Source organism: Chlamydotis macqueenii, chromosome 1 (genome assembly GCF_036417535.1).
Source record: "Chlamydotis macqueenii isolate bChlMac1 chromosome 1, bChlMac1.mat, whole genome shotgun sequence".
NCBI classification, from domain to species: domain Eukaryota; kingdom Metazoa; phylum Chordata; class Aves; order Otidiformes; family Otididae; genus Chlamydotis; species Chlamydotis macqueenii.
In genome coordinates, this window is record NC_141556.1 from 192,071,679 (window position 1) to 192,193,862 (window position 122,184).

At 40.5% G+C, this 122,184-nt stretch overlaps 1 protein-coding gene across 2 annotated transcripts; it reads right to left on the reverse strand.

The window, feature by feature from the left end:
* Window positions 1-42,051: 42,051 nt before the first annotated feature.
* On the reverse strand, window positions 42,052-105,322 carry B3GLCT (beta 3-glucosyltransferase). Of its 2 annotated transcripts, XM_086742160.1 has the most exons (16): window positions 105,106-105,322; window positions 96,629-96,690; window positions 93,819-93,858; window positions 86,271-86,380; window positions 71,080-71,156; window positions 68,290-68,401; window positions 63,145-63,281; window positions 61,740-61,803; window positions 57,355-57,486; window positions 56,344-56,413; window positions 52,520-52,633; window positions 50,420-50,519; window positions 49,334-49,453; window positions 46,882-47,026; window positions 43,559-43,739; window positions 42,052-42,411 (listed from the first exon to the last, which is right to left on the reverse strand). In XM_086742160.1, exons 1-15 carry the CDS (start codon window positions 105,188-105,190, stop codon window positions 43,572-43,574), a joined length of 1,536 nt encoding a protein of 511 aa, XP_086598286.1. In that variant the 5' UTR covers window positions 105,191-105,322; the 3' UTR covers window positions 42,052-42,411; window positions 43,559-43,571. The 2 variants fall into 2 exon arrangements, with proteins under 2 accessions (XP_086598286.1, XP_086598279.1); XM_086742153.1 differs by having other exon boundaries at window positions 42,052-43,739.
* Window positions 105,323-122,184: the final 16,862 nt, after the last annotated feature.

Genomic DNA, 122,184 nt, shown 5'->3' on the forward strand with positions numbered 1-122,184 from the left:
AAGTAGATGTTTTGAGGACACCACTTGCTGACAGTCTTCCACTTGTTTTTATACTTTCTTAAAGGTTACATTTTGCCTGGGATTTGTGAGCTCCCTTTGTTTTGTTGCTATCAAAAGCAGACTTGGCATTCAAGAGTAAGGTTTTCTCTGCATTTAAACAAGTTTGTGGGTGTATTTTGTACTACAACTTTGATGCCTATTTTTCTGACAGTATATTGACTGCATCTAATGTTGAAAACCTCATGTGTAATCCTCTCAAATGTTGGGGAAAAAAAGGAAATCTAGTTTCAGCTTAGCAGAACAAAAATATTGCTAAAGAGAAAATGACTGCTATTAAGAAAACTATTACTTCACTGCATATTTTTATTTCCATCTCCCCCTTTGCAGACATGCCTGCACAGGGAGCAGGAATGGGCACAGCCCCACTTTGGCTGTTGGGGAGCCCAGTGTGTGGCTCATGATGCAGAAGTGCGTGGGGCACCAGGAAGGTCTAACGGAAAGTAAGAAAGCGGACTGGCTCATCACCTGGGCTGCCCCAGAAACCTCATGCTTTCCACTGACAGTCACATCTGAACCTGTGCCCCAAGATTAAGAGGTTGTATGGGCTGCCACCAAACACCTGCTGCCTAAACATTGCTTTTCTGCCCCCTTTTTCTTTGAGCCAGCACCATCAGAGGAGCACAGAAATGTTGTCCAGATTATGAATTTCACTAGTCTAGTTGATATGGCAGGCAGATGAGTGATTCTGAGATTGCTGTCTAAGCAGAGGCCGGACTATGGCAGTTTGCAATGCTGGCATTTCGTAAAAAAGAATAAAAGGTGGTGGCAACATGAGCACTGAGATAGCCCAGAGGAACGGGCAGCCCTGCCAACAGGAAATACGGCAGGTCTGTAAAACCGGGGGAAATAAAGAAGCTTGGAAACAAGAAATGTCTGAAGGAAAGTACAAGTAAGGCTTTGTTTCAATTAGTGATTACTTCCTTATTTTTGATCATGTGGATTATTCTGTATTACGCTTGTATTAAAATCTTGTAGAAAGTGCTGAAAATAGAATTTTTAAATTGCTATTTGAATATAACCTAGCTAAATCAAGAACAAGGTAAAAAATTGGACATTTTGCCATTAACAAAATTTGAAATTGAAAATTTTTACTTCTAAAATACCATTGCAATGTGTATTGACAAAAGAGTTTAAAACTTTTTGTAAAAAATGAAATTTTAAAGGAAAGCTGTTCTGGTCATTTCTTGAATCTCTTGTTCCAACTACAAAATGCATTTATAAATTGCTCTGAGTTACTGTACAAAATGCAACATACATGTGTATATGTGTAACATGAATACATACATTTACATGACGTATGTGTGTGTGCATATATATATATATATGCACATGTATGTCAGTCAAAATAAGACTGAACACAACTTTCCTCTGGGAATGTGATGAGTAAAACCAAACTTTGTGATAGACACAAGTGATTACTTTGAGAAGGAAAATATTGCTTTCCACTAATAACTTAAAGATCACATCATGGGTTGCCTAAAACCTCCTTAAATTGGATTTTGGTGCCTCAGTTCCACACACAGACTCAGTGGTGATCAATATTCTATCATGCTAAAATCAATAGTTACTCCTACGAATAGCGCAAAAGGTCCCATGGCAGCTGGAGCAAAGCTGCAGACGTGCTCATTGCCGTGAAAAGCCGAGCAGAAGGAAGAAACAGAAAGGAGAACAGGAGTGGTTTGTGTGGTCTGCATCTTGCTCTAGTAATTAATTCCTTATGGTCAAAGAGATTGTACCATTAATCCTATTTTCTTACATGTCATAATAATGTCAGTTAAACAAGCATTACTAGGGTAATGTTGGTCTCTGTGTATTTTAATATATGGTCATAAATTGAAAACACAGTACTGGTCCATGTCCACAAGAAGTGTGATTCTTGAATCCAGCTGAGCAGCTGAAAAAATGACATTTTAATATAGATGGTAGAGCCAATTTAGAATTGAATGTGGAAATAAACACAGAGCTGCAATTGAAAACATAATTAGAACACGCCCTAAGTGAGGAATCAAAGTTACACATTGTCATAAACTGAGTTTGCTTTCATCACATTGTTATAAACTCCAACCATCTGTTCCTTGATGGAGATGGGAATGCTCTGCCATTAACAAGAGAGTCATTCACAGGAGCAAATGGGCTGAAACAGGGTCTGAGGAGAGGAGGAGGGTTTCCTCTCAGGTTACGGATCACTAAAAAGAGGTTGCCAAGGACACGTGCATGTAGTGCAAAGAGAAGGGATGAGCACACTTACAAGAGCACAAACTGAACATATATTGTTTTTCACCTTTAGGGCAAGAATATGCAAACCAGAAAATCCCCTTTGCAACTGAGAAGACAATTTCCAGATTTGAAAAAGAATAAGGAGGAGGAGGGGAGGAGCATCTCACGTTTGGGGGAATAACTGGCAAAATTCAATGCAGAAATAGGATTTTTCTGAGCTATTTCTGAGACAGGCATCAGACTGGATTTATCAGTGTAAATAAGACAATGCAGATGCGCAGGGGGTTCTTCCTGCTTCGACGCATCCTAAAGATGAGGCTGAGGATCTGGCAGGAAAACCTTCCTGTCGTCAATTACAACGTGAAGCAAGCTTGCAGACTGCAGCACGATAAAGGTCGCTTCCAACCCAGACTATTCTATGATTCTGTGATAAACCTCAACTGTGCAATAAATATATGATGTACCTCAGTGAGTCCATTATACAAATAAATTCATATTTGATGTTTTTGCAATAGAATTGTAAAAGCTTATAGAGTGGAACATTTTTAACAGCATAAAAGGTGTTTGTTGGTGTGTTTTTCTGTGCTGGATCTAGTAAGCAGATTCAGCAGCTGTCCTCATTTCCTTCTCATTGCTTTTTTCTCCAGTGGCAAATTCAATCTGCTCTGTGGCACCACAGTTGCCATATGGTCCGTGGCCCAACACTCATACATCCTTTGAGATACCGGCAGGACTCCCAGAATTATGCCCCTCCTCCTCAATCTGATTTTTATTCCTTCCTCAGATTTCTCTTTCCATCCCCTGACCATCCACCCTGCCTTTGTCATCATCCCCCAAAACTATCCCACTAAAACCAAAGTCATCTTACACATTTAGTTAGGGACCATGCCTAGCATGTTTTCCCCTCACCGCCCCCCCCCCACCTCTTACCTGTGACCCTGTATCTTTTATTTTCCTCTTTCAACTCATATGGCTTAAGAAGGGCTTTCTATTCATTGAAATGTAAACAAAATGCAAGGTAATTGTGGGGTATAATTTAGCTTGCCTTTTGGTAGCTTTCACCTTATCCCAATGCTTCCTGACCTCAGAGGCCGAAGACAATTTGAGTAAATTTATGGTTACTTTGCTGTGAAGCATCCTGGAGTGCTCACACAACCAGTTTTGATGTTTTCAGTGCCAGAGGAAAGGGCCTCCAGGTGACAATAACCATGTGAACCACATTTGGTAGAGCTACATGAGCATGGTTGTTAACACCATCTAGCATCTCGCAGCGTTTAATGACTTGGTAAATCAAAGAGGAGTACCATGAGACTGGCACCCTGCAAACATAGATGGGAAGCAGTACTTTATCTAAATAAAGTCCTCACTATTTATGTGCCTAAAAATCTAAGCAAAGAAAATCAGAACTGAAACTCCCTTGTGATGCTGGTAAATACATATTATCTGCATTTTTGAACTGTAATGAAAACTGTAAAAAGCATGAAGACAACTGATATCTTCTGATAATAATCCTGTATTTCTACCAAATAATTATTTTTCTTCCTTTAATATCATACAGTGAACGCTGGAGGAAGTTGCAACAATAAGGAAGACAGAAAGACATATTCTTCTGATTTAATGAAAAATTATTTTTAAAAATTGTTTTATCAATGTCAATACAAACACAATATGTCCTGGAGGAAAAATCCTATATCTGTCATTTATGAAGAAAGACAGACACAAGGGGAAAAAAAAGTATTAAATTAGAGCTAAGGATTTTTAAAGTGGGTAGCTTGTCTTACTTCAAATTAAAAAGTGATGTTAAATAATTTCTATTTTTATTTCCAAAACTCTCTGAGTAGCTGAATTATTTATATGCTGTACTCCTGCAGAATGCTAGCCAGCCCTTTTGCACAGATGAAAATAAAGCTCATGCTACACTGTTGTATCTGAAATCTGAACACTGTGACAGCTGTGTAACTGTGACAGTATTTTTTTTGCATGTTCATGTAATAAAGAACATCTCTGCCAATACAGCTAGAAAAATACCTGTTCCCATAAGAAAATATTCTCCCAACCAAAAGAACTCTCATCTATGTTTCTTTTCAACGCTTCTTCAGCCAAGAAATCTTATGGTTGTGGTGTTTCTTGTTTGCATTATTACTCCCCAGGCTGTAAATCACCGTAAAACCGCATGACCCACCCAGCCCTTGGAGGACACTGGAAGAGCCTGCAGGTACATGGAATGTGCCTGCCACTGCCTTTCGCCATGGGAGAAAAATCCATACTTGGAAAAACATCTGTAAACGTACAGCTGTGAGCTGTCGTATGGTAGCAAGAGGGGATACAGTTTTCTGCTGAGGTATACAAGGCATGCCAGCCTCCACCCCAGAGAATAACCTAGAAGCTGTAAATAAGCCTCCATTCTTAGTATCCCTGGAAGGAATAAAGCAGAGATGCATGGACCTGGCTGCTGTCCCCTGGCCACCCAGCAGTACGCACAGGCATTCGAACCTCCTGGTCTTCTCCCTCCTCTCTCCAGGGGTATTCTTAATATCGTGATAAAAACAGAAGTCACTTACCTGTAACCGTAGCTCTGTAAGGCATCTGTTGATATATATTTTGAGGAAGATGGGTATACACTCCATAAACAGGGACTGCGACAGAGAGCACATCTGTGGCAGAATGTCCATGAGCATGTCCTGGGGAAACAACCTCCCAGGAACTCCTGGACACTGGCTGTGGCTGCCACTGGGGCTGGACCTGGCTCTGCTGGAGTCCTTGGTGCTCACAGCCTCTTCCGTTGACTGGGCAGAAGGTTTTTCCTCAGTGTGACAGTTATGAGCTCTCTAACTTCTGTGGTGGGATATTTGAGTATTTAGGGTAGAAGCCTCTACATGCATATTTTCCTGCTTTATCTTTTTCAGTGCTTGAAGTTTAGTATAACAGTTACTACTCCTTACATGGCTGAGTGTCAAAGGTAAATTAATGTGTATAATAAGGTCCATCCTACAGCAAAGGCATGGACAACTCCTGATATGGAAGACTGTTGGTCCTGTTATTTCAGTATTTTGTGCTGATGCATGTGATGTGTGAGAGTAAGTTCTGAGTTCCCAGGGTATTTGACTGGGGTGTTTTATTGTTGGAGCGAGTCCAGAAGAGGGCCAAGAGGATGATCAGAGGGCTGGAGCACCTCTCCTATGAGGACAGATTGAGAGAGCTGGGGCTGTTCAGCCTGGAGAACAGAAGGCTCCGGGGAGACCTTACAGCGGCCTTCCAGTACCTCAAGGGGGCTTATAGGAAAGTCAGGGAGAAACCTTTTAGCAGGGTCTGTTGTGACAGGATGAGGAGTCACGGTTTTAAAATAGAAGGAAGCAGATTCAGACTGGATATAAGGAAAACATTTTTGACAATGAGGGTTGTGGAACACTGGAACAGGTGGCCCAGAGAGGTGGTGGATGCCCCATCCCTGTAAATATTCAAGGCTCTGAGCAATCTGATGTAGTTGGAGATGTCCCTGCTCCTTGCAGGGGGGGTTGGACTAGATGGCCTTTAAAAGTCCCTTCCAACCCTAACCACTCTATGATTCTGTGCTGAAGCCCCTGCCTCCCATTTCCCCTCTATGTCTCTGCCAATCCTATCCCTACGGTGCAACACTGCAGCTTCTCTGCAGCCCTATGAAGGTTTAAAAGGAGCAGCAGAGCCATGGAGGCAGCAGCTCGTATGTGGGCTCCTCTCCTTTCCTTCCCTCTTGCAGTTTTGGTCAGCATGGATTTGGCATGGGAGTATGGCTCAGTTTGGACCGTGGAAGGTACTCCACTGCACTGAGGCAGGAGAGATGAGAATTGCTCATAGTCAAAACTGATTCTGGGATTTTCTGTAGTGATTTTATAGTCTGTCCCTTGTTTTATCAGGACAGCATCTCTCTTAAGGAATAGAGTGCTCTCCAGGGCAGCACTGAAGCTGTCAAGAAAACTGCCAAGCAAATGTTAGAAAAGAAGTGAGGAGATAGTTGGGTGCCATTTTGCCATAGGAACTGTTCATTGCACTTCCTTGGAAAATAACAAAATGATAATTCTGGAATTTGCTGAGTTCAACTTGTTCTTTACGTTCTTGTTAATAGCTGACTGTTTAGTAAGATTGTAAAACAGAACAATAGTTTTCCAGTCCACAATGACATAGAAAGCAGTTTTCCTGGAGGCCATCAATACAGCAAAAGTAAAATGAGTGAGATAAGAGCTTTGGTGGTTTTAGCAGGGATAGAACCATTTTCTTTTTTTTTTTTTTTTTTGCTCCAAATCTGTGAATCTTTTACCTTAGTTTATTTTATGTAGCATCCTTGAAGACGTGCATTTGCATAATATCTTCCTTAGTAATAAAATGCTGCCATGTAATTAGCAATGCTAAATGCATCAGCATGATGGAGAGCCATAGAACTTTGTTTGGGAGTGATCACGCAAATTAGACACTGCTGGCTGCGGTCGGTCAGAGGGAAAGAGATGGGGAGAAATGAAAACAGAGGTAATGGATGACTATGGAAGAGCGTATGAGGATATGAATTAAGTAAAAATGTAACAAGACACACTGTGAGGAGATGTGACATGCTGATTTATCTTCAGAGAAAATTATGCTCTTTACTAAGCATAAAACTGTGACAAAAATGAGGATACAAGAAAACAAACAAACAAACAAACAAACAAAAAAACCAGAAAAAAAAAGGCCAAGACTTGTAAGGTATCTCGTTTTATCAACTTTGGAGATGTGAAGTGAGGCACTTCCCCACTTGATGGTTCTGTCCCCATCCAGAATTTTGCAGAGTCCTAAGGTGCTTGCCAGTTTCCACTAGATATTTCCCTAGATTAGATAAGACTGTCCTGCTGCTTTCCCATTTTGATTTCAGGAAAACAAATCTGTTTGGTGAATGCCAATAAATTGCTGACATTCAAGAAACAATAGGCACTTACACCAGGTAAGAAATATAAAAGTTTTCATTTGCACAGAGAAACACAGGATACCTTGGCATTGCTGGTGTCTTCAGTCATCAACTTGTACAGTGACATTTTCTATCTTTAGGTAGCTTTATAAATGCAACATATTTCTTTTTTTTTTCTCTCTGCACAGGAGAGTTTGAGGTAGTTTTACTCAATTCAACAGTATGTGACTGTATTAGCATAAAGCTAAAGCAGTTGAGTATCCCACACGGGCAGATAACAAGGGCCCACCCCATCACTCAAGTTATTCCTCGTTTAAAGGAGGCATCTTAACAAGATCATGCCCATTAGTGGCGTACTGGGGGGCAGCAGCATTTATGTATATGTCCCCCAGCTGTCTGGACACGTCCTCTCCTGCTTTGCAGTTCTTCACCCTGCTCTGCAGATGAGTCTGGGAACTGGCTGTGCACAGGAGAAAGGTACCTATGAAGAAACTTTTTGGCTAACACATAGCTGAAAGAAACAGTGGAAAAAAATATTCTTTCCACTCTCAGCACTAAAAGTTAAGTCCTCTCAATCTTCATATTTCCTTTGGTTTATCACAGCTGCTACCTTGAAAATAAGTGATATAGGAAAGCTGCGATGAGAAAAAGAGCAGTTGATCTTACCCAGATAATGTCAAATTTATTTAAGGCAATATAAAATCATAAAATCTTTATCTGAAAGGAGAACTTAAGTTTGATGGCGTCGGACTTATTATCTAGATGATGTTTAACTAGATTTAATTGTCATTTTTAAACCAGTTCATTCAAAACAAAAGAAGACTTACATAGGTGACTGTCAGTAAATGTTACAATGTCTGTAGAAGTAAATCCTAAAGAGACTTGAAGTCACTGGATGTAATAGACATTAATGATCTGGTAGGCAGATGTTCAGGGAGACTTGGCATGGTTAAAGTGGGATGCTTCAAAATTATTTTTAGCAGCAGTCTTTGTGGCTATGAAAATGGTAAAAAAAAAAAAAATTGTCAGGGTCTGAGCAAGAGCACTGCAAGACAGCACGGCAGACACACATTCAGTTTGAACCTGAGCAGAAGTCAAGATGGTGCTCTTATTCGAAGGAGCTGAGAGAGGAGGTTGGAGAAGACTGGACAGAGCACTAAACCTCCATGAATTGTGCCAGAAAGGAGGACGACAGCTTTATTTTCAACAGGCACCTAGAAAATACATTTAACTCTGCAGGTAACCACAGAAATGTTCATTGAAGCTGTGTTACTAATGAGGTTCCTTAGAACGGATGTGCCAACAAAAGGGGCCACCAGCATTCCAAGAGGATTTGACCTCCAAAGGACGACCTGGGAGGCAACCACAGAATCACAGAATTATCAAGATTGGAAAAGACCTAAAAGATCATCCAGTCCAACCATCACCAATACTTCTCAGCTAAATCATATCCCTCAACACAACATCCAAACGTTTCTTGAACACCCCCATGGTCGGTGACTCCACCACCTCCCTGGGCAGTGCATTCCAGTGCCTGACTACCCTTTCCGAGAAGTAATATTTCCTAATGTCCAGCCTGAATCTCCCCTGGCGCAGCTTGAAACCATTGCCTCTAGTTCTATCACTGTCTACACGAGAGAAAAGGCCGACCCCTAGCTCACTACAACCTCCCTTCAGGAAGTTATAGAGAGCTAGAAGGTCTCCCCTGAGCCTCCTCTTCTCCAGACTGAACAATCCCAGCTCCCTCAGCCGCTCCTCATAAGGCCTGTGCTCCAGACCCCTCACCAGCTTCGTAGCCCTCCTCTGAACGCGTTCCAGGGCCTCAATGTCTTTCTTGCAGTGAGGGGCCCAAAACTGAACACAGTACTCGAGGTGCGGCCTCACCAGTGCCGAGTACAGGGGGACAATTACCTCCCTGTTCCTGCTAGTAACACTGTTTTTGATGCAAGCCAGGATGCCGTTGGCCTTCTTGGCCACCTGGGCACACTGTCGGCTCATGTTCAGCCGAGCATCAATCAGTACCCCCAGGTCCGTTTCCTCCACACAGTCCTCCAGCCCCTCCGCCCCAAGCCTATAGCGCTGCCTGGGGTTGTTGTGGCCGAAGTGCAGGACTCGGCATTTGGTCTTGTTGAACCTCATCCCATTGGCTTCAGCCCAGCTCTCCAGCCTGTCCAGATCAAACCAGCAGACCAAGAGGATGTCAGGGGAGTAACAGCATTGCAGGCAGTGAGAAAACCACTGTTCCAAGATGAGCACAGGCCAAGTTTTATGATATGGTTGAGAGAAGTAATTTCAAACAGGCACAGTGAAAACACTAGGTGAATTTGGGGGAAATTAGGTAGACAGCTATAGACAGCACAGTCTTAGAGATGAATAAGTTAGCTTGGAGGTGAATATGAGAAAACCTATGGATCAGTCATTAGGTGAAGTTGTGCCCTGATCCACAGGCAGAGCACAGAAAAATGACCCACTTGACTGGAGCAGACAGACAGTCTTCACAAAAGGCATTTTACACCCAGAGCAGGTTTTACTCAGCCAGCCCTGATAGACTGTGATAGTGGGGACAGAATGAGGGACTCATAAGCTCACGCTTATATTGGATGTACAGCTAAACTTAGGGGGTCAGTGTCCCTCATTCTGCCTTTCTGTGGATGGGAAGGTGAAAAACTTGTTCTGGCTCATCCCCAAAGTCCTAGATAATTTCCCCTATAGCAGCCTCACCTATAGATCTTCCAATTCATTGAGTTTCCAGCTGTCCTGGAAGCCATAGTTAATTTCTATCTATATCTACTCTGTTACCTAGGAAAACTACTGTGTTAAAGAAGTTTTGATGCTCTGCTTGGTCAACACAGGCATGCCTCTGACATTCCCTCACTCTCACCTATTGTTTATGTTTTGCTGTAGGTGAAATAACTTAATCCGTGGAGATCAAGCAGCAAAGAGATAAAGAACAACTCCCGTGCCCCAGTTCTTCCCTATCCTTCTCTTTTGCTACTCACTCATTCACAGGCAGACTGAATACTGAGCTCCTTCTTGTCCATAATTTAGTAATCTGACATGTTGTAAATGCCTCTCGTTCTTCAAGACTGGATCAGCAGACAATGTCCTGAGAAATGAAAGGACCTGCTTAGTTCAGCAAAGTGTGCAGATGGGCTCAAGGTCTTCAATGTGGAGCGAACTTGACATTTCTTCGGGTCAAAAATAACAATAAGGTTTGGAACATGCATCTCAAGGAAGGATAAATTTGTAAGAACAGAGCTGCAGTTGTTGACTGTAGGTGAATATTACAGAATCAGGTGGATGTTCACTTCAAAAATAACAGAATATGAAGTGAGTCTGTGCACCTTCAATTCAGAAAGTATCAGCATTAAGTAAAAAACTTCTAAAATTGAGTTAAATCAGGCCTTGCAGTAGAGATTTAAATAAAAAGTAAGAGGTTTTTTATCACATAAATGAAATAAATCTGTGGGCTGCTTTGTAGTGAGGTGAGGTTTATGGGAAATCCTGGACTGTCCCAAAGTGAAGGGAGTGCCCTGTTCCATGTGGACTCCCAGGAAGCCAAAGCAGCCACTTCGTGAAACAGACTCTTCCAGCTTTGCTTCAGAGCTGTTACAGATATCTGGTTCACAGCTGCAGTACTAAATTTCAGAAATCATGTCTGTGTTCCCAGGAAAAATTAAATGTCAGTGGTTTTTGTTTCAACCTTTTTTGGATCCATAACCTTTCTAAACTGCCATGAAGCAGATTTGAGGGACAACCGACTGACCCATGTTCCTGTGAGATGGCTGGCTGGGGAGGCATCTGGGCCAGGCTGGGGAAGATGGTGCCTTTTCCTGGAGCACTGTTCCTCCTGCTTCAGGAGAGATTTCAAAGACCAAAGGATGGAGTAAGTAGCAGATGGCAGCATGAAGCTGAGGATCTCTGGCTTGTGCAGAGGGGCCAAAAGATTGTGCTGAGGATCAGATAGAGGTAGGCTTCCCAAGGAAAGAGGGCTTGCCTAGGGATCAGAGGGGATTAGGCAGGTTATGTTGCATTTCAGACACGGAGTTAGCTGGAAACAAGAACTTGCTCTTGAGCGTAACTTTGAGGATGGGCAGGGGGAGATTATGTATTATGTACATATACATATATATGTAGGAAAAAAAAGAAATATTTTTATTTCTATCTATCTGGCCTAGCCACTGTTTTTATTTAAAAATATTCAGGTTTTTATTTGAATTATACTTACTTTTTTAGATTTTAAAAGCTTTCAGTCTTCTGTGGGGACCTTACTGTATGAGGCAGTTTAGACAAAACCACCATGGAGTGCCCGTGTAGGGTGAGGCATAAATAAATCTGTAATACCCAGTACTGTTGTAGACCTCACTATCTAGGAGTAGAAGGGAGCCAAATTTTTGTAGGAAAGGATTACTGTCTTCCAGGAGACCAGCTGGTAGAACTGGAAAACTAAGAAGATTTTGAGCACAGAAACTCTGATTTAGGTTCTGAAGTGGCTTTTGCTCTTATCCCTTTATGGTTTCAGGAACTAGTGTACCTGAAAACATGTTTGATTTTTGCAGTTTTGCCCGCTGGACTAACACAAATGTGTTATTAACTTTTACCTCAGTCAGATAAGTAGGTCTTTGCTCTGTGACTGACTCAGAATTACATCTCATACAAGATACAAACATGCACTTGAATGAAACCATGTGGCTTTTTTACACAATAGCCACACTGGTACAAATGAGATGCTGCCGGTTCAGTTGATGCTGTCTAACGCAACGATGTGGCCTGTACTGGCGGGGAGAGCTGTGCTGGCCAGCAGCCACACTAAGCTCTTTTTCCAGCATGAGTTTTCATCACCTCAGTGAGCCCACAAAGCTGTTGAAAGACCCTGTTGAACTGACACGGATTCAATTAAAGCTGTGACATATACCTACTGAAAGGTTTGGGGTTTTGTGTTGTTTTGTGTTTTTTTTTTTTCTGAGTGCTCTGTTGCCCTTCTTTGAGGTAAAAGGTTTGCACTTCCTGAGGACAGATGCAGAACAGCTCTTAACATAAGTGAAATCCTGTATGAGCTGAACCTTTGCCTCAAGCCTGCTAATGGGAAGGAAAGAAAGAAAGAAAGAAAGGAGAGAAATGTGCTGAGCCTGTTTGCATCTGACAAACCCAGCCGGGAGCAGCTAAGCATGAAAGGCAAGGATTAGGCTGAAAGTAGAGACACTGAGAGTCCAGGGAGGAGCAGGGTGACTGTGCGCATCACCACCAAACTGTTCTGCAGCTCCTTCGAGGTGGTAGCCCCCACATTTGGCATCTGTTGCAATGGCAGCGCCGACGCAGATGAAAGTGCAGAGAGAGAGGCAGCCTGCAACCAGCGGTGGGGGGAAGCTTCCTAGAGAACAAAAAAAGCTAACGGGAAACAGCACTGACATCATTCCTTGAAAGTATATTATATTTATTGCATTGCTTAACAAATACAGTCCCATTAATAGAATGGATTTAATTGGCTTTTTTACTTAAAAAGAATAATGGACATGAATTGTGAATGTTAAATGGCAAGGAGTTTATTTCTGGGCTTCAAGTAATTCCTAAGAGCAGGGTGCAGGTTTACGTTTGTTTTGATTTATCTATAGAAATGAGGAGTCAACTTCAACACTGGCGTCTGTCACTGTGCAGTGGAAATGGCGTTATCATACTCAAAGGTTGCACAGGACATAAACCAGGAAATAGTTTAAACTCAAGTTAATGGCAACTCAAACAAAGGGCTTTACACAGTTCTGCAGGATCAGAAAATGTAATTGGATAAAGCAAAACATTGGGCTAGCAGATTATAAACAGTCCCTTAGCAATGCTATTTTTCAAATTTCCAGACTGTTTATGTAATACAGGAGCTGCATCCATTAACAGAGGGTGAGTCAGCTTCTCCTCTCAGCTCATGGCCTGTGCTGGGGCATGGAAGGGTTGGGGCGATAATTCGTTTCATTTCTGTGGTATATTTTAAGATCTTCACCAGCAAAAATTGCTAAGTAGAATTAGCAATTTCAAAAGGAAAGAGAGAGGTGAAAATGGAGGGAAGGAAGGATCCCAAATGCCTTAATTGCAGTATGAGAAGTTTAAGAAAACAAGCTCAGGGCCTGCTCTCCTTGCAGTGGCTGGGTTCACACTGGTGGGGGCCTGTGCTGGGTGGCTTCCCCAGGCATCGGGGGCTGGATGTTCACAGCTCGGTGGGACGCTTACAGAGAAGCCAACACAAGCCTGATTAACAAGATTGTTAGCAAACAGTGCTCTATATTAAATTTATTTTCGTAGAATTTTTGTTATTATTAGCTTTAGGTGAAATTGGGCAACTGAGCTACTGGGAAAGAGTTTGGAGAAGTCCTATGCTTGAGTGGAGCTTTGACTCAGCCAAGATTTAAACCAAATGGAAGGGATGATCATGCCCTGCCTGTTTTTACGCTCAGCAGTAAAGGCAGGGAAATGTGACGGGTAAACAGCCTAAATAGACTATTGGTTATGTTCACCTGCAATAATTTTGTGTAGTCCTCTAATAGGACTATCAGAAGCTATTCAAATGGCTTAGGGTTGTGTTGGATTTAGTTGATCTCAACAGTTACATTAGTCTTCAGACAGTTTATACCAGACATTTTGAAAGGTTAGATGTAATTGCTTGTTTATGCAAAGCCATAAATAGTTGAAGAACATAACCAAACCATTTTAACAGTTTGCTATATATATTTTTTCTGAAGTAAAATAATTCTTTGCAGCAATTTTAGCAAAATAGAGTCAAATGCAGATGATGGAAAATTGTTCAGAAGAGGATGTAACTAGTGATGTGTAAGATTTGGATTTGTGGGATACCTGTTATAATTCTGGGTCTGTTCTACCTGATATTGTGCCTTTGTAGCATAGCTGCTGAGACTGCTTAAAAAGGACATATTCTTCATGACGTGTTCAGTGACATTTCCCCTTTGCCTAATTAGCAGTGAGTGTTAATTCTTTTGGTAGTACATAGCCAAGCTGCTCTGGGAAAGCAAGCTGATTTTGATCCTGCTTCATATCAAACATTACTCTTCATTTGAACTCTAGCTGAAGAACCCCAGGCCAAGTTCTTATGGCAGCTTAAATAAGAAAAACCCAATGAAGAACCAATTATATAGACTTGTAGGAACATTTTTGATCTGATATTCTTAAAGATGCGATCTTGAAAGTTGTTCAGCATGTGCACCTCCCACTGACATCCTGAAACCTCCAAGTGATTGCTTTGCCATGGGACCATTGGAGCTGACAAGGCTTAACACTCTTTTTTTTTTTTTGCAAGAAATAGGAGGTCTTTTGCTTTCTAGAGCCTTTCTTATGGTTAGACTCTTGCTTTCAAGCATTAACTCATGATTTCACTTACCTATGGATAAATTTATTGTGAGGCTATATTCCTGTGGTCAAAGCCCTATAGGTCTTACACCTATTAAAAGAGCTCTGCAGTAAGTGATCTCATACATTTAGGGAAGGGAAAAAATATAAAAATGATGAGGCTAGAAACCTAGATTAGGCTATGGAAAAGAGAGGGTTTTAGAAGGGAGAGGAAGCTTTTCTTATTGTCTCCACAACCAGATCCCCACTCCACTATTTTGGAGTGCTGCATCACATCTGAAGATGGGATGGGAGATGTTTTGAATCCTGAAAAATCTGCAGTTCATTCTACTGTTTGACTTACCTGGCAGAAACCTGCAAAATCAGCTGTTGTGTTGGATGAGCGGTTCTGACTTCTGCCAGGAACCAAAATTAATGTGTCTTCACTCCTGGCTCCCTTCCTCTGCCCCTTCTCCATCTCACCAGTCACTTCACAACAAGCAGGTTCCCCTTCACTTCCACACCAACCACATTGGTGTCTTCACCTCTTATATTAACCTAGTCCCAGCGTAACTTTTCCATTCATTATTTCTTCCTCTTTCCCTTCTCCAACCTTGTCTCAGCACATTTCTGTATTTTGTGTTGCTGAGGAAGCTCTGCCCTTTTCCTCAGACAGAGGGAAAACAGCTCCAGTGCTCTTTTCCTGATCTTTCTCCCTTGTATCATTCAACCTCTTTTCCCTTTTACTGGGATGCTGTTTCAGGATTAGAGAGGAAGGTGATAAATGAAATTAGGACATGAGAAAAATAATGAAGCACATAAGACCTTCTTCGAGCAATTGAATGTGTTCATCTCCCTTTTCCCAGTCAGATCCTATGAAAATGGTACCATCAGTCCCCTGGCCTTCTGCTGAGATGGGAGAGCAGCCAGCCTTGCTCCCCTCGCCAGAAGGCAGGAAAAGTGCTAATTGTTCTGAAATGGCAGCATGGTCAGACTCATCCTGTCAAAAGGTCAAACCCCTGCTATAGGCTGTTATCTGGACATGAATAAGATCACAGGTTACGGCAAATAAGCATCTTTTCCCTGATACAGCTCATCCTAATTTGAGTAACTGAGTACAAGGATAATTAGCAATCATGCCAGTGATAGTACATTTATTCAAATTAAGTCAAATGTGAGAAATCTGTGGATTTTTTTTTTTTAGCCAGCACAGATGAGAAACAATTAGCAGCTAATTTTAGACTTCTCTAAAAGAGAAAAACAAATTATAGAGGATATTCCTGCTTTACATGTTAAGACAGCCCTGGACTTCCATGAATAATATTTTAACATGATTCAGGAAACTTATTTCCTCCTTTTGCTGCCCATTTGTGGAAGAAAATGTTTTGATCTAATTGCTTTCTTACCTTCTTTTTCTCTCCACTCATCCTGTGCCTGTATGAACATGAGGTAGGATCCTTTCCAAATCAGGTTTCAGTTTGCAACAGGACTATGTGATGGTGACCTCCCTCATCTCAAATGAGACCTTTGTATGTGATTTTTGACCACCTCCATCTGGGTGTATAGCCCATAAGCCCTGGGTTTTCTGTACTGTGCTGATTGGCGGTGTCCACGTGGACCAACAGCCTTGTACTGGGGGCTGCATAGCATAGTTTGGAGGGGTCTTTGAGAGTAGCACCTCATACTTTCCAGGCATCGCACAGGGCAAGAAGCTCTGGTCCCTGGGTGCATTTGCCATGGGAGGGTGCATGCAGTGGTCAGTGCCAACCTTGAACACTAATCTGCTCTCTCCTAAAGGTCTCCCTTCTGCTTTCTTTATACTCTCCCCTGTCAGATTCACCTGCTTTGCTGAGGGCTTGGGAGGCACAGGGCTTCCCAGGGCTCTGGGCAGGCTGTGTCTGCTGTTTGCATCCCCAGGGTGACCATGGTGTAAGGCCAAAGTGCTCTGTGCCTCTCCAGAGTAGCAGGGACCAAAGACACACTTTCACCCTCCCATTGGCCCCCTGACTCCGATCTCTTTGTCCTGAAAGCCACCTCCTGCCCTGCAGGGATCCCTCCTGAGACACCAGGAAGAAGTTGTGTCTGGGATGGGCTGCCCTGAAGCTTTGCCTAGCTTTGAGGCAGAAACAGGACTGGTATCTCCTTCACTTAGAGTTTCATGCATGTGCCAAGGAATGCCCCAGGAATCAAACCAAATAACATAAATAAAATAGAAAAATCCCAGAGCAAGTATGTTAGAGTTTAGTGAGTCCTATTGATTTATTACTTTATAATATGAAGCTACAACATAATGATAATATGAAGTTAACACACTAAAACCATCCTTTTCTAAGCAATGTTTCCAAGATGAGATTTTTCAGAAAGTTCTTCCCACCCAATCCTTGGTGAAAACCCATGTGTGCCAATGGTACTAACACCAGCAAAGAGAGGACATAGCAAGCTGGGGACAGTGTTCGGTATTTCTCTGATTCAGATGAAGGACAGTGTGCCTTCTGTATCATGGTCGCCTCTGCTTGGTGCTCCCTTCCAGTGCCCAGCTCGCCTCGAGGGAACAAACTCTGACCTTGCAGGTCGCAAAGAGTTTTTGGCCTTTTCCTTGATTTTTCTTAGAGGGAAACAGAGTCAAACTCTGTTCTGCATACCTCTATCAACTGCTTTAAGAGACATCCACATCTTCAAAAGAAACTCATAAAACATGCAAACAAACATGTATTATTTAAAAGCAGCTGTTGCTGTAGTGATTATGTGCAAAGAATAACAGCCCCACATCCCAAGCACCACATCCTGCCAAAAAGTCTGTGTGGATATAACCCTAGGATCTCATAGGCTAACGGGAATGAGTACAGCTAAGCATCATGCTGAAAAGGGCCAATGGCTTTAACATTTTTCAGTTCAAAACTTAGTTTTCCCCATACTTCCATCTGTTTGGTCCAGCGCTGGGAGTTTTGCCACTGAGAGCCAGACTGGCTCGTAATATTTGAATCAGCAAAATTTTCTGGGTGCTTGAGAAAACTGTTAACACATGCCCTGAGTCCCAGTCAGTAGACAATGACAATTTTGGATATATTTGGCCTGGAAAAACACAGTATCAGTGATGGCTTGTACTAATTAAATCTGCCTCCCTAGAATTAGGCCATATGCGACATTGATTCATTCAGTCACAGTGTTTCCCACTGCAGATAACGATAATGCAGAGACAGTGAGCTGAGTGGCTCTCAGCAGCATATCAGAGCAAAATACGTAGCAGACACACAGCACTAAGGGTCAGAAAATAGTAAAAAAAAGCACTAGGCAAAGCTCTAGAAGGACTAGTTACCTGATTCTTATGAAAGCTCCAGAAGGGAGCTTTTTGGGTGGTTTCAAAATAACTCCAGGGAGTTAAATAAAGGTGGCGTGCAGAGGTACCCACAGGCATGGAGGAGGTTTCAAGAGGGCTTCCTCAAGGGGTTCTGATCCTGCGCTCGTTCCTGTTACCTCACTAAGGGTGACAGGCGGTTGTTCAAATATGACATTCACAGAAATTTCTATTTGGGCAAAAGCTTACTTTACATGGCCTCTAAGAGGTGAACCAAACAGATGATACCTCTCTATCTTCCTTTTTTTTTCCTTTGAAAACAAACAATTCACCTCGCCTTTGAATCTTGACTTTAAATCAAGAGAAACATCTATCATTTTTAGCCTTTAAAAATATTTTAATCTGTTCTTTTCTGACAGCCAGACATAGCTGGAATTACCACTAATGGCTTTCAATACTTTAGGTTTTATGACTCGGTGGCTGACACTGTTTATATCACGTAGGTTTTGTTTTACATACATTCTGTTCGTCTCGATTCCCAAACCTCAGATTTCTTAGCAAAGAAGAGCTGGCAGAGCTGATGTAAGGAGTAGCATGTAAAATGTATTTGTCAGCCAAAATGAATCTGTGATATAAAGTGCCTCTTTGCGGGTTTCATTAAAAAAAAAAAAAGCCTTATTGAAAACCTTTTTTTTGCAGGAGTTATGCAATTACTCTGCTCATGTATATGTACACAAACATACACGTGTACCAAACAAGTACTGAGGACTCATCTAGCACAAATAATACATGAGTGGAAATAAAATTGGCTTTAATCAAACATATAGTTTTCCAAAGCTACAGATTATTCCAGTGGCCAGAAAACTGAGGTAAAATAAAATGGAGACGTTTCACTAAAGTTTTTTTTGTTCCAGGTGTCTAGTTTTAAATATCTCTGGCTTTACATTCAAATGTGTTGCAATCCACAAATTTCCATGGACTTTCCTATATTTTAACAGCCATGAAACCGTGGTACTGGTTGACATCTGAAGCTATCACATCTCACCAGGCATAAAGTAACTTGTCCAAGGTCACGCAGGGTTTTTCAAAAAACCCCAGAACTTATTTTTCCTGTCTTGTTGTTCCCACTTCAACCAATATGTGCCCTACACCCATCGTCTTGCTAGTAGACTGCTGCCGCTTCTGCAGCACCACTGCTCCAGCTTCTCCTTCAGATACTCACAAAGAAGGGTTTCAGTGGAAAATGGCATGATGAAAAATAACTGAGATGCCATCAGTCTTTGAATACTTGGGTTTATGCAACAATTACGTATTTTGACTTTCTTTAAAATGAAATAAATTGGTCCCTTCAGCAAGGTCCCATCTTGACCACCTCACTCTTCCCCTAAATTGTGCATCCAGTAGGCCATACGGCTTCCATTCTGCAGCACATTGGACTAGACGGTAACGAAATCCTTCCAAACTTAAAACCTGTGGCTGAATACACTGATGTCCATAATGAGAAGAGAATGGGACCCTGTAACTTCAGGTACCTTTGAGTGCCTGTTAATTCTCAGGAGACCCTCTCTAGCAGTGGTGAGAAGTCCCCAAATGCACCAGTTTACAATGGGTACACACCCCAGAGGAATCTGCAGGACCACCTTTACGCCTTTATTGGTTAAGCAGATAGATGCAAATGAAGTTGTGGAAATGAAATTCTTCCCATGTCCAAAATGTGAACCTCCCAGTAGGGGAACTGTAAGTTCCAGTTAAACTTGGAAGTACAAATACACAGAGCTTGAAAGTAAATTTTATGCAGGAAAGAGAATGCTTCTGGAAAGGAGTTATTGAACACTTCACATTCAAAAACAAAGATGAAGCATCTTTCTTTTACTCTTAATGTAGGGAACGAGGCTTTCCATGTGCGGGGGAACAGGGTCTCTCTGTGCCTAAGGCTGCTCTGGCATCTCCCACCTGAAGTACTGTGTCCAGGTCTGGAGTGTCCAGTACAGGAAAGACATGGATCAGTTGGAGAGAGTCCAGAGGAGGGCCACAGAAATGGTCAGAGGGCTGGAGCACCTCTCCTATGAGGACAGGCTGAGTTGGGGCTGTTCAGCCTGGAGAAGAGAAGGCTCCAGGGAGACCTTATAGCAGCCTTCCAATATCTAAAGGGGGTCTACAGGAAAGATGGGGAAAAACTTTTCAGCAGGGCCTGTTGTGATAGGATGATGGTTAATGGTTTTAAAACAGAGGGAGGTAGATTCAGACTGGACATAAGGAAAAAAATTTTTACACTGAGGGTGGTGGAACACTGGAACAGGTTGCCCAGAGAGGTGGCAGATGCCCCATCCCTGGAAATATTCAAGGTCAGGTTGGACAGGGCTCTGAGCAACCTGATCTGGTTGGAGATGTCACTGCTCCTTGCAGGGGGGTTGGACTAGGTGACCTTTAAAGGTCCCTTCCAACCTGTCGTAGTTCAGCCCCGATCAGGACCAGACTACGCAGTCTCTCTCTTGCTCCCCCCACCCTCCGAGAGAATAGGAGGAGATGATATAAGAAAAACAGCTCAAGGTTTGAGATAAGGACGGGGAGAAATCCTTAAAGTTACCGTCACGGGCAAAACAGACTCGACTTGGGGAAAACTATTCATTTATTTCTATAACTAGCAGGAGAATGAGACAGAGAACAAGATAACCTCCCCCCACCCCTCCCTCTTCCCGGGCTTAACATTATCTCTACTACCTCCCCTCCCGAGCGGCACGGGGTGGGGGGGGGAAAAGGGAATGGGGGTCACGGTCAGTTCATCATGTGTTGTTTTACGCCACTGTATCATGGTCGGGGGAAGAATTCCTCGCATTCCTCCTCTGCTCCAGTGTGGGGTCCCTCCCACGGGCCACAGTCCTTCATGAAACTGCTCCGGCGTGGGTCATCTCTTCCACGGGGTGCAGTCCCTCTAGAACAGCTGTCCCAGCGGGCCCTCCACGGGCCACAGCCTCCTTCAGGCCTCCACCTGCTCCGGCGTGGGGTCTTCCACGGGCTGCAGGTGGATCTCTGCTCCTCCGTGGACCTCCATGGGCTGCAGGGGGACAACCTGCTCCACCATGGTCTTCACCATGAGTTGCAGAGGAATCTTGGCCAGGAGTCGCATTACTCCTCCCCCTCCTTCTTCACTGACCTTGGCGTCTGCAGCCGTTCCTCACAACAGGCTGGCAGACACCTCTCAGGATACTTTTTACATCTTATTCACTTCAACTTGTCATCTCTTCTCCACTTCTTGCAGCCGGGCTGGCCGAGTTGGGCCCAATCGGCTGCCTGGCGGGAGGCCAGAGGGTGAGGCCTGCAAGGCCCACAAGGCTCGCGCCTCCCCCTCTCTGCCCCCCGCTCAGCTACTTCACATCTCTCTCGGTTTTTTTTTTCTGTTTTCCCCTACTTAAATACGTTATCGCAGAGGCGTTATCACGGGACACTCTGCTACCAATTGGCTTGGCCTTGGCCAGCAGCGGGTCCGCCCTAGGCCCGGCCGAATCCACTGAACAAAGGGGAGCGACTTCTAGCAGTTTCCTACAGAAGCTACCACCTTAGGCCCCCCCTCACTAACAAAACCAGAACACAACCCAAACCCTTCTATGATTCTATTACTTGCTGACTGAATCTGTGCAGACCCAAACCTATGCTTCAGGACTGCCCTGAGAAACAGTGTATGAGGCTCATTAAGTTTTTGTGAGTAACAAATTGTTTAATTTCACCTTTAGGAAGCACGACATGCAAGTGCAGGACCGGTTCGTGGCTGTTGTTCATCTCAGCACTAGCCTGAGCTGCTGGAGGTGTTGTTTTGATGCAGTTCCCGAGGACAAAAAGAACCAGAAAGCTTTTCTCACTGTGAACATTATTAAGAAGCACTTTGAAGTTGTTTGATTACTCCCTTAGTATAATACTGCCTCTTACTAAACACAGTTTGAAATCCCATTGTCAAGTCCTCTAAGAGCTCCTTGACATGTTAAGGGGTTGCCTCCAGCTGTTTCCTAGCCTGTGTGACACCTGCTGAAGGCCATGGGGGTTTAACCTGTGCAGCCGAGAGTGGTATGTAAGGAAGGCATAATGCTGGATGGCATTTGTAGAAATTACAGGATTGAGGGAAAAAAAGTCAAAGGCTGTCCAAAATACACCTGATGCTGCTTGGGTTGTGCAGCAAAAGGAGAGAACCGAAAAGGAGGTATGAAATATCAAGCAATGAATGGCAATGCCTCATACACTGAAGACATCATGGGCAGCACTGTCACTGTGAGCACAGGAGAGGGAATGGGTCAATATTCTCCCATACCCAGCTCTGTGGGGCTGATGGGGGACATAGGGGTCCTGCCACTGAACGTTGTATGTGCATACAGAGCCCTGGCTGGGTATGGGACCCACCTGCTCTGGTGAGACACAGATTGCTCCTGTACCGATCGCAGGTGCCAGAGGAGGTGGCAGGTAGGTGGTATTGGCATGTGGAGAGGCTTGGGGATGAAAGACAGTGGGGAGTCAGCCCCCAGCTTTGTCGCTGCTGAGCCTCAAGGCTGCTGCTGCAGGCACCAGGTAATGGCTTTAGAAATAAAATAAAACCAGAATGGCCATAGGTTTATCCAGTCCTTTCGGCACTCCTCAGCGAAGACAGCCACTCGGCGCAAACAGCCTGATTTCCTGGGAAAGGGATGTCAAAAGGAATCCCACTGTCTGTGGAGAATTTCCTCCCAGTTTTGTAGAGAAATGATACCACTGCAGTATTCTCAGGTACTTGGTGCAGAGGAGCTGATTACAAACAAAGTAGTAACGGTGCATTGGTCACTACAGGCTGCAAATCTCACCCCTTTCATTGTGTTTTATAGCACTGAGCTCTGCTTCCTCCTATAAAGCTATTCTGCTTTGAGTGTGTTCACCAGGCGTTTATAATTCTTCCTTCCTAATTTGTTAGGCCAAATCCTAAATGCATTCGGCATTTACATACAGGGACCTTAAGATCCGGTAAGGGACTGGCTATTAAAAATACAGAAGGCAGATTTGCAAAGGTGCTGCCAAGTGCCTAAGATGGCTGAGAGATATTTTACTCCCTGGGAGTAAAATGTAGCCAAATATGCTGGTATGTGAGTGCATAGAATAGAGTGGCAAAAATCATAGAATCATAGAATGGTTTGGGTTGGAGGGGACCTTCAAAGGTCATCTAGTCCAGCCCCCCTGCAAGGAGCAGGGACATCTCCAACCAGACCAGGTTGCTCAGAGCTCCCGTCCAACCTGGCCTTGAATGTTTCCAGGGATGGGGCATCCACCACCTCTCTGGGCAACCTGTTCCAGTGTTCTACCACCCTCAGCGTAAAATTTTTTTTCCTTATGTCCAGTCTGAATCTACTTCCCTCTGTTTTAAAACCATGACCCCTTATCCTATCACAGCAGGCCCTATTAAAGAGTTTCTCCTCATCTTTGCTATAAGCCCCCTTTAAGTACTGGAAGGATGCTATAAGGTCTCCCCAGAGCCTTTTCTTCTTCAGGCTGAACAGCCCCAACTCTCTCAGCCTGTCCTCATAGGAGAGGTGCTCCAGCCCTCTGATCATCTTCGTGGCCCTCTTCTGGACTCTCTCCAACTGGTCCATGTCTGTCTTATACTGGGGGCTCCAGAGCTGGATGCAGGAGTAGCAGGAGAATAAATCTGAGGTGCTCTGGGCATTTTCAGTCTTTAAACAAGACAACTGTGCCAATGTCAAGGGCACACCAGCCTAGTTGGAATGTGGGGATGACTGCTAGATCTGTGTTTGGATGTTAGGTTCATAAGGCAAAAAACCAAGCTGTGGGGGGAAGAAGAGCATTGAGAAAGAAAGGAAGAAATAGAGAAGACTATTTTGGCAGGGAAGTCAGATTTAAGACTATATGAAAAAGAGCTGCTAAGAGTCTTATATGTCATGAGATTTGTTATGCAACACTGGTTCTGAGAGCCAAGTGGTCTGAAAGTTTAAAGTGTTTGAGGAGGAGCCAACAGACTTGCAATTATCCCTGCAGGACTGGTGAAATGTCTCGAGCTTTGCAGCACACCTGCCCACCAGGTTAATCCACCCCTGTTGTTTTTACAGAGCATTTCCCCGTGCCTGTCTGGCAGGCCTGATCTACAACTCTGACAAGTAATTAGAGAAATAAAAAATTGTTATGTTATTCAGCTTGTGAGTAAATCTCCTTTTTTATCTCCCTTATTTGAGACACTTGCCCAGTAGAGATGATAATGCTTATCATTCAGTAGCTTATTGCTTAAAATTCCTGCTTCTGGCTGCTAGGAAAAAAACAACCTGTCATATTTTTCTATTCAATAACCTCTTCTAGTAAGTGATTTAAACTTAGGCTTTACTCTGGTTTTGTTTTAAATCAGACCACAGTTTCAGATCAGCTGCGGACTAATGCTGCCTGGGAAGGATGCTGCTGGGGAACGGAGGCGACGTGGAGAGGTCCGAGGCATGAGCCTTGCTGTAGGAAGGGATGCTGCAGGCAGGGTGTACCAGGGAGTCAGGATGTCTTGCTATGACTGTTGGTGATCTCAGGGGCAGCTCTGCTCCCAGAGAAGTCACCAGCTTCAGCTCTCACTGTGAGGGCAGCGATATAGTGTTGAATAATAAAGGAACTGGGGATTATGGCACGATTTTGTCCAGGGAGCTCTACGTGCCCCTGAGCACATAGCTTGCAGCAGTATGCTGAGTTATGCATGGATGTTTTATACTGGCTTTGAACCTATCTTGAAAATAATTAGAAGTTCACAAAGTTATTTGAAGCTATTTGTCTCCTCCTTAGTAAATTTTTAAACATATTTGATCATTTCTGTAGGAAGAGAGCTCTTACGCAACATTTGTATGTGTACTTCTTGAATAATTAATTGTACCCTGAAGAGCATGACTCAGGCAACTCAAACTTGATTTGTATTTGCCTAATGCAGGCTACTTCTGTTTGTGCAATTGTTATTCCATGAGATATATTAAAAAGAATGCATTTAAAAATAAATGTCTTGCAACATTACTCACAGTGCCTGAGATGTATAAGCCCAATCCTCACTAACAAATACCAGATTTCTTTTTTTAATTGGTCTCGCAGGTACTGTAACAGGGGATGCAGATGAACCTCTGCTGCAGAGATGCTCCACGTTCGCAGTGCACCAGCCAGAACTTTGCTAAACATTTCTTAGTAGGAGACATGGGCAACTGCAGCCTCGTCATCTGCATGTGGGCCTTGTACATTTATTTACCTCAACAGATCCAGCAGCTAAGGAGCCGGCGCAGAGGCAGACTCGGGATTTATACTGCTCCTCTGGGTGTGTAAGCATCAGGAGATGCTGCTCCTCTGGGTGTGTAAGTGCTCTGTGCAAAATGGAACATCTTCAACAGCAACCTGCTGCCACCGCTGCTCCGTGTGGTCCAGCGGCTCCAGGCAGCACTGAGGGTTTCCGCTTAAAGCTGAGAGAGGGGTCTTCAGGCTCCTTCTCAGAGAACTTCACATCTTGTAGGTAATGCTGTCACCGCTGTGTCCCTGGGTGATGCAAAGCTTTGTGTTCTGGATGGGATAAACATATCCTATTGCCATCAGTAGATGCAGAGACATCTTGTCTGCAAACTATCATGACTGAGGATGCTCTGGCTGCTCTCACTAGAGGGTACCTGGGTGTCTGAAGAGTTTAGGCAGAAAGAGTTGCAGTTGTGGGGTCTAAGCCTTGACCTTTCATGCTTGGATCCCTTTGGGATATTTCAGCCCAGGTGAAGAGGTGAAGATTTGACCAAGCAAGGCATTAGGAACACCTGAGAAAATTACGTAGGACAGTATAAATCATTAACCGTATGCTCCCCTATATTGTACCATTATTTCCCAGGCCAGTGACAGTGAGATGTAAATACAGGACTGTAATGGTGGTCACTGTGTATGATCAGTTCCTCGGAGGTTTGACAGAATCATGGGTCTTTGAAATAGGTCTTTGTCGTAGTTCAGCCCCGATCGGGACCAGACTACACAGTCTCTCTCTCACTGCCCCCACCTTCTGAGAGAACAGGGAGAGAAAATATAAGGAAAAACGGCTCGAGGTTTGAGATAAGGACAGGGAGAAATCCTTAAAGTTACCGTCACGGGCAAAACAGACTCGACTTGGGGAAAACTATTCATTTATTACTACAAACAGCAGGATAATGAGACAGAGAACAAGATAACCTCCCCCCACCCCTCCCTCTTCCCAAGCTTAACATTCTCTCTACTACCTTCCCCCCGCCGAGCGGCACAGTGGGGAAGAGGGAATGGGGGTTGCAGTCAGTTCATCATATGTTGTTCTACGCCGCTGCTTCATGGTCGGGGGAAGAACTCCTCACATTCCTCCCCTGCTCCAGCGTGGGGTCCCTCCCACGGTCCACAGTCCTTTGTGGAACTGCTCCGGCGTGGGTCATCTCTTCCACGGGTGCAGTCTCTCCAGAACAGCTGTCCCAGCGGGCCCTCCACGGGCCACAGCTGCCTTCAGGCCTCCACCTCCCCCGGTATGGGGTCCTTCACGGGCTCCAAGTGGATCTCTGCTCCTCCGTGGACCTCCATGGGCTGCAGGGGGACAACCTGCTCCACCATGGTCGTCACCACAGGCTGCAGGGGAATCTTGGCCAGGAGCCACATTACTCCTCCCCCTCCTTCTGAACTGACCTTGGCGTCTGCAGCCGTTCCTCACAACAGGCTGGTAGATGTCTCTCAGGATCTTTTTTTACATCTTATTCACTTCTCATCTCCTTTCCACTTCTTGCAGCTGGGCTGGACTGAGTCGGGCCCAGTCGGCTGCCTGGCGAGAGGCCAGAGGGTGAGGCCTGCAAGGCCCATGAGGCCTGCACCTCCCCCTCTGCGCCTCTGCCCCCGCTCAGCTTCTTCACATCTTCTCTCCTCTTTTTTTTTTTCTGTTTTCCCCTACTTAAATACGTTATCGCAGAGGCGTTATCACGGGACATTCTGCTACCAATCGGCTTAGCCTTGGCCAGCAGCAGGTCCGCCCTAGGCCCGGCCGAGTCCACTGAACAAAGGGGAACGACTTCTAGCAGTTTCCTACAGAAGCTACCACCTTAGGCCCCCCCTTACTAACAAAACCACGACAGTCTTATAAATGTACATATGTAATGTAGAAGAACATAGATCTATAAATTCTCTTTGAGCATATGCTCCACAGAGATTGCTACTGAAATTTGAGGGTTTTTTTATTTGCAGATGGGAGAGGAGAATATGTCACGGTTTTCTGGAAATCTGCAATTAATAACTTTTTTTTCCCTATTCAGGAGGATTTAATGGAGAAAAGAACACTTTTTGGAGGGTCAGGGACATTACAGAAAACAATATTCTTATCTCACAAATTTAAATAGCTTATATTTGTCTTCTCCAAGCTATCAGCCACAGGTCAGCTGCCTGAGAATCGATTAAAAAGCATAGTTATATTGCCTCTTTAAATGATTCCAGTGAAAAACGTTGCTCTGCTCAGCCCAGCCCTTGCAACCAGGGATTCCTCCGGAGGCTGACACAGAGACATGGGCAACCAACACCAGCGAGCGGCTCCTTGCAAGAGGGCAGCAACGCGGAGCTCGCCTGGCACACTCTGCACACGCAGTGGGGCTACAATTGAGCTAACTGGCTGCTCTTGATGAGCTTTGAAGACAAAGACTGTTCTTCAGTCTTATTGGGGCAATCACTGGAAAAATACATTAAGTTTTCTTCTCATGGAAGCCATTTCTTGTGAACATTATGGGAAGTATCTGCCTGTACCAATCCCTTGGATGCTTTGAACCCTCTGCTCAACCTCAGTAGCAAACACTTTTCTTCCATTCTTTGCACCAGTGGAGAAGCTTTGGCATGGAGAAGCTTTAATCTCACCAGCATATAACCAATGCAACGAAGCATGCACTCTTACAAGCAGATCACCTGTGTGCTGGCTGGAAGAGGGCACTTCCATGCCGGAGTGTCAGGGACACTGCAGAGCAAGTGGGGAGGTGGAGGATATCACCAGTCCCTCCCCCAATGCCTCCGCTGTCCAAGCAATCTAATCCCTAAGAAAAGTCCTTATGCTAGATGCTGGTCATGAACCCTGCCAGAGGGCAAAGTGTTAATTGAAAACAGACTTTCCCACACAAGCAAAAGATTTAAAACCTGTAGATCACAGCGGTAACCACCCAATTAATTTCCAGCAGGGTGAGGGCAGCACGAGGAATGCGCTGCGTAACTCATGGCTGGTACTGGCGGACTGATGTGCAGATCTGGAGAGCTGGGTACAGTGGCGGGGTGACTGGAGGCACAACCCAGCAGGGATGCGAGGCAATAGGAGAGACGGGCTGAGCTGTGATGTGAGGTAGACATCCTGAGCATCCTCCTACGGAGGCGTGAGCTGCAGGTAATCCATCCTGTAGAAAGGTGCCACGTGTGGGGTGCCGCAGCATTGAGGAGCTCACGTGGCTCTCAAGGAGCTCGTGCGGCGCTGCCAGCAGCGGCCTCACAGGGAAGAGGGCTCTGGGTGAAGGACTCGCTTTGCATAGCGGTGTAGGTGGGATGAACCCAGGGGGGCTGTGGACTCAGAGGTTTTGTGCTGTCGCTGACAAGAGCTTTAAAAAGCAGCAGCATTTCATATAAATGTTACGTTTGAATCTCTTTGACATTTTCCCCTCGGTGCTAATTATTCCCAGCAGCTTCTCACCGTGCAGCAAATGCCTGGCACTGTGACAGTTATTAAAAACCTGTAAACAGGCTCCGGAGGGAAGTGCCTGGAGTCACTTTGCCAGGTTAAAGATAACCTGTCAAATAAGTAAAAATAAATTGGATCTGAGCCCCTGGTAGGCAGCTTTAGAGACTTCTCAGAGGCAGAGGCTGAGGGAGGATCTTATCAATAAGTATCTGATGGGAGGGTGTAGATTAGACACAGTTGAAGTCCAGTGATGCCCAGTGACAGGACAAGAGGCAATGGGCACAAACTGAAGCACAGGTAAGTCCAATGAAACATAAGAAAACCCTTTTACACTGCGAGGATGGTAAAACACTGGCAGAGGTTGCCTAGAGAGGTGGTGCGGTCTCCAGCCTTAGAGATATCCAAGAGCCATCTGGACAGGATCCTGGGCAGCCTGCTCTAGGTGGGCCTGTGTGAGCAGGGGGGCTGGGCCAGGTGACCTGCAGAGGTGCTGGGATATTCTGCGAGTTTCTGTGCAAATGTGCCATTCTCTTGAGAAACGGCTCTGACCGGCGCTCCCCGAGAGGAGTAAAGTACAAGGGATCTGCTCACCCAGAAGCAGCTGATACAGCATTGGCTCCAATCCTCTCAGGGACTGAGTGGGATTAATACTGACCAGAGTCAATGTCATACTCACCTGGAGTATTTCAGCCCAGCTGGGCTCCGTCTTCTTCCTCCTCTCAAGCCAGAAGAAACGGCATGGCTCTGTTCACAGGTCCAGCATTAAAGGGGCTTTGCGGGATGTACAAAGTCTGAGTTTCTGCCATGCACAAGTGAAAATTATAGACAAGACCAAGAAACTTCCCTGCTTGGAGCTTTGGCTTTCAAGCAGCAAGTCCCTGAGAGCAGGGTTTGGATGATGGTGGCACTGCACTGGCTCAAGGCCATGTTTCCACACAGCTACCTCCCTCATCTCTTGGCCAGTTTGCTGTGGTTTCAGTAATTACTAACTTTAGAGGCAAGGGGCAGCAGGAATTGCAGTATGTCAGAGGACACCACAAACCCTGGGGGAGAAGATACCACTTTTGAATTACTGGAGTTGTCTGAATGATAATTTACACTGGACCTGTTGGTCACCAGTGCAAGTGAGCTAATTGGTGACCTCAAGGTTGAAGGCAGCGTGGGCTGCAGTGATCGTGCACTGGTGGAGTTTGCAGTCCTGAGGGAAATGAGTCAGGCAAAGAGTAAAGTCAGGACCCTGAATTTTAGGAAAGCAAACTTCCAGCCCTGGAAATGTTCAAGGTCAGGTTGGACAGGGCTCTGAGCAACGTGATCTGGTTGGAGATGTCCCTGCTCCTTGCAGGGGGGTTGGACTAGATGACCTTTAAAGGTCCCTTCCAACCCAAACCATTCTATGAATCCATGAAATTTAGGTTTTATAGGCCTATGTGCTGTCCAAACCAGGAACTGGTGGAAGTATTGCTCCACAGGTTATCTGTAGTAGGTGCACAGGTCCCTCAATGCCGCATTTGCCAGAGCTGTGCTGTGGTTGCTGTTTGCATAAAGGTGTTCAAGAACATTTGGTCTCAAACAGATGTGTAACCTAAAATGCCCATTCCTTTCAACCTGCAAAGCTAGAAAACCATGGTGTAGCAAAGCAGAGGGAAGAAAAAGCAGGAGATGGGAAAGGTGGAATGTGGATGTCTAAGCCTTTGAGAACTTTCAAAGAACTGGTAAATCACTGCTTCTTTAGTTCTCAGATGGCAATCCAAACAATCTGAGTGATGCCAGGCAGCGCTTACCAGAGTATCAGCAACCTGAAAGGAGACTTATCCAGTGCTGTAGGGATGCTCAGCACAGCTTTGCCGAGCCCAACCCGATTCCTCTGGGCTGGCAAAGTGTCTGAGGAAGGAGCAGTCCCTGCTAGCTCATCTAAGGATGTCTGGAATTAAGATGTGGCCTAGCAGGGCTATCCAAGTGACTGTTGGAGCAGGTCCAAGAGGTTTGGCCCTTGGATCAAAAAGGACTGTTTTGTCCAGGTGGAGGCATGCTGAGTTATTGTGCTCTGTCTGAGGACCCTGGAAGTCAGCCAAATGAGGGAAAGGCATAAATTATTCCTCTGAAACGCAGGATTTGTAAAGAACTCAGGTTTAACTCTGCCTTCCACAGAATAGCTGGCATTTCTAGTCAGACTTTGGAGCAGATTGACCTCAAATCACTTTTTCCTCAAATATTTCGGAGATCAAACCTAACTCCTATTTGTAATGCAGGGCTTAGAAGTGGTGGAGACCATCTCTCAAAGTGATCAGCCTTCTTGGTAGGGAGACTACTGACAGACAGGACTGATGCCATTGACATATCAATTCCAAAGCTTGCTCACTTTCCAATAGGAAAAGTTGCTCAGTTTCTCTGGGATCCTAAAACCCTATTCAGCAAAGAGAGCTTAGCTGGCTGCCTCGCAGAGACCAAGCTTTGGGGCCTTTGACTTTGGCATGTTTCTTGGCCCATAGGTTGTGGTGAACCAGCACATAAAGTTGCCTGCATGCGTGGCCCATCATCCAAGCCTTGACGACCATTTTCTTGTCTGGGGTCCTCAGACATTGTCACAGCAAAGGAAAAGAGGGGTTTGACAGATCCTCTCTTTAGATCCATTATCTCTGAGGTGGCTCTGGTCTTGTACAACCACAGGATACTCTGATACTGTACAGGCATAGGAACTGAAGCACTATAACCACCACCATAACCACCATCAGTAGAAATCAAAACCCCTAAGTCTTCCCTTTGAACTGAACTTTGTCCATACCAGTATTAGGTAGGAAGAGTCATAGCGAGTCAGGGCAAAGGTCCGTTTAGCCCAGTGTACCTGCCCAGTGTCAGGTAGTAATTCAGAGGCCTAGCTTGAAGATGTTTCTTGAACACCATTGTGTTTATCAGCCATTTATGGACCTTGTACAATCTGTTTTTAAGCCCTTTTGCATTTTCCAGCCTCTGCACAGCCCGTGCCATCAGGTTCTGCAGTTCAGTTTTGTGCTACAGAAACACACTTGCCTGTATGGAAACCACCCTGACAAGTTTGTTGTGTACCTCTCGGCACCTGGATTATGAGAGAGAGAAAAATCACTCCCTGTTCACCTTCCCCATATCATTTGTTAGATGGATTCTGCCCCACTCAGGCCTTTTCAAATGGATACTTCTAGCCTATTTAGTTTTTCACCCAACAAAAACCTCTTCATATTTTTGCAGATACTTATCACCCTTTGTATTGTTTCTCACTGTCTTTAGAAATAAAACTGAGCAAGTTCTGGAATATGTTACTTTTTAATCTGAAAGGAAGATATTTTCTACTGAAATGAGTGTTGACAAGCAAACAGCTCCAGGGGCCGTAAGAATCTGACTCATCTCACTGCATTTAATGCTTCTGTTCAGTATCTCTTCACATGTGACGCAGGCAATGACAAAGCAACGAGCCAGGCCACATCAGCACTTCTTGGGGTCTCTTCAGTGCCACAGCTAAGAGTCTTCTGCACTACAGTCTTGCCTTTTCAGCACATGGAGAGTTGTGGTGCTTGAACAGAGCTTTCCAGGAAGACCAGCGGTTTAATTATGTTTGACACATTAGCTGTGTTGTTTAAAACTGGCTGTAATTTCAGCTATTTTGGGATCTTGCCTGTAGGCAGGTGGACGTAAGGGTGGGAGTTAACTCACTCACCCTGAGTCCCAGTTCTGCAGAGGCTGGAGAGCAACCACAAATTTATGCACAAGAAACGAAAGCAATGAATTGCAGCATGAGCTTCTCCATCGTTAAGGTAAATCCACAATCCTTTGTCCTAGCAGTGATGAGTACGATGATAGAAACTTCTCAGAAAGGTCTGCTAAGACTGATTCCAACATGGAGATCACTGTTTAAATCTATGAGCATACGGCTGCATGCACTAAGGTGGAGATATAAAAGCTACACAGACTTTGGTATGTTTTCACAGCTTAACTTCAGCATCTCGTTCCTTTGCTTTCTACATTTCTACAGCCTCTACTTGTTGGATACCTGGAGTACCAGGGGCACTTAGTGAACAATCCAGACCGAATGGAATTGTTATGCTTGTGAGGAGCAGGCCTCAAGGACATCACTGAAGCCGCTTGTGAGAAAGTACTGAAGCTGCCTGTAAGAAAGTACTGAAGCCACCTGTGAGAAAATAATGAGGCCGCCTGTGAGAAAGTAATGAAGCTTCCTGTGAGAAAGTAAACGAAGCAACCTTGAGAAGAAGGAAAACAGCTGGCATATGTGACTGGGGGCTGAACGTGAAGCAGGGTGCAGGTGGAGAGAGCCGTGCGCGTGAACATAGAGACTTAACGAATCATATTTTAGCTAGGAGCGCGTGCATGATATAGTTAACCAATTAGTAGAGAGCTTGTGCATGATACGGAATTAGAAGGGCTATATTAACCGGGATGTATCAACAATAAATTGGCATTTGCTTGATCATATTGGTCGTCAGCAGTGTCCGTTACTTCCGCGTCAACAGGTGGCGCCCGAACAGGGACCCTCAGATCGGCGTTGGACATCCCGACAGAACCGAAACAGGAAAAGAAGAGGGGGCGGAAGCCGGTCGAAGGCAAGTGCTGCCCCGGCACTCGGGAAGTCGCTATAGCGCAAAAAGGTACAAAAGGTACGGAGGGAATCTCGTCTTGGCCAGGCAAGTGGCCGGGGAGGAGATGGGGTCCACACTGACCAAAGAGGAGTCAGCAGTGGTTAAACTCCTCCAACATATGCTCTCTATGAGAGGACCGAGGTATGACTCGGCCGTCCTAGAAGCTTTGCTGCAGTGGGCAAAGAAAAGGGAATTAATCTCCACAGTTGATGATGCTTTTGAACTCCCGACATGGGAAAAGATAGGAAAAGAGCTGTGGGATGAAATAAGTAAAGGATCAAAGGAGGCGAGCAAACTCTCCACTGTGTGGAGGGTAATTAACGAAACATTGATAAGCATGAAAGCCGAACGTTCAGTTGCCACATCTGCTTTTGCGGCCTTAACTCCAGCCGGCGGGTCCACCTCCGCTACTAGCATGCTGTTCTTGGGTTTAACAAGCCCTGCCGCCGCCCCGGCTGGTGCTGAGGGTGGGGGGGTTCGAGCCCCAGCAAGGACTCCAGGAAATGCAGCCACAGCCCCTATAACTATAGATATGTGGGCTCCAGAGGGAAAAACTGCCAAAGGCTTTTCACCACCACCAGATGTACCACTGCCAGGCACCCCGCCACGCTGCGCCAGTGCAGGCTCAGAGTCACGAGCCTTTTCGCTGGCGCCAACAGCTCCGGTTTATCCCCTATTACCACCTTCTTCCCTGCCACCATGGCATGAGGAAGAGGGGGATGAACATTCATCCGGCTTGAAGGATGCACAGCTGCAAGAGACGCTAAAAAGGCTGGAAGCCCTAGAGGTTCGCCTAGAAGCATCGCTGGGAAACTTGTCAACTCCTTCGCCTGTGCCACATCGAGACCTGTCAGCATCCAACCTATTCGTTCCGAACGGAGCATCGGGTGAGATCAGTCTTTTTGCACCTTTACAAGGGACGCCGTGGGAGGGGCTGGGGATTTGAATCCGATAGTGCGGTGGAAAGAGGTGATTCGAGATGCTTTGATAGAAGGAGAGCCTTTGCCCATGGCATTTCCAGTTGTGACTAATAATACTGGGAGAAGTGTGTGGCAAGCATTAGACTGGAAAATATTGAAGGAAGCTAAAAGTGCAGTTACTCAGTATGGGCTAAAATCATCATATACTCAATCTGTGTTGCAGCGTATTTTTTTGTCACAGTTGTTAACTCCTTATGATATTAGAATGATTGTCCCGATGCTTTTGCTACCGTCGCAGCAGCTGCAGCTTTTTCAGTACTGGCAGGCTGCTTGTGATAGGGCAGCTGCATCGCCTCGACAACAGGGTGATCCATTATTCGGGGTGCAAACTCAAATGCTGATGGGAGCGGGACCCTACACACGATCTGATTGGCAAGCGCAATTTGCTACCGAAGTGTTACAACTGGGCCAAGATTTGGCTTATAGAGCGCTTGCTAGGGTGTATGATGAAAAGTCCGGACCTGCCGTTACGTCAGTAAGGCAAGGTCCCACAGAACCATAAGGGAAATTTATTGATCGGTTGCACACCGCAATTATGGCTCACCCTGATTTGGATGATGACATGAAAGCAAAGTTCTTAGATATGCTTGCCTTTAATAATGCTAATGAAAAAAAAAACAAAAAAAAAACCACCCTAAGAGAGCCCTTAAGAGCCCTTAGTGTGCTGCCAAAAGGATCTAGTACAGGGCAACTGCTGGAAGCTGCCGAGCGAATGTTAGAACAAGAAAAGGCTACAGTCATGGCTGCTGCTGTAGGTGCAGCAGTTAAACCGTTGATATCAATAAAGCGGTGCGTGATTAACTGTCTGTAACCCCCATTCCCTCTTCCCGCCCCCCATCCCTGTCCCGCTCAGGGGGCAGGGGAGGGAGGTAGAGATGGTGTTAAGCCCGGGAAGAGGGAGGGGTGGGGGGAGGTTGTCTTGTTCCTTTTTTCATTATCCTGCTTTGGTTTTAGTGATGGTCTGTTTTGCTTGTAGCGGTGGCTTTAAGGATCCCTCCCTGTTTTTGTCTTAAACCTTGGGTTTTAGTTTTCTTTTCTCCTATATGCCTGGGGCCACAGCCGCCGCCAGGCGCCCCCACCCCCCCGCGCCTGACATGGTTAACAGATACTCCTGTCGAGCTTTGTATAAGTGGAAGGACCGTTCTCTCTTATAGCATGGGGGAAGGGATACGCTCATGTCTTTACAGGAGCTGTAAACAAGTGGATCCCTGTCTGTATCATCTGCGGGTATTTCAGAACATGTTTGGTTGACCTGCCAGATACCGGTAGGACGGCAACTCTGTGTAAAACAGCAGCAACCACGAGTGCTGAGTGCTAAAACTACAAAAGATGGAACTTTTTGGGATCAGTAAAGATGGACTTCTGTCTATTTTTTAACTGTTCAAGAGCTAATGTTTCTAGAGGGGTAATGATTGTAAATGCTTTAAGATCTATACATTGCAACGACACAGCATGACGTAATCATGCGAGCACATATCAAAATCCAGACAGCATAAAAGACTTAAACAAAGCATACATAGCATTGAATCTGATTGCCAAGACAATACAGAGATTTGGAAACTAAGTAAAATTATTGCTGCTTCAGTCTTTACACCTGGTGTGGCAAGTGCCTAGGCGTTAACTACGCTAAATAAATTGGACTGTTGGCTTGCTAAGCAAACAAATACAACTGCATCGGCACTATTAACGCTGTTAATTGATGTAGATTCTATATACTATGCTACTTTACAAAACAGAACCGCTGTTAGCCTGCAGAGCACATATTTGGCAGGCCTTGTTGTATGCACTGGCCATGCATGCAGCAACACCGAGTCAGTACTCTTTCACTGAATCTGCTGAGGGTATAAACAGAGGTGGCTCGGAGCGGGGGGGAGAGGACGGGCCCAGAGCATACTTTATTTACAACAGGGGACACCCTGAAGGTGCTGCGCCTGCCTCCCTTCTCTGCTCTGACCCGGCTGATAATCATCCTCTTGCTCAGCGGTGTCTTTGGCGTAGTTGGGTTAGTAACAGAATAGATCAGCAATAGATTTTTTTTTTATTATTAGCACAAAATCATGATTGTCAGGATTTTGATGGGCTTTGCTGCATGAATCTGTCTGATCATTCGGAATCTATTCACAAAAGTATTCAAAACTTGCAAAAAGGAGTACAAAAACAGCAACAAAGTGATGGTTTTGATATATTCAGAAATCTTTTCGTGACTTGATATAAGCTTGTTACTAATAGCTGTAGGATGCTTATTCATTCCTTTTATATATGTATTTTGATCTATATTCTGTGTCTTAAAATTTGTGCAGACTTTAACAGATAAAGCATTGAAACAAGCCTCTTCTCATAAACAAAGAAGGGGGAGATGTGGTATTTCGCTGAGCCAGTATGGTATCAGTGAAAGCACACCGACCTTGGGGAAGGAATGCAATCATGCTCTCAGGAAGAAAAGCATTGGAATGAGAAGGGAAGCTTTAAGATACAAAACATTGTTAGCAGAATTTATGGCTTGTTTCAACAGAGGCCTGCAGAAAACTAGTCATTGCTCTTATAGATAAGAAAGTTACTGGAGTTGTTATATCTATAATAGTAGAAGAATGTTATAGTAGAAAATTACTAGAAGGTAGTGAAACTTAGCTTTGCTTCGTAATCATGAATATGTATAAAGTGTGATCAGTAATTTTATTAACTAAGCTTGTGTGTGGCATAACTGGGTGGTTGCTGTCCTTGGTTAAAATCGGAATTGTGATACTAGGCATCATACTAGGCATAATCATTAACATACCATGCTTGCAAAAAATGATTAACAACTCAATACAGACAATCTGGCTACAAAAAAAAAAAAAACAAAAAAAAAAAACCAAACCCCAAACAACCATGAACCTAGTTGATATTGTAGTAAAATAAGGTCAGGAGTACCAAAAAGGGCTATAGGAGGACCATGTTATTTGGGAAAATTGATAGTGTTTACTCCATCTATGAGAACATTATGGAATCATACGCGAGCAAGAAGATCGCTAAAAGTATTGACTCCCCATTGTGACAGCAATTTAACCCTGTTGGGTACGCTCAGCAGATAGCATTATCTTTATTTGTTCCTTGGGCAGCAACTGCAAAAACTTTAGCTAACAAATAAATTAGCTTGTTGGGCACAAAAGCAAACGAATTTAACCTCTAGCATGTTATCAGGATTATTAGAAGACATGGATAGCATGCGTCATGGTATTTTTGCAGAATCTAGCAGCTATTGATTTTTTGTTATTAGCGCATGGACATGGATGTGAAAATTTTGAAGGTATGTGTTGCATGAATGTTTCTGATCACTCTAAGTCGATACACTATCAGTTGGCAGAGTTACGATGCAACATGCATGCAATACAAGTGGAAAGCAGGTTAACAGACTGGTTGAAATCCTTGGGGGGTCACAGGCTGGCTAAAAGATTTGATAGTTTATGGGTTGGTATTACTGACGGGTTTGCTGTTGACACTGATGATTTTGGGGTATATTTTAAAATGCTTTGTGAAAGCTATGGAACGTATGATGAAAGTGGGTCTGGATTGTTCAAAACAAAAAGGGGGATTTGTTGGATACCTGGAGTACCAGGGGCACTTAGTGAACAATGCAGACCGAATGGAATTGTTATGCTTGTGAGGAGCAGGCCTCAAGGACATCACTGAAGCCGCTTGTGAGAAAGTACTGAAGCTGCCTGTAAGAAAGTACTGAAGCCACCTGTGAGAAAATAATGAGGCCGCCTGTGAGAAAGTAATGAAGCTTCCTGTGAGAAAGTAAACGAAGCAACCTTGAGAAGAAGGAAAACAGCTGGCATATGTGACTGGGGGCTGAACGTGAAGCAGGGTGCAGGTGGAGAGAGCCGTGCGCGTGAACATAGAGACTTAACAAATCATATTTTAGCTAGGAGCGCATGCATGATATAGTTAACCAATTAGTAGAGAGCTTGCGCATGATACAGAATTAGAAGGGCTATATTAACCGGGATGTATCAACAATAAATTGGCATTTGCTTGATCATATTGGTCATCAGCAGTGTCCGTTACTTCCGCGTCAACATATACTCTCTTCACCGTAACCCATCCGACCTTCCAGGACGTTCATTCAAGAAACCAGAAAGATTTTTAACAAGTGGCTGAATTGTTAACAAAGGTCATGAAAACACTCATTATAAGCAGCACCTAAGATGATGCTGGAAGGACAGCAAATATTTTATCAGGTTTTGAAAGACTGGCAGGACAATTACAGGCTTCTAAAGCAAGCATTTGTTGAAGTGTTAATTATACCACTTAAGTGAATAAGTGGCAAACCACGATAAAGGTAAGCCAGCTCCTGTAAAACAAAATTGTGCTTTAATCTAATAGGATTTTTAATCTTTTTGAGACATGCAAACTGCATTTGACAGAGTTCTGCACAAGAAGATAACAACCTGGTAATTATGGGATGATTATTCACATTTTATTTGGTTAAAGAAATATATTTCACTGTTTATTAAGTGTAAAGTCATTCTAGAATTAGCATTGGCAAGATCAGAAGCATTTTGGTTAACACATAATCCAGCAGCAGGAAAATTCTAGCCTGAACAAACTGTACTGATAAGAGAAAGAACAAATTCTTAACTTGGTTTCTCAGGTCAAGAGAACTTCTCAGCAGAGCTATGTGAACGGGCAGAATGAGGCCATGGGATCACAGTGTAGGCTGAGTCAAAGCTCTGCGCCTGGAGCTGAGCTCCTGATCTGCTCCGTGTGAAGGGCTGCCTCAAGGAAATATTCCTGAAGAACACAGCTGTACTTGTTTCCAAATGAAGCAAAGGGAGCTTGCAAGTAGAACATCAGTGAGATGAGTAGTCTTACAAAGTCTTTGGAAAAAAAAGGCTGGTGAATTGGCGAACATTGCCCATCCCATCAACACTTGTGATTGACTGTCCTTCATAAGCACAGAGCTACTAACACCTCCTGAGATATAACTGAGTTTGACCTGACATGGGCTATTATTTCTTGTGTTTCCTTCACCTCACGTTCTGTATCACTTCTGCTACCTTGCTAGCTAGGGAACAGTTAACTTGAAGCAGGACCAGCGAGAGCTTTCCTTAAGACAACCAAGGAACTCACTAGGTCTTCAGTCATACAATGTTTCCCTCCTTCCTGAGGGATAAGTGCTCTATTTTTCACTATTCTCCCAGGCTTTTGGGGAGCAGGTACCAGAGACTATCACACAGCACCCCTGTGAAGATGAGGTGCAGTGCTTGCCGGCCTGTAGAACTAGGGCCAACACATGAGCTCCTGCTATGGGGACTTGAATGAGCTTCAGTATAAACAGACTGATCAGGCCCTGATCGGGAGGCTGTCCCAGCTAGTCCCAACGTATCGTCCAAAGCTCACATGGGTCCATCCCCTTCATCTCTGACCATGGTCCACAACCGCTACATTTCAAAAGGAATTTCAAGGGTAAATGGCAAGGACGGCTGAGAACCTGAGTTGTAACACTGGCTGTGGTTGGTTGTGGCTTCTTCTTTCAGCATCTTTTCTTTACATTACTGAAGTGCTTTGAGTCAGATCTGAGTACATAGCATACGTACCAGCCCACTTCAATTACTGCTTCAACGTGTAGAGAAGGCACCTTAACACTTTGTCCCGTGGCATCAATGAGCAACAGATGTTCCTAGGAAGTCACAGTTGTTTGAAATACACACTAGAGAAGTGGGCACAAACTAGTTGATGATGCACAATAATTTTCTCAGCTGAAAATTTTCTTGATTGGCTTTTTATTTTGACAATTAACAAACCGCTTAAACTCTAGATTTTATCTTTTTTTTTTTTGTAAGTAAAGTCTGTAAAATATTAACAACCTAGTGCTTTTTACTTTTTAGGAGTTGTTCTTTGTAACATCTAGGCTCTTAAGTCTTCTGACTTACAAAAACATTGCTTTAAAAATTTATTTCTCACAGGAATAGCTTAGCATTATATTTTTTTAGCTTACAGGTACTCCACCAAAGCTGCTTCATTCTGGCCATACAAATGCAGGTCCTAGTTAAATCTCATGAGATTTCTTCTGCTGATTTGAGTGCTGCTTCCTGCCTAAAAGGGGCACAGATAAACAAGTATGAGTCAAGGGAATCAGGAAAAGCAGCTGAATGCAAACGGACAGCTCACCTCTCTCTGCTTCCTCTTGTCCCACAAGTCATTAGGCCCACAGGTCTCTTCCTGTAAACCACAGACTGAGATTTGAAAAGGGCGAGGAATTTTCTTTTCGGGACAGAATTTAAACAATCAAGTCATTAGTAACACACTGGCTTCCACTATAAGACTGGTGTTAACAAAGTTAGTCTTTATACACGCACATAACATGAAACAAATTGAAGTACAAAAATTAACTACCTACAAATCAATGTCACATCTATTTTTTTGCTGAATGAAATGATTACTTAAGGACATAATCCTCAGTGTGACTGGGGAGGTGAATTTATTCCATACTGACAAGGTAGGTGCGTGCACCTGCGTAGCGGGGAGGGTGAAGCAACCATGCTGCTGTGGCGTAGGACCCGAGAGCTAGAGCTACAGCAGGCAGCACGAATGGCAGCTGCCTCAGACTCTTGCCCATTTTCCTTCCCACAGAGGAAAAGACAAAGGTCAGTTCCTTTTGGGTTTCTCCATGCCCGGGCCATCTGCAGATGCAGGGAAGTACAAATAGATTCACAGTCCTCATTCTCACTTGTGATCAAATGTGGGACTCAAATACTTCATCACTCATCATTTACATATCCTGCTGTATTGAAGGCACCAGTATTTCAAGATTTATTTTGTTTCCTGAAAGCAGATTAACCAACTAACCAAATTATCAAGAGAATTCCATAACAGAACTATCTTAATACATGGTAATTTTCTATGTTATAAACATTAAAAACAGTCAATAATGATTCCTAGACTTTGTTTTTCACACTACAATTCTGGAATGTCTCAGAAAACTTCAAGCAGTTAATCAACTTGGCAATCTTGTTTTAATCTGCCTGTTACGCAAGTGAATTGTGAATTTCCCTTCTCTTGCTTTGCTTCAACGTTAAACCATTTATAATCCCTTTGATTTTCCTTAGAAGCATTAGTACAGTTCAGGCTCATTAATGTGCAATTTTGTCTTTAGATTTCAGATAGTAACAGCCTTGCTGAGTTCTCTAAGACTAAATTGAATATAGAAGGCTTTACATCTTTTTTTTTCAGAAACTCTCTGATCTTAAATTTTTTAGTTCATGGAATAAAAGGTCACTTTTGTCATGCTGCTGCTAGGGTTGCATATCATTAGTTATGTCTCAAAAGTCAAGAGATTTAGGGGCAGAATATTTGAGTAAATCACTGCTTCATTGCTTTCAAAGCTATGAAGATGGGAATCAGAAGTCTAATGCTTCCTACTACCTGCAGAATCCTTGCGGTAAAACCCAGAGCTAGTGGCAAGAGAAAAGATGGGCGTTAAGACAGCGACTATTACATCTGTCAGACCAGAAGTGAAAGTTCAAGGAAGCAGGCAATGAATGAGTCAGTGGCTCCCAATCTCTAAATAAGACAGAGGCCTATCAGTGCAACACAGTGTGGACCCAAAGCTGATCATCTTTGCCTGACCTACTCTGCCTCCACAGAGCCCAAGGAGTTGTGAAATATCACCAGTTTGGAGGTGGAAGTGATTGGATTACACTGCCAGACCTCTGGGGAATTTGATAATGACACATATTTCGTGATAGCATCAAGATTCCTAATCACATGAGGTGTCCATTGCAAAAGCATTTTTGATTTGCACAAAACCAGAGCCTTGAAAATTAACTTCATCTAGGGAAGCATGTCAGGATAGAATTAAAAAAAAAAAAAAAGTTTAAGTTGCCTTTTAATACAACTGACCACAGAATACTACTCAGTGAATAAAATTATAACACAGGTGCTTAAATAATCCCGTACTTGGTTTGCAAAGAGGAAGAAGGCACAAAAGGTTAAAGAAGAATGCTTTTATTCAGCTTTCAGCTCTCACAGTTCTAAACAGTAAACATTATTAACAATTCACCCATGCTACCGGAGAACACAGTCCTGGTGTCAGTAAAATGTCTACTGTTTAAGGCACTGATAGTGGGAAGAAAAAAGAAAAAAGACATAACGTGGATTGCTCCTGTTTAATCAGAATTGCAATCTGTTATGAATATGTGCTTGCTATTCAAATGCTTAAAATTCCACAAGCTACACTCACAACCAAATGTTTATACAATTTTGGTAATTACTGAAACAGGAATCAGCAGCTCCCCTACTTTGACTTAAGAGCAAGTATTGCATTAATTTGAAGTGGAATCAATTTCAACCTAGTAAAAGAAAAAAGACCACAAATTACTTCAGCAATATGGCTTTTAAACCCTGTATTTGGTTACAATATAGCAAGCAAAGTTAAATAACAGCATACAAGTGCCATATACTGTCATCTTAAAAGGAGCAGTTTTACAATATAAAAATTAGTTTAGAACATACTAAAGACAGTTTTTGTACAAACATGTTTACAAAACCAAATTACTGAAAAAAAAAAATCAAGAACATTTTAAATATGAATCACTCTTTACATGTTGTACGCATAAAATTACATATCTTGATGATATAAATTAGGAATACTACAAACTTTTTAAAGCTGGCATCCATATACTATTGAAATGCACACATCAGAAATCCTGAAGTGTTAGTTCGGCAGAAATTCTTAAGAGTCACATTTATACTTGCCAAACAGATGCACAGTGACTTAGGTTTCTAAAGAAGCTACAGTGACATCCCGTGGCCACTTAAGAAATTCCTGTCCTTAACTTTTTTTTTTTTTTCAATTCTGAGCATGACATTCCTCACAAATGCTGATAAACTTAAAAGGTACAACAGTGGTTGATGCTTAGTCCATCTGTCCCAGGAAACCACAATATTTCTATTTGAAATGAGTATAAAGGAACATAGCCTTTACACAATCTAGCTCCTGGTCACAGAAACTAAGTCATGTCTCTTCTCTGATTTATCAAGAACCTCTTCCAGAACAGTTTAGAGAACCGTTTTTCTGCAGGCCAATGAGAAAGGATGTTCAATAGATGTTCAACCCATGTTCAATATTAGGCTCCCAAATACGTAACTTCAGCTTTTGAGAGAACAAAGGAATGAAACGTAAATTGATGCTGTCTGACTCAAAGTCCAACTAGATCACAGATCTAGTCCAAACGAGATCACAGATAAAGTCGTATGACACTTTAAATGTGCATCAAGTTCATTGGTATACAAAGCCGCAAAACATTTTTAAAAGAAACCAAGTGTAACAAAAGAATCCAGAAGTCAATTAGGTGCCTTCTTCCATGGCTCTGAAGGAATGTAACAAATGGGAACAAAACATTGTCTTCTATGTCATGAACAGATGAACAACGTGAGAACAACACAGAAATCACAGTAGTGACTGTCTCTCATCTGCAGTATAGTAATCACACTTACATTCTTCTACTGCTTATAAATCCTCTCTGTTATATCCAACTTTCTTCCCATCAAGTTGTTCTTCTGTGTTTGGTGCCAGCCACGCGAAATACACCTTCACTGGATCAATATTCCAATGCTTGTGAAATGATACTGGAATTTGGTGAGAAAGGTAGTCTTTTGGGTAGTCCATTGGCCTTGCCTAAGATGGAATAAACCAAAACCACTAGTGCTCAGTGACGAAAGTAATTTTAGAACAAGAAAGTATCACTGTTCAATGGCCTCTATCATAACGGAACAATGTGGCAGTGACAAAATACACCAAACAGTTCTGGTTCAATAATGACAAAATTATTTTAAGTAATACTCTCTTGCTCCTCCTCTTAATGAGAGTTGCCGGCACTGCCCAGGTGATTGCAGGATCCTAATAAGGCCGTAAGCAGCTGAAATACATGAAGTTTTATGGTGGGGAGAAGTTACCAGGAAATATTATGGTGCTGGAAAACTGTACTGGTAGTCTTTATCAGGTTGTACAAAAGAGACAGAATTACATCACAGCCACATGATGCATCTGACTTCTTAATGCACCAAGCATGTTTCATTTCCTCTGACAGTTTAACGGCATGTAAGTGCATCATTATATAAAAAAACCCCACCTGTAGTGGTTCCTGGTAAAATAACTAGATTTTTCCATTGTAAATAGAGTTTTTGTGAAGAGAAATGCATGAAAGGCAAATATTTTTTTCTAGATGTAAAAGACAGGAAGAAAATTCAGTGATTTGCATACTGAATCACTGATTTGATGCCTAAGCTTTTAACTGATTTAATACTGCACACTTCACAAACTTATGGTGGTATTAATGAATTCTACCTGCTGCGTTCTTCATGCAGTTCCATATACACTCCAGTCATAACATCAGGCAACAGAATTTGACATTAAGAAATCTGGATACATGTTGTTGCTTAGTTTTGGTTGTTTGTTTTTTTATATATTTAAACCACAGGGTGCTTACTTTTTAAAAATTCACTAGCAAAATAAACAGGGAGCCTACCTCCTGCAAGACTTTTGAAAAATATCTTTAATGAACATTTAGGTTTCAAAAACCTGAAGAATTTAATCTGAGACCAAAGGTTTGTGCTGTTTGAAAATCAATTAGCTTTTATTGAGCTAAAGACAAAATTTTGGTGTTTTGGTAATTTTAAAAGAATAAGATCTGCTCCAATAACTATCATTCTTACTACATTACTCTTTTAATAATCATACTGCTTTATAGGTGGTTGACCTTAAGATATAAATTCCATTAATTTCTTCTTCCTTACATTTTGTGCAATCAATTATTGTAATATTTGCCCTTTTTTTTGGTGCTAGAATTTGTATTTGGTATTCTACAAAAGCCAAATATGTTGCTTTTGCTGAGATTTTGTATTTGAAAACCACAATCTTGGCTGCTACTCAGCATGGGAAGGTTCTTGTTCTCTTTAAGAGTCTCACCATGTTAAAAGCCTCTGGAACAAGTTACAAAACATATACCTACCTTAGCATGTAGCAAACAAGAAACTAGTAAGAGCGAGCAAACTATTACATCATAGACATTCTAAGGATGAAGATATCTTTGCCTCTGTTTCATAATATATACCTAGTCCAATCTTGGAATCATACTTCAAGGAACATTGTACATCACAATATTTCAGTCAACTTTTTAAAAAACATTTTTCTGGTTGACAGAAAATCCAATTTTGGTTTTCTTATTGTTAAAGTATTTGTTGCGTAACAGCGGAATTCGTAGAATAAGAACACTCCAATTTCAGTAGTTTTACCCCCAGGGTTAATTTCTGTTCAAGGTATGTTAAATTAGAAATTGTTATAAGTGGCAGTAAAGATTAATTACAATTCAGGTGTAGTTTTCATGTGGAAAATCAACCTCCTAGGATTTAGCTTTCAAAGTGATTCAGTATCAAATGCACACCATTAAGGACCACAAGGAAGTGCTTTCTTTTACTGTATAACGGTCGTTCCTACAAATCTGTAAAATGTGTTCTGTTCTTTCCAACTCTCCTTTAATTAGGTGGGTTGGGTTTTTTTTAAATGCCTGTGCAAGCACAAATTATTCAATAGTTCTGTTGATTTTATAAGATGCATTACTTTCTTTCTATACTGAAAGGAGTAAGCAATGATAAACAAAATAGGAAAGTAAACAGGTATGATTTTTTTATATGGACAAGGAATTAAAATATTGAATAGTGCATTCTCAGTCTTCCCATTTCTCTAAATAGTAATCAAAAATAAAATCTTAACAGATGAAAAACTGGTAAGTTAAATAGCAATCTTCCCCCCCTCCCACTGACAGCTGCTTTGAATTACACGGCAATTTACTGATTTTCAAGTAGCCTATTATCTTAATTGCAGTTCATATCAGCTACACACATCTTCCCAGTTTTTGAACTAGATTAACACCTGAAAAACCTCAAACACTACACTGATTTAAATGCTGATTTTTAAAATGTTGTGCACTGTTCGGGAAAAATCCTAAGTGCTTCTTCTCTTTAATGCCATGGGAAGAAGGTAAAGTGTTCATGTGGTTTACAATGCAACAAATCTCTCAGAGACTCAATGCATCGTGTTTTCCGCTGTGACACAAAAGTTAGATTGTTAAATATTCTGGAAAACAGAAAGAAGATTAAAATCTATTCCAACACACTTCCCCCAGACTGGAAAATATACTCACAAGAAAACTGTGTTTTGTGACCTCTTTTTCCCTTGTGCTAGCTTAGGGCAATTTATCCTATTTATACCATTCTTCAGAATCCACAGCAAAACCAACGGTTCTGGGAATAGTTTTACATTTTATAGCTTCACTAATGAGATATTTCAGAATTGTTAACATGGAATCAATAGAAAAATTGGATAAGTAGCAAAGACAAACTTACTGAAAAAATTCACAGTCAGTTCTCCATTACCTGAAGAAAAAAGTATTGTGGTGTGTTTTTTTTTTTCTTTTCTTAGAGGACCTATCACAAGTATTTAAGACATGTGGTTCCTAATTCTATTTATTTTTCAAAGTTCCCATCTCTGACTGCATTTTTTACAAAACGTAGTCATAAAGTCACTAAAATACCTTACAAACTATTAAAGCACTGTAGTAATCCATGCTTTGAGAATATTCTTATTTGCTTGATCAGACTTGTTCTGGAGAGAAATAACATATAGCAGCAGCATCTTGGTTATCATTACTACACATTGATCAAGTTTGCAATATCAGTAAGTTCGCAATATTTACAAGTCCTGTTTTATGTGTATACTGCATGAAATGTATTTTAAATTCTAGTAAAAATAACTCTCTGACCTGATGGAAAAGTGGACTATGTGTTACAGGGATTCCTAAGCCACTGAAACACATCCCAAGGACCATATCATCAGGCGCATCCATGCTGTAACACCGGCATTTACTAGCAAGTAGGTTCTCAACAGCTACTTTGCTGAAAATCATCCTGAATTAAAAAAAAAAGCAACCACATAAAACATATAAGACAATAACTACGAGAGAAGCCAAATGACTGTAACTAATAAATACTGCTAAATAATATAAAACTGCAAGACAAAATGTAGCTCTCTGGTACAACATATCTGAAATTTCAAAATTTGAGAAGTCAGTACTGACAAGTAGTGCAAGAGGCATTTTCTGAAAGATTCTTACTTTATATAACAAAAATTAATTATACCAATTAGGCCAATTGTTGTTATTCCAATAATTACTTAGCTAGGCCCCATTTTTACCATAGCTGATAATTCCTCCTAAATTTGGTCAGGACTTTAAAAGGATATTCTCCTCTTAATCAAATGTATTGTCCAGTTAGCAGGCAGCAATTAAATGAAAAGAACTCTAAACCTGAACTGTTATTCCTTGAATCCTCAGTTATACAGAGTTCTCTCCATAAGTTAAAAATGTTCCTTGGAGCCACTGCAAGGCTCTTCTATTCACCTTAACTTTCTTGCTCATCTAAATACCAACCAGAGCCTGGAGCTATCAGATCATTATCACTAAAATAAGGCTTCAATAGACCAGAAACATGATGGTATCTTAAATTCAACAGCTGAGAGAATATACTCGTGTCTACTTCTTTTCTGAAGTTACATCATCCACTCAGTCCGATCAGAATACAGGGTACTCTGGCTACTAAAAAGATTCACACTCTGAAATTGCTACCTGGCTTTATGTGTTCAGTCACTACAGGACAACCCTTCGCTTGACACTGGGACGTTGCAAAAGTTCTACAAATACTGAATGCTGAGGCAAAAAGACTGACCTGAGAATACTGGCAGATTAAAGTTGTAAAAGACTCCATCACTAACATTGCGACTTTGAAGACTGCATGTATCAGTAAAAAAAAAAAATGGAGAGCACAATAGGAAGTCGTATCTCAGTACTCAGATGAAATAGAGAAGGAATAATAAGCTAGAGTCTTGTAAAAATTAAAAGGAAAAAAAAAGTAAAAAAAAAGTTGGGACTTGTGGCCAGTGTGTGTTGCTACACAGAAGGTCTAAATCGCACACATTTGGGGAATATACTTGGCTAGTTGATTATCTGGGCTGTGTCCCTTCAGTTATACAGAATTCTTCATTTACAATGAACCTTTTCAAAATGAGGGTACGGAGCAAGGTATACGATCTATGCCTCTATCTGCTCAAACTTGAGAATGAAAATAACCCCCAGATTTCCACATCTAGATGACAGAATAGAAACTGAGATAAACACTAGAAAGACACAGAAGTATAGGACTGGTAAGCACAAGTATATGAGCATCAGCAGAAAGTTTTGTTTCTTAACTCAAGCATAAATCCTACTTAAGTAAGACCTTTTGCAACTATGCAAAACAATGAGGCAGCCAGTCAATTGATTTTTACTTACTCATGGATGGATAAGGGTCTAGGCAGTTATTATAGCCATTACTTTTCACAGAGAAAGACACTAAGGACATTCAGACATCCACACTACTTTAGACAAACAAGATGGACAGATCAGTCTTAAGGTCGTTCTTATTGCAATATGAGCTAACCTGAAAGCTCACATGTTAATTTAAACCAAATTTTGCATACAATCACTGGGACTCATGTGTCTCATGCATGAGATCAATCCACAATGATCTCTTTCTATGAGAAACTGTTTTCCAGGATGTCAATGTCAAACTCCTTGCTCAACCACTTCTCCATAAATCATGGCATGAATTGCAAAAACAGGAGAATCACTATCACTTTTTTGCTTGGACAAAGAAAGAGAACAGGAACAAATACTTCCATTGTGGCAATTTGTATCCCCAGCTGTGCTGCTTTGGGTTCTCCTGCAAGCTCCACAACAGTTCAGATCATCAGTGTGGTTTTTTAAGCAACTACTCCAATTGTCTCTGCTTACTACACTTTGAATCACATTGTAGGACAGTCTCTGAGCATGCAGAATGAACTCTTATCAGAAGAAACAAGGCTGCATGATGTGTATCAGAAGAACGTGTGGTGCAGATAACTGATAATAGGCACTCAGCTCACAGGACCAGTCAAGCTAAAATGACACCCCTGAAACACGCGTGGTCCTCAGCACCAACTGCTTTGCTCTACAAATCTGTTCTCAATGGGCAGCACAATTTCTTACTGGTTAGGACATCTGGGTCTTTGAGCATCATTACATTTTAATCATACCAGGAAACATCACTGTTTCTGTTGAAACTGATTTGTGTTGCAGTTCAAAACATTTGCACCCAAAGCAAGGACTGATGTAGATTTCAGTAGGAGTTTAAATAAATTACCCTCCTCCGCCAGTGATATAACTGTATCCACCTGTTCCCAAACCGTAACCGTAACGTTCTCCAAGGAATATTGGTTCATTTGGGTCATAGCAGCTGAGCAGTTTTCGGAGTCTGAAGATACTATAATATAAAAATCCATTAAAAAAAGTCATGTAGGCATTCATTTTGAAACAGACACTGCTAGTCTAAATGGCATTCTAGTAAATAGCACAAAATGACAAGAGAAATTACAGAATTCTACAAAACTCAGAGATATAAACTTTTAAACAGAAATTTATGATGGGTTATTTACTATTGAGATACGACTGCTGAATTTGGTCAAATGATGAATCAATTAACTTAAAATATTTTGCTGAAGCAGGCAAAGTTTCTCAGTAAAACTGAGTCTCATCTCAGAGAAAACATTAAATGATTTTCTCCAAGCCACGGTAAGATCTTTGCAAATGATCTTTTCTCTTTCTTTTGAAAACCAAAAAAGTAGATTTAGTTATACAAGTACTGTTATCCACAGTTATAGCCTCTTCCAAATTCTTCTTCTCTCACATGATTTAATGTAAAGCATTGTCTTGAACCACTTATTCTCCCGTTCATGATTGTGTGATCCTGCTGGTTGATCACTGTGCCTTATTTCACTTACACTGTAGTGTCAGTTTTCATGCGAACGCGATCGAATTTCCTAACAAAAGAAAGTCCCCGGACACAGTTCTGGGTGGCTCTGACAACTGACTCCGGCTCACAGAACCTTTCTTCTGGCACATTTATGTGAGGAAAACATCTTAGAAAGTGTATTAGCAATTGACTGAAATCAATCAGCTCAGACACACCTACACTGAAGAATCACAATGTGTAATCACATTCAGATTACATGATTACATAATAACACTAATATGCATCGTTTTTATCAAGTTACAAGATAACATTGTTTTTAATATCAGTCAAGGAATGCTGAAGAAAAGTGACTTTTTTTTTTCCTTAAAGGAATATAAACTACAGAACTAATAGAACAGCTATATCTCTTCAATACAGAAGAAGAGATTAATACCGCTAAAAGTCCTATGGACATGAACAGCGGTCATTCCTGCCTACCTTATCAGCGTGTCATCATCCACTATGACTAACCAAGGTGTTCTGGCAGAGCTATGATTCAAAAACCTTTCCAAAATAGCAAAAGTTTTTCCACAGTGACCTAAAGGAATAGAAATAACAGAATATACAAATTTAAGTAAACTGAGATTTTGGTAATAAACAATTATTAATGAATTAAATCAATATTTTACTGCATCCTTTGTTGTGCTGAATGGTATTTGTACAAATTGTTCCAATACAATTATTGCTTTCTATGCAGGAACAGACTTTTGAAGGATGTTGAAGTATGGAAATTCTTTGAATTACGGAAACCTGAAAAACAAGCTATATTCCAGGTATCCTGTTAAGATGTTGGACAATACTGGGGTAAACTGCTACTCTTAATTTCTAAAACTGTAAAATGAGGAGACTGTGATAGAAACATCTTCTCCAAAACGGTCCAAGATATTTCCATAGTATTTCATGATGGATCAAGCAGGTCCATTGCTTTTACATAATATTTATTTTTAAGTTTACATTATTTAAGTTTACATTAATCTACTGTACTCATCACTGGCAACTCTGGTCCTGATAACTTCCTCCAAGGAAAGGTCTTAACATTTATGACAAGATTATAATGAAGCTGAGAGGTAAAACACCCTTTACCAGGAGTTGAGAAGTGAAACACCCTTGTTCCAAATGGGCAGGACAAGAGAAACAAGAAGTTTCAGACTTCTACTGAATCTTCTCTAGATTTTGGAAAAATCTAATCGCAAAAAGTCTTTAATAACCTAGATTACAGTTGATTGTCTAAAGCATTTATGTCTATCAATACTACAATTACTAAACAACCATTGAAAAACAAGGATAGGATACTATATTTGAAGCTACCCTACCTCCAGTTAAAATGTTTTTTGAGAAAATGCAGGAACTCTGTGCTTAAGAAATGAAGGAAGTCCTGGCTTTGCTGATTTTGTGAAACTATGAACTTAATGCACACTGATATATGAACATCTACAAAATTAAAAGCAAGACTTCTATATTATAGTCCATCACAAAAGATTGACAAAAGTAATATTAGAGCAAACTCAGCACAATTTGTTTAGTTTAGAAGACCAGTAGTCCATAGGTCTCACTGTTCCCCACAGCAATGCTCAAAAGCCAAACGTGGAAGCTCCCTTCCCCCTGGAGTGCCTAGAACTACTGGACACTGCTTCTACAGATGATCCACACACACCCAGCAGGTCTGCTGTCTCTTGAAAACACTCACTGGTTGCACATGTCACAATACTCTTGTGCAAATGGAAATCCCTGCCTGTTCTCTCTCTGCCTCTAATAGACCCCGTGGAGGACAAAAAAAAGGGGCAGCTGAAAAGCTGGAAATAATCCAGAGATTGGAACAACTGACCCAGTGGGCCAGATAAACCTAACAGGCCACAGCTTGGACACCTGTAATTCAGAAGGTGAGAGCCTCTAGCAGAGACTGCAAGCCTAAAAACAATAGATCAAATGGAAGAAAAAACCCTAAAATTAATAAACTCATGGAAGCCATCCTGTCCATAGATATTTTTCTATTCAAAGATAAAGTAAATTAATTTAAAACCACATTATTTGTCATAAAAAGATTTTCCAATCTTAACATTTAATTTTTGTGTATCAAGATGTACTAGGCACCAGCATATGCTATGCGAATGCCATATGGCAAGTAGCTTGTGCTCAGTAACCAGCTGGAACTGCCTGAGGTCTTTTGACATAAATCTATGTCTTCTGCTACTATCAATGATCTTATCTTATTCAAGATCATCAATAACTCATGAGCTATTACTCTTACCTAGAGTAGTAACACCAATTTTTATTTCTTGGAGTATATCAGTGTACCGTGCTTTCATACTTACAGTATTTAGGTTTCTACTAAAAAGAACATTCCACCTACACAGGTGAACTGTACTCTCCATCCATTTCCTGTGTGGCAAAAGCATTCTTTTAGTTTAGGCTAACGTGCTACAGAAATACAGAATTTATAAATTATACACTTTACATGAAATACACATATCATCCATAAAACTTACCATCTTCAGACAGTTATTTGCACAGAACAGACACCACCAGTCAATAGCTCACCTCTCTCAGTATTAGGTACGCCTAAATCTATAGTAGGAATGGAGATGTCTGCAAAATCACTGTAGTATTCAATAAGGGCAGCTTCTCTTTCCCAAGTCTGCTTTACAACCGGTACTGCAAAATAATCGTTGACATTGAAACATCAGTAACTTGACTAAGATACGTACTTGATCAAAACATTTGTGCACCTTGTTAACGGACATATTCCTTCACTTATGTAATATACATCATTTTTGTCAGCAACGTCATGTGAATGTTCAAAAGCACCCCTCTCTGGGGACACACTCACAGAAGGACATTTCTAAATATCATACAATCAATTTTTATCCCATGGAGATTCTTTTCAAAGGAGCACTGCTTAATGCTTCTCTACAAGAGCAATCCTTCTCTTATTAGTTTGCCATTTGACATAACCATTTAAAATTAATCATACAGAATTCTAAACATGATGCTATAAATGTTTAAATTATATCCAGAAGTGAAAAAATTATGAGTAACACCCATTATGCCGAACACCTGCAGGATGTTTGGAAGAGAATGATCAAATTAAAGTAAATATTTTTTTTCTTTTTTTAAAAATTAAATTGTCAGGACTTAAGATGAGCAACTGCTCTGGAATATTGTCCATTCTGCTGTCATTGTTTGTCAACTTCATGTTCTTTGACACCATCTCTTGAGTAGTAGCTGGGTCTTTAAATGGAGGAAATATTTACATAACTTCCCATTGTTGCTGTATAACTCTGATGCTTGTGAACTACTCATTTTAGCCACTTGCTGGAATCACCCATCACCTAATTTGTTGTTTGCTGCCTACCTACTTGCTCACTTTCCTCTACTCCGATCACACAGAGACTTGTAGCATTTGTTATTTTTGATTGACCAAAAGTCAGTCTGACGAGACTAAAAATTGAAAGATGACTGTTAGGATACAGTAATAAGAACTCAATGCACTAATGGAAAGGCTTTAATATTTGGAAAAAATACAATTCCACTTCCATAGCATTGTGCAGTAGATGATACTGTTTTTAAAGATTTTAGACACTCAAAACTCAAATTTTTGCATTAAAAAATCCGAAGGGAATTATGTACAAAAAATATGCTCATACAACATGACAATGGAGTTTTGAAATGCAAAGCCAAGAATTTCACAATAAATTAACTCTGCCTCTTATGTACTAAAGTCACATTACATCATAAACAACTGCAGAATCATGCATTAATTGACAGAGAACGCCATGTAAACTTTTTTTTTTTCCCCAAACAGAATAAAAAACCAAGTAGGCAGGAAATTTTTTTCTTATTTTGTGGAAATGCTCTATTTCAAAAGTGTTTCCCAGAAGAACAAAATCAGAAAGCTTTCAGAAAGGCTCCAATACAGAAATGTCAGAAATACACAAAATTCTTCCGACCTTCACCTGGCAGAAGAGATGCACCTGTAAAGGCTGTTTCACCTTGCTCCAACCAAGGACCTCAACCTCAGTAGGGTGCTTTAACCTACAGAACTATTTGCTATTATGGACCGAGCCTCTCAGTTTCTTCAGTGGAGTCTCCCTTTTTTGTACAAATGAAAAAGTTTAACTGAAGCAAGGACCCGAGTCTCACCTCAGTTCAGTGGTCTAACAAGGAGGCTACTAGCTAAAGTGTCTTTCTCTTTTCCTTGCTTAATTTGACGCAAGTGTCACCATCCAGACTAATGTCTATTGCAAATTAAATCCTGCAATACTTTGTAATTTCAAACAAGTTCTATGTTCCAAAGAAAATACAACTATTTGAATTTTTGTACTAGCTGTTGATGCAAATATTTATCAATAAGTATTAATACTTGTGAACACATGGAAGTTTTAATACTGCACTACAGAGATACTTACAGAAGGGCAGCTCTAAGCTCTTAATTATATTTTATTTGTGCTACTTGTAGCACCTTGCCAAGTTTGCAGTCCTGAAATTTTCTTATATAACCATATATGGGATGTGTAATAAGGAGAGTTGTAGCTGAAGTAAATTCTGAAGTAAAATTTGGCTGCTTTTGCACATCGAATTACAAGCTTTAATGCTGCACTAATGTAGTTTTTGGGCATACAATAGAAAATGACTTACCAGGTAAAAGGAGCTCTCTGAAGCTGGCATTCATTAATCTTTCAAAATCTTGAGTAAGATTATTCTCTATTGCATAACACTGGAAGCTGTGAGGAAAGTTCAAGAATTTTCCTCAGTCTTCAACAGGTGTTTCTTGAAGGATGTTTACACTATCTTTTTGAAGCCTTATGTTCTTTTCTCACTTTCCAGGTTTGCGTTTTTTTTTTTTTTTGTTTCAATTTTGATATAAGAACATAAATATGGATCCAGAAAGGAGAACTCTTCAGTGAACTCCAATTACAGGACAGTCAATTTTGTTTTGTCAAAAGCTACTTTAAAGATAGCCTAATGATTAGGTGATTAAAATACTAGAAAGTAACATTAAGAAAAAAATTACATACATCTTATTTTCAAGAAAAAACCCAGCAACTGGCAAATACTCTAAATTTAGAACTTACAGTTTTTGATGCATTAGCAAAGGGGGACTTAAGAAAAGAGCTTTTATCTTCACTCTGTCCTCTAACAATAAGTGTGGCAAAACGGCCAAAAAATGATACAACTATTAGCCATTACTTCATTTTCATTTTTTTTCTGCCAATAATAATAACTTTAAATTAAGCTTATGATGAAACTAAGCCTAATGGTGAAAATATTACGCACCTGGAGTATTCAAGGGCACACAAAATTCAAGTAAATTCCTGGAAACAAATCCATTCCTGAATTTCTTTATGAACAAAATATCTAGAAGTAAACTCAAATGGACTGGTAGGTGGAGTGTCTTCTGTTAAATCAGTGGATTTGGAATTTTTCCTTCCAAGTTTTGCAGACACTGGATCTACCTCAACTTAGCTGAGCCTTACTTGTGTATTAGCTGAAGCTGGGGGTCTCTCTGTGTCTTTATTTCTGTCCCTCTAAGAAGGAAGTTAATACTCATTGGATGTATCTTGTTGGGCTGCGCTAGATCTTTTTGCTTGTTACTTTACCATGGATATCATGGTCATATTTTCATGGTGACTATCATTACTTGCGTAACACTACAATTTTCTGATGAAACATGCTATAGTGTTGCACGCTTGATCTGGGCCATGGCTTGGACAAAGTACTACAGATGACCAGATTTCTACAAGAGACAAGATTTTCCATTCCAAGCATTATAAAACACCTGTGCACATCCAATTGCATAGGGTGACAATAGATAGAAGCAATACGACAGCGTGGGCTGCTCAATCTTTTACTAAAGGGGAGGGCAAGAAAAAGGGAAGGAGGAGAGGAGAGAGCTTTCAGCTTGTTCAGATTTCCAAATCTGCTACCATACAGCTGCACAATTGCCACTGCTTGTACAAGGAATTGAACTGAACCAATTATGTGGGAAAACACACTGAAGGATATTAATAGCTGCTATATAAATCAATATTGCAACAGCTCCAATTTACAACAATATAAGCTAACTTTATGGATATTTTTAATTTAGATATTCAATTTCGAGATTTTTGCCAACCAATCACTAATGATGAAACATCAAACAACCATAACTTCTCATCTTAAACATTTCACAGCACTCCTGAAGAACTTCGAATAGCAAATAAAACTCTACCTAAAGAATAAGCTGTTCACAATTCTAAATCTTTCATGTTTCCCAGTGGATTTTGCGAGCATTTAGTCACAGTGTATATCAGCTTGTTTTTCAAAATATTGATTTCATAAACTATATTGCATAGAACTACTACCTTGACCAACCAACAACTTACTTCTGTCTCCATGAAATTTCTGACATGTTTTTACAGCAACAAAGACATCTTCCTTTTTCACTGGCTCTCCCTATACAAACAGAACAAAAAATAATTTTGTAACTGCAGGCTCCATGTGTAACATGTTACAGGATATATATGTATATATGTACATCCGTGCACAGAATAAAACAGAAAATACCTTTTCATTGTATAGCATATTAAGTAGAATAGTGTACTAGTAATACAATAGAAAGTACATTTTCGACTCTTGAAAAAAGGCCTCTAGCAGTTTAAAATTCCTGAAATAGTATTATTGAAATACTTTTTCCACTGATGTAGTATTCTAACATGAACTAAAACACATATCGTTAAGAAAAGAGAATGAGTAATAGAACTTGATGAACTAAGAATGATTCATCTAAAAAATTATGTTTTCTTAATTTCTTTGAAATTAATCACTATGTTGAACTGTATCATACTTGGAAAACGAAGCTTAAATACTACATACTAGAAATCTTTGAATTTTCTCAACTGTAATAAAATCATTTAACCTTTCTTTTTTGTTTGTTTTCCTGGAAGCATGGAACACTTCTTGGCCTCTAGCAACAGCTAACCCGTAATATCATAAACGTATTGTCCTAGAGATGAAAGATAAGTGTTGTACTTAAATGCACCAAATACTGTATTATGTATTTAACCTCAACAAGTTACAGATTCCCATCTGTGAAAAAATATTATCTATACTTCAGTATCGCACAGAAATGTAAGGAGAAATACTTTACAGATCATAGGCTGCTCAAACATTGTGACAGAAAGACTCAGTAAAGCATACACGATATTTGTTTGCCAGGAAATATCCTGTGCCATGGAAGGCTGAAAGCATATCCAAAACCAGATCATCAGAATAAACTTTTTTTTCCAACTTATTGAAAAATACTTTCTTAAGGTCTGAGATTTTTAAAGTCAAGTATTATTCATTTTAGTAGGAGTTTTACTTTTACTAAATGGTACTCAAAATATGTTACTTACACAAAGTGGCAGAAAATTACTGAATGTTGTTGCACAATGATCAACCTTATGTGAGCTCACATTATCTGTACAGAACTCAGGCACTGGAGTAAGATGTGGTCCTTCCCCTTTCTGCCAAATATACAGGGCAATCTATCAAAACAGAAAACATTTATATGAGCAATGAAACAGGATAAAAAGTCTCAAAGCATACAAAGAAATCATACTAAAGGAAAAATATAACAGGAAAATTGAAAAATACGGGATGCTGTAGAAGATTCGTCCCTTAGTTGGTTAACTAGCTGTGTACCTTACTTCTTGCTCATGTTTCTAGAGCCAACATATAATCTTTTCGCTATATTCTGCTATGTTTTCTTTCATAAAATTACAACTAGTTTCATATATTTAAGCATGTCAAAACAACTAATCTTTAACTTTTATAAGAAGTGGTACAGTGAATATTTACATCTTCTTTTAAAGTAAACAAAAATCCTTATTGTGTTGCTCTTTTAAAATTATTTTGATAATTTAGAATAGCTAGGCCTGTTTCTTCCTATGCGGCAATTTTCAGCTTTTCAAAATAGACCCATTCTCTGGTGACAATTTAAAATGCTCAAATCACTAATGAAACTCTGAGAAGCTATAAAATACACTGAAGGATAATGTAATAGATATGCTATCCTATAGTAGACTCTTGTCCATTTTAAATGCAACAACAACAACAAAAAGCTAGCCAAAATTTACAGAGAAAAAGGAAGAAGAAAACCAGTGATGTCTGAAGAAGATTAAAAAACCCCAACTCTTTGTATTTACATTAAATTAATAACAAAAATGATAATATATCAATCTGTACTTCACGACTTATCCAAAACACTTAGACTTGCCTAATACTTCCACTGCAATAGTTTTACACTGCTTATGACTTTGCCAGACTAAGTACTCTGGCAGGAAAGTTCTATGCTGGGTGCCTATGTCAGACCACTTAAAAGATTCACTTCATTTCATGTAAAACTGTTCAGAAATTTCTAAGAACAAAAGGAAGTTCTTAAAAACCTAAAAGACAGAAGATAGTCTCAGTAAGTACATGGGCTCAGATTCCCAGCTGCACTGCCGTACACTCCTGATTCCGAATGCTCGGTCTCTCTTGAGGAGAGGCCAAAGATGCATCTTTGGAGAAGAGTTGTGACAAGAGCTGTTTGAGCACATACTCAAGACGTAGGAGATCTGGGTTCTAGATCTGGGTTCTTGCTTCTGCCTCAGTCAGAAGTTACAGCTTCTAGTTTTCAAAAAGGTGCCTACACCAACAAACTGCAGATATTCTGGGACAGAGACTCTGCATGCTACCTCATGAAACTGAGTCACTGTGCAAAAAGTAAGATTTATGGAAGCAGTACAACAGTGACTCTACTGCACAGGGGGAACGGGACTCCTCCAAGGGAGTTGTTCTACTTCCTGTTTCCCATGTTACTTACACATATTCCCAATGACTCTTGCAAGGAAAACAAGTGCTTCACTGGAATACTGGGACCAGACCCAGCACACACCAAAGGCAATGAAAATTAGTCTCCTTTTCACTGTTTTATGCCTACTTAGGAATTGTTAGCTTTAAACCCTCTATCCCAGGCTAGAATTCATCTCCTATTTTAGAAAATAATGTGATCATTAAGCTATTATTAAGAGGGCAAAATATTTCCTTCTCTCTAGTGTTCAGGAAGAACTCGGTGCAAACCCAGAGGATTAAGTACAGTGTGGACAAGACCAAGTAACCAAACCAGTTACAAACTTCTGAGTTGCAGATTATTATTTTTATGTCCATCTCATTTAGGTCTCAGCATCCTCAGAAAACCCCAACTACCTGTACACAGATGATCTTAGCATTACAGATGAGTTCAACAAAGTACTAAAGGGAAAAGCCACTCTGTAGGGAAGAAAATGCATCAGCATGAGCGGCAGTTAAGACAAATACTGTTGATAGTGCTTGGAGTAGAGGAGGAGTATGGAAATGACATGTAAAACACATGCTCATGGTTAAGGAGCAGCCCATAAACACACATACACCTTCAAGGTTATCTTTTTGCCTTGTCACCACATTCGTGTTACGGGATGTAAGTGGTTCTTGACCCTGCCTTCTAGCTGGAAGGCTTCATAATAGCAAGGGACTGGATTTCTAAAGAGCTTCCAGTACATTTAAAGATTGTATTAGTTCAAAATTCAGCTATTCAGAATCAATGTCTATCACACGAAACAATAAAGAAGCAATGCTCCTGCAGCACAAAGAATATTTAACAATTGTAACGTAACATGAATTATTTATGAAAGTTCATAATGTGCTAAGATTTCCCACAGAACAATGAAATCTTCAATAGAAAGCCTTAGAACGGTGTGAAGCTATCGTATTTCAGAAGTAGGTTGGAGTGCCATTTTGGGTTATAGAACAGGACGACAAACTGTTCTTAAAACAATGGAAATGGATTTACAATAAAAAGACCAAAAAAAAGTAGTCTTAGTTCAAACCTAATGATAGATATACAAAAAATCCATTATTTACTTCCAGTTTTGAATAAGCATTAGGGAATATGCTATATATTGTGCAGTTAAAAAAAGTCTAAAAAACAATCTACACATGAGCAGCAGCATGACAAAAACCTGTTACCATATTTGCAAAATAGGCCTTCCAGATGGGAAATGATATAAATGTTATGGATATAAGAAACAGGGACTTGGAAAGTAGCAGGGTGAAAAAAAAACTGACACAGAGCACAACAAAAGATACCAAGGATTAGAAGCACATGTTATTAGGACTCAGTCAAATTAAAACATTTCTTAAAACATTTACCGTCCTTCATAAATTTAAACATTACACACAATCATTAAAGATCACAGATTATGTCCTTTGATTTGCTGTCAGTCTTGATTCACACAAGAAGGATGTAGATATAAAAATGATTTAAGAAGGAGAAGATAGTGATTTATAAAATAAATGAGGGGGAATGGAACTGTCTCTAGGGAGACATGAGAGTGTGCAGAAAGAATAACTACAGGGCTGAAGTAGGTTATCTATGGCAGTAAATTTGGAATGAAACATACGCAAAGAACTGCTAACAGAATAAGAAGTGGATGGAAGTCACTTTGCCAGTCAAGTGATCAGTTGTTTTTCATTAAGCAATCTGTCGCACATAAAAAAATGTCTACTAATAAATTTTATTTTTACGACACTATGTTTAGAGGCTTTGTCAGTGCTGAGGTAAACTGGAATATTGGGAGTATACCAATGACTTTGAGGTAACTTACAAAAAGAAGATTAACAGTGTGAAGCCCAAGGTCTTGCATTTAGAAAAATTAACAAGAGCGAAGAAACAGCTTGTTGGCTTGTTTCACATAGCAAAATGAAAGCGGAGAGGGGTCCAATTGCTTTTGAGGAATAAATCAGCCAAGAAGGGGAAACTATGTGAAAGAATATGTTGGCACAAAACCAAATTAATTTAAATATGCTACCAATTTATAGTCTATAAATACGTTATAGATTTATGTTGGAAATGAGGAGCCTTATAACCATTACAGAATAAAGATCTGGAACAGCAGCAGTAGTTTTAAGTATGGTGGGTTTTTTTTCTGGGCTGGAACCACAATTTATAGCTGACTTTCAGGAGAGTTTTAAAAAATTAAAACGAATTCAACATTACTCAATTTCAAGCCAAAACCAGCAAGCTTATTCCACATTCATCCTCCTCTTTCACCCTAGTTCTGGAGTTCACTTTGGTGACAGCAGAAAACCTTGGGCTGCTTTGTGCATTTTGAAGGCAGAAAAAAATAAATAAGCTTCAGAAAAGGTAACACTGATCATCTTTCAGATGCCCCCCACTCCTTTCTTCTCATGTTCCTTTCAATCAACTCACTTATTCTCTGAAAGACCTAGCAGCTACCTTTTAAAACTGTTGCAAACCAGAGGCATAAAAAAACTCCAGACTTCCATGCTGCAAGTTGCAGATTTCATTGTTCACACAACAGTTAGCTTCCCCAAACAACTTAATCCAAACTCCATCATAGTTAGCTCCTCAAGTCTGATTTAGAAAGTGAGTGAGGCTGGCTTGTACCTGAGATACACCTGATTCATGTCAGCTTATGCGTCATGAACTGGAAGCCTCTTTCCTTCTTTATAGAGCAAGCTTTAGAAGATACCTCGCTGTATACAACCATGTATGTAATCACATATGAATGCAATTTTACTAATGAATTCTATGTTTGAACTATAGTATTATGTTATAATATTCTAAAGGAAGAGGAAGAAATTAAACATGCCATTGCACTCAAACTTTCTAGCCATCTCTAAGAAAATCTGTTACTCCCATTTATCACCATTGAAATACATAGATTTGTGACATTTTTTTCATCACATCATTGCTTACCTCATGCTTTAAATCTATTGTAAAATCTGACTTGAGCGGTTCACTTTTCAACTTCTTTGCAAGCCTATACAATTAAAGATGAAGAAATTTACTTTAAAAAAAATTTTTAAATTAAAATCAATCACTAGCGTATGCAGCAAAGTTTGGCTGGTATTATCACCTAACTTATAACAAAAAAAAAATTTTTTTTTTTAAATCACACTTGTGTATTTATTACCACAAGAAGCAATTCATATTTCTTTTTCTTTTTTTTTTCATCTAAGCACAGTGTGATGATGTTAACATTAGTTTTCAGCATACACATTCTGATACATTCTTCCTGCCCAAGAAAAAAGTTCTCATCCGGAGCAGATGGAGAGTCTGACATAACATTTTCAACAGATTAAAAGCAGCAATGCGTTTGAAGCTCGATATTGATCAGCATCTCAAACTTCAGACAATATTCTCTTTTTCTGTATTCCAAAGCACAGTATTTAGGCACCTTCACTTTATGGAACCATCAATCCTTGCTACAGCAAGATGCATTCAACTTCTGCAATCTATGAACTTTTCAAATCTAATTTAAAAACTAAGCATCTAATCTGAAATAAACGTCTAGGTTGTCTCTACAGCATGAGAGAAACACTTCTAAAGGACAATGCAGTCACTCTAAGATCCAGGAATAAAACTGCTGTCTGGGGAAGAATACATTTTTAAAATTACAAGAGATGGGATTGAACTAATTGAACAACTAGTATGAGACAACTATTAACTAGCTGACATGACGTTAACTTTTAGATAGGCAAAGTGAAGCAAAATAAATCACATGCATAGGAACAATACAGAAACCTATTTCTGTACCCTTGTCTACTAATGAGTTCTTAAGTGTTTATTTATAATAATCGTGCTTGGAATGTGCAGAATAAGGAAGAAATGGAATTTTATCAAAGGAGTATTTTCTGGCTAAGTTTATAATGGGAGCACAAGTCTACATAGGCATACCCAGAGCTAGTTGTACATTACTGTGCCTGGTAAATGTCTTGCTATGCACCTTAGATCCTCAAACTAAAGAAGATTTATATGTATTGGCACGGATGCTGACAATCCAGGTGGCAGCAGCAAAAGCTCAGTGTAGGCTCTGAAGTCAAATCCACGAGAAGCCAGCCTGCACTGGTTGAGTATATCCCAAGCTGTCTGTCACAGCTAAACCGCAATCAGCAGCTTCAGTTCAGAGACACCTCAAAATTAAAATTTGACTTTGCATTTCTACATTATCTGCAGTAAGACCTTCAACTGCACTGCAGACACACATTCATCATAACTCATTAAAATAATACTGATTAGTATCTAGAAAAATATTACAAATTCAACACTCTTAATTACTATCAATAAACAATTAAGAAGTGATTAAAAATTCAATTCTTACTTGTTAACAAGTGGCATACTAAGTGCCCAACCAGCAGCAAAATCTGGAAATTTAAAGACTGTAGGATTTTCAGCAAAGGCATAATGGTGAATTATTGTAGATTCTTCATCATATAATGCTTTACCCAAAAACCACTCCTGTAAAGGAATATAGGAAACAATTTTGTTCATCTACAGCATCCTTTTAGTGAAGATGACGACTGCATTCATGCTGAATAAAGCAAGCCTGAAAACAAAAACAAGGGAAGCGTATTGTTGACAATAATCCAGACAAAAATTGTACTTGGTAAGAAATTAAACTAAAAGCAGTTCTCTTGAGTTCAAGTGCACACTGAATTTTCAAACTCCAGCATATGCTCTGGAATCACCTGTTCAAAGAGCACTGAGTCCCAGAAGGGTTGAGGTTGGAAGGGGCCTCTTGTAATTCTCTAGTCCAATTCCCCTGGTCAAGCAGGGTCAGTCCGAGCAGGTTACCCAGGACTCTGTCCAGTCATGTTTTCAAAACGCTCCACAACCTCTGTGGGCAACCTGTTCCAGTGTTTGCCCAAACACACTACTGATAAGACTCAACTCAAAAGCATTGCATTCAGGAACTTTTTATATATATATAAAAAAATTTTTAATTTCCATCTATCTAGACTCTTTTACACCAGAGAACTTAAAAAACAAATACATTTTAAATATCTTGATCTTCAAAACAGTTAAATGAAGAAGGTCTCAAGTATGAATTTGTGAAGTAAAAAATTAAGTAGTAGTATTATTATTAGTTTTTTCTTAACAGTGTTTAAGAATTTACTACATTAAATATTTAAAGTGTGGAGTTCTTTGCATTATGACAGCAACTCAGGCTTTTCTTTTTCCTGAACATTGACAAGTTCATCACTAAAACAGATTCATGGTTAGGGTGACTGTTTTTTCACAGAAGATTCTCTTTCTCCACTCTCCCTGCCATATTTGATTTTTCTCCTTCTTTAAAAGGGCAGCTGTCAGCAACAATGAAAAATTCCTTCAAGGCATTAGCACATTTCACACACTTGATATGAGGTAAATAATTTACACAAAAATCAAGGCAAAAGGGAAAATATTCAAGCAAAAGTACTGTAGAAACACCTGTCCAGAAAAAAAAAAACCCTGGTCTAACCCCAAGAGGATCTTGCTTCTCAGTAGCCATGTTTCTAACTCCAAGCAGATGTTGTTATATAGATTAAGCTAAATTTTATAGCTTCCCAGAGCCAATGAGGAGTGAGTGAGTGAGATCTGACCTGAGCGTAGCAGTCAGCAAACTGCTGAGAGGTCTGCATGCACCAGGAGACATTCCAGCCAAAACCACCTGGCTGAGCGTGGAAGGAGTACGCAAGCGTGGCTGTCCCAGAGGACACGGCCTGGCAATCCTCCACCTTCCAGCCAGGGCTCAACTTGGCTGCCCAGAAGGCAATAAAAGGACAGCTCTCAGGAGCTACCAAGGGATGCTTGTCTTGCTGCAGACACTGAGTCAAAGCTATGGGGTGCTGCCTGCTTCAAGAACTCCACCTCTGCAAGGATGTCCAGAACCCATATAAGCAACCGTAAGTCAAACATATAGGATGCCACCCCTGCCAGGAACACTGCCTCTCCAAGGTACTGATGATGCAAGGGTAACATTACCAGTATACATGTGTATGTACAGGTGTGTGAGGTGCTGAGCGCATTTCCCATGAATTCTGCACATTTCTTCCCTCTCCTTTGATCAGCTACTCTCAATAAAACTAAACTGAATATATCTTGTACTTGACTAGTGACTTCTTCAGGTAACACAGATCCTGAAAACCTATTTGCTCCCATAATTCCCATGTGCCTCCTGAGGCCGACAGGTAGCTGTTCAGGAATCTGTTGAGGAAACAGCCAAAGTTAAACTGACACTACCCAATATATGGAGAAAGTAGGGATGTGGGGATGTTTTTCCACCATTATTTTTAGCCACCTTCATTGGAGTTGCTACCTGGTACCTACTTACTCAGCCTTTGATTTATACCTTCAATCACAACAGACCCTGTTTTCTCTTTCCTTTATTGGAAGGATTCAGTATTGTTCACTGGAAGGATTAAAAAACAAGCAAAATACTGGGAGGCAAAAGAAAATGGGCAAACATACTAATTTTCATACATAAAGATGATTGCCTTGAAAGAATCAAAATAACTCTTTAGAAGCATTTGTGGACACCATTTTTGAACACTTTTAGGGCCTCTAAGGCTTCAAAATGTTCACAACACAAGTAAAGTAGTCTGTTTCAGAAATAGTTAATAAATAGTAACATTTTCATATGACAGTACCACCTGTAGACAATTTTTTTTCTGGACCTCCACTTTGTTATGCTACAGAGTGAATAAAAGTTTTTACTTATCCTAATTTTGCAGGCTAATTTTTACACTGAAACAATCTATGGATTAAAAAAAACAACCTTACTTTCCTTGCTCTATAAAACACAGAAAATTAAACCCACACATATACCCTCCCTAGGCTTTCACATAATATTATTTTGGGCAATATTAAGCCACAAATCACAATGAAGGCATTCCAGATTACAGTCAGTACTCTCCAAGTTTATTTGGTCATAACATTGTTTATTTAGTATACTCATATGTAGAACAAGTCAATCAGTGCAGGCTGGCTTTAAAAGATTAAATTAGCTCTGTGTGAAGGAACTTATAAAGTAATTTAAGGACTGATGTTAATCAAAGTGCATATAGGCAAAAATGTGGATTAAAAAAAGGAATGTGATTTATTGTATTACGGATAACTATCATCCACAGGATCAGTTAATATATTGTGCTTCAAAAATGGCAAAAGTCACCTACCTTTAGTAAGAGCTCTCCAAAGACTTTAGAACACTTTAAGCTAATAGCTGAAGGAATTCAATGCAACAAAACGTAATACCGGACCTCAGGGAGGGCAGAGGTGACTTTACCTAATTTGCTAATCAAGTTGATTCCGCCCACTCACCCTTGTGTCCACGTAATCACAAACACAGAGACCAGCGCGCCAAACTCATCCATCCAAGACCTGTGTCTGACACAGAGGACATGAGATTTCAGCTGTCACATCCTGTGTCTTACTACAACATCTTATGAGTTCTTATGATTCTCAAAGACAAACTGTTCTTTAGACAGATCTTTTAAACCTTTAGGTATCAGCAACTACTAAGTCACTGCTGCCCCTCAGCTTGGTTTACTCATTCTAGATATCTTTGGGGCTGTAATCTGTAATTTTTTTAGGATGACAGGATGAGGAGTGGCACGTACAATCTGATTTAACCTTGTTGCCACCTTCCATTCTGAAAGCACAGGTTTAATCAATCTGCGGCTGAAAAATATAATCGTGGAAGGGACCACTGGGGATCATCTGGTCTAACTTCCTCTGCTCAAGCAGGGCCATTTATAGAGCACGCTGCCCAGGACCACGTCTAGACAGCTTGTAAGTGATCTCCAAGCATGGAGACTCCACAACCTCTTTGGGCAACCTGTGCCAGTGCTCGGTCACCCTCATAATAAAAAAGTGTTTCCTGATGTTCAGATATAATTCACGATCCGAGTGCTTGTCTTGAGGCCTTTATGTAAATCAGATATTCCTCATTGTTTTTCATTTTTACTGCAGTCAATAAAGTCCTTGGTTATCAATGCAGGTCATTCTCTTAACATTCCTCCACAGTCTCTTGCGATGCTTTCACACATCTATTTTCACTCAGTATTACATTCCTATCAGTCTCACTAGTTTTGCTGCTAATCCCTACATACCCAGATTGAAAAGCTGCAGACTCATCAGCTATTCACATGCCCCTTGTAGACCTTTTATTGTGATTAATGCACACCAGCTTTTTATTACGCAGACTGCTGACATGTTGAAATGAATAATGAATGAGCTCCTTCTGGTCTAATTCAGCTTAAATTTTGTGACTGATGGACTACTACTGTATATAAGGAATCAATTATGGACTGTTACACTAAGATGACAATTACTATGTACAAAAGAAAAACATTTTATTTTCCTTTTAATGCACGTTGGAACGTAATTTGTTATTGAAACAGAATTTATATGTAACGCAAAAAAGGGGTTAAAATTGGCATATGGGCAGCACCTAGAATAAAAATTTTTATGTTTCTATTCTGAGAACATCAATTAGGAGGAGGTGTTTCTGAAACAGAAATAAATGGATATTCCAAAGATCTGAATATATTCAGCCATTTTGAAGACAGAGTGTTTAAAAATGTAAGATTTCTGAATCATTATTATTACCACTTCAGAAAAGAATTGTGAGAAAACACGACAAGGCCACATGCCTGCAAAAGAAGTAAATATGCCGAAGTGAGACCTGAAACACAGTTCCATACTCAGTCAAGGTAACAATAAAGAGGCAAAATTTATTTCACCCCAGAGATTCTGGCTTCTATTATCCCAGGCAAAGGACAGGCATCAAGCTGAATTTTTTTTCTAAACACTGAGAATTCTAAACATTAACAGCTTTCATGTCAGTTGCACTGCCAGATTTACTTTGTTCCTTTGTGACTGCATTTTTCTTTTGTTCTGCAGGTCTTTTGGTGTTGTTTCTTTTCCAGCAGTTAAAGAAAACTGTCTTATCGCCAAGACAGTTCTGAAACAGAATGCTAATAAAATACCCTCCTATATTAGATCAGAGACAGTTAGTCAAACTAACATCAGTCATTCTGTCTGATGATAATCAGAACTGATGACAGACAAGAAAATGGGGAGAGGGGACCACACAGCAGCCTATGTTCATCTTTTTACTGATGCTAGATCATTTTCAGGCTATCCACAAAAGTAATATTTTCTCTGCCCAATTTTAACAGTCCTTCAACAGCTAGACAGGCGCTCATACTGCTTCATGTTAAATATATTGCTCACTCTCAGCCTCAGCAAACGAAATCCATCACCCTATTTTAAGCTGTTTGGATACATCTTTTCCTATGTTTGGAGCTCTGAGATATCAAGGCAGTGTTACAAAATTAAATTCTGAACCACAGAAACTGTTTCATAACTAGGAATTCTAAATGTCTATATTTATAATTCTGTACTTAAAATGATTCCACGTTTCAGCTAAAAACCCATTCATGCACTTTTAAAAGAAAGTTAAATATCTAGATTTTTATTTCACCTTAGACTCGTCAAATCTTCCAAGTGTTTCTAGCAGCTTTACAAGTTGTATTCTTGTATCTTCTTCACAGAAGAAAATCCATGAGGAGTTCCTACCATAGGTAACAGAGAAGCTAACAAAATAAATTAACATATTACTAATAAACTGGGTTATGAACAGAATGATAGATTCAACACACATTCTCCAAATAAAAGTACTTTGCAATCAATTATTCATTTACACAGAAACAGAAACTTTTACCACTAACTTAAAATTACATATCAAAGGACTACAGTGAATAGATAAAGATACTACCTCTGCTGCTATCTATTTATATAGCACCAGTTATTCCAGAGAGAAGGGAATAAGAGATACATAAAGAATGTCCACTAGAAATGTGTAAGTACTACAGGTCTAATAAACATCTATGAATTCAGAAGCTTATAGATAGCAGTTTAAGTTACCTTCCCCTCTGTACGTTAACTTTCTTCCAAAAAGTCCCACTGGTGGGCTTCTAACACCACTGCAACAATCATGAAAATGCCTAATGACAGGTTTTCTCATAGCTGTTTGACACTAATATACTTATTGTCTACTCAACACTGAAATCTAGACAACTCTTTGCCATTCAGGCAAGCAAACAAGAGAAAATCAGTAGGGAAAGACACCTGCTAACTGTTCCTTCTAAAACTTGACAAACAAGTACAGAAAGGGTATGAGATGCCCTCATGTTTTTAAATATTCGAAGTATGCAATGCCCTGTGAAGACTAAAGGATTTTCTCTCACGCTTTAGTGCTCAGCAAGAACTTTAAAAGAGAAATATCTGGATTGGCATGAAAGCAGGTGGGTGAAGGGCAAGAAGAAAACACTAGAATGAAACCCACAAAAAGAATTGCTGCATCCTGTGAATACAACACTTACCTGTTCATATAAAAAATGATCTGTTCATCCAAATTTGACGGACAAACAGAATTACTTTCAAGGCTAAGCATTTAAGGCCTACAGAGAGTCTTACGTAGACCTCATAGCACACAGATTTGGAGTTCAGATTGCAAGAAGCCATTGGAAACGCTCAGATAAGATCCAGTTTGGGGGTAATAATTTAAAAAAGGGATTTCTCCTGTGCATCTCTGTAACTGAGAAGAAATGTAGTGGGCCTTCTGGAGACAGTAAGGGTACTGTGTCATAAGATATCCATTGATGTCTTATAATTAAGTCTTCTGAAATGAAGTATTTTGTCCAATTAACCTGTGCCCAAGAACTAAAACTTAAGAACTGTCGTGACTGTTTAGAAGCCTCCTTAAAAATGCTGACAGCTACAGAACTGAGGAAAGCCATTCTTCTGAAAGCAGTTTCCAGATAAGAATGCATCTTATATCACAATTCCAAGCATCATTAGCTGCTGCAGAATGGGCTGATCTCCCTTCCTCCTCTTCTTTTCATTGAGAAAACTGAACAGTACAAGCCTCAAAATATCAACACACTTCTAAACTACTCCATGTCTTAATGCTGCCAAAAGAAGTAAGTGAAACAGTAGACACAAGCAAATTCATATTCCAGAATTCTCAAGATGGAAATCCTCTACTTAAGATGACCTCTTCTGACATCTGGAGAATTTTCTTCTACTTTATCACACAAATAAGCATTTGTATTTTCACTTCTGAGTTTTGCTATCTTGTAAGAGCTGTATCTGTAAACCCTGTCACAAAGACGTAAGTAACTCAGAAGAGGAACCACTAAGTGATTGAAACAGGAGCTAAGAAAAACAAATATGATTGATAGTTAGAATATCATCTTCCAGTTTTTCAATTTACTTTAATTCTCTCTTTTGCTTCTTTTCACAGTTTACATGTATCTCAACGATACCTACTGTACAAGCACTATTTTCATGTTTCTACACACACAGAAAGCAACAGAAAGCAGAAGGGTAAGCATCCTGTCCTGCATCCTGCAATCACTCTAATGCAAAATCTCAAACCAAACTAAAAACATCCTTCTGAGTAACTCTAATAAATTATATTAACTAAATTAAACCTCAGGAGGCTGCAGAGTCTCTGGCACCAATTTCAAATGCAAGTTTCAGGTAAAGGATAGCCTTCAGCACCATGGATCTTTAGGACTTTCTGGAACAAGAATCATTGCTTCCCGACAGTTTGCAATATACTACCAAGTAAACACAGGATGTCTTCCTTGGAGCCATCTGGATAAGCTAAGAACAGATATTTGACATTACCTGTATTCTCTGACCACACTAAGATGAAAATTGGCCATATAAGCTTCTGAAAAGATGCTAAAACCTACAGCTTTTCACTACAGAGACATACCAACTCTTAGAAACACTGTAAGCAACAAAAGATAGAAACTCTGAATAGGCATTATCTATTTTTAAAAAATTACTTATCCACTTCATTCAGTCAAATAATCTGAAAGATCTAAAGTCTCAAAATACTTCACATCTTACACTGTGAGAAATGGGGATCATACAGAAAAATATACATTTAGAAATTGTATTTCTTTTGACTAGTTTACTTCCCTAATAATTTAAAAACCCATAACAATACAAAGAAGGCAGTTTTTCAGTTACATCATATTATTGTTGCTCTTTTTATTTAAAACAGCTTTTTCTGATTTAATGATTGAACAGAAAAATGTTTTAGAAAACAAAAAAAAAATAGAGTAAGAAAGTAAAAGATAAAAGTTGTAACTCTCATTCAGAAACTTTGCTTCTGAAAAAAGAGGTCTGAGTAATTAATATTTACATTCTTGGTTACAAAAAATTTCTAAGAATAACTAGCATTCATTACACTTACTCTCTCATTAACGGTAATATTGTCCATGCACCTTCATGCTGTTCCATCTGATGAATAAGCAGAACTGTAGGTAATTCCTTTAAAAAAAAAAAAAAAAAATTCCCATTAAACTTGAAATATATGCATTTTTGCTAAACACCAACTAATCTTAAAAAAATTACTCTGGAATGACTACTTGGTTCTTCATTATTTTTTTAGCAGCAAGTAGCCCTGCAGAAAAGATGACTTAGGGTGGTATGAAACAAGGTGATGGGCAATTTAGAGAAAGTGCTTTTTCCAACTCATGATTTCTTAACTCTCTTTTAGATATAAAGCTAACACACTTCAAGTTAAATGTTTTGTACAGGTCCCATTTAATCAATTAAGCAATATATCATCGTCATTTCTTTACCATATCATAAAATCCCATACTGTAAAGAAAGACTTATAAATAATGTAGAGTATGCTACAAAGGTTTCCACTGGACAATCACATTACGCAGAGCTAATATGAGAGTTGTAACACTCTTTACTTTGCTGAGTTCAGCTTTGACCTGTCATACTGACATAACGACAGAACCCCGTGGGTTAGGTAATTGTACTGGTACTGAAGCAGAAATCTTTCTGCCAGAAAAGTCTAACCTCTGAAACAGTTTATCTAAACTTCCTTACCATCTATGTACATCTCATTACAACAATTAACCTAACAAAACACTGGTGGGGTTAATACACTTCACTACTAGCAGGCAAATGATCCCAGCTTTCTATTACACAAACTGTTGGGCTATGGCATTAAAGGCTCATCTCCATAAACAGAAAGAAGCGCAGAGGAACAGTAACAGGGTAGGAACCCCAAAGATGTAACTAGAGAAAACTGAGCCAAAGAGAAGGGAGAGGCTCCCTGCTCACGCTACAGTCTGACAGGGGGTTACTGCCTACAGGGGTATTCATTATGGGATTCAGGGGAAGAGCACTATGAGATGGCACAAAACTTATTATGAGAAGCTTAGGTCAAGATGAAAGGCCAGGAGAAGAAGGATCAGCGTGCTTTAAGGAGCAACAACCAGTGGTAAACAATGGGAAAAAAGGGGTTGGTCACTTGAAACAAGCTGCTGGTCAGGACACTTCTCTGGCCATGCCCTGCACTGATCCTGTCTTCTCCTTAAATTCCATTTCTAACTCCTGGGCAGGAGGCTTTACGTGTTTGTGTGTATTTGGAGGTCTGAGTGCCTGCAACTGGTGAGGGGACCATGAGTCACAAGCATGCGTGCACGTGTCCGTGCTGCCAGAAACTGGGGAGAGCGGGGTGCATGCACAAACTCCATTGCGTGTCACACGCTCAGCCTTGCTACTGGCTGGTCCTGGGGACAGAGCCGCAGCAGCCTCGCCGGGTTCAGCAGCTCCTAGAACAAACCATCTTGATCTTTCAAGGGCCTAATGCCTTCCCACTTACACCCTGCCAAACATTTTTTAATATAAGCCAATGCTATTAACATAAAATTCACATTTAAACGCTAAAATAATTTATTCTCTAAAAAAAGCCGTAAGATAAAATTCACAGTCTGCTTGCTCACTCTGTCAAGTTTACTTCAAATCTTTTTTAAGAGCAGTTAAGCATAGCACCTAGAAATACATAAAACCTCCAAATTTCATACACTAAATAAAACATCTCTACCGCTCTAAAGAACAACTATGTCTCTCAGGAGTGCATTAACTCTATCAAAAAATAACGATCTACTGTTTTTAAAAATATTTAGGCTATTGTGAATGGCGTGAATTGAAAAGAAAAAATGCCAAACCTCTAATTTGGAACAGGACGTTCACACACATTTAAAACATCAATGGTTCTGATTTACGGTTCTAGTTTAAGCCAATCTATCAAATACGTTTCGATTAGTTTCAATTTATTGCAAAGCCAAAGAAGTCCAGAGGTTTTTAGTGGAAGTGGCAAAACTTAGTAGCAGTACAGTCAACATGTAGTGTTTCACTAAAATGTAATCAGTTCATGGTAAAACCACAAAAATATGTTTCCTTATGGGACTGCAGATAGGAAGACAGAAGGACAAACCTCTGTCTTTACAAGAACTTTTTTTTACAAGCACACAAACCGTGCAGTTATGCTAGTATTTGTATGTGGCCACATGTTTCCTGTACAATAGGAGCCAGACAGAGATAAAAGTCATCAATAATAATATATTCACTGTCTATATCATGCTAAAGGCTAAAGCTGTATTCATTTTACATACAAACAACATTTTCCCATGCAAAAGGTATGAAGTAAATTCCATAATCTAAGTAGCTGTACCAGATATTCAAGTATCTCCTCTTTTAACAAAAAAAAAACCACAAACCCTAACTCTTTCCCTTGTGCAGATCAGAGAATCACAGAAGGGTCTGGGTTGGAAGGGACCTTCAAAGGTCAAGTAGGCCAACCCCCCTGCAAGGAGCAGGAACATCCCCCACTAGATCAGGTTGCTCAGAGCCTCATCCAACCTGGCCTTGAATGTTTCCAGGGATGGAGCATCCACCACCGCTCTGGGCAACCTGGTCCAGTGTTCCACCACCCTCATTGTAAAAATTTTCTACAGATCAAAGGAGTGATGATAAAGCACTCTTTCCCGAGTTAATCTGATACTTTCGCAAGGTATCTTTGCTTTTGGACATTCTGATAAGCCTGCTCTCTTTTCTCTACCCAACTTCCTCTCAAACATGAAAATACAGAACTTGCATATACCTTTCCTTCCACTCATCTCTAACAATGCATCAATTCTGATTTAACAAAGATGACACTTAAAAAACACTGTACAGGTAAAACAGCCTCTTCCAAAAAATACAGGAGGATTTCTGTTGCTTTTTCTTTGTATGTTTGAACATACAAAATATTTTTGAAAATACCTTTCACGTATTTTCACTTTGGACGCAGTGGAACTGGGCTGATCTATTCATTTTACTTATTCTACCTTCAGCACAAAGATCGAAAAAAGGCAAAAAGTACCTGATGTCAGCTTCGGTCAGCGAAAGGGCACGTGCAGGCTAGCTCATCAGGGGATGGCTAGATAGTCAAGGTAGTGATAAGTAACTTAGACACTGTGTCTGTGTATCTCATAAAACTCTTCAACAAATGCATCTGTACATACTACATACAATACATACAGCATGATATATAATAGTACATATATATTTTTTATATAGTACATAATACTCTGTACTGTATTCACCAGTTATTTTATCTTGAAACTATTGTTTCCACAGTTACAGAGACCATATGCTTTCACATATATTAACACTTCACATATGGCACAAGTCAAATTTAATCCAAATAAAATAATTTCATCACTTCTGAAGACCAAGAAACTGCCCTTCCCACTTTCACAACTGAGATGACTTTAAAAGGGTAAAACCAAAAAATGGAATCACTTGTGGTCTGAAATACAGTATAAGATCTTTTTACCCCAAACACCACCTACTGTATCAGCACAGTGAGAGGGAATCCACCTGCAGCAGATTACAATTGCAAACCCTACACAAATAAAACAACTAAGTGTGAATAAAGGGGCTGGATCCACGTCTTCAAAGCAATTCAAAAGACACGGACACAGCCTCCTATGTACCTTTAAAATCCTTTAGCAGCGTTTATGCAAGTTGAAGTACAAAGATGCTAGTGACACACTGAATTTCACAGCAAATCATCAACAGAACTGAAACCAAACTGGTTCTTGAATCTAAACATTAAAAGTTTTCTTTATTAACATATGAAAAACCTTGGGGGAAGAGCACATCCAATGAGGAAAAAGATCATTCAGAACAGAAGAATTTTAAAGGAACAATTAAGAGAATTGCTAACCTGAAACAAATACCTGAAACGTTTCTCTGCTACATGAAATTTCATATTAATCTACCAAAACCTATAAGAGGAATGCACAATTTATAGAGAATAAAACAGTATGGTGTGAAAACAAAGAGAAGAGCTAAGATTTCATAGACTGAAAGGTCAAGAGGGACCTCTGTACGCACCCAGGATGGCATACAGAGGCGTACGCACCAGGATGGCGTACCCCAGCTAAAACAGGATTTCCAGAGCCACAGCTACGTCACATCCTCTAAGAACCCCCAGCACACCTGCGCTTGCTTTGCTTTCCTGCAGAATGGAGTCCACTGAATTTCATCTAAACACAACTAAACCTCACCCTAAGTGTATGGTTTAGTGAGAACACACTTTTTAGAGCGTAATTCAAACTGGATGTTGCTCACCAGTATTAATTATATGCCCTATGTGACATAATAGTGTAAGTACTACGTATACAGATACAGAACTGCGGTGAAACACAAAGCATGACAGTCATATGTTTACTGTTTTATCACTGAGCCACTTGATCAGAGCAAACTTAAAACACATTATAGAAAAATACAGTACTGTACAGGAATCTGCTCTTAATGAGTCCAGTATACTGGTATCTGCAGGTCTCTTGTATCTACCCCTGCGCTTTGTAAGTTTATTAAATTGCCTCATGAAACCCCAAACTTAAGGGCAGGAGTAGGGATCCAAAATCCTAGACACTGCTGTGCTGCACAGTTCCAGAATTAGAAATGTTTTCCTAGTTTTTGCTCTACATGTTCTACAAGCACTTAACATTTTCCCTACTCTCTTACTTTCTTTCAGAAATTAATCCTAAAACACATTCAGAGCTATACAGTCTACCCTCTTCTCAGCTCTCTCTTGGTAGGTTAAATAAGCCAATCTCTTCCAGTCATCCGTTATGACTACTTTGAGACAGGAGAGTTACGGAATACACATTGAAGTCTCCCTTCAGCTTCATTTTCAGAAACATGCCACTTCTGGAGACACCTTGAAGGATTTCCAAGACGACAGAAAGCAAGAGCAAATCTCCTACTTCTAAACCAGTGCGTCAATCAATTTGCTAGGAATTGCCACCATCAAATACTACACTGTACACTAGGCCTTCTCCATATTCTAACAACTCTCTAAAACATTGAAAACTACAATAGACATTTCAAGTATTTTCAAATATTCAAGTGGTTTTTTTACATTTTAAAGACATAAGTATCAATGTTCATCAAAGCATCAAGTCCAAGAATCCAGGGCAAAACATTATTTCAACATACGCCTTCAAATAAAATCCACAAATGATTTAAAGTAGTATTTTACCGTACAATTGTAACAAAAGTACTTTGCTCCTATTTCAAAAGTCAGTTATTCGGGAGCTTTTCCGAGATGGTCATAGAATCATAGAATGGTTAGGGTTGGAAGGGACCTTCAAAGGTCATCTAGTCCAACCCCCCTGCAAGGAGCAGGGACATCCCCGACTAGATCAGGTTGCTCAGAGCCTCACCCAGCCTGGCCTTGAACGTTTCCAGGGATGGGGCCTCCACCACCTTTCTGGGCAACCTGTTCCAGTGTTCTGTAACTCGCATCGTAAAAAATGTTTTCCTAATTTCTAATCTAAATTTACCCCCCTCTATTTTAAAACCATTACCTCTTGTCCTATCGCAACAGGCCCTACTAAACAGCCTCTCCCCATCTTTCTTGTAGGCCCCCTTGAGGTACTGGAAGACCGCTATCAGGTCTCCCCGGAGCCTCCTCTTCTGCAGGCTGAACAGCCCCAACTCTCTAAGCCTGTCCTCATAGGAAAGGTGCTCCAGCCCTTTTATCATCTTCGTGGCCGTCCTGTGGACCTTCTCCAACTGGTCCATGTCCTTCTTGTGTTGGGGGCTCCAGAACTGGACACAGTACTCCAGGTGGGGTCTCACCAGGGCAGAGTAGAGGGGGAGAATCACCTCCCTCGACCTGCTGGCCACGCTCCTCTTGATGCAGCCCAGGATGCGGTTGGCCTTCTGGGCCACAAGGGCGCATTGCCTGCTCATGTTGAGCTTCTCATCCATCAGCACTCCCAAGTCCTTCTCCTCAGAGCTGCTCTCAATCCATTCCCCGCCCAGCCTGTATTTGTGCCTGGGATTGCCATGACCCAGGTGCAGGACCTTGCACTTGGCCTGGTTGAACGTCATGAGGTTGGCACGGGCCCACCTCTCCAGCCTGTCAAGGTCCCTCTGGATGGCATCCCTCCCTTCCAGCGTGTCGACGGCACCACACAACTTGGTGTCGTCGGCGAACTTGCTGAGGGTGCACTCTATCCCACTGTCCATGTCGCCGACAAAGATGTTGAACAGGGCCGGGCCCAGCACGGACCCCTGAGGGACGCCACTCGTGACCGGTCTCCACATGGACATTGAGCCGTTGACCACCACTCTCTGAGTGCGGCCATCCAGCCAACTCCTTATCCACCGAGTGGTCCGTCCATCAAACCCATGTCTCTCTAGTTTAGAGAGAAGGATGTCATGCGGGACAGTGTCAAAAGCTTTGCACAAGTCCAGGTAGATGATGTCAGTTGCTCGTCCCTTGTCCACCCCGTCATAGAAGGCCACCAAATTGGTCAGGCACGATCTGCCCTTGGTGAAGCCATGTTGGCTGTCACCAACCACCTCCTTGCTCTCCATGTGCCTTAGCATGGTTTCCAGGAGAATCTGCTCCATGACCTTGCCAGGCACAGAGGTGAGGCTGACCGGCCTGTAGTTACCCGGGTCTTCCTTATTCCCCTTTTTAAAAATTGGGGTTATGTTCCCTCTCTTCCAGTCATCAGGGACCTCACCAGACCGCCACGACTTCTCAAATACGATAGCCAGTGGCTTGGCAACTTCATCCGCCAGTTCCCTCAGGACCTGCGGATGGATCTCATCAGGTCCCATGGACTTGTGCACCTTTAGGTTCCTCAGATGATCCCGAACCTGCACTTCGAGTACAATGGGCAGTTCTTCATTCTTGCAGTCCCTGCTTGCACCTTCTACAGCTTGGGTGGTGGGACAGGAACTCTTGTCGGTGAAGACTGAGGCAAAAAAGTCATTGAGAACCTCAGCCTTCTCCATGTCCTGGGTAACCAGGACACCAGTTCCCTTTCGGAGGGGGCCTACATTTTCCCTGGCCTTTCTTTTGTCCCCTACGTACCTATAAAAGCTCTTCTTGCTGCATTTTATATCCCTGCCCAGATTCAGTTCTGCCAGGGCTTTGGCCTTCCTTACCTTATCCCTGGCCACTCGCGCAGCCTCTTTGTAGTCCTCCCAGGCTACCTGTCCCCACTTCCACCCTCTATAGGCTTCCTTTTTCACTTTCAGTTGGTCCAGGAGCTCCTTGCTCATCCACGCCAGCCTCCTGGCCTTTTTGCCCGACTTGTTTTTCATCGGGATGCACCTCTGCTGAGCTTGGAGGAGGTGCGACCTTTTTAAACCTTTCTACTTCTCTCTTTAAGCTGTTTTAAAAAACCAACATTGCTAACAAAGCATAATATCCAGTAAAATTACATTTTGTAGTCTTTCGCTCCTCAGGAAGCCTAAAGTAATAATCTACTATTTTCCATTAGAGAGACTCTCTACTTATGTTCTACTCTCAGATGCCTGGTTATCATTTAAAAAAAGGATCGAGTTTTCTTATATACTATGTGCAGTTTCAAAGGGTTCAGGGAAAGGCCATAGCAGTACCCTGCTTTCATAAATCAACAGCAAGACGCTGTGTGTAAGTCTGTTGTCAAATGACCTTACATTAAAGAAAAGATGAAGGCATTTACCCAGTCACATAACTGCAACTTAAGAAAGTCATTTGAAGTGCTCCTGACTATAATTTCAGATAAGAGGCAAAAAAAAAGGAAGAGTTTCAATGAAGAGGCAGTATCAAAATCCTCAGAACACAACATAGCTGCCAGTAAAATATACTGGAGCGCATAACCAAAGCACTGACTCCTGAGAGCTTGCACGCTAGATCCGACATCTCATTGCCTGGGAAAACAGCCACCGATACCTATTTGTACCTGAAAGGACAGATTTTTAGGCAGTTAGTTCATTGTCTAACAATTTATATTCCAGCTATCTCACCATCAAAAAGAAAGCTTTCTGCTACAATATATTTCTGTCTCAAAAATCTGTAATTATCATTGATGTAACTTTTTTCATGTGGGAAAGGTGCTGGTAGCCACTGATCTTCTGTTTTACTGTGTTGTTCCTCAAGAGTAATGGGATTAAATTCCAGCATGTGTATTACAATGCTGCCAATTGCCAACATGCTGCCTAGTGTCCCCACAATTAGAACATCAGTAAAAGGTCTAGCAAAGTTTTCGTGATCCAGAAATAATTCACTTACACTCAACAGTAGTCAGTGTTAATTTAGTTTGCAGTATGTTCACGTGACACCACAAGATTTTCATCAATTGTCCTGCAGCAAACTGAAAAACAGCCACACAAAGAATTGTCTCTCAGCAAGTAAACCTAAAAGACATTTTCTAACTTAGGAAGAAGAAAGGAAGAAGAGAAGGAACAGGAGAAGAGAAAGAAGCTTCCACAAGGCAAGATATTTGGAAAATGTATTTCAAGTACTAGCATAGATGCCCAGGAGAACACAGAAGAAACACAACTGTTAACAAGTACTGATTTTAAGGGATAATTTCTCATGATTTAGTAATTCCAGTCTCATGTATACTTGAGAGCAGTGAATATGGCACTCTATTCGAAGATGACTGAGAAGTTTCAACATAGCAGACAGCAGTCACAGTGGAAGAGGAAACTTCAGATAAATCTCTTATATATTCCTTACTAATAAAGATATTCCTTAGCGAAATGGTTTTGTTCAAATCCTATGATGTATGTAGAGATTACTGCAGAAGAGGCTGAGGGGTATCTTTGCCTAAAGCACTTTAAATTTGTCAACTTGATGTATATTTTTTGTCCTGACAGGAGAAGTCATCTCTGTAAGGTCCAACTTTCTGCATACAAAAGCCAATACAGTTATCACATATTTGACTTTGCTATATAAAACCAGTGTATGACATGTAAGGCAGGGCTGAGAGGTAAAAAATCTCATTAGTGCAGTATTATCCAACCTCTACAAATTATTTTAAATCTACTGAATATCTATTATGGGAAGATGATCACATTCACCTTCTAGCATTACAGTGCAGGTAAGTTTACAGTTTCAAGCACAAAATAGTTAACGGGCTAGACATCGATTCTGGTGATAATAAAGCCCAGTAATTGTCAAAAGGATTCCAGTACCTTTGCAGAATGAGAAACAAGGGCATATCAGAGTCAGAGATCAAACAATTAAAGCAAAAAGCCAAGATAACAGCTGGAGGAAAGCAGAGATTAAACAGTCTCAGTCAAATTTGTCAAGTCCTGCAAGACGACCTTGAAAAGAAAAGATTCAAGATAACTCTGAAATACATTTTCCAAAATAAATAGTAATACTTTCAAAAGGTTTGATTTTCAGAACTTGGAGGCACCTCACCCTTCAACAGATCAGACTTTAGAAGCATTTCAGAAGTTGAGCACCCAAATACTGAGGCCTCAAAATGAGCAGCTGCATTCTAAAATGCAAATCCTGAAAGCAATTAAGCATTATGAAGACAAACGATGTACTCAACAGGAAAGAAAATTACCAAGAACACGCTGATATCAGACAATGTAAGTAAGCAGAATAAGCAATACATCAGAAAATGAACAAACACAGATGTTAACATAGATAAGAAAGGGGAAATATGACCTTCATGCACTGACCCCTTATATGCATCCACTAATTAGAGACAAGGTTTTTATACTGCAAGCCCTACCCAGGTAACAGAAGTGAAGTTTTATGGACAGATTTGGAAGACAGGTATAAATATGAAAGTTGAGGTTGATGTTACAAATAGAAGGGAGGCAAAACAGAAGAAAATGGGGAGAGAAAAAAGGTTGCATAAAAACTAAACTTTAGACAAGAATCTTAAAAATGAGGGCAACCCTGAAATACTACATTAATCCATTAATTTGTTCTCCAGCTTTTAAGCAAAAAGATCCAAATTGTGCAAGATGCAAGTACACAAGTTTAGGAGAAAATTCAACTAGTATGTCAATATTTAAGTGTTCATTCTCCACATGGAAAATATTGTCTAAAGGGGGTAGGGGTAAGAAAAGCACAAGGAAATCTTGTTTCCAGAATTTTCTATTCATAAACCAGAGATGATCCAGGGCTTTTAGTAGTTACTGATACTATTATCTGACTCAAGCAATACAGACTGGAAAAAGCATCACAAGGGCAAAACATACTGGGTAACATGATACGCAAAACTTTTGGACAAGGATTTGTGTGGTTTCAGGAGGCCACTGATAAAGGCTGAACTTCTTCACCCCTCTCTTTCACTGCAGTACCATGTTCTCTAATTACTCTATTTTTTTGAGTCCACAAGGGACTCCCTGCAGGAACTTCACTTCTTCGAGAAAAGTAAGAGTGCCAGATGCTGCAGGTACCCTATCATCGTCTCTGCCCTCAGCACAGAGAAATGCAGGACCAAGATTACTTCACATAGTCTATCGCCCGTCGTGTGCCAGATTCATCATTTTCCCATGGAAAGAATCCTGCTGACCAGCCAAAGACTAGCAAGACCTGGGCATGCAAGTGGCATGCAAGATTATTAGCACAGGTGACGTGACAGTATCTTCCCCCACAGCTTTGCTATAGACTGGCATCTGATCTTTGTTCCACAAAGAGGGAAAAATTACAGAAAGCTAACAGAGAAGATATGACAAAGAGCCTTGTTTTTAATAAGTAAAGTCAGCAAAAACTGTCCACTGCCTGGCAGGATAAACTCTTACATTTTAAGAAATAAGCATTTTAAGAACTAAGGTGACAAGCACATTTCATGAAGCTGCAGGATTTATTTAACATTAATAAATCCCTGCAGAAGAAAAGAAAGCTGTTGCTAGGAAGGAAACAGACTGAACAATAATGTTTTACAAAAAAAAAAAAACCCAATACATAACATTGAGAAATGTAATAATTTAAAGTTAAAAAATAGAGTTGATCGCAATATTGAGGAAAACCTAGCCATAAGACAAACTGTTGTAGACATGGAGATGGAGGGGCAGGACAGAATGTAGCACAACACTTCATTCAAATATAATCAGTTAAATCTTGTTAAAACCACAAGATCCAAAGATGAATCATCTGATCAGTCTCATCTGGAAGCAGCTTCCATGGCATGGGAAGCCACTAGAGGAGGGAGAGGAGGAAACATGGTTTTCAGACTAGAATCTAGAATTTGAGCAAGAAAACTGGAAGTTGAAGCAACAGATATATTATGGACTGCCTTAATTTATGGTATTAATTTTGAAAGGGCTCCAGCAAATTAAGTCTATGAATAACTTTTCTAAATATATAGATCAATTTAAGCAACTCTGTTGCAGTGAATGAGAAATCCTTCCACTAGATTGTATAACTACAGCGTTATTAACATGCATCTGAGCTTTACGTAAGGGTAAAATGCAGAACAGCTCAGACCTACTCCAGGAATTTTTAGCTATACAGCTTATTGCAGGTCTGGAAGAGGAATGTATGCCTGTTCATTTGTGGAATACAGCTAACAAGGAATAAAATAAAGGAACTACTACTACAGACCGAGAAAAATCCAAACACATTTTCAGAGCTGTTTCCGTCATAGCCTGATAGTATGTCAAAGTCTCTTTCAGGGGAGATACGGATGTCAGAATTCATCATGGGAATAGTATCAAACAGTAACAGAAAAATATTTAAGGGGCTTTTGGACAACAGAACTGCAGCTGGCTTCACTCCAGCATCTGAAATCAGATGTGGAAGTAAAGCTAGCTAGGAAGAGCTTCAGAAAACATTAATTCACCCAGAAAAGGAACTCATGTCCCACTGGCAAATTAAGAAAAAAAAAAAGATATAGTCTACAAATTCCCTGAAAACAGTCTCTCACAGACGGCCAAAACCTGAACAGGAACAATTTGAAGACAGATAATTTCAGATAAGTCATCACCATATTCCTAATATACATACATTAAAATTCAAGCAAACTAATTATACTTTTCCCCCCTCTCCAACATTTTAACAAAGAAATCTTCCATATTATTGAAACAGTGCAATGCTGCCATCAGTATAACCTAAGTAATTAAAAATAACAGATTTTTAAAGCGCATATGCCATACTCAACAACAACTGGCACTTTGGCAACAGATATTGTGGCCATGACTTTAACGACATCATAAAGTAAAGCTGAGACAGGCACCAAGAGGCTTGGTGTTGGTGTGGCGCTCAGGGACATGGTGTAGTGGTGGACCTGGCAGTGTTAGGCTTACGGTTGGACTTGACCATCTCAAGGATCTTTTCCAACCTAAATGATTCTATGATTGGCTTGTGGTTTTTTTTAAAAAACTTCATAATGAATACTACAAATTCGCTATATTTCTTCTGGTTAATATACATAGGATATAATTTAATCCATAGGTTTTTCAGGAAAAATAGAAGTTTTATGAACATAATGAATTGGATGAAGGTATTCAATATAAGAACCCTCAGGGGAAAAAAAAAAAACAAACCACGAAAAAAAGGGTATTTACTCTACTAGACCAGTTTTCATAAAGAAATACACAGACATTTGTCTTCAAAACAATGTCATGATCCCAGGCAACTAAATAGCATCAACTGCATCTAAAACAGTATTTCAGACAAAATTTACCATTTTTTAAAAAATATATTTTACCTGGTTACTAGTCTTAAACATAACAGCAAAAAAAAAAGTAATCTTGGTTTTCAATTTTCTAAGAAGATAGAAAGGGAACAGTTCCAAACATTATTATTTCACACTGTGACAGCTTCCTTATTCTTATCTGGTGTTTTTTAGGAAGGCTTAGTTTACAGAGCTTCTTAAATGCAGAAATCTCAGAAAATAAAGAAAATTGGTAAAAATCTTAAAGAATTTTCTTCATTGCTATGTTTTAGCTGTTGTTTAATATACTTAAGAGTTTTGGTTAATATACAATAAATTCCTATGGAAAATGCTTCTCAGCATGAACACAGCACTGACATCTACTGGTGACCAAAATTACAGACTATTTTCACATGAAAAAAAATGTTTTAAATACACAGTGGAAGAAAAGAAATGGACAAATTAAGTCTACGGTTTAATGTGAAGTAAATACGAATGTGAGTGATTCAATCTATTTTAAAGCAATGTAGATATTCTAGTTTCATTAAATAACATAAATCTTACAGCTGGCTTACACTTCTCATTTTAAAACAGTAGAATATAATAACTAATGAATCCTTATGGACTAAATATCTGTTGTTTGGTCCTGTGACAACAGGCAAGGGAACCTGATGATTCCATTGATCCAGACTTTTGTTTCTAGACAGCAGTAGTCCCTTAAAACACAAGGATTTAACTTCCTTTGCCTGAAAGAAGTAACTTAGAAACAGAGAATCACAGAATGGTTTGGGTTGGAAGGGACCTTCAAAGGTCATCTAGTCCAACCCCCCTGCAAGGAGCAGGGACATCCCCCACTAGAGATCAGGTTGCTCAGAGCCTCATCCAACCTGGCCTTGAATGTTTCCAGGGATGGGGCATCCACCACCTCTCTGGGCAACCTTCAACTTCTGCGTAAACTTCATGTGTATTCTTTTTAATGAAAAATGCGAACTTCAAACATTGATGTGCAGGATTTCAGAGATATTGGGTCCCTTCTCTTATTGGGTCATGCCTCACAGTGGCCTAGAGTGGAACTGCGAGATGACAAAATCAATCAAGACATACCAAGAACATGTTGTCCATGCTCATTTTTTTCCTGTACATTGATAGCTTTCCCCTTTTCCCAGATTTCAGGTATGAGATTTTTGGTGTGATATATTTCCATCACTGCTTCTCTAACATGCCATGAATGCTGTTTAACAGGTACCTCTTAATATTGGAAAAGCATCACCATTTCAGCATTCCCATAAAGGAATCTCCTTAATTAGACAACAGTCTTTTAAAAGCCAGTTCAGTTTGTTCGAGGCAGAACTACTTGCAGGTACAACTCTTTGATTACAAAAAAGATTTCACCTCTCTCCCATAAAACATGCCTATATTCCTGTCTCACTGAAACTATTTATACTTCCACTTACTGATCTTTTCATCATTCATATTCTGCAATGTCAATTACAGAACTCAAGTAAAATACTTGTTTTTAATGACTGAAGCCATAATCCTCTCTGTACACATTGTATCTGAACACTTGTTTCAATCCCAGAAAGGACTCTGAAAGAGCAGAACTCTGCAGAACAAAGGCTGTTCACATGACTGATTACATTAACGGATTAAAAATTGCATTTAGAATGGATTTAATTGCAAAAGGTTTGATAAGCTTGGATAAACGAAGCCTGAAATGTCCAGGAACCTGATTTAGGTACTCCAAGGCCAAGATACACGAGACAATTTAAATCAGACTTTGTTTTCCTTTACAACAAAGAACCTGGAATTGAAAAACAAGTCAAATAACCTCACAGCAAGCTATTTCATATCAGGGGATGTATGCCTCTCTTACTTTTATATTCTTATTAAAGACAAAGAAAATAAAGCATTGTTTATATACACTTAATTTTCAATGTAAGTCTCTTAAAAACCTCTTCTCTCTAGGCTAAAGCTTTACAAGTGAAATTTCTTATTAGAGTGTTAAGTCAAAACCACACTTGTACAACCCAGGCCAGCATGGCCCCCTGGCAGGTGAGAGGCAGAGCGCTCGGTCTGCAGCGGGCTGGCAGAGGAACAAGGAGCAGTCAGAGAAGGTACTGCACCATGGAGGGAGCTGATATCGGCGTGGGCAAGAGGTGTGGAAAATTATTGCTGTAGGAAGTGGGGAATCCTGTGGCAGGATTTTAATGTCCACACACAGTGCTGCTCTGCTGTCACAATGCTACAGTTGTGCAATGAAATTTGGACAAAATCTACATTACATCATCTTCATTGGCTCTAATAAAATAAAGTACTCACCTAAAAATTATTCTAAGTAGTGCTTAAATGATTATGTTTTTTCACTTCATAAAGAAAGCATCTGACTTTTTCTTAAACATACATAAGTCTTGTTATCACTTCTACATCAAATGCTATCCAAACAAAAACAGCTATTATACAAAAAGGTAGGTAGTTGAGATTAAAATTATTTTGTGATACATCACAGCATACAATCAGTAAACACCCACTGACATAGTTCTCTTATAAGCACAGAGAAGACAATCAAAATGTCCATCAAAATGGATTAAAAAAAGGCACAATAGAAAAATATACTTTTAGTAAAATGCAGTAAAAACATACATAACAAGGTGCAATCTGTATTTTCTAAACATACCTTTCCAAGATCTGCAGCCTGTTTTAAAATATCTCTTTTTAGATCTTCTGCTCTCTTGGAATGAAAAGAATTACTTTGACTCTGGATGATAAATACAATTTCTTTTAATTCTGTGAACCAGAAAATAAGAAGAGTTAAAGACAAAAGAAGTTATTTTCAGTTTTGCTCGAAAGCTACTGAGACCCCAGGTGTGGGGAAGAATCTACTACATATCAAGCTATTTCTTTAAGTATACAAACATTCATGAAATAATAAAAAGGCATAATTTAACAGACAAAAAAAAAAATCCAAAATAGTCCTTTTAAGGATTAACATATAAAAAGTACGACATGACTAGGAGATCTGCAGCAACAAAGAAACTTATGCCCAGAGTTAATTGTAGCCACATCGATGAAGTTTTCTCTAACACACCAGCACTCCTCATTACCAGAGTTAAAAGGTGTTAAGTCATAGATCAGCATCTGCCCTCGCTAGGCAACGGATGAACACAAAATGGAAAAGACGCTTCCTCAATAAAGAGCTTAAAATCCTATCTGGAAACAAACATCAGATGGAGAGAGATGCGAACAATGAGGTACTACTTTTATCTAGTAGGACAGCATCAACACCTCAAATGTGCCTTCACAGTGTTTTACAGGCATCATAGTCAATAACTTTCAACAGGAGAGGAGACTGAGAAATTTAAAAGAAAATAATGAAGCAGCTTTGCAGGCATTTATGGACAGAAAAAATATGGTTATTAAAAAATACAAGTTGGTGATGAAGGTTGATACCATGGAGAAGCTGAAGATAGCCAGCTTACAGCAAATAGAATAATCACTCAGCACTTTAAAAGCTAAGAAAAACAGGCAGATTTGATCTCGTTCAGAAGCAAAACACAGCAGAGGATGAGAATGCGAAAGGAAGAGGAGAGGAAAGATGCCCTTTCCAGTATTCTTAACAAGTTCAACCTGTGCTGTATATTCTATCCAACACCATAACTGAGTAGCAACGGATAAGATAATGAGATAGTATATCCCAGTTTCTGTTTGGTTTGCCATAAAAGGCTGAACTTTATGGATACTATGCAGAAACTGTGCAGATGAGGAAATTCAGGGTATAATAACTTAAGAGGTACAGGTGGCTGACTGACCAATTACTGTTTAAGGAACAAAAAAGACAATAATGACATTCAGTGTCCAAGGAGATAAGTAGACCTGTGGGGAGGGTGGGTGAGGATTCAGAACTTCAAGACCACCATTATTAGCAATACTATGAAAGCTGACAGAGAAATTAAAGATATAAAACCTCTAGGAGAGCCTTCTAAGAACAGTTACCGGTATTCCATTTAAATCAAACTTTCAATGAGCTATGGGAGACGTCAAATTGAAGACAGTCTAGGATGAAAGTTCATGTAGTGAAAATCTAGAGAGTCGCGGCTGACTGAAAGCTGCCAGATTTTACTACAAGCAACGTCTGTGTGAAGACAAACATCCCAAGGACGGAGCACTTTAGAGGAAGCACATGAAGCTTCTTGTCAGGCAGCAGAGTATTTCAACACATTTAATCCACAGTTTCACTGCAGTATAAACTCAAGTTTTACATCATTTATTTTTAAAACATATATTCTTGCATCGTAGTCAAGTCAACTTAAAAGATCCTAGTTTCACATCAAGGTCTTGGCCTCTAGGTTAAAAACGCTAACTAGGCAAATAGAGCAGAACAAATGAAAGAACAGAGGAACAAAGATGGAGAAAAAAATGTCCAAAGAGGGAAAGTAGTAGCCTCAAGAAAAAACGAGTAAAACTGAGCACATGAAGAAGGATCACAAGAAAAACAGTGGGAACAAAAAGAGCATTAATACCAAATATCTTTGCTAAGATTATGAGAAGATTGTCTGTCCAAGACCTGACCATTGAACACATTCCTTTGTTCCTCTGAACAGTTACTCGTTAATGTAGACCTATGACAGCTCAAAGCTGCAGTTACATGTCTTTCTGCTTTTCCCATGATACTATTTTCTCTCAGTTTATTAGCTTATTCACCAAGACAAACTCTGAAAATGTCAAATTGTGTGAGGTTTCTGGTGATAAAGTTGCGGAGATGGCATAAGCACTGACATAGATACCAGTTCTGATTTCACATTTTTTCCCACGCAGCATTTCTTCGTGTTCTGATCCACCCAACAAACTGCTTTAAAAAACCATGCACAATAAAAATGTCTGAATAGGAGATACTTGTTATCTAGGAAGAAAATTGCTAGATTTCGTCTTCAAAAATTAAAATTAGTGCAAAAATTAAAATTGCATTTCAATGGTGCTAGTGAGAGTCAAAGGGCTAAATCTATATGCACAACACTGAAAATAACCCCAGAGATAAAAAGGAAACACCATATCCCTTTATAAAATCACTGTTTTAGTATCAGTACATTTACAGATATGCAAGCATCTGAATTACACTCAGTTTTACTTATGGTACATTTAACTACAGCTGTGATATCCCACAACAGAATACTTTCTTGGAGTAGTCTAATAACTACTTTGGTGTTACTGCTTTGATCTAATGGCAGTAGTTTCCTCTGCTATAGACACTTCAAAATACTTAATTAAAATAAATATTCAGGGTATTAAGATGTCAACAGAAAGTATGCATAATTTTAAATTGTTTCTCAGGTTGAGAAATAGTCAACCAAGCAAGACAAAGAATGCAGCCTTTTGGAAGATTAATATCCAAAAGAGCTACTGATATATTTCATTTCTCTACTTGTCTTCTTTTCTCTTTTATTTCCTTAAGACATTTCCATATCTGGAAAGTATCTTCAGCAATTTCAAATGCTCATTGATTGGAAAGATACTGCAAGTTCATAGAAAAAATAAAAATAAAAATTGGGAAACAGGAATTCTGGAACTTCCTGAATCTTATCACAACCATGTCTCCTTGCAGAACAGAATGGAGCCTTAACAACCTTTTAACAAGCTATTAACAGCAATGTGTGTTTTAGCAAGTATACAACAACCCTATGCAAAATGTGTCTCCTTAGGAAATATCGTTAAATCAGTTTAAAAGATGGCAACGGGAAATACTGCTATTTGGAAGATAATTATTGCAGTATAATGGCCAGTGTGAATGAATAAATTACCTGTATGATGGAGTTTTTTTTTTTGCAAAGCTTATTCATCACAAAAGGCTGTTTTATTCAACTCAAAGCTACTCAAAAAATTACAACAAACATTTCGGGACCAAAAAAAAAAAGAAAAAAAAGCTCTTGGAAGAATATAAGATGATGATGTTGCCTGCCAGCCTTCCTCTGCTAGCCAGAAGATAAAGCATTCACCTACGATGCAAGAAACCTCATCTGTGAGGTAGTTTGATCCTGAATGTAGGTCTTTGGTGCTCCAAGTCAGTCTCTCAGTTCCCGGGCTGCAAGCACACTCTGAGGTCAGTCTTCCCCTTCTCTCCTATTGTTCTAGAAACGGAGAAGAGTGAAAATGGCTACTGAGCTTCCTAATCACCTAACTCTCCTAAAACAGTAGGCATCTAGAACGATGTCTCTGACTCACTGAATGTTTAAACATATCATTAAAATGGTAGAACAGGCATCAACAGAAAAGACCGAGTTCCATGATGATTTATATACTTCCCGAAGTATGTGTGACATGGTCCAAACCATTTTGCCAAAAATTACAATTATAACTTTAAAATAACTAAGATACAGTCTAACCACTGGCCTCTAACAGGTAAAAGAATGCCAGACATCTTTGCAGCTCTGTCAGTCGTGCTTAATTCTACATCCTCTTTTCTTTGGGTTTTTCTTCCCTAAGAAATTATGGAAACAAAATTAATTTGTTTAAGGCTAAACGGAATATTTGTACAATGAAAATAGGGTTTTCATTACAGTGAGAAAGCATACAATGTCTCACTATATATTCAGACAAAAACTAAGCTTATGCTTTAACTCACAAACTGGAGACTCTGTAGGTCAGAAAATTCAGATTCCAATTTGGGTTTAAAAAAACTGGGCTACTTGCATATTCTGTAGGCCTTTCCCTCCTTTTATGTCAACTCTAAAATCAACCTGAAACTCCAGATCAGGATCTTTTAGTTCTTATATTTTGAGCAGATTATTGTAGCCTAGTATAAAGCTTCCACAGTTAAAAGTAGAGACAAGTCTACAATAATTTGTAAATGTGTTTATATAAAGTTATTGGGATCTTTCTGGATTAAAGGCAGAGTATGCATATATAGAGATAGATACTTATAGACATACAATCTCATCTGTGTGTGTGCTTACCATATATGTAATAAGCATGTAATGCCTGGTTTATCTGTCTGCGGCCTGCAGCATGGGAACTGAAAGCCATGCTAACTTCAAACACTCTCTCTACAGTTTATTTCTGATATTTCTATTTCCTGAATTTTACTAAACTACTTGCCTTAGTAACATCCAAAAAAATCCCTTTAAATCAATTCCAAATGCTACACATTTTTAGCACACTTGTTTCCTTCTTGAAATTAGAAATAATAGTATCCAGTTGCTCCTCAAACTGCACATCCTTTCATAGTTTTGTAATACATAAAGTATGTTGCTTACCACTTCAGAACTCATGATGTGTCTTAACACTTACTTAACAAAAAAAAAAAAAGGTTCATCACCTACACATTTGCTCTGATACTACAGAAAAAAAAAATATTTAAACCTTGCATGTTGTTCTCACCTTTCCAACTAAACTTCCCTCACTAATTCCTAGAGAGCCTACATAAAATGCAGAACTAGGCCAGGCAGGATACTAAAAGGATATAACTGTGAAAAATACTTTTGATCCTTTCAGAATACTGCAAGTATTTACAGATCAGAGGAAGTACAACATCACCATATTTGCAAGACTCAAATCCAAGAAAATAAGCCTCAAGATTGCTTCATTCTTCTTATCTCACTTAACACACATGTTAAAAAAAAGAAGAAGAAAAAACCCAAACCAAATACTTCTCACCTCACAGCCAAAAGCTAGAAGATACTCTTGTGGTGAGAGGAATATCTCCAGAGAGAACAACTCAACCTACTTTGGATCTCAGTCACCTTCTGGAAGCACCTCTCTTTCTATAGACAGCAGAAGGAATGTAGAGAACCCATGCCCCCAGGCTCAGTGCTTCCTTGAGTTTCCATAGAAGGCAAAATCATTGTACACTAGCCTGAAATAGCCAGTGCTTCCCTTCAGGGAGAGATTTGCTTTTATTAGAATTAATATTAGAATATTTAAATATTCTAAAAGTGGAAAATACTGTTGGTCAGCAATATGGCATACCATTTGGGGACAAACACACTGACCAATAGTGTACCTATACATCTACCTTCAGGGCAAGATTTTTTGCCATGGCTTGGCAGTGATGACCCAACACTGGTAAGTCACATCATTGATTTTTTGGTTGGACTATAACATATCTTTGCATGAAACTCTTTGCACATCAGCCAATCCAGAAAGCTACATCACATCCTAGGTAGACCAAGCAACGACGAGAACGTGAAGTTCAGTCTTCTCTATATTACACTTGTCTTTCCAGTGACTAGGATATCAAGATGTTGATACCTGTCTTCAAAAGCTTGGCTAAGGATGCTTTAAAAGATCTCTTAAAACTCTGAAAGGAAATCTACAGATGGTAACTTTGCTTCCTTGGTACAAAGGTACAGCTTATTTACAAAGGAGAAAGAATTTTCTTGTATAACAGTTTGAAAAAGAAGAATGAAAAAAATCACAGGAACTAAAAACCAAGAAGAACTTCATTCTCTGTTTCAAGTTTCTTCCTTAATTTTATTCACAGAAATGGATTAATAAAGATTTTTTTAAAAATTCTTTAAGGTGAGGCAGAATCTCATTTTAGAAAAGACAGAGAACACAAGAAATTACATATTACATCAGTTCTAGTCCAGTATATTGCCTTTAACAGTAGCGATATGAAACACTAGTTAGGGACCTCACAAGATCTTCACTTTCTCTAGCGCTCCTCATACTCTAAAAGCATCCACAACTATTGTATTAGGAATGTCAGAAGATACATTGCTGCCTATTTATCTTAGCATACATGTATGAACTTGTCCCCTCTTTAAACTGCTAGGATGGTCTGCTTCCACAACCTCCTGTGGCAGCAAGTTTCTAAATTTTGCTACTTGCTGCATAAAATACTTCTGTTTTTCTGCTTTAAAGTGATCTCCTACTGAAACAAACAATAGATGACAGATGGTAGTTACATCACTAATGTACCATTGTAAGGTTCCTAAATATAACCTTCCTAAGTAAGGGGATTATATTAAAACTTACGAAAACTGAGCACTGTCAAAAGCCAAAAAAAAAAAGTCTGTCAATGCCTCCCTGGGTGTTTCATGAAGTGAGACACAGCAGGTCTGCTGGGAGCAATAAAAACAGCAACCAGCATCTGGCTGCACTACCAGATTGCACAGAAAGAGATGGAAGAACATAAAGAGGACACAAACTTCGTTTGACACCAGATAAAAATGAGTGAACAGGGAAACAGAGTAATAAAGCTTCTATAGACAGGTCCTGACCTTTCAATGGTAAAATGGGAGATAAATGGGACAAGGGACTTATTTTTTTTCCACAAAAGTGGTTATCTGTGTAAGAGACAGAGCTTGCAATGAAGTTCAGAAAAAGCCAACAAACAAACAAAACCCAGATCTTCTCAGCACCATTCAGAGTTCTGTTAGCAGCTCACTAACAGCATGCCAAGTCTTCCTGATGTTCAGCTTTGATGTCAGAATGAACTCACAACTACTCAGAAAGCGCTGCAACAGCAACACGGTCAAGCTGGCTCTTTTTAGAACAAGTAGGTCCAAGTGCTCAGGGTTTAGAGGAGTGAGAATTACCATAAGAGTCCAAGTTGCTTTAAGAACTGAAGTGCTATAGTATAGCAGAGGCAGCAGGAGGTTACAGTGCAGAGATTGATTGCAAGTCCTTATCTCAGGTCTGTGAACTTTTTGCTGGAAGGACATCAGACTTGTTTTCAGAAAAGGCAGAAGCTTGCAGAATTTTTATTCTCACAATTTATCTCACACGTCCAGTAAAAATGTATTTTACCACTCAGTATCCTACTAATGTTTGACATGTTTCTTACATACTTGTTTCCAGATATTATAAAGTTATTACAGGTTGTTACAAGTAATTTATAATAACCCTAGTTACTACAAATACCATGAGAACCTGGTATAATTAAGTTTCACACTAAATTTTTACAAGAATTGCTAGTAAGTATCATGAAATCTTATTTCAAAATACTGCGTGCTACAAAAAGCAATGCATCAGTTCCATAGTCCAATTGCACATTTTCAGGAAAACACATTAACTACAAGAATTGCAAATACAAACAAAGATCAAGAAGCTTCTGTTTGATGAGACTACATGAGCAAAGAAAAAAAACTACAAAGTATTTGGGAATCAGTAATAAACTAACAATGCTGTTGAGCATTTAGGCACTGTTCACATAGCCACTTTTCAAAGCATAACCGTATTTTATTTATACTAAAAAGGTAGCCATAAGTGAAAACAAATACAGACTTACCTCTGCTTATTTTACTAACTGTTCCACTTCTTTCAGACTTCTAGAAGAAAGGAGAAAAAGCTAAATAGGGATATGGGCAAAAATCCAAATATTTCTATAGAGAGACACAAGGAGTCAAAGCATCCATGAGATTCTAAATGCATAGATACAGGTTTTAACTCAAGAACTAATAAAAAACTAAAGTAAAAAAGTGTTTCATCATCGAGAATTGAAACAGATATTCTATATGTTTATATACTATTACTCAGACAACACAGTAAAAGTATTTAAGTATTTAGAAAAAAAAAAGAGAGAATGCTTTTCTATGACTCACTTTATACCAAAGCTCTTTAAGTTAATACTGTCTTTTTATATATATATAAATATATATATATATATATGCATCTCCTGAGCACAAAATTTGGAATATGGAACTCTATAATACAAACATGCCCATTCAGTGTGTAAAAAAAACCCAACACACTTACTCATTTGATCAACTATCAAGCACCTATGGAAACACAATTCTTAAAGGAAGACTCAAAAGCAATTTATATCAAGACAAATAAACGTGATAAGATTGTTGTACATAACATGACTTCACTGTGATTTACTCAGGTATTACATACATTTGTGATGGAATTTTAATAGAGTGCTGAGGAACAGACAACAGTGACATTGTATTTGCATCATTAACCAGGAAACCAAGACTCAGACATAAAAATATCTTAGGAGCATATTCAACGGCTTCTAAATAACAGAGGCTAGGTGGAAAGGTGCTTTTTAAAAACCTGCTGACTGCTAGAGAGACAGGGCTGGAGAAATAGCTCTGCACTTCCTACAAAAATTGTAGGAAGGAAAACAGAGCCTTCCATTTATTGCACTGTTTCTCCCTGGTAACAGCACCTCAGTGCTTTGGTCTCTCCACATGTAAAATCAAGACCATTTTTACCAACTGCATAAGGATGTTGCATGATTTATCTTCAAGTGTTTAAGACCTTCAGATAAAAACGCCATACAAGGCACTACTCACTAATAAGCTCTTATATAGTCTTCCTACCCTTGTGACTTAATTTCTATTTATAAAAATATTTTTTCTCCTTTAAAAAAAAAAAAAAATCATATCCACCTATTCCTTTAGTCCTACTTGCATCAGATGATCTCTCCCTCTGTCCAGGTCTGACTTTTACATTGAAATGTATAAGCTCCAACTTCCTGTAAAATCTTTTCAAGAATGACTGCATTGCATCCACACTTATGGCCTTTTTTTGATGATTGGGTCAATACAGTTTAAAAAAATTCTTATAAGACTGAGTTATTTTGATGACTATACATCGTACTGTTATCATACAGTGTAATACACACCACATTCTAAGTTAACCAGTATCATAAACACCATGGGAAGATTAATTTTCTATGCAAACAAAAAAGTATGTGTTCTGTGGTACACAGTGTGATGAACAAGTTATATTTTACAATTACCTTTATTAAAACACAAAGCAAAACAATTGTTGCCTGCTACATTCTTGGTAATGTAAAAAGAAATTTAAAAAAAAAAAAAGGATTCTGGCCTGAAGAGTTCTATGAGGCACCTCTGGCTTCATCTACGGGAAGGTTTTGAAACTCTAAAATAGTAGGAAAGCCTTCATAAATTATAACCTATGTAAGAATGATAACATTGAACAGCTAGATTGAGACATTAATGGAATTTGACAAACAGCAACTTCTAAGTAATGAAAACAGAATGACATTACCTAGTCTCCCAGATACACTGCAGCAGACCAGTAGTTTGCAATAGGGATATTTTTCATTTATGAAAATTACTGTAGATATAGCAATTATCATAAAAATAAAAAATTACTTAGAAATTTGGTCATGTATCCCTGACCATACTTCTATTGCATTTGATGTGAGATCACTGGATCTAAATGGTAGTTATAGATTCTAACTCTTGATGCATTCCGGTACTTTTACTTAATTTTCCTCCCTTAAATCTCTTTTATACATGCACAAATACTGCTTACAAATCTATACATATTAAAAAATCGGTAGCTAGAAGTCTTGTTAGAGGACATACACGCATACACACCTAACACGCATTACACTGTTTAACTGTAGAGCTAGCTCTGACCATTAGTTCTTCTAATCTGGTAATTTGTAATTTCATACACAAGCTTTACTTGAGCCATGACTTGGGTAGCAATATGTAATAATGCTAATTTAGCAGAGGGGGAGCCATTTCCCTCTCAACGTATTATATATTTAACAAAACCAAGAAGAAAGGAAAACCTGTCTCTGTACCAATAAAATTTATATACTCAAAAAATATTCTCAACAGCAATAGCACTATCAACTTAAAGAAGCTTTGCAAAATCACCATTTTTTTTTTTTTACTATCAGTTTCTAATGCATTCTTCAGTTGATTCTGGAAAAAAAGAAATTAATTTGTTTTCTAAACTATAATTTTGTTCACAACAAAACCCAAACCCCCTAATTCTCTTAATACAAATGCCAATGTAATTCAGAAAAATCCAGAGTAAAAAAGAAATCAAAAGTGCTAAGTCTAAGTTTATTCAAGTAATTCTAAGAATCCATAGGATAAATTATGATCCTGCAATATGAGAAAAGCAGTGCTATACGCAACTAATGACCCATTAAAGGTCTCTTATAAGCCACACAGAATAGAAAGACATCATATGACATTTAGTACCACTGAAGTCAATGATCAAAATAATCAATGTTACAGATGTTAGGCTTTCTGCTTTGGTCTCTTCTAGATCATTTTATAATGTCTGTAAAATGCTCCTGCTCTGGCAATTAAAATTTATTACCTGCAGCACTGGTAGTTCAGTCTCATCTTCTGCACCTTCAGGAACTACACTTACAGCAAGAGCTGAAAGAAAAAGAAGACTTTTTTCATACTCTAGGAGCTCATTTAAGGAATTGACAAAGTTCTGCATTAAAAGAAAAAAGCTTTTAGGTAGATTTTCACATTAAATGATACTATATTGGTAATAATCTTTATGAACATAAGGCAGTCTGTTCTCAGAGAATTTATACATTTGCTGCCTGACAATTCTATTCCTGTACATCACTGAAAAGATCACTCTTTGATATGAAGCCAATTTATCTTGGCTTCAAGGCAAATAAATCCCATTTAAAAAAAAAAATCAAATCTGTTCAGTCCAGTAGTTCTCTTGACAACAGCATAAAGTGCTATCACGTGGGAGATCTGCATTCCACTCTGTCTTCAGGTTAAAGTTTGGGTTACCAAAGCTTCACTTGGAACCACAGAAACTACTAACACCTGACAGAAATTTCTGTCAAAGTTGAAGATGGCTCTCGCATGCTTTGAATGCCGTCTTTGAACAAGTCCAACTTGTTAATATATAAGAGATCATAATAGATGTCTACAAAAAGAACAGAGACCCCAATGAGCTAATTTGCACAGACCTAGCGTTATCTTAAACTTTTTATACTGACACCACCCTATGCATACACTTCTGGTTTGTATGAGAAAAATAATCATAAAAAGGGTTCTGTTGGTTTTTTTTTTTTTCTTGTTGATGTAGTTGTCTAATCAATTTGTCTCAGCTTGCTCATTTGTTCCATTTAACATAAGAAAGCTTTGCTAAGACTCGTAGTAAGGAGTATTTTTCTCAAAGGTACTAAAGAGATGCAAATGAAAGTAAATTGCTCTAATTTAGAAGGAGCTCAAGATACTATTCTTCATGGTCAAAGTGATGGTTTTCTTAAAAACTGAGGTGGAAAAAAATATCAACAGATTCAAGTGGAGCGTCTCACTGCAAGTTTAAATTATTTATTGCTTGAAATGGATTTCAAAGTGAGTTACTAGCAACTGTCAATTTCTTTTACACTCTAGAAACCTGGAATGTAGAAAAGCAAGAAGACAAGATTGTCCAAAGCCCATGGTGCTCCACCTCTGATTACCTATATCCCTATGCTCCTTCAACTGGAGACTGGCTATAGGCTGTTCAGAAAGGACAGGCAACAAAGTAGAGACACAGGTGTTGCCCTCTACACCAAGAATTTTAGGAAAGCAAACTTCCAGCTCTTCAAGGAGTTAGTCAATAGGACCCCCCAGGAAACTGCCCTCAGGGACAAGGGAGCAGAAAAGAGGTGGCAGATCTTTAAGGATGCTTTCCACAGAGCGCAAGAGCTCTCAATCCCCAGGCGTAAGAAAGCAGGCAAGGAAGGCAAGAGACTTGCATGGCTGATTCAAAACCTAATGGTCAAACTAAAGGGTAAAAAGGAAATGCACAAGCAGTGGAAGCAGGGACAGGTATCCTGGGAAGAGTATAGGGCTGCAGCTCGATTGCGTATGGATGAGGTCAGGAAGGCCAAGGCGCAGCTAAGCTTGGCCAGGGACACAAGGAATAATAAGAAGGGCTTCTAAAAGTATGTCAGCCAGAAAAGGAAGGTTGAAGAAAGTATACACTCCTGATGAGCAAGACTGGTGAACTAGTAGCAATGAATGAGGAGAAGGCTGAGGTATTCAAAAACTTTTTTGCCTCAGTCGTCACTGGTAACCCCTCGTCCCACACCACTTGAGTGGACGGACTGCAAGACAGGGACTGGGGGAGAAAAGTCCCTCCCGCTGTAAGAGTTTTTGACCACCTGAGGAACCTGAATATACCTAAGTCTATGTACGTATATGGGACCTGACGAGATGCATCATGGAGTCCTGAGGGAATTGGCTGATGTAGTTGCCAAGCCACTCTCCATGATATTTGAAAAGTCATGGCAGTCAGGTAAAATGCCTGCTGACTGGAAAAAGGGAAACATTGCACCCATTTTTTAAAAAAGTAAAAAGGAGGATCCTGGGAACTCCCAAGCTGTCAACCTCACCTCTGTGGCTGGGAAGATCATGGAACAGATCCTCCTAGAAGTTATGCTGAGCCACATGGAGGACAGGGAGGTGGTTCAAGACAGTCAGCATGGCTTCACCAAGGGTAAGTCCTGCCTGACCAACCTTGTGGCCTTCTATGATGGAGTGACTACATCAGTGGACAAGGAAAGAGCTACGGATGTCGTCTACCTGGACTTCTGTAAGGCCTTTGACACGGTCCCCCACCACATCTTTCTCTTTAAATTGGAGAGATATGGATTTGATGAGTGGACTGTTTGGTGGAGGAGGAATTGGTTGGATGGTCACATCCAGAGGGTAGCAGTCAATGGCTCAATGTCCAGATGGAGGTTGGTGACAAGTGGTGTCCCTCAAGAGTCTGTACTGGGACCAGTACAGTTTAATATCTTCATCAACGACACGAACAGTGGGATCAAGTGCACCCTCAGCAAGTTTGCAGACAACACCAAGCTGAGTGGTGTGGTCAACATGCCTGAGGGACAGGATGCCATCCAGAAAGACCTGGACAAGGTCAAGAAGTGGGCCCATGCGAAACTCATGAGGTTCAATTAGACCAAGTGCAAGGTCCTGCACATGGGCCGGGGCAACCCTCAGTATCAATACAGATAGGGGAGTGAAGGGATTGAGAGTAGCCCTGCCAAGAAAGACTTGGGGGTACTGGTGGATGAAAAGCTGGACATGAGCCATCCATGTGCACTTGCAGCCCAGAAAGCCAACCGCATCCTGGGCTGCATCAAAAGAAACGTGGCCAGCAGGCTGAGGGAGGCGATTCTGCCCCTCTGCTCTCGTGAGACCCCACCTGGAGTACTGTGTCCAGCTCTGGAGTCCTCAGCACACGAAAGACATGGACCCGTTGGAGCAAATCCAGAGGAGGGCCACAAAGATGATCAGAAGGCTGGAGCACCTCTCCTATGAGGACTGGCTGAGAGAGTTGGGGCTGTTCAGCCTGGAGAAGAGGCAGCTCTGGGGAGACCTTATTGTGGCCTTTTAGTATCTAAAGGGGGCTAATAAGAACAACAGGGACAAACAAACTTTTTAGCAGGGCCTGTAGCGACAGGACAACGGGTCATGCTTTTAAACTAAAAGAGGGTAGATTTAGACTGGACATAAAAAAGACATTTTTTACTATGAGGGTGGTGAACCACTGGAACAGGTTGCCCAGAAAGGTGGTGGACGCCCCATCCCTGGAGACATTCAACGTCAAGCTGAACAGGGCTCTGAGCAATCTGATCTGTTTGGAGATGTCCCCGCTTCTTGCAGGGGGGTTGGACTAGATGACCTTTAAAGGTCCTTTCCAACTCAAACCACTCTACGATTCTATGATTCGCTCTCCTCTAGTTTTTAGGAATGTCTTGCAGTCACCATGATCTTTCAAACATTATCAATAGTGGCCTTGCATTGACATTGTCAAGCTCTGTCAGCACTTGTGAGTGCCTCTCTCATCAGGTTCTGTAGACTTCTGTATGTCCAGTTTGTTTAAATGTTCCCTAAACTGGTCCTACTCCAGTGAGAGTAACTCTTCCTTCCTCCAGACTTTCCCATGAGTTCCAGGGGCCTGGGATTGCTGAAGGTGGATCTTAACAGCACAGACCAAGGCAAAGAAGGTTTTGAGTTCCTCACCCTCTTCCACATCCTTCTTTAAACCAAGTCTCTCCCCCATTCAGAACCAGGCTCACATTTTCCCTTGTCTCCCTTTTGCTGTTGATACACCTGTAGAAGCCCTTTTTCTTACCTTTTTTAAGTTGAATCCCTAGATGTAACTCTAGGTGGGCTCTGGCTTTCCTAACGGCATGCCTGCACTCTCAGACAGCGTCTCCATATGACTCTTGAGGTGACCTGACCTTGTTTCCATTTCCTGTGTGCTTCCTTTTTATGTCTGAGTTTTGTCAGGAGCTCCCTGTTCGTGCACGTGGGCCTCCTGCCATCTTTGCTTGCCTTCCTGCATGTGAGGTTGGACCATTCTTGAGCTTGTAGGAGGTGAACACTGAAAATCAATCAGATCTCCTGGACCTTCTCCCTTCCTGTACTGTTGAGGACAGTGGTAGACTGAATGATTTTTATTGCAGCTGCCCTGACATAGAGTGCAACTTCGACACTCACACTTACTATTTATTAAACAAACCAATATCTGTGATGAATGTTGAAGTCTCTCTCTATACGATTATTCTTATTCCCAGTGTTTTCAGACATGCAGCCTCCCCTTATTTTCCAACAAATAAACATATTAAAATGACTCAGTATCTTTTACATTAAGTATTCCAGGAAGACTTTTTCCAGCTAACACATTTTAATAAGACAGGAACTGTTCAGACTATTTTTAAACTACTGAAGAATCATTCCCTAAACAGACTAGTAGACCCCTGAAGACACCACAAAAAAAGCCTCAAGAGTCTTCATCCAACAGTAACCAAGATTTTCACTCAGGCAGACTGCATGAATTTATTTTAGCAACAAATATGCCATGGTCCCTCTACTACCTTATTAGCACATCTGTTATGCACACACAATTTGATATGAGTAAAGCAGTCTTCAGAAATAAATTGGGATGCACTTGAGGGGTAAATTCAACTCTTACTAAAATATGGCCAGAACTGTTAAGGCTAAGCAACCTGATCTCTCAGCCTGGAAACAAATATCATCTTTTAAGGATTTCCTGGGAAAAGGGTGGCATGAGAAGAACATGGTAGATCCAGCTGGTATATGACTTATCAACACAGGGGCCACATAGGAAACACAGTGCCTGGCCGCAAGTGGACATCTGTAAGATTAATTCATCCACCTACAATTCACTCCCAAGAGGTTTCTGAAAAAGGTGTGCCCAGGAGTGAACCACAGATAGAAAAATTCTAACCACATATGCAGCTCATGACCAGATCAGTTGTACAACACAGGTAAAAACTGAGAGCTCTCCATGGCAAGGCTATCTTTTTGCTGTGCGTAAAGTACACACTCACAAAGAAGGATGACCTATGTCTGGGAGCTGTCAGAAGCTACTATATGAAAACAGTAACTTTTCATGTCCAAATATCATTATTAATTCAGAAACGGCAAAAGATTTATTTCAGTATAGAATCCCCTAAGCCACACATCAGTCTCTGGAACTAGAGGTACCTTTCCTACATCTCCTTTAGTCCCTTTGAGTTTTTTGGTGCAATGCAAGCATACCTCAGGTGGACCACTGACTCACCATAGAGCACAGAGAAAATATATTGCAAGACGAAATGGATTAGCTGGTAGAAGTTCAAACTGTGTAGGCACCAGAGTAACCAAAAAGACCAGGGTAATTAACTGTACAATTTCTCACAAACAAAGCTATCTAAAGCAGAAAAAAAGCAGCAAGGCACTGTCTTAAATGCAACTTGTAATTTTGTGTTTGTCATTTCATTATTTAATGCATTGTGTACTGTGACATGTGTTAACACGTGCAGATATCCACAAAATTTAGCACAAGCAGACAGAAGCTGAACGTGTCAATTGCCAGTCCTCCTCTTGCTGACTGCTCGAGAACGAAAGATAAGTAAGAAAAGGAAAGAAATTTTAGAAATACTTTAAAGCTCTTTATTTTCACCAATCTTATCTTTATTTCTTTTGAAAGCAGGACTTAAACACACTGAGAAAGCTAGACAACATTTCTGGATCCATTCAAAACCTGGAAATTTAATCAGAGAATGTAATATAAGTGGCTTCAATTTCTATTTATTTTTCTCAAGTGTTCCATTATTTCTATTAAAATTCTGGTGAGTAAATAGACTTGCTTATAACACTAGAAAGTAAAACGCGATCATTTATTTTCATTGTTCATCAGCTGAACTGCAGGAACTATTAGGAAAACAGAAGTAAATACTGTCATATAAAAATACAATATACTGCATAAATATATATAATGATATAATACCACATGATAAATGTAGAAGTAATCCTTTCTTCAGTGCTACCCTTTCGAGTGTAAATAACTTTCAAACGTTTACAGTTATATGTTCTTTAAGTGCAAAGGATGTTAAAAACTGAGGAGTTAATTCTTTTGCTTTCACAGACAAAATCCATTTAAGGCAGAAAGGCAACATGTCCGTTACCTTCCTTTTTTACCATCTGATTCAAGGCTGACTGACCTCAGAGTCATTCCAATCACCTCACTGGGCTATGGATCAGTTCCAATGAGCTACAGAAAAGTTACGAGATTCTATGACTTGCTTATGGCGAAACCATGACTAATAATAACCACTTCAAATAACCAAAGTCATTAATTATGTTGTACACAGTAGACAAAACATTTAATATAGAATTTCTCTGTACTTCTAATTATAATGTAATGAAAGGCCTATTTTTGGTTTGGTTGGGGGCTGGTTGGGTTTCCTCCCCCTCCCAAGTTTTCAAAGAGCATGAGATTCTATGGATTGACATGATTCCAGAGAAGATCTGCACTGATGCTGTCAGTCCAAGAGACAGGATCTTCCATAATGAGACAGCCTGGGAGTGCCAGCAAGCAAAATAAATTAGTTTCATCTATTTATATGCAAGCTTTTGTAATACTTCTTCATTGTTGCTACCCTATCAGCATCAACGACCCTGCTCTAGCCAGGCAAGAATGAAGACTTGCAGATTTATCAACCCAAAATGAGGAGAGAGCAGGGGGGAGAATGAAGAGGAGGGGTTGATGCAAGCAAATTTCCAGCATCTGAAGCTTTTCATAAAAAAGAAAAACAACTCATTTTATTTCTTTACTACACTTCTTTAAGCTAATGGCACATATGAGAAGAAAGCAGCCAAAACCACCACTGTGAACCACTGAAATGTCTAAATGAGTACTGCGTACACCAGTATCTTCATAAAAGGCAAGCGAAGAAAAACAGTAGAAGAAACAGCATAATCATTATCCCTTCTGATTTTCTATAAGTTAGACCAAACAAAATCATCTGAATACGTTTTCCCATTCTGCAAGCTGCCACCTGCAAGCTGGAATTTATGAAATGACTTAACTACCAACACACAAGCTGTTTTCTTCTACAAAATGCAATCCAAATTATTTCTGTTTTCCAAGAGCAAAGCTGATTGTTTTGCAAACTTACTACCCTAGCCATCTCAAAAGCATGGGGTATTTACGAAATAAGGGACTTCAATATAAAAGGATATTTTTAAAACTAAAATAAAGCCATGACGCTGCAGTAAGCTTCAGGTGAACAAATTCTATACAAGCATTAATTGAGACCTACTAAACAAGAGGTAATTGCACAAGCAAGAATCCAAGTTCTTCTATTTCTGCCTTCTACCTACCTGTATGTATGTACAATAAATACACATACAAAGACTGGGAAAATCAAAGCTGCTGTTCTCTGACTGTGATTACAATCTGTTTGAGGTCACAAATGCTACAGTACCTTGCTGAAGCACTGGAGCAAAACTGCTCATCCCAGAAAGAATTAAATACAGCTTTAGGAAGAGATGCAGAGTATTAGGATTCCTCCAAAAACCAAGCTGCACAGGTGAAAGGAAAAGTGTTTTACAAGAGAACTACCAACATACCACAGTTTTACTTTGCTGAAAACAGGATTTATTTGTGCCAGGCTTCCCCTGCAGGATTTCGATCCACAAGCCATAGCAGCGGAAGAGAATCAAACAGAAAGGCTCAGAACAAACTGAGAACCCTACGCTGACAGAAATGGAAACACTCAAGAAAAGAAATAATGAGAAACAGAACAGATGTAAACATTTCTTTCTGTCTCTTACACTCACGGCAACAGCTGCTAACTCTGAGAGCCTGTAGCGATCTGACTGCTGACATACTACTAACCCTCCTCTTTCCATCCTCTCCCGCGTGCCTTGGCCCATTAAACACATCTCTAAAATACAGTAATAAGATTATTTTCTCTATGCTGGCATTTCAACCAGGCGGTATTACCCCTCCACAACCCCCAGTCAGCAAAGCGCTATTTCAAACAGGAGCACAAGTGGCTGGGCGGTGGGTTTCAGCCAGTTGTTTAAGGGAGATGTTCTCGACCGGGGGGGCTGGCCCCGTCAGGGCCGATTTCCACGGCGAGGGCTTTCTTTCCCCTGCCCCGCACCGGCCCGGGGCGCAGGGCCGCCCCCGCCTCCCCGCACACCGCCGCCGGGCCCGGAGGGCGGGAAACGACCGGGGCGCTGGCCGGCACCGGCACCTCGGAGCCGGGGCCGCTGAGGGGAGCCCGCGCTCCGGCCCGCCTCACCAACAAACTTAGGGGGAAGGGGCACCGCCTGCCTCCCGCCCGCTTCCCCTCACGGGGCGGGACAGAGGGGAGAGGGAGCGGCGGCTCTGGCAACCCCCAAAGCCCTGCAGCTCTGTCCCGTGCCCTCCTCCCCCTCACCACCTCCGCGGAGGGGCCGAGCGTCCCGGGTCTCCGCCCTTCACCTCGCCATGGCGTCCCGGCCCGGCCCGCGGCCACTCACCCCGGGTGCGGAGCGGCGGGAGAAGGAAGAGGTGGGCGCACGCAGCTAAAAGGAGCCAGCGGTTGCAGCCGGGCTCCCGAGACATCTTGGCAAGGGCCGCCGAGCCGCACCGCGGAGGGGCGAGGGGGGGGGAGAGGAGGAGGAGGAGAGCGGCACGGTGCGCCCGGCTGCCCGCCTCTGCCGCAGGAGCGCGGGCGAGCGGCCTCCGACTCGTGTCTGTGCCACCGCCAGCCCGCCCTCCTCCTCGTCCTCCTCCCCTTCCCCCCCGCCAGGGCCCGGCAGGACCGGGCGGCAGCGGCGGGAGGCGGAGCGGGGGCCGCGGCGCCCTCTGGTGGGCGGCAGCGGGAGAAGCGGCGCCCTGCGGCCCCGCGCCTCCCCGTCCGGTCCCGGCCCGCGGCCGCCGCCCTGCGGGGCCCTGCCCTCCCGGGCCGCCGAGCTCTTAGAGTCCTGTACGCAGTCACGGACTAAACGTCCAACCCCAAATAACCCTGATAAGCATAACTCTGCACAGCCATGATTGATCATCCAGCATCTGTTACTAAAAACAATGTCCTTAACTCTTAATGCTAAATTACTAACTCCACAGAAAGTCCTCCAACGAGGCTTTTAGGTTGTCCAATTTGGACAAAAGGTGGTGGTGGGGGGTTGTTACCAGCTTCATAGTTCTCCCCTCACAAACAAATTTAAATATTGTCAAGTCAAATGATACCCAGCACTGTGACAGGAACCCGGCCCACAATAACAAGTGGCCTGGTTCACCTCTAAAACAACCCTCACAAACCGTTACATCTCCAGGCAGCCATTTCGTAACCAGCCCAACCAGTCAGTGTGCCCTGATCTCACTGACAGCACCTGATGGAGTGTCCAGGTCAGCCATAAACTTACCGTATTTTTAATCCAGTAAGGCCAACAGCCTGGGACACAACTTTGACCTTTCCTCAAAACTTTGCAGCTTTTAGATCCACTCCACTCTTTTCCCGACAGATCAAGCGGTTACAGTAGGGTACCTTAAGTATGCCAGAGAGGTGATTTTGAAGATGAACAGCAATCTTCTCTCAGCGATAAACGGCTCACTCTCACTGCAAGTTCAGGCAAGCACATCTATATCACTGTAACTTGGGAGCAGACCTCACACTTTCCTGTAAAACTATCTCAACAGAAATATACTAGCCAGACTTCCTTGGGGTACTAGACTTGCTTTATATATTTGCTACCCACTCCCGCCCCTTATATTGCAGGGGTTGAAGAGAGAGGGAAAATGGGACACAAGCGTGAGCAACCACAGCTTGTTATGTGCCTTACAGAACAACTGCTTGTTGCTGACATTCTCATTCACTAAATAAGTTACTGGCCCCAAGAATCTTTATTCTGAGGCAAATTAAGTAGAAACTTTCATACTAGGTTTCTCTCTGAGCTCATTACCGAGAAAAAAAAATAGTGTGAAGTTATATGTCCATTTCTATACCTGTAACAATATCAAAGGCATTAATCCTTCTGCATAACACATGTATCTGCATTTGCTTGTTTTTCCTTATAAGTTTCAGCAGCATTTCCTTCCCTTTCTCCCATTTCTCTGTTCCGTGCTGGTTTCCATTAAGTATTGACGTCACAAAGATTACACTCACAACAGCTGGGATAGACACAAGACTTTTCACTTTCAAAATGGTTAAGATATAACCACCTTCAAATGTTTCCCCACACAGCAAGTCAGTAAGGAAAAAAAAACAACCAACCTTTTGCTGAGATGTAATCAATGTTTTGGTTTCTCACAAATAAAAGAGAAATTTCATTGTAACAACCTCCCTAGAAATAACAGAACTCTACTATGAAACCTGATGTTCTCCACTTGTTCAAAAAATAGCACTTAACTGTTCTAAATCTTATATTCGGGGCTTGGAGGAGGAAGGAGGAAATAAATCTATTTCTTCAATCCTACTCTACATACAAACTCAGATTGTGTTTGTTTTTCTAACTACCCCACTGAGAATTTCCTTCTCAGGAAGGATGAAAATAATGAACTTTCTGGTAAGGGACAGACAGGTTCAGAACACCACCAACTTCCTTTCCTTACAGTATTACACATATATTACATTCACAAATAATACAAATGTAGTACTGTGTCCCACCTCTCAGGTTTACAAGGGGGGGCTGAAAACACAAAGAAATCCTGTCAGATACATATACATAAGTTCTGCATATCAAATTTGTTTTGTCCTTGTAGGTTATCTTTTACAGATATTAAATACAATTAAACATTTAAACTAATTATTCAGCACAAGTGAATTTTTAGAAGAAAAAACTCAAAACCCCCAGCATTTTTTCTAGAATGGAAAGTAAACCTGGACTTTCTGGAAAAAGAGTAATTAAAATAATAAAGCAAATTACTATGTCCTTTGAAATATTTATAATAGCATGTATGCTGCAGCAATTTTGCATCCAAGTTACTACATGAAGCAGCCTCACAGTCACAGGCCCTGGTCCTCATGGGGGACTTCAACCACCCTGACATCTGTTGGAGAGACAACATGGCAGGGCACAGGCAGGCCAGGAGGTTCCTGGAACACGTGGACGATAACTTCCTCCTGCAGGCGACAGAGGAGCCGACAAGGAGGGGTGCCATGTTCGACCTTGTGCTCACCAACAGGGAGGGACTCGTGGGGGATGTGAAAGTGAAGGACAACCTTGGTGGCAGCGACCACAACACGGTGGAGTTCAAGATCCACGGGGCAGCAAGGAAACTACATGGCAAGCTCTCTGCCCTAGACTTCAAGAGGGCAGACTTCGGCCTCTTCAGGGACCTGATGGGCCAAGTGCCATGGGAGGCGGCCCTGGAGGGAAGAGGGGCCCAGGAAAGTTGGTCCACATTCAAGGAGCACCTCCTCCAAGCTCAGCAGAGGTGCATCCCGACGAAGAACAAGTCGGGCAAAAAGGCCAGGAGGCCTGCGTGGATGAGCAAGGAGCTCCTGGACCAACTGAAAGTGAAGAAGGAAGCCTATAGAGGGTGGAAGTGGAGTCAGGTAGCCTGGGAGGACTACAAAGAGGCTGTGCGAGTGGCCAGGGATCGGGTGAGGAAGGCTAAAGCCCTGACAGAATGGATTCTGGCCGGGGATATAAAAAGCAACATGAAAAGCTTCTATAGATATGTAAGGGACAAAAGAAAGTCCAAGGAGAATGTAGGCCCCCTCCGGAAGGAAACCGGTGTCCTGGTTACCCGGGACATGGAGAAGGCTGAGGTGGATGGTGGTGGATGCCCCATCCCTGGAAACATTCAAGGCCAGGCTGGATGAGGCTCTGAGCAACCTGATCTAGTTGGGGATGTTCCTGCTCCTTGCAGGGGGGTTGGACTAGATGACCTTGGAAGGTCCCTTCCAACCCTAACCATTCTATGATTCTATGATTCTACATTTTAGTTAATAATATTTAATATTGAATTATAAACTGGGATTACAAGGCCTGTAGAATTTCCAATGTTGTTTTTTTCTATTGATTTGTAGAAGCTTTGCTGCTTTACTTCAGCTTGGCAACTGGATGTGAGAGACAGAAATGTTTCACCAACTGAAAATTGTCAGTGATTTGAGTGGGGACAACTTTTCATCTATGATTTTTGTCCTGAAAACACTTTATGTCCATAAGCAGTTAGAGATCAACAGGACCATTACACCTTTTCATAGATCCAGTGTCACTATTTTAACCATTTTCATGAATCAAATGGCTACAAGAAGTCAAAGAATCTGGAGTCCCAATGGAGAAATAGGCTTGAAGATATGGCAAATGTTTATATTTTACGAAGCATAAAGGTAAATTTCTACAATATATAGAAACCCTACTTGTATTCCAACCATGCCATTTGGGGTAATGTGTTATGCAGGGGCATAACTTTGAGCTATGACTAATCCTGCGGGAATCAGCAAAACTGATCCAAATTAGTTCAGAATCACACAAATACATTTTGAAGCACAACATGTATCTGGAGCCAGAGTTTCTCAGCTTCCAGCTACTCAAGACAGTAATTCAATGACAGTTCCATGCCACTAGCATCACAATGTCCGGCTAATACCCTGGGAGTACATCTAAGTTTGTCAAATGCTAGGCAGTGAGCTTGAGCGTGGGAGCTCTGACAGTCTGCATTGCTCAGCTCTTAACTATGCTCCTGTGTCACATTTGGACCACTCTAAATAGCTCTCCTCGGGAGAAATTTGCAGTAGTGGGGAAAGCCCTGAGCACTGTAGACGTGACTTGGTCAGTGCCCCTTGCTCCATCTCATTCAGAAGGATTGATATAGTTGCAGTATCGGAGCACACGCATGCTGCAAGCCTGACAACCAAACCACTGAGGGAGGTAAGCGCTCCCTGTGGTAGCCCTCAGTGTAGTCTGAGTGTAGTCTCTCTCCGTCCTGGGTTAATCAGGGAAGCACTTGCTCTTAATTAAAATTTGAGGACTCCATCCTGAAGCAAGTCTTAGGGCACTGAATCAAAGCTTTACAGAGAATTGGTCTGGGGCTGTAGCAGAGAGTCCTGGGGACAGAGTTCAACCAAGCAATTTCTCATGATAGAGGCCGCCGTTATTAGATTACACACTCTTTAGAAAAGACCTAGAAAAACACTGGGCGTGAAGTGATCAGTCACAGATTCTTAGAAGGTTGTAAAGATGGATCACAGACAATATCTTTCCTATGGGGCAAATAATGCCTGCTTAACAGCTCCCCTCTCCCATCTGGCACAGAAAACACTGCAAATACCTATGTGGCGCATTTTCTGGAGCTCATAATAGGATTGTCCAAGAGACAGAGGATATACGCTCGGGGGAGGGGGGAGGACACAGGCATTTCAGCATCTTTGAGCCATTGCAGACTAAGCTGTGGATGAGGAACTGGACATCTATAAAATCATGGAACTTGACACAGATCCCCAGAGTGCTCTAAAACAGCCACATAGATGTCAGTGCTTCAATCTCCCTTATAGACCACACTTTGAAATTTCTCATTGGACCATTCTCATAGGCATCACGGAAAACTTGTTGACACCGAACTGCCAAGATTTCAGGTGTGGCTTACCTTCTGGAATGCTTAATTTCAAACAAACAGCAGAAAGAAAACCTAAAATGGTTATGCTTATTATTCAGGTAGCATAAAGAATATAATCTATAGCTTCAGCTTTGTCAAGTTCGTATTTCTTAAACTTGTGGTTTAAAACACACAGTAGCAGCAAACCAACAGTCCGTGGGAGAGATGCAAGCTGGGAATCCAGAATCCTTTGGAAGGTGAACCTAGGAACTAAATTTCCTTCCTCTCTCCTTCCCCCCTACCCTGCTTGAAACCTTTCCACTTCTTTTCCTCCACTTCAGTCAATAACTTGCCTATCCCTCCTTCCCACAGGATCGTAGTTCAGTTGCAGAATCTGATTCTTCTTCTTTCTTGCCATATTGGTTCAGACATTAAATTTCACTGACTAGATCTTAGAACATCCTCAGATGTCCTCTACAGCTCTTTATTTTCCCTGCAAGAGTCACTATGTTGGCTTTAGTCACTCTGCACTTCTAAATTTCTACCTCCTCTTTGGCTTTGTTCTAACTACTACTAATTTATCAAAAAAAACCTACTACAACATTATCCAATCTACCTGAAAATTACTATACTAAGCTATCATATCAGAGAAGCAATTCAGACTGTCAGAGTCCTGTGGAAAGCACCTTATTATCCCTAAGTTAGTATTAATATTTTGTAATGTTCAACTATGTATAATTATAAAGTTTTTCTATTCTACTTTTGGAAGCTCGGTGTTGTCTCCGGTTTTACTTCATGAGATTACTTTTAAAATAAAATAATTTTATTATAAATTTATCTAGGTTCAGAACTGACTTAAATCATTTAATCCCATGTGATATTGGCAGGAAGATTCAGTTATGAATTATTTTCAGTACAACATTACTGAAAAGCTATATTATAAACTCTTTTCAGAATCAGTATCTGCAGACAAATAGCTGCCAGGTTTAAACTAAGGGGAAAATGCATTATTTTGATTTCTTGCAACTGTTAGGTGATGAGAGGAAGATAATTTATGCTTCTGCCTTTGTACTGCACACAGTCAAGGAGAAACAAGGGTAATGCTTCCACAGGCAGATAGAGAGGACTGAAGCTTTCCAGTCCTGATTACAAGCCAAGGGCATAGTGCCCACTCCTTCGGTCAAATGAACAGCTTGCTTAAAAGAACTGTCAGACTTGATACTCTTTCCTGTTTTATCTCCTGCTGCTTCCATCTGACACGGAATTGCCTCTACCAAGCGTATCTGAGCTCTTTATATTTTCCCTGCTTAGGTGCAGCTATTTGAAAATAAAAAAACATTAATCCTAAACTACCTGATAGTGTCTCTTTATCAATTTATGAAAATATTGCCTTGTCAACTCAGAGTCAAAGTACAGATGAACATCACAGGATTTAACTGAGCAAAACCACGTAGGAACAGAATGCTGCCATACATTTTAAAAAGCTTAGTGGCTATATTGACTATTTTCCCCTGCTTCTATTCCTACAAGAGAAGAAGTAGTGGTTTGAAAAATCACCTACACTTCTCCATTGTGCACTACACTGTGTGGCAGGGAGAAAAACAGGTGAACTGCTGAAGGAACACTGGAGTGGACAGTCAAATAATGTCCTCTGAATTTGTCTCTACCTTTTCTGCTGTTTTGATGGGCTGTAAATAACATGATCACTCAAGCGTTAACTAACCTGCATCAGCTATTAGGATTACTGCCTCCAGATGTCTTATGTCTAACAAACAGCTTCCACATATTTTGTTTTACCCTATTACAGCTGCACGGTAAACTATGACAGTTCAGTAACAAACTCAAAAGTTGTTATGACATCCCAATTCGGGAGGAAAAAAAAAAAAAATCTTGGGAGTCACAGTAACATCCAGAGATGTTCAAACGGCGTGTAACATCTGAACTAGGTTCGAGATCCTGCAAAAATCCATCCTGTAAGATGGTGACACCAAAGACTTAGGAGTACGTCTGTCTTACAGCTTTTAATGCCAGTAACCCCAAGAAGTGCAAGGGGTTTATACCTAAATGAGAACACTCTACACTCTAAGGAATGGCAGGAACATAATAGCTAGTTTCTTCATCTGAGGTAGCGCTCTTGTGAAAAACCTTGAGTGTGCATAATAATCATGTCCCTGAACGACCAGGGTTGGAAAAGCCCCACTAGCCGGTAGGCCTCTGAATTTTCTTAGAATCATAGAATCACATGGTTGGATAGGACCTATAAGATCATCTAGTCCAACCGTCTTCCCACTACCATTGCTGCCACAGGTACTAAACCATATCTTGTAGCTCCTCATCGAGCCGCCTCTTGAACACTGACAGGGATGGCGACTCCACCACCTCCCTGGGCAGGCCATTCCAGTGCCTGACCACTCTTTGGGAGAAAAAGTTTTTCCTCACGTCCAGTCTAAACCTCCTCTGGTACAACTTGTGGCCATTTCCTCGGGTCCTGCTTGTTGCCTGGGAGAAGAGGCCAAACCCCTGTTCATCACAACCTGCCTTCAGGAAGCTATAGAGTGCAATGAGATCTCCCCTGAGCCTCCTCTTCTCCAGACTAAACAATCCCAACTCTCTCAGCCACTCCTCATAAGACTTGTGCTCCAGACCCCTCACCAGCTTTGTTGCCCTTCTCTGGACACATTCCAGGGCTTCAATGTCTTTCTTGTAGTGAGGGGCCCAAAACTGAACACAATACTCGAGGTGCGGCCTCACCAGCGCCGAATACAGGGGGATGATTACCTCCCTGCTCCTGCTGGCCACACTATTTCTAATGCAGGCCAGGATGCCGTTGGCCCTCTTGGCCACCTGGGCACACTGTCGGCTCATGTTCAGCTGAGCATCAACCAACACCCCCAGGTCCCTTTCCTCTTCACAGTCCTCCAGCCACTCAGCTCCGAGCCTATAGCGCTGCATGGGGTTATTGTGGTCAAGATTTTATTTTAATATAACTAGATTAGGCATAGTTTTCTCATTTTGTCATCTGTGTCTCCATAAACTTTTGTAGTTATGTTATGTATCATAAATATTTGGTTCTTATCTTAATGACACTCGAGAGAAATCTCATCTCCAGCTGAGATACATCCCAGCACATACGGTTGCACAGACTGATTAACAGAGGGCCAGTATCTTGACAAATCAACTTCTCACAGTCATCATCAGCCAGAAACATTTTATGATGTAGACAGGAGGGAGTCCAAACCTCATAGATCCCAAAAAAGCTTCTGACAATGGTGTCATAAGTGTTACATTGTGCCCTGATACCTGAAGCTACCTGATACAGAGTGAATAAAATACAGCAGTTGCCTTCACACCAACAACTCTGGACTATACAGGCAGCTGCTGGCCTTTTTTATCACTGACCTGAACAATTCTTGGGGGGGAACACCTTCAGCATGTTTGCAGACAACACCAATCTATGGGGGAACAGTCAAAACCCTGGAGGGCAGGGCTGCCCTTCAAAAGGCCCCTGATAACCTTCAAAAATGGGCTGATAGAAACCTTGTTGTTCAACAAAAACAAATGTAAGATTCTGCACTTGGGTCAGATTAACCTTTTATAATACCAACAGGCTGGGGACTTCTCAGTAAGTCCACAGCAAGAGAGTAAGTGTTCACAAGCTGCAGTAAGGGAAACTCTAAACAGATATAATTGACGGATATAATTGAGCCCACAACATAAGAAGGGCATGGACCAGTTGGAGAGGGTCCAGAGGAGGCCACAAAGATAATAAGAGGACTGGAGCACCTTTCCTATGAAGACAGGCTGAGAGAGTTGGGGCTGTTCAGCCTGGAGAAGAGGAGGCTCCTGGGAGACTTCCAATACCTTAAGGGGACCTACAAGAAAGATGGGGAGAGACTGTCAGTAGGGCCTGTTGTGATAGGACAAGGGGTAATGGTTTTAAAATAGAAGGAGGTAGATTTAGATTAGATATTAGGAAAAAATTTTTTACAATGAAGGTTGTAGAGCACTGGAACAGGTTGCCCAGAGAGGTGGTGGAGGCCCCATCCCTGGAATCATTCAAGGCCAGGCTGGATGAGGCTCTGGGCAACCTGATCTAGTCGGGGATGTCCCTGCTCCTTGCAGGGGGGTTGGACTAGATGACCTTTGAAGGTCCCTTCCAACCCTAACCATTGCATGATTCTATGATTCTATATAACAAAAAAGTCACAGAGATTAGACACTGGCACAAGTTTGCCCAGAGAGGCTGAAGAATCTCCATCCTTGGAGACATTCAGATCTTACTGGACAGGAGTCTGAGCAACTTCAGAGGTAGCCCTGCTAGGTGTGGACCAGATGACCTTAAGAGGTCTTTCCCAGCCTAAATTATTCTCTTATTCTGAGATGGTAGGGAGAAGAATAGAAAATTATATTACATGTATCCGGTACATACCTACAGACAAAATCAACCTATAATTTTGGGCCTGTAAACTGCCTCCAAGCATAGAAGTTGATGTTTGCTGGTTTTTGAGGCCCTCAATTTTGGCAAAACACTGGTTTAAAATAATAATTTGGCAGAAAGGTCAGTCGTTACTAAAGGTAAAATCATTAAGTTCTGAACTTGCCAACCATCCTTGCTCATGAATAAGGTCGCCTAACAACCATCCCTTGATGTGAACAAAACCACAAAACCATCCTCCATGCAATAAAAATAATTAATTTTAATTACGTCCAAAAAGGACTTCTACATCCTGATCTTCTTTGCTTAAAGCTGGGCATCTGCCTTGTCCTGCTGACTAGCGTAAGGGGAAACAAGGGCTGGGACAATTAACCAGATGAGAGCTTATTGAGCAAAACTGACAGTAGGAACCACAGCACTCCTCATTCCAGAAATTTTCAGTTATTAAATGGCCCTTAGGAGCCATTACAGCCTGATGTCACTTCAGAGCAACTGCACTCCTTGCAGCCTGTATTAGCCTCAAAACAGTTTTATATTATGTCCACTAGCAATTGCTTCCTTAGGACTATTTCATTCTGCGTTTGATACAGAAAGTATCTGAGAGCAAAGGCATCAAGATCCAATTAAAAAGACCTAAATACATCTTAGAGGAGATCTGGCATTTCCAGAAACATATAATGGTATCTGATATGTCAGCCATGTCACTGATGCAAATTAGCTCTTAATTAAAGAATCATTTTACACTGAACTTTTATTAAAGACAATAAAACATACAGGTGCTATTCCTTCTTTTTACATTAGTGCACAGCTTTCACAGATCAGCACTTGAAATCACACAACAGTTCCTTAAACTAAGCAACATCAGTTCTTCGTGAAAAATCCATTATCATTTAAAGCAAGACGATTACTTAAAATTAAGCTAAAAAAAAAAAAAAAAGAAAAGAAAGAAGGCTACTAGTTCTGCTTTTTTACTTGCCTTATATAGTTATGATAAAGGAAAAAAAAGTAACTGAGCCAACACTGCAAAACTTAAGCTAGAAGGCATCTCTGTGGTGCCTTTTGTGAGGCAATGGTGCCATCCAATGTCCAGAAGTTATACATAAGCTTGTTTTTCTATATTGCAAGCAAAAAAAAAAGAAACTCCAGCAAACTGTATGTAATGCTTACTAGAAATCATACTTGTACGCCAAGGCTTGGCTCAGACATAAGATTAACAGATGTGGTAAATTTCAAAATAGGCAAATATTTCATATTTCTTTAGTTTCAGCTTGAATTCTCTGTCAAATGGATATTAGCATAGCCCAGCTAAATCCAGATAAGCTGTCAAAACACATTTACCAGCATTTTCCTAACGTCCTCATTGGTTTAGTTTCTAACTTTTTGGGCCCACCGAGATGGAGACTCTCGCAGGGATCAGTCTTCAGTGTGTTCCATGCAGTGCACGAACTTTACTATGACACCACTAAAATCAAATCTCTTGCACAACAGTCCAGTTTTCATCCATGGAGTCCTGAGTTTAGCCCATGTTCAAAGGACAGTAACTTTTTAGAAAGGCAATCATCACCATCCGTAACTGTAAAGAATTCAAACAAGTTTATCATATGGGAAAACTTTACCAGGTGACCATTAATGACAGTCACTGTTAAAAGCGCACATCTTGTTTTCCTCTTGAAGTTTTAAATTCTTAAAATACATTTTATTAACAGATTTCTGTGGCAGCATGTTTAAGATAGTCATATATTTACAACAGCTAATTTATTCTAAGTATAGCTATAGACATGCTATAAACACTCAAAGGAAACTTTTATAGTACTCCATTTGTGGCAATGGTTGACTTTGTGACAATGCAAGTAGAAAAATAACATACCTACGTTTCTTTTTAGAAAAAAAAATACAAGTGCTGGATTTGTGTATGCATGGGCACAGTACCATGCATGCACACTTAAAAGATGTTTTATTACATGTTCTTTCAAAGCATGCTTACTGTAAACTGTAGTGTATATATATCTATCTAGTTAGTTATCTTTTCATCCTGTTCAGGCCTAACTGCATAGTCAGTATATTTTCAGTAAGTTAGTGAAAAAGAGAAAGAAAGTAATAAATTAATTTCTTAGTGTCTGTAAAGACGATACTGATATTATATTGCTTTGGTTTTGGGTTTTTTATGTCAGTCAAAATTTTAACAGTCTTTCAAGTGTTTGGGATATTTTCTAGTGAAAAAAATGGCTTGGATTACTGTCAGAAATGCATAACAAGTACTTGTCATACTAATATTGTAAGTGCTATTTTTAAAACATTCTACCAATGTTGAAAGCACGTTGCATAATCCATGCACCTCTAATTAGGAATGAGTCATATAAATGATACATCATGATTTAGCAGCGTATTGCCAGATGGTTTGCTATCAGATGAAGTAGTAATGACTTAGCTTCTCTTTCTCCATTCCCCTCCCCCCTGATTTTAATTTATATCTGTTGTCAATTCTTTACTTAAAAAAACTCCTTTGATTTTATATAGACAAACCAGTCAAAACTCACTGATTTATTTTTTTAAAGTCCAGATTACCTCCTTGCTTTGCAATCTTTTTGCTTTCACGAGTGCATTTATTTCATTAATTGCACTTCAGCATCGGAGAGTTTATCTAATTTAATTCCATATTTACTTTAAAACTGTTCAACTCTTCACAACTTCCAATTAGTGATGTGCAGCTGGTCACCTACACTGAATTTGTTTTGCGCCATAATCCTATTATCTGATTTTCTTATTCAAAACACTTCTTGTGTCTAAGCAACAGGGAAAAAAAAAAAAAGAGTTATGAGGGAATTACAAACAAATAATCAATCAAGTTAAAGTATTTGAGATTAATGAACACTTAAGGCTTAGTATTATTTGAATGTTCCTAAACTCCATAATTTTGTATCTTAAAGCATTTATGGTGTGCTTATCTTCCTGTACTAAGTTTATTAACTACAAAGGAAATAAAATGTAATTGTTTTTTACCTAAAATCTTCACATTTTCCAGGACAAAGAATGAAAACACCTGTACATCTCAGTGAATAGAACTAAGAAGTTTACAATAACATCAGCTCTGTAACTTTTAATTTACCTTCTCCACCTTTGCATTATTTATTTTCAGTCTTAGTTTTGTGTTTTTCTGAAGTTTCTGAAGAACGCTTAATCAACATCAGACAGTAATGGTAGTTTCCCATCAATCAAAGCAATCACAATGACAATTTTTGAGGAATTCATGTTAACCTCAAAAGCAAAGCCCACTCCATTTTAATTCATGTTTTATAAGCACATAGATCTATTAACAGGTGTGACAATTTCAAAAAAAAAAAAAACACAGAAAAAGGACATCCTTGTTTTCAGATTAAAAAGTTACTTTTGGGTTAAGAGTCTTATTCATAGTGTCAGGAAAATAAAGCATCACCCCCTTGGTTACTCTGGGATTTGGATTCATGCTATGCTGTGTGTTAAAGTATGCTGATACATGGGCAGAGCCGTAAAGAGTCACATTAGAATTTGCCAAGTGCTGAGGCTTTTCTCGGGAAGCATGCAAAAATCTATCAAGTGAAGTTTATTTGCCTTACCCGAGAGGCTGTGCATTTTGTTTAAAGTGGATATTCCCCACAGTAGGGATGCTCTGAACAATACAGCTCAGTTGGCAAACCTTTAGAAAGCAGTGCCCATTGGTTGCTATGCTTCAAACTGCTTACACTACCACGTTGGTAACACATCCTCTTCATTCTTTCATTCTCCAGGATAAGTATGCGGATCAAGGTATTAACAAAGACAATACTGTAGAACATTATCATTAACACTTCCTATATAGAAGAGGCCAAAAAAAAAGGCCAAATGAAAATACTTAGCTATTTTACAAACATAATGCACATAGTTGAATAAACATTTGGCATTTCATACTACATTTTCCTTGTTACTATCCTCTTTTTCACTTGATTTACAAAATGTTTATATACATGAAAATAAATATCATACAGTGGTATGAAAATCAGTGTAAAAAAAAGAGATGCAGTACAGCATTGTACAGCAAGGGTGAGACCACTGGAGCTATCTAGTTAATTAATTCATATTGCCAGGGAACCATGACTTGATAGGAACATCAGTCTTCCTTTGGATAAGCAAGGATGCCAAATGCCCTTTACCCTTTAACACTTAGCCTGAAATCCAAGAACAAATGAACCCTAATCTCAGCAGGTTTGCATTAAAGGCCTTCTGAAATGATGAGAGTCAGAAATGGTGCAGAAGCTTAGACTGACCAGCATGTCCATCATGCACTATTGTAAGAGCCAACTGCTCACGGATACAGAATGCCAGCTGCTGTAAAGCTGATATAGGCCACTTCCAAATAGATTAGAATGATAGCATGGGCTGGAATGCAGCTCAACCCACAAATGAAAAGTGAGAACATATATAAAGTCCCCAGAGAAATGATACGGAAACCTATTTACTTGTAATGCAATGTTTAGATGCTGCCTGCCTATGCTGGGACGGACTGTCCTGTTTTAAATAAAATACAAAGATTATGTTCAAAGAACGCTGCTGCTCCTGTCCCAGCAGAGCTCTCTGTTTGGGCCCCTGGCAACAATAGCAGAAATCCTAAGTACTCAATGGATTCCTCTGTTATGTTCTGTGATGCCTGGCCTTCCTCAGGGACATTAGCCAGTCCTCTTTAGTTCACTTAGGTCATGTTTTATAGTGGTCATATTCCCCGGATAGACACTACCGTCATTCTACCTCCACACTCCATGACAGTTTACGAACATTAGGACTGATTTAACAGATGAGATAACTCCTGTTCCCATCAAATTCTGGTTCTTCACACCGTCATTAATGCTCTGGTAAAGGCCACAACATAGAACATTCAGTACCAAATATGAAAATAATCCTTTAAAGGCCTGACCAGCTCCCATTTTAAAGCACTGCTTGCACTGATGAAGGCCAGATTGCTCTTTTCTTGAGTCAGAATATGGACATGTTTAAAGAAGCCCTTAACTGTCACAGACAATAAGAGCACCTACATAGCTGAACTCCCTGCACAATAAGGAAAATCCACAACAGATACTATTTTGTCACCAAACAATCTCCTTATTTACCACAAGCTAATGTGTTGGTTTTGGCTGGGGTAGAGTTAAATTTCTTCATAGCAGCTAGTATGGGGCTGCTTTGGATTTGTGTTGAAAACAGCACTGATAACACAGGGATGTTTCAGTGACTGCTGAGCAGTGCTTACACAGTGTCAAGGCCTCTTCTGCCTCTCACACCACCCCACCAGCGAGTGGGCTGGGGGTGCACAAGAAGCTGGGAGGGCACACAGCTGGGACAGCTGACCCCAGCTGACCAAAGGGATATTCCGCACCGTGTGATGTCATGCTCAGCTTAGAAACTGGGGGAAGATGTTTGGAGTGATGGCGTTTGTCTTCCCAAGTAACTGTTCTGTGTGATGAAGCCCTGCTTTCCTGGAGATGGCGGAACACCTGCCTGCTGATGGGAAGTAGTGAATGAATTCCTGTTTTGCTTTGCTTGCGTGCACAGCTTTTGCTTTACCCATTAAACTGTCTTTATCTCAACCCATGAATTTTCTCACCGAGGGGGAGTGCGCGAGTGCCTGCATGGTGATTAGTTGCCAGCTGGGGTTAAACCATGACAGCTAAACACCTAAGTAGACAGAATATTTGGGTAGACTGAGCAACACTCACCCTAACTGTGCAAGGCAACCTTAAAAAGTTGAAAAATGTGGGTCAATCATTATATTCTGGTAATAAGCTGCAATAGCTGATGCATTGCAAAAACACAAAGGTTGAAATACAGCAGCCGTGTGCAAGAATCCAATATCCCACTGAAAAATGAGAAAGCACGAACAGCAGAACCTTCTTCTTCCCTTCCCAGCAGCATCAAGATTACAGACTACATGACAGGTACCAAGGAGAACATTAACAGGAATTTCACATCAGGCCGGCACATCTATCCACGTGGCCATCCAGTAAAGGTTGATGTGACCATCAAGGGGAAGGGCAGCACACCAGTTACACTCAGTTCCTAAACTCACAAGCTTTCCAACACAAGTAAACCTCAGCAGAAGTTACTTACAGTGTTTCCCCACCCCCCATACAAGACAGTTCACTGTCCCTATGTAACCCATACTATCTCTAGCTCAGAAAGGAGTGACACCCAGAGTCTCCACATCATTGGAAGAAAGAACCAAAAATGTTAAGGGTTTTTTTTTTGTCCCTAGACTTTTAAAAAACAGTTTATCATCTCATCTCTACAGCCCTTGGTAAATCACAGTTTTAATGATTCCAATCCTGCTAGCTCTGTCCAGAGCAGTCTAGCCAGACAGATGTGAATCTTCTCACCACCAGGCCTCACCAGTGTGTTAACCTTAACCAATTGATGTTGTATCATTTTCTGATGGCTCTTTGATCTTGTATTTGTTGGGGTTGTTATTCACGTCATAATGGTCAAACCTGTTCCTCCACAGAGCGCTCCAGAGTGGTACATGGGTTACGTCCACACCCACAGGGTTTCCAGCCTACAGAACGCTGGCAACACATAGCGCCAGCTACCCTTTCAGAACAGCCCTCACCACTGTTTTGGCTGCCCCAGGGCCAGCCTCAGGGATCACCTCGAGTAAGCATCTTACCACTACTGCCAACTTCAGCAGTTCTTATCTCCCCTCTACTCCTCCCCAGTCCTCGACACCACTTACAGTTCCACATGGGGAATGCACTTCCCGGATGATGCAAGTCACTATGAATATGTGCTTCTGCTCTAGGCCAAGTAAGAAAAACTTTATTCCTATACTGGAATAAAGTTCACTCAACCACTGCACTGCACAACACTGTACCATCAGGCAGATGGTGCCAGCAGAGTAACTTCCAAATTCACCGCTGAACTTAAGTTTTTTCTCCATTTAGAGACCAGCTGCAAATCCGGGCAAACAGTCAAGTTTTTCTTATTTCTATGCAAGGATAAATAATTTACACCAAAGGAGAAAAGGCAGAAGGACTGTTTGATATCTGCTTTTATCATCTACAGTGACACTTAAACTAGCGGGTATGCTGTATGTTTATCATTTGCCACAACAGGATTTTCTAAACAACCACTGAAAATACTAGGCACCCAGCTTCTTGTCAGACAGGGCAACAGCTGACATACAGATGAACTGGTAATAAAGAGACTGGATTTTCACTTTCAAGCTCTAGAGAAGTATTCTGAGCATTTCTGTATCACTCGAGAAAAAGTAGGATATTTAAGCACCTAAATACCTTGAAGAAGTCTACATCCTCATTTAAAATAAGAAGTGCATTATCAGGAATATTTACGATGTCAAATAGGGACAGGAAACCCCATCAATATACACATACGTCCGAGTGTTTGGGCAACCTGTCATCTTATTCTGAAGTTTTAAGTTACATCCTCAGCTACAGTCACGTAATAGTCTTAATGGATTTTTCAGCCATGTGGCTCCTCTGAAACAGGCAAGCATTGCTACAGGGGACCAATCCCTCCCCATATATACTCAGGAGAGGTCAAGATCCAAGAGACAACTCAATGTTACTCAAGTCTGAAGTGAAGCTTTAGCAGATAGATTGCTACATCACAGTATTTAGAAAGGCAG

Bases quoted from the DNA above. Each gene is read 5' to 3' on its own strand.
- B3GLCT (XM_086742160.1), bottom strand. From the start codon at position 105,190: ATGTCTCGGGAGCCCGGCTGCAACCGCTGGCTCCTTTTAGCTGCGTGC. The intron at 57,487-61,739 runs GTAAGCAATGAT...CTGTTTTGATAG, and splicing joins CAATAGATTTAAAGCATGAG to ATTGCCCTGTATATTTGGCA. The intron at 56,414-57,354 runs GTAAGTAACATA...CTGTTTGTATAG, and splicing joins GTAATTTTCTGCCACTTTGT to GGAGAGCCAGTGAAAAAGGA.